The 144,179-nt window shown below is 32.2% G+C and overlaps 11 protein-coding genes, 4 long non-coding RNA genes and 1 pseudogene across 22 annotated transcripts in view; 8 read left to right on the forward strand and 8 right to left on the reverse strand.

Annotated features, from left to right (window-relative positions):
- Positions 1–6,386: 6,386 nt before the first annotated feature.
- On the reverse strand, positions 6,387–7,537 carry LOC128280478 (uncharacterized). The gene is made up of 2 exons (XM_053018630.1): positions 7,521–7,537; positions 6,387–7,419 (listed from the first exon to the last, which is right to left on the reverse strand). The coding sequence occupies exons 1-2, from the start codon at positions 7,535–7,537 to the stop codon at positions 6,387–6,389; spliced, it is 1,050 nt and encodes a 349-aa protein (XP_052874590.1).
- Positions 7,538–17,707: 10,170 nt separating this feature from the next.
- Positions 17,708–19,491, reverse strand: LOC128280535 (uncharacterized). Its single transcript, XR_008270627.1, has 2 exons — positions 19,394–19,491; positions 17,708–17,963 (listed from the first exon to the last, which is right to left on the reverse strand). It is a non-coding gene; the product is annotated as an uncharacterized LOC128280535 (long non-coding RNA).
- A 6,213-nt stretch (positions 19,492–25,704) lies between these two features.
- Positions 25,705–28,261, reverse strand: LOC108454386 (uncharacterized). Its single transcript, XR_008270750.1, has 2 exons — positions 28,155–28,261; positions 25,705–25,871 (listed from the first exon to the last, which is right to left on the reverse strand). It is a non-coding gene; the product is annotated as an uncharacterized LOC108454386 (long non-coding RNA).
- Positions 28,262–28,667: 406 nt separating this feature from the next.
- Positions 28,668–33,186, forward strand: LOC108457109 (uncharacterized). The gene is made up of 8 exons (XM_017755964.2): positions 28,668–28,837; positions 28,970–29,072; positions 29,198–29,302; positions 29,900–29,985; positions 30,216–30,454; positions 30,883–31,072; positions 31,888–32,071; positions 32,650–33,186. Exons 1-8 carry the CDS (start codon positions 28,695–28,697, stop codon positions 32,953–32,955), a joined length of 1,356 nt encoding a protein of 451 aa, XP_017611453.2. The 5' UTR covers positions 28,668–28,694; the 3' UTR covers positions 32,956–33,186.
- Positions 32,872–34,509, reverse strand: LOC108457110 (short chain aldehyde dehydrogenase 1-like). Its single transcript, XM_017755966.2, has 2 exons — positions 34,283–34,509; positions 32,872–34,190 (listed from the first exon to the last, which is right to left on the reverse strand). The coding sequence occupies exons 1-2, from the start codon at positions 34,309–34,311 to the stop codon at positions 33,395–33,397; spliced, it is 825 nt and encodes a 274-aa protein (XP_017611455.1). The 5' UTR covers positions 34,312–34,509; the 3' UTR covers positions 32,872–33,394.
- Positions 34,510–38,893: 4,384 nt separating this feature from the next.
- Positions 38,894–41,178, reverse strand: LOC108454756 (putative pentatricopeptide repeat-containing protein At1g12700, mitochondrial). Of its 2 annotated transcripts, none has more exons than XR_008270953.1 (2): positions 40,726–41,178; positions 38,894–39,428 (listed from the first exon to the last, which is right to left on the reverse strand). XR_008270953.1 is itself a non-coding variant. In XM_017753323.2 (2 exons), the coding sequence occupies exons 1-2, from the start codon at positions 40,939–40,941 to the stop codon at positions 38,989–38,991; spliced, it is 483 nt and encodes a 160-aa protein (XP_017608812.1). In that variant the 5' UTR covers positions 40,942–41,097; the 3' UTR covers positions 38,894–38,988. The 2 variants fall into 2 exon arrangements, 1 of the variants encoding a protein (XP_017608812.1); XM_017753323.2 differs by having other exon boundaries at positions 40,899–41,097.
- A 1,686-nt stretch (positions 41,179–42,864) lies between these two features.
- LOC108455520 (secoisolariciresinol dehydrogenase-like) lies at positions 42,865–54,052 on the reverse strand. Of its 2 annotated transcripts, none has more exons than XM_017754068.2 (2): positions 53,803–53,932; positions 42,865–44,021 (listed from the first exon to the last, which is right to left on the reverse strand). In XM_017754068.2, exons 1-2 carry the CDS (start codon positions 53,841–53,843, stop codon positions 43,229–43,231), a joined length of 834 nt encoding a protein of 277 aa, XP_017609557.1. In that variant the 5' UTR covers positions 53,844–53,932; the 3' UTR covers positions 42,865–43,228. The 2 variants fall into 2 exon arrangements, 1 of the variants encoding a protein (XP_017609557.1); XR_008271118.1 differs by lacking the exon at positions 42,865–44,021 and adding an exon at positions 48,587–48,847 and having other exon boundaries at positions 53,803–54,052.
- Positions 54,053–55,915: 1,863 nt separating this feature from the next.
- On the forward strand, positions 55,916–59,491 carry LOC128280917 (uncharacterized). Its single transcript, XR_008271121.1, has 3 exons — positions 55,916–56,036; positions 58,404–58,489; positions 59,249–59,491. It is a non-coding gene; the product is annotated as an uncharacterized LOC128280917 (long non-coding RNA).
- Positions 59,492–67,375: 7,884 nt separating this feature from the next.
- Positions 67,376–68,862, forward strand: LOC108455519 (iridoid oxidase-like; annotated as a pseudogene).
- A 295-nt stretch (positions 68,863–69,157) lies between these two features.
- On the reverse strand, positions 69,158–71,512 carry LOC108455518 (protein PSK SIMULATOR 1-like). Its single transcript, XM_017754067.2, has 2 exons — positions 71,078–71,512; positions 69,158–70,837 (listed from the first exon to the last, which is right to left on the reverse strand). Exon 2 carries the CDS (start codon positions 70,772–70,774, stop codon positions 69,158–69,160), a length of 1,617 nt encoding a protein of 538 aa, XP_017609556.2. The 5' UTR covers positions 70,775–70,837; positions 71,078–71,512.
- Positions 71,513–76,341: 4,829 nt separating this feature from the next.
- LOC108455517 (protein MAIN-LIKE 1-like) lies at positions 76,342–77,083 on the forward strand. The gene is made up of 2 exons (XM_017754066.1): positions 76,342–76,398; positions 76,508–77,083. The coding sequence occupies exons 1-2, from the start codon at positions 76,342–76,344 to the stop codon at positions 77,081–77,083; spliced, it is 633 nt and encodes a 210-aa protein (XP_017609555.1).
- A 15,776-nt stretch (positions 77,084–92,859) lies between these two features.
- On the forward strand, positions 92,860–95,594 carry LOC108456361 (AT-hook motif nuclear-localized protein 1-like). The gene is made up of 5 exons (XM_017754954.2): positions 92,860–93,681; positions 94,346–94,413; positions 94,546–94,677; positions 94,871–95,032; positions 95,134–95,594. The coding sequence occupies exons 1-5, from the start codon at positions 93,312–93,314 to the stop codon at positions 95,452–95,454; spliced, it is 1,053 nt and encodes a 350-aa protein (XP_017610443.1). The 5' UTR covers positions 92,860–93,311; the 3' UTR covers positions 95,455–95,594.
- Positions 95,595–99,300: 3,706 nt separating this feature from the next.
- On the forward strand, positions 99,301–100,193 carry LOC108456064 (uncharacterized). Its single transcript, XM_017754657.2, has one exon. It carries the CDS (start codon positions 99,500–99,502, stop codon positions 99,956–99,958), a length of 459 nt encoding a protein of 152 aa, XP_017610146.1. The 5' UTR covers positions 99,301–99,499; the 3' UTR covers positions 99,959–100,193.
- Positions 100,194–103,541: 3,348 nt separating this feature from the next.
- LOC108454026 (enolase-like) lies at positions 103,542–107,350 on the forward strand. Of its 4 annotated transcripts, XR_008270884.1 has the most exons (16): positions 103,801–103,938; positions 104,024–104,087; positions 104,182–104,246; positions 104,337–104,384; positions 104,720–104,806; positions 104,922–105,002; positions 105,208–105,309; positions 105,389–105,544; positions 105,629–105,691; positions 105,779–105,859; positions 105,999–106,193; positions 106,415–106,503; positions 106,600–106,651; positions 106,772–106,828; positions 106,967–107,131; positions 107,247–107,350. XR_008270884.1 is itself a non-coding variant. In XM_017752318.2 (15 exons), the coding sequence occupies exons 1-15, from the start codon at positions 103,658–103,660 to the stop codon at positions 107,045–107,047; spliced, it is 1,290 nt and encodes a 429-aa protein (XP_017607807.1). In that variant the 5' UTR covers positions 103,542–103,657; the 3' UTR covers positions 107,048–107,350. The 4 variants fall into 4 exon arrangements, 3 of the variants coding, with proteins under 3 accessions (XP_017607807.1, XP_052875054.1, XP_052875055.1); XM_017752318.2 differs by lacking the exon at positions 103,801–103,938 and adding an exon at positions 103,542–103,726 and having other exon boundaries at positions 106,967–107,350; XM_053019094.1 differs by having other exon boundaries at positions 106,967–107,350.
- A 19,123-nt stretch (positions 107,351–126,473) lies between these two features.
- LOC108456816 (protein ROS1A-like) overlaps positions 126,474–144,179 on the forward strand; it is an 18,131-nt gene continuing 425 nt past the window's right edge. Inside the window, exons 1-22 of one of the 3 annotated variants that reach the window (XM_053018837.1) lie at positions 126,474–126,541; positions 126,711–126,784; positions 127,051–127,144; positions 127,231–127,931; positions 128,420–130,174; positions 130,310–130,702; positions 131,185–131,275; positions 131,347–132,661; positions 132,748–132,827; positions 132,988–133,072; positions 133,136–133,227; positions 133,305–133,373; positions 133,480–133,516; positions 133,614–133,696; positions 134,112–134,711; positions 135,086–135,122; positions 135,214–135,271; positions 135,420–135,559; positions 135,667–135,732; positions 135,829–135,943; positions 136,025–136,063; positions 142,370–142,729. In XM_053018837.1, the coding sequence (XP_052874797.1) occupies positions 127,409–127,931; positions 128,420–130,174; positions 130,310–130,702; positions 131,185–131,275; positions 131,347–132,661; positions 132,748–132,827; positions 132,988–133,072; positions 133,136–133,227; positions 133,305–133,373; positions 133,480–133,516; positions 133,614–133,696; positions 134,112–134,711; positions 135,086–135,122; positions 135,214–135,271; positions 135,420–135,559; positions 135,667–135,732; positions 135,829–135,943; positions 136,025–136,063; positions 142,370–142,494 (5,703 nt within the window). In that variant the 5' untranslated portion in view covers positions 126,474–126,541; positions 126,711–126,784; positions 127,051–127,144; positions 127,231–127,408 and the 3' untranslated portion in view covers positions 142,495–142,729. The other 2 variants (XM_053018838.1, XM_017755505.2) reach the window with 2 other exon arrangements.
- LOC128280602 (uncharacterized) overlaps positions 143,187–144,179 on the reverse strand; it is a 1,022-nt gene continuing 29 nt past the window's right edge. The window contains exons 1-2 of the long non-coding RNA XR_008270694.1: positions 143,821–144,179; positions 143,187–143,710 (exon numbers count right to left, since the gene is read on the reverse strand). The exon at positions 143,821–144,179 is cut by the window's right edge and continues 29 nt beyond it. This is a non-coding gene — a long non-coding RNA (uncharacterized LOC128280602). The remainder of the gene's footprint in view (positions 143,711–143,820) is intronic.

Here is a 144,179-nt window from a genome sequence, read left to right on the forward strand (position 1 = left end):
CACAACCACTAGTCAGCAGGGCCCACCCAGACAATAGCCCAATACAAAGCAAAATAGGGAGAAACTCTAATTTACGCCCATTCCAATTACGTACAATGAGTTATACAAAAGTTTATTCGATGCATATGTCGTGTCTCCATTCTATCTAAAGCCAATGCAACCTCCATACCCTAAATGGTATGACGCAAATGCCCAATACGAATACCATGCAAGAGCCACAGGACATTCGATAGAAAACTGCACCACTTTCAAGCAATTGGTTGAAAGACTCGTCAACATGGGCATCGTGAAATTTGACGATACATCCAGTGCAGAGAATCCATTATCCAACCTTGGAGATATGGGGATAAATATGATAATCGAGAGTTTGGGGAAAGAAATTAAGGTGAATATTGCATAAGTGAACACCCTGCTGAAAGAAGTATGGAAGAAAATGGTGGAAAGAGGGTTGATAACACAGAATTCAAGGGTCAGACCCCGAGAAGTAAAAAATTATTGCGAGTTCCATGATAAAAAATATCACGAGATTTAGAAATGCAGCGAATTCAGGGTTTTATTACAAGGATTGATGGATAATAAGGAGCTGGAATTCTTCGAATATGTTGGGAGCCCAGAAGAAACAGATGTGTGTGCCTCCGAAGAGAGGTCGATGAAGGACGTTTACAAAGTCAACCACCCAGTGGTTATCATATCGCGTCCGAGAATGCCAAAGGTCGTAATCTAGAAGCGCGTTGCTTTCCCTTATAAAGATAGTAAAAGGGTACCATGGAACTATAGCCGCAATGTGACAATCCCGAGAGACGAGATCCAGATTAATGCATCAGAGGAAGGTCAAGATGAGGGTTTTTATACGCGCAGTGGAAGGCGTTATACCCCAAATATAAAAGTCGAGCAGGTTAAAGGAAAATTATTAGTAATTGAACATGAGAAAGAGAAGCCGTGGGACCTGAACCAACTGTTAATGAGCCAGTGACTGAAAAAAAAGGAAAAGAATTCTTAAAATTCTTGAAGCACAGCGAATATAGTGTCGTAGAACAGTTGTACAAATAGCCAGCTCGTATATCGGTACTGGCCTTACTCTTGAGCTTCGAAACCCATCGCAGCGCATTGATGAAGGTGCTGAATGAAACTTATGTTGCTAACGATATCTCTGTAAACAAATTGGACCGCTTAGTCAACAATATAAGTGCCGACAACTTCATTTTCTTTAACGACGATGAAATTCCACCGGGAGGTATGGGGTCTACAAAGGCTCTGCACATTACCACACGTTGCAAGGGATTCACATTACCGGAGGTATTGATTGATAATGGATCAGCACTAAACATCCTGCCTTTATCCACATTAAATAAGTTGCCCGTGGATAGTTCCCATATGAAAACTTGCCAAAATGTGGTAAGGGCATTCGATGGTACCGAAATAAAAGTAATGGGAAGGATTGAAATACCCCTTTTAATTGGCCTTAGCACATACGAGATAGATTTCTTGGTAATGGACATCAGGCCCTCTTACAATTTCTTATTGGGAAGGCCTTGGATTCACTCAGCGGGGGCAGTGCCGTCATTATTACATCAAAAGCTCAAATTTATAACGGAAGGACGATTGGTGACCGTGAATGCGGAAGAAGATATCATTGCATCCGTTACCAGCAATGCACCATATGTGGGGACAGATGATGAAGCCATAGAGTGTTCTTTTCGGTCGTTAGAATTTTTAAATGCGACCTTTGTTGTTGAAGGAAATAAGATCCCGACGCCCAACATCTCTAAAACTACAAGAATGGGCCTACTACTGACGGTTGGGAAAGGAGTTTTGCCAGGGAAAGGACTTGGAAGAAGCCTACAATGGAAGGTTGAAGCACCTCTGCTCATGGACAAACGAGACCGCTTTGGCTTAGGATTCAAGCCGGATGTAAAATAAAAGAAAAAAGAGCAAGATAAGAAACAAGAAAGGAGAAGAGCGCGTTTAAGTGGGAAAGAGGTTAAGTGGGAGCCGATGACCTTTCCCCACATATCCAGACCATTCGTGTCAGGAGGGACTATTTACTCTGAAGGAAGAGCAACAAGGAAAGGATTTTCTGAAGAAATGTTGGAAGACTTAAGCATTAACGCTGCATATGAAGAAGGGAATGGAGTTGAAGATTTGTCAGGCATTCGCCCTTATGAGTCGGAAAGAGTTGAAGAGGCCCAAATTTGCCCGGCCCAACAAATTAAAATCAAACCTAAATCCTACCCAATTCACAAACCCAATTACAAAATCAGACCCAAAACTAAGCCCAAATAATAAAAACCCTAGCCCAATACAACCTAAACTTATTTAAAAAAAAAAAAAAAGACAAAACCCTAGCCACCTTGCCTCCCACTTGCATCTACTCCACCACCTTGCCTCCCACTTGCACCTACTCCACCACCTTGTCTCCCACTTGCACCTACACCATCAAATAGAAAAGAGACATAGAATGATAAGAAATGTATGTAAGATGGCTATAAAAGCAAAACCAAAAGTCCATTGTAAAGAGAAGAGGAGGAAAGAATTGTATTTTTGAAAGGCTTTTTTTATACAAAAAAAAGGAGAAGAATGTAAAAGAAAAAGGTTTGCAAGCAAATCTGAAATAAAAAAAGCGAGTATTGAAGAAGAAAAGATTCAAACGCGTTAAGGTTTTTATTTCTTTTTTCCTTTTTATTTTCACTTTTTTTTGTACGTATAAACATTTTTTCTTTTCTTTCTTTTCTTTCAAAAATAGTATACATATATTTAGATATAAAAAGAAAAAAGAAAACAAAAAATAATACATTTTTAAATTCAAGCCACCACATACGATGGTGCATGACAAGGCAAAAGGCAGTGAACTGACCGATCCGGCCTTTAATCTTGGCCGGACCATGGCCGGAATGGGGAAAGAGGGAGAGAGTTGAAAGCTTTGTTTTATTTTTTTTATTTTATTATTTTTACTATTATTTATATTATTATTATATTATATATACCTCTCTATATTTATTTATATTATTACTATCATTATTGTTGCTTCTATTATTTTTATTTCTTACTACTATTATATTTGCTTTTTGTATTTCTATATTTATTATTATTATATAGTAGTGTGTATTTCTATTATATACATATATATAAATATATATATATTTATATATAGTATTATTATTTACTTTACTTTAATATTATTATTATCATTATATCCAACCCAATAATAATTCTTTCATAAAAGTAATATTCAGTATTTGGTAATTGAGACAATCGTGCCCTAACTTACTGGGTTTGATTTTCTCCTTTAACCTAAATAATGAATACTCTTTTAAATCGCGACATGAGTTTTGAAAAATGCTTATTCTCGGAGATACGAGGTGTTGTGCCCTAACTTACCGGGTATGGCATTTTGTTACCTCGAAATAAGATTTTTGCAAGTAAAGGCAATATTCGGTGTTCGGAAATTCGAGGAAACGTGCCCTAACTTACTGGGTTTCGATTTTCCTCGTTCACCTTAACTAACTGAATAACCTTTTGAAATACACGAATTTTTATATAAAAGGCAAGCTCGCTCTCGAAAATTCAAGATGTCGTGTCCTAACTTACTGGATGTGACATTTTATATTGTGAGACGAGAAGGTCTTTAACATTTGAGCATTTTCTTTACAAAGAGGGATCGTATTTTAAATTCTTTCAAGTTTTCAAATTTTCGACACTAAGACACTAATTAATCAACTAGGTACCAATTTTGGGCGTATCGAGGGTGCTAATCCTTCCTCGTGCGTAACCGACTCCCGAACTCATTTTCTGATTTTCGTAGACCAAAAATTATCGTTTTAGTAAATCTTAACTTTTATTAAAATGATTAACCTTAAATTAATCATTTTAATAAAATTTATGTTGACTAAGCGGTTCAGTTTGTTTACAGAGATATCGTTAGCAACATAAGTTTCATTCAGCACCTTCATCAATGCGCTGCGATGGGTTTCGGAGCTCAAGAGTATGGCCAGTACCGATATACGAGCTGGCTGTTTGTGCAACTGTTCTATGACACTATATTCGCTGTGCTTCAAGAATTTTAAGAATTCTTTTGCTTCTTTTTCAGTCACTGGCTCATTAACAGTTGGTTCAGGCCCCGCCAGCTTCTTTTTCTCTTGTTTAATTGCTAATGATTTTCCTTTAACCTGCTCGACATTTGTATTTGGGGTATAACGCCTTTCGCTGCGCGTCTAAAAACCCTCATCTTGACCTTCCTCTGATGCATTAATCGACATCTCCTCTCCCGGGATTGTCACATTGCAGCTATAATTCCACGGTACCCTTTTGCTATCTTTATAAGAGAAAGCAACGGGCTTCTGGATTACGACCTTGGGCGCAACTTGTGCCCCAACTTCATTTATTCTCGGACGCGATATGATAACCACTGGGTGGTTGACTTTGTAAACGTCCTTCATCGACCTCTCTTCGGAGGCACACACATCTGTTTCTTCTGGGCTCCCAACATATTCGAAGAATTCCAGCTCTATATTATCCATCAATCCTTGTAATAAAACCCTAAATTCGCTGCATTTCTGAATCTCGTGATCTTCTTGATCATGGAACTTGCAATAATTTTTTGCTTCTTGGGGTCTAACCCTTGTATTCTGTGTTATCAACCCTCTTTCCACCATTTTCTTCCATACTTCTTTCAGCGGGGTGTTCACTTCTGCAATATTCACCTTAATTTCTTTCCCCGAACTCTCGATTATCGCATTTATCCCCATATCTCCATGGTTGGGTAATGGATTCTCTACACTGGATGTATCGTCAAATTTCACGATGCCCATGTTGATGAGTCTTTCAACCAATTTCTCGAAAGTGGTGCAGTTTTCTATCGAGTGTCCTGTGGCTCCTGCATGGTATTCGCATTGGGCATTTGCGTCATACCATTTGGGGTATGGAGGTTGCATTGGCTTTAGATAGAATGGAGACACGACATGTGCATCGAATAAACTTTGGTATAACTCCTTGTACGTCATTGGAATGGGCGTAAATTAGAGTTTCTCCCTATTTTGCTTTGTATTGGGCTCTTGTCTGGGTGGGCCCTGCTGACCAGTGGTTGTGGACTTTGGTTGGCTTACGGTGATCGATTTTGAATATGAGCTCATATTATTCACCTCGTGCTCTTTCTTCCTCGATGTTGACCTCTTGGCGTTTTCCCCAACCTTTATTTTCCCACATCTTATTGCGTTTTCTATCATTTCTCCAGACATTACTATGTCTGAAAAACTCTTGGTTGCGCTTCCCAGCATGTGGTTAATAAAAGATGCTTTCAGAGTGTTGATGAAGAGCATAGTGGTTTTCTTTTCCAATAGAGGGGGTCGGACTTGTGTGGCCACCTCTCTCCATCACTGGGCATACTGCCTAAAGCTCTCATTATGCTTTTTTTCCATATTCTGTAAAGTGATTCTATCAGGGGCTATGTCTGCCACATGTCCATACTGCTTCATGAAAGCTTGTGCTAGATCTTTCCATGAACCGATCTGAGCGCGACTCAGTTGGTTGTACCATCTAGAGGCGGCCCCAACCAGACTTTCTTGGAAGCAATGAATTAATAGTTGGTCATTATTGACATGACCTGCCATTCGTCTGCAGAACATCGTAATATGGGCTTCCGGGCAAGTAGTCCCATTGTACTTCTCAAATTCTGGTCATTATAGAGTTTTAACCTTATCTAATATTAATGCTAACTCTCGTCTTTTGTCTGACGATGACTCATACATCATACTCAGCGTTCTAGCTTGTATTGCCAAATCTTGCAAGTATTTAGCAACCTCTCGAATCTGAACTAGGGCCTCTTCCATGACATGATCCTTATCTCTTAATTGATCCCGAAGATGGTGAAGTTCTCCCTTCTACTGTTCTTCTCTTGTCTCGAGCTGCTCAATCCGTACCTCATAGTCCTGTAGTGCCGCTTCTAACTCTCTAATGTTATGCTTCATATTCTCAATCTTGTTCAAGCTTACCTTTAACTCAATTGCAGAGTTACGACTTCGGTAATGATGAAGGGATCGTCCAAGCTCTGACACCTTAACTTTTAACCCTTGATTTTCCTTCTCTAGGGCCTGATTACAAGACTGAATTTCTTGGAACTTTTTCTCCCAATACTCAGCCTTGACTCTTTCTTCTTGAATCTCTTGTTGCCATTGCTCTGAAGATTTCCCTAATCCGACCCTTTTTAGTGTCATCTGAGCTTTCTTATAATGTGTCTTTAGGTCATCTCGATCTTCTTCGACCTTCCTCTTGTCCTTTTTTATCTTCTCGACTTCCATCTTTTGAATGTCAACATCGAGACTTAAGCACATTTTCTCCTCTTCGAGTTTCTCAATCTTCTTTTCTAGCTCTGAATTCTTCCTTTCAAATTCTTACTTCACAACCTCCAACTCCGACGGGATCACTCGCAAGTTCTCCTCTAATAATCGAGCCTCTCCCAAAATCGGACTAGGGATATTATCGTTGAATCTCTTCATAAACCACCCTTTATACTCAGGAGTTGACGTCGAGCCTTCAGTCAAGATCTTCATACAGAAAGGCTTCTTCCAAGCCTCAGAAATCTCCCGCATCTTCTTCTTGTAGTGATCACCTTTATAAGAGAAATCGCTCTGAGCTAAACCCTGTGTAGCTGGTATAAACTGCCTTGCTTGATACTGCCTTAGAACAAGCAGTGGTGTATATCCAACAACTCCCCAAATTCCTGGCAAAGGGACCCAATTGAAACTGCCACATCGGTAAAGGACTTCACTAGGAACCAACCAAGGAGCCTTCCACATAACATCTTCCTTTCGAAGATTCTGAAGAATATCTATCCACCTCTCTTCTGAAATGTCATCTCTTCTAGGCATGTCTACAACTTCCTTTAAGGGAGAATAACCCTCAAAGAATACTCGGCAATGATCCTTATCAAGCTTCCAGAAGTGGCTATGAAACCAGACCAACAGTAACTGTGCACATCTAATGAATCTTCCTTCACCGGTTCTTCGACATGCATTCAAGGATCTTATCCTCTCAGTTAGGATCGCGGGCACAGGTGTGTTCTGTTTACCAAGTCGATTGAATAAATCCGCAACTGCCTTATCTATATACCTCAACGCCTTTGGGAAAATCACCATACCGTAAATACTCAAAGCTAGGACGTCGACCTTTTTCTTCACGTCTGGATGTGTCGATATCAAATCCCTTAAAATGGCCCATGAAATGCATTTACTATCACCCTTTTGCTGTACACGAGCTACAGCCCACTGCTCACTCATCCCAGTAATCATTACCAACTTCTTCGTAAAAGTTAGAACGCTAGCAGGCCTGATATAAGCCTTGTGACTCTGAATCTTCGAGCAACGCAATAAAGTCGTATACTCCTCCAAAGTAGGTACAAGATCAACATCCCCAAATGTAAAGCAACTATAAGCAGGGTTCCAGAACTGTACCATAGCTCGAAACAAGTGTCTATCTACCTTGACGTCTAGCAAATATGGAAGGTCTCTATAATTTCGATAGAAAACCTGCTTAGCTTTATCATCCCATTGGGCCCAAATGTTTCTCAGCTCCTGCAACTCATTTTGCGTCGAATTAACATGGGTGAAATCCCATAATTCTGACGTATATCCCTCAGTGACACTATCTCCTTTCTCTAACCGGCTTTTCTCTGACCAGGTACAGACAGAAGCATTGTCCTCCACTTTACTAAGGTATTCGTTCCTCATTATAAAACTTCCTAACTCAGAAATCGAACTTTGAATCGACACCTTTTAATGATGAATGGTATGCGATGATGACAAAAAAAATAAAATAAAAAACAAGTTAGTATCATATAAAAAGATGTAATAAACAAGCACTTATAAAGGTAGGTACTAAAGGTCATCCTCATACTACCTGGGGCAAGCACTTAAAGTTCACTAAATGTAGTTCGGTTTTGAAGCAAAGGTACCTGAACCAGCAGATTCCTCGATCCTCACCCATTATAGGCTCATATGGACCAAGTTCAGTTCAGGGGAATACATTTCCTTATGCCCATGCGGAGGTGAAAACCTCATGAAGGCATAGGTACGGATGTATTCCGGAAGCGATCCTCTAGCCCATGCGGAGGTGAAAACCTCACGAAAGCATAGTTTCTCACTCTCACTTAAAAGGTGTGACCACAACGGTCATGCAATGCGATGCAAAACTATTTAAGGACTCAAACCAATGCAGCAGGTATTATATCATAAACCAGAAAAAAAACTGATGAAATGCAATGAAAGGATCGTATTTCAAAACCAGATTTTCAATTTTCGATAAAAAGACAAAAGTTAATCAACTTGTGGCTTGAGTCTCTTATTTAGTCCCCAGCGGAGTCGCCAAACTGTCGTAACCATTTTTTTTTGGAAAAACGTGAATCGACTTAGATTTTTGGAAATGAAAACGAATAGAGGAGTCGCCACCAATCTTTTTTGATGAGGTATGATCGGATCACCTTAAATTAATCATTTTAATAAAAGTTAATATTTACTAAAATGATAATTTTTGGTCTACTAAAATCGAAAATGAGTTCAGAGTCGATTTACATACGAGGAAGGATTAGCACCCTCGATCGCCCAAAATTGGTACCTAGTTGATTAATTAGTGTCTTAGTGTCGAAAATTTGAAAACTTGAAAGAATTTAAAATCGATCCCTCTTTGTAAAGAAAATGCTCAAATGTTAAAGACCTTCTCGTCTCACAATATAAAATGTCACATCCAAGAAGTTAGGACACGACATCTTGAATTTTGAGAGCGAGCTTGCCTTTTATATAAAAATTCGTGTATTTCAAAAGGTTATTCAGTTAGTTAAGGTGAACGAGGAAAATCGAAACCCAGTAAGTTAGGCACGTTTCCTCGAATTTCCGAACCTTGAATATTGCCTTTACTTGCAAAAATCTTATTTCGAGGTAACAAAATGCCATACCCGTAAGTTAGGGCACAACACCTCGTATCTCGAGAATAAGCATTTTCAAAACTCATGTCATGATTTAAAAGAGTATTCCGTTATTTAGGTTAAAGGAGAAAAATCGAAACCCAGTAAGTTAGGGCACGATTGTCTCGAATTACCAAATACTGAATATTACTTTATGAAAGAATTATTATTGGGTTGGATATAATGATAATAATAATAATATTAAAGTAAAGTAAATAATAATACTATATATAAAAAATATATATATGTATATAATAGAAATACACACTACTATATAATAATAATAATAATAAATATAGAAATACAAAAAGCAAATATAATAAAAATATTAAATTAAAGTAATAAAAACAATACTATATATAAATATATATATACATAAAATATACATTAATATATAATAATAATAATAGTAATAGCAAAAATAATAAAAATATGAGTAATATTAATAATATAAATAAATATAGAGAGGTATATATAATATAATAATATAAATAATAATATATAAATGAGAAATAATAATAATAATATAAATAATAGTAAAAATAATAAAATAAAAAAAATAAAACAAAGCTCTCAACTCTCTCCTCTTTCCCCATTCCGCCATGGTAAATTAGGTACCAGTGCGCCGGACGGGGTCCGTCCGTCGTCTTTTTGTCATTGTCATGCCACCGTGCGTGGTGGCTGGAATTTAAAAAATGTATTTTTTTTGTTTTCTTTTTATTTTATATCTAAATATATGTATACTATTTTTGAAAGAAAAGAAAAGAGAAAAATGTTTATATGTACAAAAAAAAGTGAAAATAAAAAGGAAAAAAGAAATAAAAACCTTAATGCGTTTGAATCTTTTCTTCTTCAATACTCGCTTTTTTTATTTCAGATTTTCTTGCAAACCTTTTGCTTTTACATTCTTCTCTTTTTTTTTTGTATAAAAAAAACCTTTCAAAAATACAATTCTTTCCTCCTCTCCCCTTTTTACAATGGACTTAGTTTTGCTTTTATAGCCATCTTACATACATTTCTTATCATTCTATGTCTCTTCTCCATTTGATGGTGTAGGTGCAAGTGGGAGATAAGGTGGTAGAGTAGGTGCAAGTGGGAGGCAAGGTGGTGGAGTAGGTGCAAGTGGGAAGCAAGGTGACTAGGGTTTTGTCTTTTTTTTTTAAAAAAAAAAGTTTAGGTTGTATTGAGCTAGGGTTTTTATTATTTGGGCTTAGTTTTGGGTCTGATTTTGTAATTGGGTTTGTGAATTGGGTAGGATTTAGGTTTGATTTTAATTTGTCGGGCCGAGCAAATTTGAGCCTCTACAATCTCTTACGGTAAAAATTATATTTATCAAACCATTTAATTATATTTTGTAATTTAATGAAAATCTAAATATTATATGCTTAATTACACCCGATCAATTTTCATACAATTCAATCAAAGTTTATTTATAATTTTAATATAATATAAATTTTCTGAAAGATCAAACTTGATATTTAGAAAGAAGATGGCATAATGATTTATTTGGCTCTCCACCTTTATAAAAATAAGTTATTATAACATTTCTTTAATTTTTTTATTACTTATTTTAGTCATTGAACTTGCATTGTTTGTTAAATCACTCTAAAACATATGGAAAAAGTTAACGTTTGTTAAATTTGCTGACTTGACATCCATGTGGCAATCCACGTTGTTGGGAATTAATTAAATTTAAAAAAATTAATCTTAAAAATTAATTAATTGCTGACATGATATTCATGTATGTACTACATCAATAAAGTTAACAAATGCAAATTTTTTCATTCATTTTGGAGTGATTTGACAAATAACGTAAGTTTAAAGATTAAAAAAGACGAAAAATTAAATGAAAAATTAAAATAATTTTTTTTTAAAGTTAGAAGAGTAAATAAATAATTATACCGAAGAAGATTGACTGCTGATTTGTCTTTGCTTCTATAAATTAGAAGGAATTAATTTCCCTTACAAGTTGAACTAACCAAGCAATCGTTTGTCTTAAATGGGCAAATGAAAAACCGGGCACTTGGTTAAATATAATAAATATTTTGTTTCAGTTAATGTAATAATAATGGGAAAAAAGAATGGGGTTTTAGTAGAGCCAGCAATGCCAAAATATGCAATTCAACCTTCTTTCATTTTCATTGGCTGCTAATGATTTTAGGAACATTTTAAGTATTAGTATTTATAGTATATATTAAAAATAGTTTTTTTTTTGAATTTTATTGCATTCAGTTAACATATTATTTATTATCATAATCAGTCGTTAATTTTCCATAAAAAAATCAATCCTTAATTTATAACTTCAAAAAGGTAAATTGGGCAAGTTAGCTAACTGCCTTACTAGAATTGTAATTCTCTCTATTTATTTCTGAGTTTTGAGTGTCTAACTCAATATTCACTCAAGATAATTGTTGGGATCGACCCGATTAAGCAACAAAAAAATTAGCGAAATAAATTGAGAAATTGAATACACAAATATAACGTGGAAAAACCTCTCCAAAAAGGATAAAAAAACCACGGGTAAAGATAATTTTACTATAATGGCAAAAGAACGAAGAGTACAAAAGATAGAGATAAAAACTAAACCCCGAATATAAAGAACCCTCAAAACGTAAACACAAAATTCTCTAAATGTGTTATAAGTTCTAATATCTAATTGGTGTATTTTTTAAGGTTGTAAAAGAGCCTATTTATAGGCTAAATTCATATAGAGTCTATTTATAGGCTAAATTCATAGGTCAAATAATAATAAAATAATCTAGACTAATCAAATTTTGATTGAAACAAATAAACAGAGTTTAACTGAAAGATTATTTCTCAAATTTGACTGAAATAGGAGTCATACTCAACAAATCTCCACCTTGACTCATATTTTCACAATGTCATCTTTGCCAAAGCCCGCCACGGGCCTATCTTGAACTATACAGGGAATTAATTGAGTCGAATCTGTGCTTAGAAACTGGAAGACTTCTAGCCTTCGCCTTGTACACTACCAAATTAAAACTAACTCGAGTCTGATTTTCACGAACACAGTGCCCTAACTTTTCAAAACCTGCATCCAAAAGAGAACCTCTCTTCAACGAAATAGTCATACCTTTTTCCCTCTTATGACCAAGTTGCCTCCGCTGCAAATGAGTTGACTTCGACTCCGTAACGGACGAGGGACGTCTGATTTCACTGGTCACTGTAGAACCATCTAGAATATAAAGACTGCCGATTCTTTTACCTTTTAACAAAACGAGAGCTCCAAGAGATATTTTAATGTTGCTCGAATCAAAACCTTTCAAGTCTAAAATACTCAAGGAGATGAGATTCTTTCGTAAATTAGGTACATACCTAACATCTGAGAGTGTCCTAATCGTCCTATCATGTATTTTAATTTTAACAGTACCAATACCAATTACCTTACTAGAAGAATCATTTCCCATGTGCACAACTCCATCTTCAACTGAAATGTATGTGAAGAACCATTCTCTATTGGGACACATGTGGAAAGAACATCCTGAATCTAGGATCCACTAAGACATGAGCTTGGAGTTATCGCTCGTTGAAACTAACAAGAAATCATCACTGCTTCCTTCGGCCAAATTAGCACCAGCTACATCTTCCTCGTTACTCTCAGTAGCTCTTTTATTTCGCAGTTTATAACAATCTGCTTTGACGTGACCTAATTTTTTACAATACTGACACCTTTTGCCTCGTTTCTTTGATACTACCAAAACAGTAGGTTGCCTATCTGCCTTGCTATCCAAACCAAACTCATTGTCGAGTTTGTCTCTACTCAATAAATAACCCTTCACATCTTCGAACGAGAGTTTGTCTCAGCCATAAATTAGGGTCTTTTTGAAAGACTTGTATAAGGGGGTAAAGAGCACAATAATAACATAGCTTGATCTTTATTGTCAATATGAACCTCAACGTTCTTTAAATCATTTAAAAGAGTAATAAATTGACTGATGTGATATTTAAAAAGCTCACTTTCATTTATGCGAAATGTAAATAGACGTTGTTTCAACATTAAATGGTTAGTTAGAGACTTAGTCGCATAAAGAGTTTCTAACCTTTTCCACAATGCGGATGAGGTCTTCTCTATCAATACCTCCTATAATACCGTATTTGCGAGGCACAACTGGATTGCAGACAAGGCCTTTTTATCAAGCTCTTCTCATTCTGTTTGATTTAGATTCTTAGGCTTTTTCACTGTAACAACTTTTTTCAAACTGGTTTGAACTAGAATTGCCATCATCTGAATTGCCACAGATTGAAATTTGTCTTACTAGCGAACTTCTCAATTTCAAACCTTGTTTCTGTCATCTCTGAATGGGCTGGTCTATGAAAATTGAACTAGCTTTGATACCACTTATTGGGATCGACCTAATTAAGCAACAAAAAAAAATAGCAGAATAATTTGAGAAATTGAACACAGAAATTTAACGTGGAAAAACCCCTCCAAAAAGGATAAAAAATCACGAGCAAAGATAATTTTACTATAATGGAAAAAGAACGAAGAGTACAAAAGATGGATATAAAAACTAAACTCCGAAAACCCGAAAACAAAGAACCCTTAAAAAGTAAACACAAAATTTTCTAAATGTGTTATGAGTTCTAATATCTAATTGGTGTATTTTCTAAAGTTGTAAAAGAGCCTATTTATAGGCTAAATTCATAGGTCAAATAATAATAAAATAATCTAGACTAATTAGAGTTTGATTGAAATAAATAAACAGAGTTTAATTGAAAGATTATTTCTCAAATTTGATTGAAATAATACTCAACAATAATAAATAACAATTAATGACTTGCTTACAATAGTTTAAAAGTGTAGACATGGCCAGACGATTATGAAAATTAATATTGTATACCTAAATTGCTTAAGATAACCTTAATCTCTTACTTTTAATCTTGTTGTAATTTTGCCTCCTATTTTTTGTTTTGAAAACAAATTAAAATTGAAGCTAAGAGATTATCCAAATATTTTCAACCTAAAACTCGTATTGCACGATGAAAAAAAAAAGAATGTTTAGGTCGTATGGGTTGTAATGGCATGGGCCCCGGCCCCCTTAAAATGTAAATTTGCTCTTTTGGCCCTTAAATTTTTTTAAAAATTTTAAATTAGTAAAGGTAAAATTACACTTTGCCCCCCCTAAAATTATAAAAATTTGATTTAATCCTTTACAAATTATAAAGATATAAACTATAAAAAATTAAAATTTTATCTGGCCCCCCTAAAAATTTGTTCTGGCCTCGCCTCTGGTTCAAGTGTTGTGCTCCTTATTTTAATGAGGTAGATTAAATCTTAAATTTAAGGTTTAGATTTATTCATTTTGATCTAAGGGTTAAAAACAAATTGGTTCTCGTTGTTCTTATTTTAATAGTTTTCACTACAGTTACACCAATCCAAACTGATATAAATGCAAAAAACAAAATCAACAATTTTTAAATTCCAGGGCTCCATTAGATTTCAAGAAATGTATGATAATTTCCATTTTTAAAATAAAAAAAATAAAAAAATATGTTTGGTTGAAAAATTTAAACCATATTTTTTTGAAAATATATGAAAATAGAAAATAAGGTTGTAAGAAAAGGTTTCTACTTTAGTGTTAAATGAAATAAAGTAGAATGAATTCCCTTCATGCTTGGATTTATAACCTCTCTTTTCTTCTTATAATTTCATAATTTAATGTTTCAATTCTGATTTTTATGTGGTAGGTAGGTGGGAAGTAATACCTAAACACTAAACAACTATTTGTTTTTATTTTTCAATACATATCTTACCAAATCCAACCAATTTTCTCTCCAAAATTCAACATTCTATTAACAATAGAAAATAAAAATAAAAGGAGTAATCTCTTGAATTTTATTGATAGACCTCAAAGGTGTATATATATCTATATAGTAATAGTTATTTCGAATCAAATTGTTAAAAGATAATATCCCATAATAATATCATATAATATCCCATTAGAAATTAAATTGTTAATAGATAATATCTCATTAGGAATTAATTTGCTAAGAAATAATATCACATAATAATATTCTAACATCCCCTTTAAGTTGGAGCATGTAGATCATAAATGCCTAACTTGCTGAGAAAATATTTAAATTGTGGTTTATCAAGCACCTTTATAAAAATGTCAGCCAATTGAATGGAGGTCAAACCATAAGAAGTGCAATCAACCCATCCTGGATTGCATCCTTAACAAAGTGGCAATCCACTTCAATATGTTTAGTATACTCGTGAAATACGAGATTCTGTGCAATATACAACGTAGATTGACTATCACAAAATAAAGGAATTGTTTTAAGATGATGAACACCCGAGCTCAATAGCAATGCCTTTAGCCATTTAAGCTCATAAGTGACGGAAGCCATAGACCTATACTTAGACTCAGCAGAAAAATAGGAAATAATATGTTGTTTCTTAGTTTTCCGGGAAATAGGAGATTGTCTTAGAAAGGCAAGCCAAGCAGTAAGTGAACATTGAGTTAACGGACAAGCAGGCCAATTCGAATCACATCATCCTTTCAAGGGCAAATCGCTATCAAATCTCAAAAGAACCCATTGGCTAGGATAGCCTTTGAAGTACCGAACAACACATAGAGCTGCGTCCCAATGCTCTTACCTCGACTCATGCATAAACTAGGATAAGACATGAACTGAGTATGCCAAATCAGGTTTGGTCACTACCAAATAAATCAAACTACCCATTAACCGTCTGTATGGCTCAGGATCAGACAAAACTATCCTTGTAACATGCACTAATTTATGATTTTGCTCTATTGGTGATCTGCGAGCTTTGCTCCCAAAAGACCCACCTTCGAAATAATATCAAGTGCATATTTTCTTTGACAAAGAAATAGTTCTAAAGAAATATGAGCTACCTCTATCCCAAAAAATATTTCAAAACACCAACATCCTTCATATGGTAGCAAGAATTGAGATACCTCTTAAAATTTTTCAAAGCATCGGAATCGTTTCTAAAAATAAGCAAATCATCAACATAAACTAGCACACTAATGTGTACAGATCTTTAGTGTATGTAATGAGAGAACAATTAGAATATGATTGAAGAAATCCATACCTTTTTAGTGTAACAACAAGTTTCGCAAACCAACACTAAGGAGCCTATTTCAACCTATACAAAGACTTGCGTAAATGGAAAACCATTCCAGGCTCGTCAAGAGCAAAACATGGATAAAACCTTGTGTAAATCTCTTCATTAAGACCACCATGCAGGAAGGCATTATGGGCATCCATATGATGTAACTCCTAATCTTTTGAAGCTGTAATAGCTAAGAAAGCCTAAACAGTCACCATTTTCGCCACAGGTGTGAAAGTTTCATTATAGTTAATACCTTTTACCTAGTGATTACCAAAAACAACAAAACGAGTTTTAAGTCTCTCAATACTTTCACCAGAGTTATATTTAATATTGTACACCGATGTACTACCCCGTGCTTTCTTTTCAAGAGGAAGTGTTTCCATAGACCAAGTGTCACTATCCTTTAGAGCACAAATTTCCTTTTGTATAGCATCACGCCATCCTGTATCTTTCACAGCCTCTTTAAAAGACTGTGGTTCGACCCTTGTAGTAATAGCTACAAGAAAATTTTGGTGTTTCACAGTAAATTTGTAACACCCCTAACCCGTATCCATTGCCGAAATGGAGTTGTGAGGCATTACTGAACCAAAGCACAGTTATGAATATATTCATAATAACTCAAATTATAATCATATAAATATAAGCATCAAATTAATTAAATATTAAACATTCATTAAAAACAAATCATATTACATAGGTACACATCATGTTCAACACTCCACTGGTAATCGAATATCTAATTAATATCAAGATTTAACTTTTAATTCTTTACGTGCACATCTTAAACCAATTAAAAGAATTCACATAGTAATTTGTTGCTTAACTTAAATGTCATAGACAAGTTCACCGAATATTATTATATATAAATATGCATACATTTCATGACCAATAATCACATCATGCATATCGAACTACATCAAATTTGGATTATTGTCGAACCATCATTGCCTAAATTTATCTAACTTAATTCACATACTAATATAAAAGGCCCGAATCATCTACATGCAAACAATTACATTCAAAACACAAATAATGATTTAAAATACTCTTAAATCTCACATTAATTATCCTGTCTAAAATGCACAAAATCAACCAAACTAATTAATTATGATTCAGTCATTAAATTAATCTTTCAAACAATTTTTAAATTACAAGTACATATTTATATTAATTCAAGACATCATATACATAGATATATAAATGTAAAGGTCAATACATCAATCAACATATATATTAATTAAATTCAAAATCTCATCAAAACTACTCACCAACCGAAATAAACTAGTACCATCTTTTCAAGTCTTAACTGGGTTATAATAATATGTATCACTCAATTATACATACATTTATACAGCAAATTCACATACACCAACTAGATTATTCAAGCTGATTTATTTAACCAAACTCACCACCCACATTTATATAAAAAAAAAACAGAATCTCCAAATAGTGCTAATTTCAAAACCGTTTACTCCCTATATCCATCACCACCACTAAACCGATTTAATACATACAATACCTAACACATATAACTTATAATTCCAAACATATAGCATTTTAATCAAAATAGGTTTAACCATACCTAATATAATTAAATTCGAACTTAAAAATAAAGCCATCTCCAATACATAATATATTTACCACAAATCAAACCATAATCAAACATTTCCGCATATTTCAAAATCAAGGTCATAAAACATTATAGCTAAGCACACATAAAAACAAATTTAAACATAAATAGCAAGCCATTTTTCGCATGGCCTTAGTTACATAACCAAAATCCAACATTTCAAAATTTTGTTCCAGTCTATACATGCCATAATATGAGCTTGATTTATTTAAATATCGAAGCTGTAGATAATGTGATAGACTTTGCTGACGATCCCCGAGCTTGTAACTTGAATTCAAAATCTATAAAACAAGGTAACATGTATACAGAGAATAAGCTATTATAGCTTAGTAAGTCATAAGCAAATATTCATCACGATAACAATATCAATTGGATTAAACCAAAACCACTTATATAATTATAACACCTTTAAATTCATATATGTAAAGTTCATATTTCAATAATATTCATTCGTATACCACTTGGCCGAATGCTCATGTAACTAAATTATCATTAATATCATTTAATTTTCATTGAATAATCATCACTAACTTAGTTCACAATCCAAAAACACATAAGCCCATGTATCACAATATGATTTCATATGTACAGGTTAATTATGTAGCCGAATGTGTAAAATCACACATGCATATAATTGTAACTCATCCAATAATATTCACAAGATCGAATACACTTACCTCATTTTAATTATTAAAAAGCTGATACATACCTGTATATTTATCTCGTTTATACACTCGAACATAACTTATCTTTGCCCGTTGAACCGTTCGGAATTGGATAGGACACTTGGATATCCACAAAAATCGTACAATGCCAACATCCTAGACGTGGTCTTACATGTAGCCACAAATCGATGCCACTGTCCCAGACAGGGTCTTACTCGTAAACACATATCGTAATCACATATCGATGCCATGGTCTTACTCGCACATATATATCGAAATCTTATGTCATGACATATGTATCCTAACTATTCCTAAGGTTCATACGGGGCTTTCGGACGTCGTATCTCGGTCGAATCATATTCGTAAACATAGTTCCCAAACATTTTCACATTCGGCTATTACTTATACAAATTCATAAAATTCAAAATCAGCATCATGCATTCACATATATTTAAAATTTACGATATTTATTTGCTTATAAACTTTCCTTGGACAACGAAAAATCGGTACGAATCGACTAGTCGACAACTTTTGACTTTCCCCGGTCCAAGTCCGATTTCTTTAGTTCTTGATCTAAACATATTCAAATTAAGCTCATTCAAAAATATTTTCATTCAATTTAGTCCAAAAACACATAAATAGGTAAATTACTATTTTACCCCTGATATTTATAATTTTTACAATTTAATCCCTATTGCACAAAACACAAAATACACCAAATTTCTCTATACTTATGTTGGGCTGAATTTTACCCACTCTCAAACAAGTCCATATATTCAATTTATTTCACATTTTAGTCCCTCAAATTTTTATTTTTTGTAATTAAGTCCTAATTACTCAAAATCATCAAAAACTCCAATACAAAATATGTTAATCTAAAACATATCTTTCATTTTTCATCATCAAACAACAAAAATTAGAAGTTATCAACAATGGCACAACTCAAAATATTCCTCAAAATCAAAAATTAAAGTATGGGTCTTGAAGATTTCTAAACAACGATCTCAAAAACGTAGAAATTATCAAAAACCGAGCTAAACTCATACCTTAATTAAGCTCCAATTTGGCCGAACCCTAGCCTTGTGTTCTTTCTTTTTATTTTTGTTTAGTTTCGGCAAATGAAGAACAAATATAACTAGTATGTAAACTTTATTTTATGTTTTATATTATATATGTTTTATTATAATAGTTTATAATATTAGTTTACAAAAATAGCCTTAATTAATTCATACCAAAACATTATAATATAAACCATTACCGTCCACTAAAAAAATTATGGGCTATTTACAACATGAATGCCTCAATTTAAAAAGCCACCAACGTTTTGACCCTTATACTTTAAACTATCAAATTTTCTATTTACGCGATTAAGTCCTTTTATTAAATCGGACACTCAAACGACAAAATTAAATCACGAAAATGTCACAGATATAAATTCACACAAAATAAACACAGAAAATAATTTTTAAATATTTTTCTGACTCGGATTCGTGGTCCCAAAACCACCGTTCCGATTAGGGTCTAAATCGAGCTATTACAAAATTTGTCACAATTAATATAATTCGCTATAGGAAACGAAGTACCTGAGGAAGGCTCTAAAGCAGGTGAGGTGGGAAATGGACTTTTCTTTATGACGATATGAGTGACAAAATCCAAAAACTTCACAGAGGGAAATTTCTCCCTATGCCCTCATCCCAATTCAAGCGCATCATTACCCAAAACCCCCTATACCATCGTGTCATTGAAGGAATAAGAAGATACCACAAGTGTTGGAGAACTCGCAAGTGGTGAACTCACAAGCTGCGGAGTAGCAAACAAATGAACTTTTTTTTAATATTTTTTCATTTGTTGGGAAACATTTATTTTAATGTTTTTAGTGTATTTGATTTATTATATTTTTTAAATTTATTTTTATATAAAAAATAATATAAAAATTTTAATACAGGCAGGCCAGGCTTGAGAAAAATTTAGGCCCATTTTTCAATCTTGGCCGAGTCCATGCCTAGAAAACGGGCCTAAAATCTTTCCCCAGCTTGACCCAACCCATGGGCAACTCTAAATGCACTTATCATTTTCAACCAGGCATAATAATTTGTTTAGCCATCTAATTTTATAAAAAATATATTGTAGTCATTTATTTAAATTTTCGCTTTTCTAGTCTTTAGACTTGTGTTATTTGTGAAATCACCCAAAAATAGATGAAAAAGTTAGCGTTTGTTAACTTTGCTTATATGGCATACACGTGGATGCCAAGTCGGCAATTAATTAATTTTTAAAATTTAAAAAATCCAAAAAATTATTTTTTAAAAAAATTTAAAATTATTAAAAAGTATAAAATTATAAAAAAACATTTTTAATATTTTGTAATTTTTTTAAAAAAATATTTAATTACTAACATGACATACATGTGGATTGGTTAACAAACGTTGACTTTTTCATTTATTTTTGCATGATTTGATAAATAATGCAAGTTCAAATGCTAAAAGAGGTAAAAAATTAAATGGAAAGCTAAAATAGTTACTTTTTTTTTATAAAGTTGAAGCGCCAAATAAATCATCATGTCTTTCAACTGTAAATATATATTTTTTAATTTTTAAATATTATATTAAAGTCTAAATTTAGTATTTAAAGCGTAAAATTTAAGGGTTTAGGATGCATGATTCTAATGCAGAATTCAAGATTTTAGGGTTTTGTATTTGTGTTTAGGGATTAAGATAATGATTTTAGAGTTTAGAGTTCTAAAATTGGGTAAACTACATTAGTAGTCACCTAATTATATTTTTCTCTTTTGGTCACTTAACTATAAAAAGTTATAAAATCACCTAATTATTCAATTTTGTCTTTTTTTGTCACCAGCAGACTAATGTAAAAATAGAAACACAAAAAATTTGAAGATATTTGGGTGATAAAAAAAACAAAATTGAGTAGTTGAGTGATCATTTTGTAACTTTTATAGTTGGGTAACTAAAACGAAAAAATAACTATACTAATAATATACATACAATACGTACAAAATTAAAATAAAATAGTTAAATTATGAGTAAAAAATATTTTCATGTGTAAATGGAATAATTCAGAATATTAAATGTATTCTAATTATTTTCTAACTTGTATTAATAAATTTTTACAGCACGTTAAAATATTATCTTATTTTATATTTAAAAATATTTTAATCAATTTTTAATTGAATTACAGTTAGTAAAATGTATGAAATGACTTGGATGTGGCCCATAGAGGTAGTGCTACCCCGACCAAGCTGTTGAACTTTACACAAATTAAGGTTGAGTGGGGAGCTGATCAACATAATACACTGGAACCGTAGCGCATATATCTTTAATGTTCACAACGTTGGATGGAAAAGAAATGTGGAAATGGGATTAAACTGAAGGAACATAAATTTGAATAACGAAAGAAATACACTTTTTTTTAATATATAAAATATTTATATAATCAAAGCACTGAATTTAGTTAAATGAACATTTTTGTTTAAAGTAACAGTTTTGAATGGCGTGAATAAATATTTTTACACCATATCGATGAAACCTGTATTTAATACTCAACTTCCCCCTTCAGCATTGCACAGCATTTATAATTAATTGCACAATATACAAAATAGAAATAAATCTAAACCTCATTAAAGGATCCATTTCATGTGCCAGACAGACACAGGCGCTCAGGGATTTCAGAATTGCTTTGCTTTCTATTAAGAGTGAAGGGTACTAAAAGTTGCTATTAATGGAATAATCTTTTCTTCCCGTTTTAATATTTTTGGTGATAAAGGGTAGCATGTCTTATTATTGTTAATAAGGGGAGGGGTCCATATCAGTAGGACTTCAATTAAATTCACAGACACAGATCAGTGAACTCAAGCACTTCCTCCTTTTTCATGTTTTGGAGTTTATGTTTCAACTTTCAGCCGCAACAACCATTCCAGCTAGGTTAACCGGCAAGTGGGAAAATCTTTCTGGGCTCATGTACAATACTGAAACATAACATATGTGTCATAATCTATATAAAACAACTTATTATCATATAAAAAATATACGATACCTTAAACACGATTTTCCCATGAAAAAGATGGCATATACTCAATACCAATAAACGGATTGCCAGTTTTGGTGCTAATGCTTTGAAAGGAAAATTGGAATAAGAATTAAAAGTTAGAAGATACATTTATGATTTTTCATTAGTTTGCAACAGATGAAAGGAAATGGATTAGAGGCAGAAATTAATGTTTTGGTAACAAAGGGAAGCAACTTTCCTAAGGACTACACACATGATTTTTTTATTGGGGCTGTCATGATCTCCCCGAGAGACCGCCAACTATTGATACAATTGCATTTTTATTATGAGTAATTCTATTTGGATGTTTAAGAGGTTACACAATTTATGATTGATGTACACAAGACATTATGGAAAGTGGGAATCCCTGCCCCAGTTTGTAATTGTAATCGACAGGGACTTACTATCAGTATTGTTGGAATCTTCACTCCTCATATCAATAATTCTCCATCCTGGATTAGAACAGTGCCAAACTATGAATATGGTTACTATAAAGTGAACAGAGGCAATAAAAGACCCGAAGATCAAGCAATTCAGGCCACAGGTTCAACATGCAATCGATCCATGAAACCCTAGTTCGACCAGATTCCATATCATAGCCTCAACAGATCCAAGTAAACTACAACTAAAAAAGAGGGGAACTGATCATGACTGCCTGCACCATAGTAGCATCACTTTTATAGATAGAGGTAAGGGAACAAAGAACCCCCTACTTCACAGTATTTAGCCTGATAGTCCAAAAAGGTGCATTAAGAATGAGATTAAAATATGTTACTTTTAACAAGGGTGAGATCTAAACTCTAGAGGTACATATTGAATATTGATATAGATAATAGATTCTGTTTTTAAAGTTACTGTGGCTTCAGCATATGAGGATATGAAAAATAATCTAGACATGGAACTAGGGACCTTGGCTGCTAACGGGTGAATGACGACTTCTTAATGCAAGGGGACAGAGTTGTGGAGTCAGTGACCAGGTGAAAATATTCCGATTGCCAGGCTGCTCCAAGGAAATTGCTTGGGGCAATCCGAAACCATGATATAATATGATCACTAAAAGGCTTAAATGTCTCATTAATAGACTTCCCTGATACCGACTCATGAGGAGATGGGACCCTTTTTAGTCTACAGCCGCTAATAGATAAAAGTTACCGCATACATTTTAAGGAGATTAGAAAGATTAACAAACTTAGTAACTAAACGCTGTTGCATGTATTAATTCACTGGAAGCTAAGAGCAAAAGTGGTAGATTTGATAAGAATTTTGGTCATCGAGAAAATGAAATAAATTGAGAAATTCTTAAACTATCACAAAATTATTCCCGAAATTAATAACGGATAAAGTTTGTTACAGAATGTCCATACTCGAGCATTAAATTGGAAAGGAATCTTGAACACTTGGTTCCTATACAATCAATGACTTTGAATGACCATTGATAGTTAACATACAAAAATAAGCTGCTAATGAATTTTGAGTCACTTGTAAAGTCTAATGACCGTAAAAATGATCAACTACCTTAAAATCTTTTTCTTTCCAAACATTACTTTCAATGGGACAAATTCAATCAACAACTAAATGCACAAGCCCAGGAAGACGGTGGGCAAGACCTAACGTCTCATAGATCCAAAACAGTTCATCTCCCTTTTACCATAGTCCCCCTAAGGAGGGTAACTGAGAAATTTTTACCCTCAGTTTATGACGGTGAACATTTTAGGTTGCATCACTGTCAAAATGCCCAAGCTCAAGGAGGAACTTGAAGAATTCCTAGGTCAGTGATCCAAGACGTTCAATTTGAGGACTTTGGTAGCATCAGCTACAGGACTGCAAATTTGCACTCAGGTCTGCCAAATGGCATCCTTATCCAGCTTTTATAAGATTTAGTTCATGACCCAATATGGATAATGTCAGAAAGTAGATGACCTCCTGGTCTCTTTTTGCTTCTTGATGACATTACTCAACCAAATGGACAAAGCTGACGACAGAAATCAAAATAAGCTTGTCTACCAAACTAGATACACTCAATATAAAATCATAAGCAACAGAAAAATAACTCTCTTTATTGACATTGACAGAAGATGGACAGGGAAATATTGATTCAAAAGATTGAGCCAAAATTTAAAAATTCTTATTCAATACAGCTATAACTAATCCCAACAATCAAACGATTATAAAAAAAAAAATTCTATTGGAATAAAATAAATAAGTAAAAAAGTTCCTCCATGGTCATACAAATTAATCAATGATTTAGAACAACAGGAGGGAGAAAACGAGGAAAATGTAACAGCAGAGCAGAGCATGAAATTCATTTAAGAAAACCCAAGCGCGTAATGATTTTTACTAATAACCAGGCAAATGCCGATACTTATACTAATTCCAAGGTTGCTAATGATCCTGATCAAACAGACGAAGTGGCATTGATACACTATTCACGACAATCAGATTTTCAGCACGAAATAATAAGAGGTTCCATGTGTACCCTCATATAAGTTCATAGTGAATTAGCGTGCAGATAAGGGAGACAACATTTTATAATTGGAAATTCCAGACCTTATTTGAATTGCTTAAGATTTAGCAGAAAACATCTGAAGTTACCAATAAAGCAAGTTTCAAATCAATACAAATAGATATCTAGCAGTACAACTCAAGTTTGGTTTCAAGTGTACATAAGAGAATAAGATAAATGATAAGAATTGCAAATACAGGGGCCTCATAAGAGTAACCTATGATTTAAAACAGTATACTTCAAATCATGAATAAAATCATATTCTTCTAATTTAAAGTTCATACTTCTCAGCAATTCTACTCTATTTTCATACTAGCTGCAGTATTTATTTCAAATATTTCTCCATTTACCATCAGTGGCCACACAGACTTCCCTGTCAACCTTATTAGGGACAACATCTGCTCACCTGTTGTGCCATGATTTCAATCACAAAATCACTAAGATAGGACACTTTACACTATAAAACACATTAAAATCAAGCATCCATGACATATGGACAAGAGATATTCAATGTTTCACATCATGTGTTGCAAGTAAACTGAAACAACAATAATTGCGGAGCTACAGCAAAAGGGGAAGGAAAGAAATAAGGATTATCTACTTGCACATACCAAACAGATTTGATGTAATTGGCATGTGACCCACAAATACTAGTCATCCAACATCGGTTGCTGTTCAAGCTCAGTTAAATGTTCAGTTAAAGCAAACGTAGAGTGATTGGTAACCTCATTTTCAGCCTTACACCGTAGCAGCTGCTCCTGAAGACTCTTTACTAGCTCATTCAGTTTCTGAATATTTCTTTCTTGAGAAAGTATGATCTGCAGTGAAGTTGACACAAAATAACTCTAATCAGTTGCTTACCACTCAAGAGTTTAAGGTGATTAATGCCATCTTAACAAACAATGGAAAATTTCAAGTTACTTCAACCAACTACACCAGGAAAATCAGTAAAAGCAGCCCTGAAAATAAAACCAAACCAGACAAGTAAGAAATGGATGATATTGAGGTCACTAACTTGTTTAAACTGTAAGGAACTACTGACAACTGGTATGTATTAAGGTACTTTTAAATGAAAACTAAGAAAATTTTAGAAAGTAATGTAAAAGTCATATCAGATGGGGAATATGAACAAACTTCCAATAAGACAATCATATTAAAAGTATCTGCCAAAACAAATAGTAACTAAAAGGTACAATAGTTTGAAGAAATAAATCCAACCTAACTTCCTTTTTGACATAATGTATTACATTTGTGAATAGGAACAATCGAATTTGACGCTAAACAACTAAAAGAGCCCTTGAGGATCTAATTTGATTGTTAAATAAGCCCCTATACATTTCTTGTACCCAAATGAGCCCTTATACTTTGATTTGTATTTAAATTAGATGTTGTTTCAAATGAAATGTTGATTTATATAGAGAGTTTTGTCTAAGTATAAACTAAAGGTAAGGAATTGTTTGGATACAAGTTAAAGAGAAGGGCTTATTTAGATACCAATTAAAGTTTAAGGGCTTATTTGGGTGTAATACAGGTATAAGGGCTTATTTAAATAAAGTGAAAAAGTTCAAGGGCTTATTTAATATATCAGCCAATAATCAAATTGATTTGGTGCTTCCCAGTAAAGTGACTGATGGAGTTAGAAGGTAGAAGGGGATAAAACCTAAAACAATTCTTGCTACTTAAGGTTTTCACTTATGGAAATGTAATTGTGGAATTGAAATCAAGAACAATGGAGTTAGAAGGTTGAAAGGGATAGAACCTAAAAGGTTTCCTGCTACTGATGGTTTTCTCTTATGGAATGTAATCATGGAACTAAAACCAAGAAACTAAGTGAGCATGTGATACAAACTTATGGACCAAAATAAGGATGTATGCCCAAGAGTCAGGTCTAGCAGTTCACGACTCTTATCCACAAAACTTGCTGACATGAGCTGAAAAGGTAGATATTCTAAAATAGGTTCATTATCAAGCAAAGCATATACTGAAAGGAAAATTCCCAGGAACAATACCACCAAAATGAATTCTCAGAAGGGAAGGTATAGATAGAGTTGTACCCCATAGTCCAAAGCTTCTACTATTCCACCTAAACAATGACGCTGTGTGAGAAAATACATTTGTAACATACTGTAACATTAGGGGCTTTACTAGAAAAGCAACTAAATTTCGTAATTCTTTCTCCCCAAATCAACAATTTCTAGCAGGTGGGTAACATTTTAATACACTTTGAATGAGCCATGAAACAGAGTGTGTAGGAAGGAAATAATCCAACAAGTTGAGGATTACTTGCAATGTAAAACCTGGATTCAGCAAAATGTATTAGTGGTTCAGTTGTTCTTTTGTTCTTCGCAGAGCAAATTGAAACAGAAGCCCAGGTCACTAGAATGGGTCTTTTCTGAAGTTACCCTTCAGTGAAAAGACATCTGAATAAACAAAGTATCCTTATTTAATTAACTGGCAACAAAATACCACCTTATGAATATCAATTTGCTGTGCTTGCAGGCAATGGAAAATGGCAAGCTATTTCTAGGTTAAAGAAACAAGGTTGTTTTATAAGTAAATTCAAAGAATGGCAAAGCAAGTATTAAAAGGTAACAAAGGGATGGTTACTCTCCAACACAACAAGTCTGTGATGTCTCCAAGGACTTCGTTTTCAACTCTCTAGCAGAAGTACAGGGAAAAAGAATCCAGAGACTGATGACTAAAACAAATTACAGAAACCAGTTGGTTTGACTATTCATAGCAATAATCAATCCTCTATTTCTTTCTTCGGGTATATCTGATCGAGCTAACTGAACTAGACTAGTTTATCCCATCCACAGAGACTCGGATCTCTATAATTCTAACCAGATTAATGAACTAGCAATCAACTAGAGAATGAACTAGCAACAAATAGGAAAAACAACACTATTAGAATTAACTCTATAACGAAACCCATTTCAAGCTTTTTAAACCATTTTTAGGAGTAAACTATGGTCTAATTTCCTTGTTAGGAAAGATGAAAAAGCCATATTGGCAAAATGAAAAAACATTGTTTCATTCAATTACTTAGCAGAATTAAAAGACTAAAAGAAACGAAACCATAATTCACATCACTTTTTAATCATTATACCATTTGGAAGGTAACAAATACTGGGAAAAATGAATAACAATGTAAATTAACAACAATTGAAGACCTAATTTATGTTTCGGGATAGAAAAAAAGAAGAAGATAAAATTGCACTAAAAGAAGGGATAGGCGAAACCTTTTCTTTGACTGATTCTTGGCGTTTCGAAACGTATTGGTCTTTGACAGAAACGGTGGAGGTTGGTTCAATTTCTTCATCGAATTGCTGCTTCCATTCGAACTGAGAAGTGAATACTATTACGAACACTAGAAAAACGAGAAGCCAAGGTCTCGACATTGCTCACATCTGTTTAACCCGATCTATTTTTTCCTTAATTCTACTTTTTTCCCGTTTGGGTGTTTCGAGCAATTGAAAAAAAACTATTGCCAGCGATTTATGGCAAGCAATCCCCAACAAAAAACTGAAAGAAAGAAAGAACTGCCGCAGATCAAAGTAGCCGAGACTGACGAAATGGAAAATTATTCTAAAAACTTTTAATATTTTATTTATTTTAATAACCATATAAGTTTTCGAATTTTGTATGGAAAATTAATGGAGTAACACAAGCTTCTAAACTTCACTTATAAAATTAGAACTATTACGTATTCAAACAAAATATAAATCACTGTCCTGGCAATTTGGAAATGGCTCCAGCCCAAAATAGTTTGGGCTTTAGACATGGAAAACAAAGTCAGCCCAATGAAGAACAAGAAAAAAATATGGGAAGGAAAAACGAAAAGAAATGAACTAGCCAGGAAAAAAGGAAGAATGGGGAACAGCCAGTCACCTCCACCAAATCCTCGTTTCAATTCTGCTTCAAGGTAGTTCTTTCTTCAAACTATCTCTCTCTGCTTTAACGTCTGAATTCTTTTTTCTCTCTTTTTACTTGAAAGAACTGCTTTTATTTATTTTATTGGTATAATTAAACTAACGAAAACATTAATATGTCTTAGAGCTTTTACACCAAAGGAATTAGAGGATCTCAAATCGCTCTTCAATTCCCTGGCTGCACGGTCACAGACCAACGGTCAATATGTTTCTTCATCTGTCTTTCAGGTTTTCTTTTTCTTGTTTTTTGGATCTACCCATTTATAGTTATGAATGTTTTGTTTTGATTCCATTTATGTTCTTGAGTTTTTTTTTTTCCCCTTTTAATTACGAAAGTACTATATTGGTTGTAGGTTTACTTTGGGTTGAAAGGTCCTCTCGGGGAGAGAATGTTCGATTTGGCCACGCAGGGCCGCAAAGACGATAAGCTTACCTTTGAAGACCTGGTGATCACTAAAGTAATTATCTTCTCTTTCTTCCTCTTTTTTAAATTTTGTTGGAAACTATATTCTCTTCATTGTTTCTAAAATATCTGTGTCTAGCAGTTGGTATGATCCATGAAAAATATGAAAAAAATTTAGAAAAGAAATTGAGTATATTGTATTCGATGCTCACCCCAAATCCGAGTAGCATGGATTGAAAATTTTATTGTTGGTTATCATTGCTGAGCACAAATGATTAAGAAACAAATCTAGTTGGTTATGTATAGCTTATTTGGTTGCTTTTGTTATTGGCTTTTTATTTATGAAAGTAAAAACGGAAAATCCTCTATGTTTTCTTTTTTAATTAAAGTTAAAAATCAACATTTTGTGAATGACCAAATGCATGGCTTTGCTTCAATGTGGAATGGCAACTAAGTTTAAGTGTTTCTTAATTTTTTACTTTTTTTTGTTTATTCTTAATCAACTGCTACAATTTTTCTTTTTAGTAACTTTTGAAGGAGAAAATAAGTATTAAAAGGCAGTAACTAGAACAACAGCTACGGGAGACCTAGGTTAATGGCTGTTCTGAATTGAGCTTGCAGACCTATTCATTTTATGTTTCATGTTTTGTAGGGTACTTATGTGAAAGGACCAAATGATGAGATCGAGGAGTTTATTTATCGATTGTTGGATGTCACAGCTGATGAAATTTTGACAAGGTAGAATGGTGATTGCTTGTAGTAATGTTTTCTTCACTTCACCAACTCACTTTTTCCTAGCCTTTAAAATTGTTGCTGCCACATTTATTTCCCAATACATGAAACCTAATGAAGGAACAAATTTTCTAGTTATAGATTACTTTTACCATCTAATGGTTGGAAGCCTCTTGAATTTCTATCTCTATCGTGTCAGAGACCTTCTAACTTATAAGGCTTCTTCTCAAAGACAGGTCTGACTTAGACTCTGTTCTAGTCAACATGTTTAATCATGTATTCCAACTGAAAGGTTCTCAACCAGAATCAAGTTCACATTGCTACATGGTGGACACTTTTCTTAATGCTGCAACATTCTCAAAGGATCATGAGGGACGTGATAAAAGTATGTCTTTTGAGGATTTCAAAAGTTGGTGTACTCTTGTACCATCTGTGAAGAAGTTCCTTTCAAACTTATTAGTGCCACCAGATCCAGGTTTTCCTTGCCTCTGTTCTTACACATGTCCTTTTATTTGTAATCTTTATCGTTCTAGTAGTATTATTGGAGACATTATATCTTGTATGAATAGATACCTATATATATGTATATATAATTATCAGTGTGTATCCTTGTCCGGCCATCCATTTGCTGAACCTAACAAAATTATGCAGTTAACTTAATTTTGATTCCATAATTTGATTTGATGGCCCCTCCAGCTTAACTTTGATTAAGCCTGATTCATTTTCGAAAAAACTTATTTTTGTCTTTGTGTTGTCTAATTTATGAAGGCTTAACTCAATTAAGCTGGATTATAGACTAACAGGATAAATTGCTAGAGTAGTTATACCAAATAATTTCCTTTCTCATGATTATGATTGCAATTAGTAACTGAGGTCCAGTTTTAATATTACTATTCTGTGTAGGGAGACCGGGATCTAAGGTTCCTAAATTGCAGTATTCCGAGAACATTGATTCCAGTATATTATTATTGAGAGATGAATATGCTTGGCATATAGGGGGGGCTCTATCTCATGAAGAGCTAGAGGAATGGAAACTGTTGTATCATAGTTCATTAAATGGCTTAAGTTTTAACACATTCCTGGGCAACATATCGTAAGTACCCTTCTTCCTTCTTGCTACCATTTTATCTATTGGACTCCATGAATTGATTTTTTTCATCTGAGTTCGTTTAATAAGAACTTAATTATATTTTCTGCTGTCCTAAACTATGACCTTATAATATTTTTTAGACCATTTTGAAAGAACTACAGATAATTTTGGTATTTGGTTTTGAAAATATGAAATCGATCACGTCTGATTCTTATTGGCATGAATTATGACTACAATTTTCATTTTTCTTGAAAATTTCCAATCATTAAACTCGATCTTGTGTAACACTCTAATATGGCATGGCCTCCATTGCTGCCATTATCCTTGCTTCTTTATCTTGTTTAATTTTAAGCTTCTTTGATCAATAAATTTCTAAACAATGTAAATTGATGCTCTCGGCTCTCTAGCATATTGTACATTGAACAGTAAGTGCTCATTCTGGAAGCTTTGACACTTAGTGATGCATCTATTAGGGAGACCTAGAAGAAAATAACAAGCTCTTAATCCTTTCTCATCTTTTGTGATATAGCAACACACACACCTTGCTTGTCTATGATAAATTATGGGTTTTCAACTAGAATATGCAAAATCAGATTTCATTTTTCTGACTTCAGGGTTTGTTTCTGAGGCTTCCTTGTGAGTGGTCCATTATGTAAAATAAGGAGAGAATGTCAAATTTCTCTATTTTGTTTTATTTTCATTACTTTTTCTTAAAGAAAGTTTAGATTCTAAGTACTTTCTAATATTTTTTTTTTCATTTTTTTGGTTGCTGGAATTATTCTGTTAATAGGTTGCGTAATTACTCAATTGAACTGCAGAAACGGTGATGAACCAACTGTCCTGATTATCAAGGATAGAGAAGGTTACATATTTGGAGGTTTCGCTTCTCAGCCTTGGGAGAGGCATGGTGATTTCTATGGGGACATGAAGACTTTTCTCTTTCAGCTCTACCCAAAGGCATCTATTTTCAGGCCAACTGGAGCAAACAGTAATTTGCAATGGGTATGTCTTAACTTGATCTCGTCTCATTTTCTTCTGGGTCTGTTTCCACTTCTGTTTCGAGTTGAAGCCAAGGTACGTTTGAATCCTTTGCCTCCAATTTCGGTACTCACTTTTTGGTACTTAAGTTGATAGGAGATTTCTCCTTGCAAGTAGACTTGCCATCATTGGTAGAAGCTAAGTGTGATTTGAATGAAAACTCTGGAGAATCTTTAGACTGTTTCCTGAACAATATGCCGTTATGCATATACACTTTGAATTTTAGGTTGCCTAATACTTAGGGTAGCACTTATGTTGGATTTATTTAACAGCTTTCATAACTTGAGAACAGATTGGAGTTATTTATTAATAAACGTTGTTTGAGGTTGGCCAATATTTCTGAAATTAGCGTTTAAAGTTGGTTTGACCACTAAGATGCAAGGTGTCTTAATGCCCCTGTGTTGGGTTATCCAACTCTTGAAACAGTTGTTCATTTTCCTCTTCTTTTATCTACTTTTCAAAATTTTAAGTGGAAAAAACTGCAGCCGCCTTATGCATATGGGAGTGTGGCTGTTTATGTTGCTAACAATATGCATTTGCAGTGTGCTGTGAACTTCAGTTCCGAGACCATCCCAAATGGCATTGGTTTTGGAGGACGCATAAATCACTTTGGCATGTTTCTCTCGGCAAGCTTTGATCAAGGGCATACCTTTTCCTGTACCACTTTTAATAGCCCTTGCCTCTCGAAGACCGCCAAAATCTGCCCAGAAGTTCTAGAATGCTGGGGAGTTGTTAGAAAAGGACTGGAACAAGAAACAGCAGACGTCGTTAAGGGCACGGTGTTAGAAAGGTTCAAGGAGGACAGGCATATGCTCAACTTGGTCGGGATTGCAAATGCAAGCGAGTAGCATGCACTTTTAAATGGTCTTTGATAATCATCGCAGTTCTGTACATTAGAATGATTCGAATCTGCTTTTCTTTGGTCGTGTGTTACCAGATGCAATATATGTTGCAGTTAATGACAAGTCAATCACCTCTGAAGTTTGAAATGTTGTAATGCTATTGACAAAAAGAAGCTTCTATTGTCGGGTTTTAAAATAAACTATAACGAGGATTAGATAAGGCTTCTTATTGTGAAATATTGCTAACCATTATAGAATCCTTTACTGCTTAATATTCTTCTGTTGTCATCTCACCATGAAGAAAGACCCTTGCATTTAAGGTAAGAAAGTGACATTTGCATATTGATGAAAAGTACAAGTAGACTCGCACCATGGGAATCCTCTGTTATGGTTTGCAGTTTTGGATAAGTTTATAAGACGGTCAAAGAGAAAAAGAGAGGAAGGTTTATTGAGAAAGTACTGACAGTCCTGTCTTCCATGATTGATTGGTGAGGCTATACCCCCCATCAATGGTCAGGTTGACACCACTCACAAATTTGGCCTCATCACTTGCCAGATACAGGGCAGCATTTGCGAAATCTTCTGGCTCCAACAAGGTCCCTTTCAACACTGCTGAAGCAGAAACCATCTCCTCGCCCTTGTTCTTATCCTGTAATCTGAGTGTTTTTTGGAACATTGGGGTGAAAATTGCATGAGGTGAAATGCAATTAACCCTAATTCCATGCTCACATAACTCCACGCTCAAGCTCTTTGCCAACCCTACCACAGCAACCTTCGATGATTTGTATGAATGGGAATTTCCATAGCAAATTTTTGAAGCAAGACTTGCTGTGAAGAGAATGCACCCTTTCTTGGCTGGAACCATGACCCTGGCGGCATGCTTGGCACCCAGGAATGCACCCAACACATTCACATCAAGCACCGTTTTGAAGTCCTTGAGACTGGTCTCGCTGACTTTTACCTCATTCTCACCCATAATCCCTGCATTATTGAACATGATATCCAGCTTCCCATGCTTAGAAACTGCTAATTTTACAGCATTTTCGACATCAGATTCGCATGTTACATCACAGTGGACATAGCTGATGTTCTCTGTTCCAAGCTCTTGGCAAAGGGAGTGACCCAATTTGTCTTGAATATCACCAATCACAACTTTGGCTCCATGTTTCACAAACAGCCTTGCTGTAATCTCTCCTAGACCACTGGCACCACCAGTTATCAGTGCCACCTTACCATCTAGCCTGTTTCAAAGGAAGAAAAACTAAAGGTTCAAATGCAGATTTGGTTTCTTCAAAATTTAAATATGAAAATTTGAGGAGCCGTATGATTTTACCTCTTGGTCCCTGAAGTCTCGGCGCTCATTTTTGTTCTCAAAAAAGGAAATCTTGCTCAATTACTGTCTTTTATTGCAATAGTTTGAGGGTTGTGTGTTTCACTGTATTGTTTTCTGGTCTTTTATAGCCTCACACACAGTAACCATTTTCTGATGCTTTCATTATAAACTTATATCCCTATTTTATTGAATTTCAGAGGTTGCGTCCAAAATCCTCCATTTCAGTCTACTTTGAACTACAGTGGTTTTTTATGAAAAAAAGAAAAAGCATAATAATAAAATTAGCCTTTAATGTTTATATCTTTGTCAATTTTGGCCCTTAAACTTTTAAAAGACTCATATGTAACCCTCAACCTTTTAGAAAGAGTTGAATTATTGTTTTTTAATAGAAATACGGACTAAAACGTTAAATTTTTAAATACGGTAGTCTACATGGTAATTTACGTGTACTTTATGCTATTTTTTATGAACTATTTATATATTTATATAATTTTTATTTTTTTTGAATATTTTATAACTTTTAAATTATTTATTGAAGTGACACATACAACAAATGGTATCATGTCAACATAAAAGTACAAGTAGATTGTCATATAGTTGTCAGGCCAATATTGTTAAAAATTTAATGTCAACATATTCGTTAAATTTTTTTTTGTATCTTTTAAAAATTTAAGGGTTAAATTTAACTAAAAAAGTCAAAATAATAAAGGATACTAAGCCAAAGACTAAATTTATCATTATGCTAAAAAGTATAATGGTTAGGTATTTGTGTAGTATTAGTATATTTTAAAATATGATATATTTATATAAATTTTGATAAGGTGATGTCTTTGGTGTTGCTTCAATAATTTAATGTTTTCCTCTTTATCATAATTGTGTGATGTCTAAAAGTGTTTAAAATTTATTGTAATGTTAATTAAGTCAGGTTGTTAATATTAAATTTTAATTGAGAATCTGAGATATAAATTAGGTTGCCTTCTCTTTTATAAAATTACGTAGTGTTAAAAATTATAAAATGGAAATATAGTTGTAACATACATTATTAAAAATAATATTATTTAAAAGGATATTTGTAAAATAAAATAAAATATACATGATAAAAAAAACTGCACGCTACTGTGAGTTGGTTGAATTCAGAGTTGGGTAGCTTGAACAACGTTTTATAAAATAAACGTGCTTTGTGTTGACCCTACACCTAATTTCATAATTCATTCTTATTAAGTTTCCAGCTCTCGCGTTGTAGATTGTTTGTTTTTTTCTTTTAAATATTTTATTTTACATTAAACAATTTAATATAAAGAAATTGTATTTATCTAAGTTATTTTTTTTTAAGCTATCATCCTCAACCATTCTTTTATTTTTTGGATAAACTATCAAAATAGTCACTTTTGTTTCTTTCGAGTTATATTTTAGTCATTTATGTTTGAAATGTTATATTTTTGTCACTTCTGTAATCTTGTTGTAGTATTTTAGTCACTGAGTGTTAATTGCCGTTAACGGTGTAATGGTAAGTTGATGTGGCACGCTAAATCATCATTTCAAACAAAATTTGAGGTTAAATTATATCATTGGTCCCTATATTTTGTTTGTTTTGAGCAAATTTTTTTTTTTTTACATTAAAAGAGATGGAGAAGGTAGGAAAATAGAAGGAGAAGCATAAGAGAATGGAAAATAAAGAAAAAAAAAGGAAAGTTAAAAAGAACATAAAAGAAGAAAAAATTGTTCAAAATGAAAAAATTTGGGGACCAATTGTATAATTTAACCTAAAATTTTTGTTTGAAATGATGATTTAACGTGTCACTCCAGCTTACCGTTACACCATTAATGACAATTAATGGCCTAGTGACTAAAATATTATAACACATTAACATAAGTGACTAAAATGTAACCTAAGTAAAATAAAAGTAACTATTTTAATAGTTTACCCTTATTTTAAAAAAAGAAGTTATAAATCTATTCAAATATCGGATTATTTGCTCAAACTTAAAACATCTATCTAAATTATAAAAAAAGTTTAGACAAAAAATAAAACCGAAAAAATAAATTTAGACAAATTATTAAACTTGTTTTTATTTGCACAAACCCGATCCGACCCACCCGACTATATCTATGCAATTCAATATAATCTTATAGGTTAATATACTAAAAACCCTTAAACTATTATACATTATTTAAACTAAGCCCTTATGCTATTTTTGCAATTAAATAAACCCTAACCTATAATTTTCACCCATAAAAAGTATTGATCTTAATATTAAAATAAAATGTAAAATTTTAAATTAATTTGTATTTTACACTTACATGAATATGACTAGAATAGTTTATTAAATAAAAATAAATAATATTTTTGAAAGCAAAGACAAATAATATCTTAAAATTTCTTGAATACATAATACATTTAATTACTCTTTTAAAATTTTGATACTTCTTAAAATTTTATGTTTATATTAAAAGTATACTCTTTTAAAATTAATTTTGATACTCTTTTAAAAAAATTAAAATTTAATAAAATTGTTCAAATTTTGTCCATGTGCCTCTATATGCCCCGTTTTGTCTTGTTATAAAATTTTTAACTTCCTAAAAGAATGAACATAAGTCATATTATTTAATCAAATTCCTAATTCAAGTTCACATTCGTTTAAATATCTTAAAATAACAAGAAAAATTATTTTAAAAGGTTTCCGTGTTCATTTTTCATATGAGTTATGAGTATATTAAATTAATATACACAAATTTAATGTTTCATTTACAATGAAAAATTTATTTTTTGGTTGGGTTTCGACCTAAGAGTCATTTAGTCTTGATCTTGGAAGAATGTGAGTTATTTTAAGGGTTATTAAGACTTGATCTTGAAACTAAAATGTTTGTTTGAGAATTTGATTTAATTTAGATTCAAGGGGTATTGAGAATTAATCTTGAATTAATGATGTCTGCTTCAAGGGTTTTCTAGGTTTGATCTTACAAAAACAAAATTAACCTTCTTTCATTGATTGAATTGAATGAAAAGACAACTTTTTTTAGAAACGACTTTTGACCTCCTTTTTTTAGTTGGATGGATCGCACTGTGATTTTTCTTCAAAACTGATATTGTGTTTGTTAAAATTTCTTGAAGTTCTTTAATTTCGTCAGAGATTTCTTTAAAGAATTTCTAGACTTTTGAACTTTAAATCTATGTTAATTAGCTTGGGGTGACTCCATTTTATAGTGTCAATCACTTGAATAAATAAAAATTTTTATAAAATTTAACTTCTCCATTTGAGTGTTCGACAAAAATTAATCTCTTTATTTATTATATATTTTATATTAATTTAATTAATTAGAGATAAAAGAATCATTAAAGAATATGATATATTTATAAAAGGGTTCTAAAATGATTTAATTTTTGGTTTATCTCTTAATTAATTTAATTAGACATAAATAATAATAATAAATGATAAATTTGGATTGATCCATCTACAGATATCTGTTAATCTTGCATAAGAAATCTCTTACTCGAGACGAAATTCATTTTTAACTAAAATGAGATCCATGTTTTGGATGAAAGCTAGTTATGATGATGTTGATATCTCTTAAAGCTATTGGTGGGAGAATCTGTGGGATTGTCTTCCTAATCCTATTAGGGAATCATTACGAAAGGTTCTGAATGGCTCCCACCGCCCTTGGGATATTTGAAGTTTAACATTGATACATCAATAAAAGGTGATTTTCCTCGATTGTCGTGTAAAATTTTGTTTAGATGATTTAAAGTTAGTGTTTCTTAGGCTACGTTTGATTTAATGTAATGGAATAATGCTGTAATTGAATAAAGTTATAATGGAATAGAGCTGTAATCAATAATTCAACTGTTTGGTTGAATGGAATGGAATAGAACTGTAATAGTATTCTTGTGTTTAGTTGAATGGAATGATGTTGTAATAGCATAAGAAAAAAAACTAAAATAACCAAAATACCCTGAGCGAGAATTTTTATTAAGTAGATGATTATTGTTATTGTTATTAAGTTTAATAAGATTATTATTAAAAATAATTTAATAAAAATAATAAATAGTTTAACCGATTTTAACATAACTATTATTAAATATAATTTAATAAAATTCTTAATATAATTATTATTATATGAATTAAAAATCATAATATATAGTACTATAAAATAATATATAGTCTACTTTATTATTTTTAAACGCAATACACATTTAACGTGCTAAAATATCATTAGTGAAACAAATAATTTATTGCTGAATATAATTTTAGATGATCTGGAATTTGCTTTGCATTGAATGATCAGGAATTTTGCTCAATGCGCAACAGCGCTCATACTCAGTTAAACCTTCTACTTCACATAATGTTGGATATAATTTTAGAGCACTTTCTTGAATGGTCATTTCTAACTTTTGTTGAATTGTTGAATTAGCACTTCGAAGACAATACTCCTACTGATTTCAATGCCAACAGTCCGTATGTTTTCCGCCAATAAAGTTTTTTACTTTATATTGCAAAAAAAAAAATTCCACAAGCAATATTGGTTTTCCCCTAATTTCTTAATACTACCATTCTCACTTACTACGCAAGTCAGAACAAAATCAACAATATTGAAAATAAACACTAAAACTCATTCTAGTTTCCAGAATCTTTTATAACTGTACAATAGTTATGTAAAAACTGATTCACATTTACAAGTGATGATCTTTACACAATTTGTGAAACATTTCAAAGCAAGATTAATTTATTAGAATGTACGATGAGATCCATAAATAAGTTGGTAGTGAATACATCTACAGAAAAGCCCTTGCCAACCATTTTCATAAGAAGTTGCATTGCCTTTGAGGTATAATTGTTTCGAAGTAACCCCCGAATCATTACATTATAACAGCAACTATTAGGCGAACAGTCATTATCTCCCATGCTCCCAAAAAACCTGTATGCTTCATCTGGCAATCCCTCTTTACACAGTCCATTAATCATTACATCGTATTTGTAAACATTCGGTTTTAAACCACTATCTGAGAGTTGACGAAATAATTCCTTGGCAACTTCAATATGCCCAGCTTTGCACAACCCATTAATTAGAATAGTATATGAGACAATATCAAGTTCCAACCCACTGTTTTGCATTGCTTGAAAAAATTTCAATGCCTCTTTGAGATTACCTGTTTTAAATAAGCCATCCAGCAAAATCAAACAGGTCACTCGATTTGGAACTTGTCCAGAAGCAAGTATCTTTCTAAATAGTTCACATGCAGTTGAAACTCTCCCTAATTGAAACATACTTTGCATTAGAGTGTTTTGTGTGACTATATTCAGAAGGGTCTATTTTGAGATATTTCATGAAAGAGTTCCATTGCTTCATCTAACCTTTTACCTTTGCAATATCTATTGATCATCGTGCTGTAAGTAACTATATTAGGTGCACAACCATAATCATCAACTGTAAAACTCTTCTAGTTTTATCCATTTCGTTCTGCATGCAGTGACCATTAACTAATGCATCATAGGTAACAACACTAGACTCAATGCCTTGCTTTCTCATCATGTCAATGGTCTCTACAGCTTTAGAAATCATTCATTCCTTGCAAAGTGCATCAATCAATATAGTATATGTGATAATATTAAGTGAAATATTGTTATCCACCATTTCATTCAAAAGCCTTGTTGCCTCCTCCTGTTGGCCCAAATCACACATACCATGAATTAAGCAACTATAAGTAATGATATTTGGTTTAATGCCTTTAACCTTCATTTCAGATAGAGATCAAGAGCCTCCTTTAACAACCCATTCTTACAAACAGTCAAGGATGGTACTATATGCTACAATATTGGGTTCAAAACCTCTGCCTTCCATCAGCCTTAGAAATCCAACAGCTCTATCAGTATTACCGCTCTTACACAACCCCTTAAGTATTGTACTGTAAACAATCAAATGAGGTTAATACCCTCTTTCAGTCATTTCATCGAATATACTAACGGCCTCAGAAATCTTACTTTGTTTACAAAACCCATTAATCAAATTTGAAAAAGTTACAGCACTAGGATAACACCTAACTTCAGTATTTTCCCCAAAACAGAAAACCCAAAATCAATTCGACCTAATTGACAAAAGCAATTAATCAAGATGTTCAAAGAATAAAAATTACAGGAAACGCCTAATAAATCGATCTGTCTATGCATAGAAACAACAATGGCATAATGTTTCATCCTAAAAATGGCTCCTAATAATTTATTAAATTACACAATTGAAGGTTTTGGGTACTTGACTATCATCTTATTGAACAAAATTAAAGCATAGCGATAATCTTTTTTTCCCTTTCCTCTAACAGGCAAGGGTTTCTTACTTAAAGGGTTTGATGTGGGTAGCAATGTTGTTTGAAGAAGAAAAAGAGTGGAAATTAGAAAGATGGCTTCCACCATTAACAACTGAACGAAGAATAAAAGAAGAAGGAAGCTTACCTATATCTTGAATCTATGCAAAATGGAAAAACAAGAGCTTAGCTTGAAAATTAAACCACAAATGGCGTCGGCACTAACACAAGAACTGTAATTTGAGAGAAAATGAAACCACAAATGGCACCGGTACTAACACAAAATGGAAAAACAAGAGCTAAGCTTGAAAAAAAATTTACCAGTGAACTGAGGGAGAAGATGATGGTTGTAGTGCTTCTTCATTCTCTAGATAGTGGTGAGGGCAAAAATTGAAAAGGGCAATTTTTTTTTTTTTAGTTTGCATGGGAATGAATAGCTATTCAATGGTGAGGGAAGAGAATGGCTATTCAATCTTTCCCTGTAATACACCCTGAATAGATTCAGGCTGTAATGTTATTACAGCCAACCAAACTAATGTTTGGTGGTGGCCCACCGAATTGGGCTGGAATTTATTCATAAGCCCCCAACCAAACATGCTGTTAGGGTAGAATTTTCTACTCAAGTTAAATATTGGTCCCTCATTTTACAAATATATATTTTTTTACTCATTTTTATTTCAAATAATGTGTATGTAATGTCTCTTTATAGTATTTTTCATTTGTTCCAAGTAATTATTAACAAATTTATTAAAATTATTGACCATTTAATATGTAAAAAATATTTAAATAATTATTAAATAAAATATTTCATATAAATATTAAATATATAATAAAATATAAATGTAAATTTAATAATTATAAAAAGTAAACAACTATTACATAATGATTATATAAGTTTTTTATTTATAAATATAAAACTTTTTTTATAATGAATATGATTTTAATTTTTATTTAATATAAATATTTTTAAATATTTTAATTTTAATATTTTATTAAATGAATTTATAAATCCACACATTTTAATAAATTTATGAAAGTAAAATAATTTTAAAAATTTCTATTATAAATCATTTTAATCTAATATCCATAATAATAATTTTTATTCTCACCTTACTACTAGAATAGCATTTGAGTCCAAACATCCAACCCACCATTATTTCTTTTTTCATTATTACAATAATTAATCTCATCACTACATTAATTAATTTTACCACTATCGTTATTTTTAAACTCACCACAAATAAACCTACCATCGATCCAAAGAATACCCTTACTCACTTCTCTGCAGCCGCTAATACTTTCGATGTTTGCAAAGCTGAATTAAGAGCCATCAAAATGGCATTGAAGCTATTTCTCAAGGCTACTAAGTTTGAATCTCATGGTTTATTGATTGAACGGGATCCCTCAACTGCTATTCTCTGGTTTATTGATGCTTCGAAACTGCAGCCATGGAAATTCTGGGAATTATTCAAATTTATTGAAAATCTGGTTGAGAAAATTGGCGGCGTTACTTTCACTAACATCTTTAGAGAAGCGAATGGCTTATCCAATGCCTTGGCTAAGGTCGGACTGTCTCGACATGTTCCTTTGGTAGTAAGCTGATGCGTTTTGTTCCTGGTTATTCCCTTTTTTGGTGTTTCCTGTTTCACACATTTGCATATTGTGTAGTTTGCTTATTCTGTCTGGGCGCTTTTATCGCCTTATGTTTGGTGTCCTTATTTGTAACTTTAGATTATGATTTTATCTTAGTAACAAAACTATACCTTTAATGAAAAAAAATTTCCTGTTATTTTCTATATTTTATGCTGCAAACATTTTATCATGTGTAATATTTATCTGCTTGTTATTTTTATATACTATATATCAAAAAATTGTTAATGAATTTAATGATTGTCATTTGGATCAAGATTAAAACTTCAAATTTTGAAAAATATAAAAAATATAAAAATTATATTGAATAATATAGACTAAATCTAAAAGATCACGCATAAAAAATTTAATAACATAATTTAATTAAAAATATATTTAATTGCTATTGTTAAATTAAATTAAAATTTTACCATTAAAAAAAAACTAAAGGTAATTAAATTAAAATTGAGGCACTACATGCACAGTAAAATCTCACCTAAAAAAAAATCTTGTCAAAATCAACCATCTTAATTCCATTAGTAATGTTGACCTTAATTATAATAAAACCTTACTGTGCTATGCCTAACTCAAAAACTTGATTGAAATTTCCATAACATACATGGGCAATTATACACCAGCAGTTAGAAGGCCATATAGGTTTGATATGAGCCAGTCACTGAAATAGAATAATTAATAATAATAATAATAATTTTGCTTCAAACTTTTCCAAGAAACATTCAAATATAACAGATGCATCGTCCCTCTGACATACATCAATATGCTTGCTTACTTTTCCAATAGAGGGACCAAACTACAAATTAGAGTATAGTAGAGAAACTACTTTTAGCAAGATATGCTTATAAACTATGATTAAACTTGTATCAAGAGCCCAAAATTACTCTAAATTAAGTTCTTATTCAATCATTATTTTTTAGGAATTTATCCATTATTTTTAATGCATGGATGATCGTCATTTATATCTATAAAAGATGGACAAGCATTTGCTGAGCAGAATATTGTTCTCAAGAGCCGTCAGGGTATTGGAACATTTGGAGCGACGGATTGACAACAGTAAAGCCCCCATCTATGAACAGATTATGCCCACTGACATATCTTCCCTCCTCACTTGCTGGGTAGAGTGCTGCATTTGCTATATCTTCGGCCTTAAGATACACACCCTTTAGGTTAGCCGACTTACTCATCGCTTTCTCCAGCTCCTCATCATTACCTCCCAGGAATCCCGTCGCTAAAGGTGTTGCCAGAGCGTAGGGAGACAAGCAGTTCACTCGGATCCCAAATTGCCCCAGCTCCACTGCAGCATTCCTAGTTAGTCCTAGCACTGCATGCTTTGAAGCACAATAAGCATGTGTGGCGGTAGCACCGATCAGGGAGCTTACGCTGGATGTCGAAATTATGCTACCACTTCGAGAAGGAACCATCGCCCTAGCTGCGTGCTTAATCCCCAGGAAAACGCCAGTTACGTTAACACTAAGAACACGCTCGAAATCTGATTTGTCGTTGTCCATTATGCGACTCTTGTTGGGATCAACGATGCCGGCGTTGTTGAACATGATGTCCAACTTTCCGTGAGTGGCGACGGCTTTGTCAACAGCATTTTTTATTTGGTCTTCATCAGTGACGTTGCAATGCACGTAGGAACAGTTTGAAGGGCCTATGTCCTCACAAACCCGATGACCTAAATCATCTTGGATATCAGCAATTACAACTTTGGCACCATGCTGTGCAAACACTTTAGCAGTGCATTTCCCAATACCACTAGCTCCTCCTGTAATTAGTGCTACCTTCCCTTCCAGCCTGCACATGAACGATGGTTGAATGGTAATATCATGAATTAAACTCCTGTATTTGTTTATTGTTACACCATCTCAGCCTGGATTCATGCAGTCACACACCCTTAAAAGTTTTCAATTAGTAAATCCGGAATTTTATTTCCAATAATGCAAACCCTTGTTCTATTCTCGTACTTTAAAAAAACAAAAAGTCATGTCTTACCAAAAAAAGAAGTTATGTATTGTTAGGTTTCATGTTTTACTTCAATTTGTTGTGAAGTGACCATCCATGCAATGGCGAACTTAGATTGCACACGTGTGAGCTCATTTAAAGTTGCAAGTTCATTGAAAGTTGCAAGCTCAAACAAAGACGCGAGCTCATCAACGTACGAGCTATTAAGTGTTTTGGCAAACCCCCAAATTAAGTGCGAGCAAGGTTTGCATGTGGTAAAATTGTTTTTTTTTGGATAATCTATTTGTTAAAGGTTAAGGTTAACTTGTTGAAACAAGTAGAGTTAGTATTGAAATGATGTCTTTAGGTACTGGTTTGACCTAATCTGTAACACCCCCTACTCGTATCCATTGCCGGAATAGGATACGAGGCATTACCGGAGTTTACTGAACATTTTCAGATAATTCTGAGTCATTTATTATTCATATTTTAGAAATAATCATAACGTCTCTCTATTGGGCCCTCGAAGCCCCAAACATACATTAGAAACCAACCGGAATTAAATCGGGATTATAAAAAAAATTTCGCAAAATCTTAAATTATATTTTCATCTAAGTACTTACCATTTCAATGCTCCTTATAATTAAACATGTTACCATTCAATCAATAGCTTGGCACTTGTCTAAGTGTCATACAACAACATTGTTAGTATACTTGCACATATTTCATATAAATTCAACAATGATATACCTATTTTCTCAACATATCACAGTTAAGTTCAATAATAGTCTCAACTTACATAATTTTCTTATATCAACATATCAAAGATAATTATATATGTACATGTCACAAAATATATTATTCTCTTACTATTTCTTCATAAGCATATATCATTCATTTCGTTATATCAATATTTCATGCATCATCATTTCCTTATATCTTATGTATATTTACTTTGGTAATAGTTAAGTATTAAACTTAACATAAATTAAATTCCATGTATCTATACTTATTTTATTTATCTATCTTCTTAATTATTTCATACAACTATTTTGTACATATATTTCCATATGACCAATTTCGTAAACATTTCACACAACCATTTTGTACAACCAATTCATATAACTATTTGTCATTTGGTACATATTACACGAATATTAGTTGTTCAATGAGATATCTTGGCGTCTCTCTTCCACGGTCTTATTTATCTTTGACATGATGCCATAGTGTCTTTCAACTATGGTCTTACTCATTTTCATCATGTTGCCATGGTATCTTTCAACCATGGTCTTATTCATTTCAAGTCACGCTGCCATGGTCTCTTTCAACCATGGTCTTACACATTTCATATCAGGCTGCCATGGTATCTTTCAAGCATGGTCTTACACATTTCATATTAGGCTGCCATGGTATCTTTCAACCATGGTCTTACACATTTCATATCAGGTTGCCATGGTATCTTTCAACCATGGTCTTACACATTTCATACCGAGAGCACACTCCATGAACCTCATCCTTACGATGGGATTACCAATCCGGACTAAATCCTCATAATATAAACTCATAGAGTATTGTCGGGATTACCGGTCGAGCTAAATCGCAACGACAATTACTCTAATGAGCTTGGATCCAATTACCAGTCGAGCTAAATTGAGACCCTAATTCAAATTACCCGTCCGGGCTAAATCCATTTTACACGTATTCTTCGGGAGGGCTGTATCAGAATAGGATCACCCGTCCGGGCTAGATCCTTTTTACTGTCAATTCCTTTTCAGAGATCTATCGAATTTTCCTTTCATTCAACCGGGCTTTATTTTCAATTTATATCGAGTATTAGTAATATTTCATCAATTATCATGAAATGAACATTCAAATCATATTTTCATCACATAACCACATATTTCAAGTATTTAAAATACAATTCAAGTTACACAAACTTACCTCATTGCTTGTTTGTGTTTATAATTTCATTAATCCGATATCTTTTATTTTCCACGATCAAGTCTCATTTTTGAGTCGTCCGGATCTTTATAAATAAATTTGATCATCATTTTCATTCATTTCATATTCTAATGCATTTAATTAATGCTCTAGGAAAAATTACCATTTTGCCCGTTAACTTTTAATTAATGACGATTTCATCCTTAGGGTCAGGAAAATAAAATTCTTGCAATTTAATCCTTATTTCTAGATATTATTCTCATACATATTGATAACAATCCATGAATTCTATAAAATATCGAATTTTCCATAATTTCAACACTTTTCAATTTAATCCCTAAAACATGTTTTCCCCGATCTTGAACTAAATTAATAATTTCATTCAATTTTGTAATTTAAATAATAAAATAATACATTTCATGCAATTTGGTCATTTTTACATTTTACAAAATTACCCATAAAGTTTTACTTTTATTCAATTTAGTCCACGAGCCTAAAACATGCAAATTAGCCATGCTAGATGAATATTCATACATATTTTTCCTCCTCCTCCTCTCCTTTCCACATCGTTAGTGTATATAACACACTTGTAAGTAACATTATCTATAATTTTTATTATTTACTTTTATGAATATTCAAGTTGTCCATCTGTGTCATACTCACTAAATTATTTATAACTCGAGCTACAGAACTCCAAATTAATATCCGTTAATTTTATCTGAAACTAGACTCATATATCTTCTTACCATAAAATTTTCAGAATTTTTAGTTTAGCCATTAGGTACAGTTTATTCTTTAAATTCACCCCTATTCTGTTGTCTGACAGTTTTGATCCTTCTTCACTAAAAATTAATTATCTCACATTACAGAACTCAGATAATATTGCTGTTGATTTCTCCTAAAAATAGACTCATTATGAATTCTAAAAATATAAATTTAAGCCTCTAATTATTTTTCTTAAATTTTTTGTGATTTTTCAAAGTCAGAACAGGGGAACCCAAATTCATTCTGACCTTGTCTCACAAAATTCATTATATCTCATAATTTACAATTCAATTGCTTACATCGTTTCTTCTATAAGAAACTAGACTCAATAAGCTTTAATTACATGTTTCATTAATCCTCTAATTCAATTTATACAATTTTTGGTGATTTTTCAAACTTAGACTACTGCTGCTATCCAAAATAGTCTTAGTGCAAAATGTTGATTTTCTACTTTTAATTTCAATTTAATCCTAACTAAATTCACTTACTTTTCTATCTTAATTCATACTTTATTTCTACTCAATTTTAACTAAACTCATACTTAACTATTAAATTTCCAGCATATTTTCCTAATTTCGAAATTTCATCAATTTAGTCCCTACAACATAAAACTTATGAATTAATTTACAATTCAATCCTTATTTCATTTCTAACTTGAATTCCTATCAATCTAACCCTAATTCATCTTTTTATTCAACATGAACAATATTTAAAAATCTAATAACTTTCAAAATATTCACTTAATTTCACCAAAACCTTGTCCCAAAGTTTCCAAAACATCAAAATTAAGTAAAAAGGACTAAATTGACTTACCTATTTAACTTTCAAGCCTTGAAATCCAAATTTTCCCTTTTCCTTCTTTATTTTTTCCTTCCTTCTTTCTTTCCCCTGCTCTCTGTTTCGTTTCATCCTTTCTTTCTTTTCTATTCTTTTCTTTTTATTTCTTTTACTTTATATATATATATATATATATTTATATATATATATATTATAATAACTTAATAATAGCTATAATAAAATATCTATTTAATATCCAATATCTATTTTACATTTGTATACACATATATTATTACATTTGTCTTTCTTTAATCTATTTATTATATAAATATCTTTTACTTAATAATAATATATAATTTAATAATATACTTATATAATAAGTAAATATACATATATTTTACAAATGTATGCATATTAGTATCACACATGTCACTATACATACCATACATTTGTCAACTTTTTATTTATTTATCATATAATAGTAATTTAATAATAATAAATACATTAATATTTACTTAAATAATAAGCAAATAAATATATGTATTACAAATGTGTGTATTATATTTATTATACTTGTATTTTATTTTTGCCATACACTTGGCACTCTTTTGGTTTATTTCCTTATTTAGTCCTTTTAATTTTCTTTATTCTATAATTAAACTTTCATACTTCATTCAATTTAATCCTTTTATCTAATTATCCTTTATTTAAGCTAATTTGCTTCATTAAACTTTAATTAATCACTCTCTTAACTTCGTAAATATTTTTAATAAATATTTACAAATCTATTTTTTTAGAAACGGAGACCCGAAAATGCACTTTTTTTTATAACTGTAAAAATTTGGGTCATTACATAATCAGTTGTGTACAAGTTTTATCTTTGCTTTCTCAAGATGTTTTGTGGGATTAGTTGATTACTTGTAACCATTTTCACCTTTATATTGTAATTTTTGGATTGAAAAACGATGATGAATATACAAGCAGTTTATTCCATCTGCTAAGTTTTCTTATTCTTTCTTTCTTTTTGGATCCAAAACACCAACAATTGGTATCAAGAGCCTAAGTCTTTGAGGGCCTTTTATGTGTATTCCTTGTTGTGAAAGAAGAAGTTGATTGCATCCTGTTAGTGTCACCATGTCATCTGGAAGCTTCACACCACCTCCACCTCCTATTTTTGCTGATGAAAACTACCACATCTGGGTAGTGAAGATGAAGACATATCTTTAGGCATATGACTTATGGGAAGTGGTTGAAACAAATAAAGAGCCAACACCCTTGAAAGCTAATCAAACAATAGCTCAAATCAAACAGCATAGTAATGAGACTGCTAAGAAACTCAAGGTTATCATGCCTTCAAAATGGTGTGTCTAATGTTATTTTCACAAGAATTATGGTTTGTGAGACACTTAAACAAGCCTGAGACAAACTGAAAGAGGGTTCCAAGGGACTGAGAAGACAATGCAGCAACAACTTTTGAACATGAGGTGAAATTTTGAAAACCTAGAGATGAAGGAAACCGAAACAATCAAACAGTATGTAGATAGGATCATATCTATTGTTAACAACATAAGGTTGCTTGGTAATAAGTTCAGTCATAGGAGAATTGTTGAAAAGTTTATTACAACATTGCTTGAGAAGTATGAGTCCAAGATTTCATCCTTGGAGGACTCGAGAGACTTAACAATCTCTCTGTCAGAGCTCATAAATGCTCTATATGTACAGGAAAAAAGAAGATCAAGCAGAAAAGAGGGCATGCTGAAGGTGCTTTCCAAGAAAGAAACACTGAGAGTCCATGTTCTTCAAGCAATAAAGACAAGAAGAAATGGAATGAAAGAAAAGAAAGGCCAAAAAGAGATTGTGAGAAGAAAAAGTATCCACTATGCTCTCGTTGCAAAAAAATAGGTTATTTAGAGAAATTTTGTTGGTTCAAACCTAATGTGCAATGTAGAAACTGCAAACAATTTGGCCATATTGAAAAAGTTTGCAAAAACAAAGGGCAGCAGCAACAACAGCAAACCAATTAGGCTCAAGCTGTTGATGAAAATCAAGCTTAAAAGGAGCTCGTATTCACTAATTTATGCTTCGCAATTAACAATAATGTCAAGAAAAACTGGTTGATTGACAGTGGCTACTCAAATCATATGGTTTCAAATGGAAGCATGCTTAAGAGGATTGACTGATCCTTCAGTTCAAGAATCAGAATTGGAAATGGCAAGATCATTGAAGCTAAGGGAAATGGAGATGTCCAGGTTAGCAATCCTATAGGTACAAAAGTTATTACTAATGTTCTTTATGTACTTGATATAGATTAGAACTTGCTCAGTGTTGGTCAGTTTGAGAAGAATTATTCTGTTGTTTTTTAAAAGAATAAATGTGTTTATCTGATTCAACTAGTCATGATCTTATGTCAGTTAAAATGAATGATAAGAGCTTTGTTTTAAACTGAAACTCAGTTACCTTTAAAGCTTAATCCAGTTTAGCTGATGGTTCTAACTTGTGGCAAAAGAGATTGGGGCATGTCAATTCTAGGTTACTTGATATGTTGTATAAGCATGTTTTGGTTGAGAACATGTTTGAAGTTGTTGAGCAAAATGTAGTGTACAAGGTATGTCAATTTGGGAAGCAAGCAAGGCTCTCATTTCTTGTCAAGAAAGCATGGTGAGCTACTGAGAAGCTACATCTAATTCACACTGATATATGTGGACCAATGAAGACTATTTTACTCAGCAATAACAGGTATTTCATTCTGTTTATTGATAACTAAACTAGAAACTGTTGGGTGTATTTTTTGAAAGCCAAGTCTAAAGTTGCTGAGGTTTTTTGGAAGTTCAAGGTTGCTGTTGAAAACCAAGCTTGTTGCAAGCTTAGAATACTCAAGTCTGACAATGGGACTGAGTATACTTCTGAAAAGTTTCAAAATTTTTGTGAAGATGTTGGAATTGAGCATCAACTGACAAACACATACACCCCTCAACAAAATGGTGTATGTGAAAGGAAGAATAGAACAATGATGAATATGTCAAGATGTTTATTGTTTGGAAAGAAGCTTCCAAACAAGTTATGGGCTGAAGATATGAGCACCTCTATTTATCTACTCAACAAATTACTACTAAGAGCTATGAAAGACATGACACCTTTTGATAGATGGTTTGGATTCAAGCCTTCAATGTCACACTTGAAGATCTTTGGTTGCTTGTGTTATACACTTATTCCTGCTATTTAAAGGAATAAGCTGGAAAGAATAGCACAACCAGACATATTTGTTGGTTATAACAATTGTAAGAAGGGGTATAGGATCTTTGATCCTTTTACTAGTAAAGTGTTTAAGAGTAGGGATGTCAAGTTTGATAAAGAAACTCTTTGGAATTAGGAAGCTATAGAAGCTGAGATGGTTGAACAAAGTCAAACTAAGTTGGATGTGCAACCTGATGAAGCTTAAAACTATGATGATGATTGTCTCAGTGACTTACCAATCAAAGGCACTAGGCATATTTCTAAAATATATAAAAGATGTGATGTTGTTCTGCTAGAGCCTATTAGCTATGAAGAAGTAGCAAAGGAAAATGGTTGGAAAGAAGCTATGGAAGCTGAGATAGCCATGATTAAGAAGAATGAAACTTGGGAGTTGGTTGATAGACTAGTTCGCAAGAAGGTTATTGGGGTGAAATGGGTTTACAAAACCAACTTAAAAGTTGATGGTTCAGTAAACAGACTCAAAGTCAAGCTAGTTGCAAAGGGATCTAGTCAATAATATGGTGTTAACTATACTGAAACCTTTGCACCGATAGCTAGATTGGACACTATTAGACTACTATTGACTATGATAGCTTAGAAAGGGTGGAAGATATATCAGCTTGATCTAAAGTCAACATTCCTCAATGGCATCTTGAAGGAGGAAGTTTATGTTGAACAACCACAAGGATTTGTTGCTGATGGTGATGAGTAAAAGGTATTCAAGCTTAAGAAGGCTTTATATTACCTGAAAGAGGCTTTGCAGGCTGGGTACGATAGAGTTGACAAGCATGATTTGAGTTTAGGATTTGAGAGGAGCATCAGCGAACCCACTTTGTATGTAAGGAAATAAGGGAAGAAGACCTCGCTGATAGTGTCTTTGTATGTTGATGATCTGCTGGTGACTAAAAGTGGTGGAAACCTGCTAATGGAGTTCAAGAAACAGATGCGAGCTGAATTTGAAATGTCTGATCTTGGAGATAGGACCTTTTTTCTTGGTCTAGAAATGTTTCAGTTAGATCAAGAATCTTCATTTGTCAAAAAAGCTTTGCCTTAAAGATCTTGAACAGATTTTGTATGGAAAACTGTAAGCAAGTAGACAATTCTATTGCACAAGGTGAAAAACTCTCAAGCTAGAGTGTTTTTGAAAGAGTTGATGAAAGAAAATATAGGAGCCTTATAGGACGTTTGCTTTATTTGACAGCATCGAGGCCAGATATTATGTTTGTTGTTATTTTGCTTTTGAGATTTATGCATTGTTGTAATGTGATTCATTTCAAAGTAGTAAAAAGGGTTCTAGAGTACATCAAAAGAACCCTGGGTTATGGAATTAAATATGTGAAGCGGAATTAGCTGAAGTTGATTGGTTTCACAAACAGTGATTGGGCTGGTTCTGTTGAAGATATGAAGAGCACTTTAGGGTATTTCTTCACTTTGGGATCAAGTGTATTCAGTTGGAGTTCAAGGAAGTAAAAGACTGTTACACAATCAACTGAGTACATTGCAACAGCTAAAGCTGTAAGCCAAGCACTTTGGCTAAGGAAATTGATGTCTGATTTAAATTTTGAGCGAGTGGAAGCAACAAAGATACATTGTGACAATCAACTTGCTATTGCAATTGCAAAGAACCCTATCTTCCATGGCAAGGAAAAACACTTAAAAATAAAATACCACTTTGTTAGAGAGGTCGACAATCAAATGAAGTGAAGCTAGTTTATTGCAGTTCAGATGATCAACCTACTGATATTCTCAAAAAAACCTGTTGGAAGGTTGAGGTTCAAGAGGCTAAGACATGATATAGGAGTTCACAGCATTACGGCCAAGGAGGAGTGTGCGAAGTGGCCATCCATGTAATGGCGAACTCAGATCGCACACCTGCAAGCTCATTTAAGTCTGTGAGCTTTACACTTGCAAGCTTATTTGAATATGCGAGTTCACTTGAAGCTAGGAGCTCATCCAGAGTTGTGAGCTCATCGAAAGCTGTAAGCTCAAACAAAGTTGCGAGCTCTTTGAAAGCTGCGAGCTCAAACAAAGACGCAAATTCATCAAAGATGAGAGCTCATCAAAGTGCGAGCTCTTAAGTATTTTGGCGAACCCCCAAATGAAGTGCGAGCAAGGTTCACATGTGGTGAAATTGATGTTTTTTATATAATTTGTTTGTTAAGATTAACTTGTTGAAATATGCAGAGTTAGTATTGAATGATATTTTTAGGTACTGATTTTACCTAATTAGTTTTGTGTACAAGTTTTATCGTTTTTTTTCCAAGATGTTTAGTGGGATTAGTTGATTATTTGTAACCATTTTCACCTTTATATTGTAATTTTTGGAATGAAACACGGTGATAAATATACAAACAGCTTATTTCATCTGCTAAGTTTTCTTGTTCTTTCCTCTCTGGATTCAAAACACCGACACAATTCCTATTTGTTTAACCAAAAAAAAAAAAAGAGAAGGAAAAGAACCTTGACTGCAGGCTATCCTTTTCTACATAATAATAAGAAAGAGAATCTATTCCAGATGATAATTCCGACCCAAATAATTAAGTTATAAATGGGAGAAAATGAGTACTATAAGTGAAGCTTAAGATTATTAATCCGACGCCATGTATTGAGTTTTCCGGAATTATACATGCTATAGTATTAAGCAAAGATATGAGTGCTGTAACAGTGGAATCCAGAAATTACACATATATGTATATGAGTGAAACTAATGCTGTATTGCTAACTACAAAGTGCTTTTGGTCGTATCAGGCGCCGCCCCACAAATGGGAAATTAATCTTCGTAAACTAAGAAATGAAGCTTTTGGCCAAACACAACTGAAGGAACAAAGATAACCATCTATCTTGTCTGTATATTTTAAAGAGAAAGAATATTTCAAACAACTATAATAAAAAATGAAAGAAACAAAGAGAAAGGCACCTCTTTGTGAGTAGTGAGATGAAAGATGAAGCAGCTGCCATGCTTTCCTATAATGACTTTTCTGCTTCAAAAGCGGTTTGGGATCGGAAGAGAACAACAGATGCACTTGTTAATAAAATAAGGTCTTTTTCTTTTTTTAATAATTGAGTATGGCCGTATTCGAAGACAGGGACTGTCACGACAGCTAAGATTTTTCTTTTTTTTTTTTTCTACTTCAGGCCTTTGGCTTAAATGAAAAGAAAAAGAAAAAGAAAAAGATTTTTAAAATAATTAAAATTAATTACGTTATCAATAAAAATAGAGGTAGGCTACATTAGTAGTGAAGTAAATTTCTTTCATTTTTTAACTATTTTATTTTGTTGTATTCGTCACCAGCTAGTTAGTAATGGCAATTATTAAAATTGTCATAATAATAACTTTAATTTTTATATTTATATATTATGTTAATTTAATATTAATTATAAAAAATTTAATCTTCAACATTAATAAATTTAGTAATTTAATTTTTTAGTTTTGTTTTCTTTAATTTATAATAATTTTTATATTTTTAATTATTATTTAAATTATTTTCTATTTTTATATAATGTATAGAAATACAAATAGTCCTTCCCAACCTTTAAATAGGAGGATAAATGAATTGCAATGTGCTCAAATCCACGTCCGTCTATATTGGCAACAATGTGGATACCAATCGAATTAAGACTCAATTGCCTTATATAATTTTCTATAAGTTTTTATAAATTTTTTAATAATGTTTCTATAATTTCTACAATATTTTCATAATATTTAATATTTTATAATTTTCTAAAGTTTTTTATGATATTTTAATAATTGTTAGGCTTAAATGCTAAAAGAACTTTCATAAAATAATTAAAAAAAACAATTAAGTCATCATGTTAGCCACCATGTGATCATTTTTTTACGTTAACGATTACATCATCACTTAACAGTTTGTCAAAGCTTTGAAAGTAAAGTGTAATTCATAATTCAAAAAGTCCAATGGAGTGTTTTTATTAGCAGCTTATTTTAAAGTTATTTTACAAAGGTTGTTTATATTTAAGCTTAAAACTTTCTTTGCCGATTTTATTTAAGGAAACTACAAAAACAATCATTAAATTAAAGATAAAATTATTTTTTGATCACTCAACTATTAAAAGTTTTATTATTATCACTAACATTGTTGATTTGTATATTTTCTTCACTCATATGTTAACTACCGTTAAAGAGATAACATCTTGCACATTAAGTTAACCATTTATTTGCAACATATATTACATGTATTTACCTAATTTTCTAAAAATATATTTTTACCTTTTAATTCTTTTACTCATAAAAGATAAAAAAAAATCGAAGGAAAGCAAGCAATAGGAAATTGATCTCTACTAACCTATTTTTCATTAAGTTCGCCATCTCTATAATTTTCACCCTAATTTCACGGATCGCTAATTAAAGCACATGACCAAAACATACATAAACCTCTATTCTTTAATACATACTCATTAAAGACTTTGACTTTAATTTGTTGGCATTTTTTGATGACACGGGATTTAATTTAATAAAATTGCATATAAATTATTTGGACAAACACATAAGTAAAATGAAATTATCTTTTTAAATCATAAATATATATTTATTATGTAATAGCCCGATTTTCAGCAATGTCGGAAATAGTGGTTCGAGACCATCAAATCTGACAAATGAACTCGTAGATTATATTATTTAATATTTACAAGCCAAATGTGGTTTTTAAAAGATTTTTGAAATAGTAAATTGTGTTTCATAAATGTTTTTTGGTTAAGAAATTGAGAAAAAGAGGTACTGAGATCTCAGTGTTATAAACCGAGCCATAAATATTTTTATGAATATTTACGGAGTGTCAATAAGGTAGTATTAAAATTTTGTCAGAAAATTTTGACGTTTGGATGGTTAATTAAATAAAAAGAACTAAATTGGAAAATGTGTAAAAGTTGCTAAAAGGATTAAATAGCTTAATTATCAAATGAGTAAGGACCTAAAGTGCAAATAACCCTAAAGGAGATATTTTGGGCGGCAACAGCTGAGAAAAATCAGGAAATGGGTGAAATAAGGGTAAAATTGGAAAATTGCCAAAATTAAATAAATAAAAATGAGACTAAATTGGAATATCTAGAATTCTCTTCAATTCTCTTCATTTTCATCAGCTAAAAAATAGCCATGGAAGAGGGTTCAAGTTGGTTTTCATACTCTAGCTTCATGTAAGTTTAATTCCTGCTTTCTCCTTGAAATTTCTATGTTTTTGGACTTTTATAATTGGGTCCAACTTACTATTTCATTAGTTTTTGATTTCATGGCTAATTTTTAAAGTTGTTATGGATGAGTGCTGGAAGCACATGATGAATAAATATAGAATTGAAGCTTTTTTTTATATATATATGATAATTTTATCAAGTAAAATTGATGGAAATTGATTTGAGGACCTAATTGTGAAAATGTTTGGAATTAAAGTCTAGTGCTGAAATTATGATTTCCAAGGGTTGTAAAGTATTTTAAAGTGATAGAATAAAGTGTTAATTGAGAAAAATCAGCTCAATTGAGAGGCTAATTGAGTAGGGATGAAATTGTTAATTATTACAAGCTTAGGGAAAAAATGGTAATAAACAGCTTGCACTAAAACAATTTTGGACAGCAGCAATAGACTAAATTTGAAAAATCACTATAAATTGTATAAATCAAATTAGAAGATGAACAAAAGCTTATTGAGTCTAGTTTCTTATAGAAGAAACAGTGTAAGCAATGAATTTGTAAATCATGAGATATAATAAATTTTGTGAGACAAGATTAGAATGAATTTGGGTTCCCCTATTTTGACTTTGAAAAATCATAAAAAATTTAATAAAAATAATTATGGGCTTAAATTTATATTTCTAGAATCCTGAATGAGTCTATTTTCAAGACATACAAACGGAAACACCATTCGTATCCTGTATGAAGAGATAATTAATTTTTAGTGAAGAAGGGTCAGAACTGTCAGACAGCAGAACAAGGGTGACTTTAAAGAATAAACTGTACTTATTAGCTAAACCAAAAATTCTGAAATTTTTATGGTAAGAATATATGTGAGTCTAGTTTCAGGAAAATTTATCGGATCTTAATTTGGAGTTCTGTAGATCCAGATATAAATAATTTAGTGACTATGACACGGGTGGATAGCTTGAATATTCACATTAGTAATTAGTGAAAATTATGGATAAGGTTACTTACAAGTGTGTTATTTATACCAAGGATATGGATGGAGAGGAGGAGGAGGAAAAATATATGAATGACTCATGTATAAATTGATCACATGCCCGATTATAATCGATAAGTGTTGAATTAGAAATGATATAATATTTTATGAAATTATGATTATCGTTATAATACAAAAATTGAACTTGTGAGTTTATATGGCTAAATTTTAGTGATTATTTGTTAATTTTATGAATTTCATGATGTGTTAGTTCATATGTATTGATGATAAAATCATGAATAATGTAAAAGCATGAAAATTGAATAAATAATCAAATTGAGCACTTCAATTCAGTGACAAGATGAATTGACGGAAAAGACCATGGTTGGACCATGGCAACAAGTGATAAGTGATAGCTTTGGCTACACTTATCTGATCAAGGATAAGTGAAAGTGATAAGTGATAGTGTAATATCCCGAATTAGGACCTAATCGGAATAGTGGTTTCGTGACCACAAATCTGAGATAGAAATAATTATTTTATAATTATTTTGAGGTTTATGATATGATTGCATGATTGTGTGAAAATTTCGTGACGAAATTCTATGCATAAAGTGCTTAAGTTGAAATTAGGGACTAAATCGAATAATTTACAAAACTTGCATTCTAGAAGTTTTTAGTATGAAATTGCTTTGGAATATTAATGAGGAGATCTTAAATAGAAATTTGACCAATTTTTAAGTTTATGGACAAAAATTGGACATGGATGGAATTTTTGAAAGTTTAGTAAGGAAGGGCATTTTGGTCATTTGGATATTAAATGGAATAAAATGGGAAAAATAACACAAAAATGATCATCTTCTCCATAAGTTGCTGTCAAATTTTTCTCTCCACCATAGCTAGGGTTTCAACACTTTTAAGCCTTGATTGTAAGTGATTTCTATGCCCGTTTTTAATGATTTTTATGTTTTTGAAATTCCGGTAGCTCGATTTAGCTTATGCTAGCAATAATTCAACCTAGGGTTCATATTTGGAAAAATACCCATAGGTGAAATTTGTGTATTTTGGTGTTTTATGATAGAATATGAGGTTTTAAATTATGCTAGACAACTTGTGCTACTCGGTTTTAAGTGAAAACGAGTAAAAGGGCTTAATCTGTAAAAATACCTAATATTCATAAGTACATGTTAGAGTGTGAATTTGATGTTGCCATAGAAGGGAAAAATGATCAGCATGTCATAAAACATAAGAAAATAGGATGAGGTTTAATTTATGAGCCTTGGGGCAAAAGTGCAAATATGTGAAAGTTTAGGGGCAAAATGTTAATTTTTCCAAAGTTTGTATTAGGGGCTGTTTTGATGAATGAATGTATTAAATAAATTAATTTGGCATTATAGATCAAGAGAAACGAGATTCAAGTCGCAATCGAGGGAAAAACAAAGTTTACGAGGAATAGGCTCGATTGCTAATATTTTGTATCGAGGTAAGTTCATGTGTAAATAAGGTAACATAATTTTTATTTTAAGTGATTTAATGTTATTTATATGACATGATACTTATTATAATGAAATATGATGTTTTGTGAATTATTATTTGGTGATATGCAAATTATGTGAACAACTTGATAAGTATGAGAAGTTAGCAAGTATCGGTTTCTACATTTCAAAGAAGGCGATCAAAATGTGTAATTGAAAAGAATCATGTTTGAACCTTGGGAATAGATTAGGGTACAAGTGACATGTCACTAGGATGGTTGAGTTCCAAACTCGTTGAGTTGAGTCCGAGTTCACTTATGGATGCGAACGCCCGAGCTCGTTGAGTTGAGTCCGAGTTCGTTTATGGGCGGGTTACATGGTAGCTTGGCTACATAGATTTCAAAAGCTATTGAGCTTGTTTAGCTATGAGTAAAGCACTTATGTGCACATTATCCGTGTATCCGAAATCATATTCCGATGTGTTCAACGGGAGATCTCTAATAGAATAAGGAGAATGCCTAATACGAAGGTGACATGTTGGTAAGTGTGGTGAATAAGAAAATTTGGCAAGTATGTGTTTAAACCCTCGGGTTGAGAACTTAGTATGATGAAATTGTAGTAAGATATTAAATGCAAATGTAACATGAATGTCTTGGTGTTGTTTATGCAAATAATGTTTATGTTGAATGGCATGATTATGTTACTTGTTATTTGCATGTGAACTTACTAAGCATTTATGCTTACTCCCTCATTTTCCTTCATTGTAGTTTTGACAAGCCGGCTTGAGAATCAGGATAGGTCGAAGGCTCGTTCACACTATCCGAAGACTTAAATTGGTAAAATGGCTTGTATATTTTGAGTGTGGCATGTATAGCAATATACTCACTTTGTGTAAATGATCATATGATATGGTTATGGTTTGGTAAGAAAAGGGTTTGTAAATGATTAGCTATTGGAATGGTTAATCGAGTTTATATATGATAACATGTATGCTTTATGTCTTAACTAAACCATGAAAATCCTTGGAAAGGTAAAATTGGCCACAAAATAGAATCAGACAGCAACAGTGACATGAATTTGAAAAATCACTAAAAATAGTAGAAATGGAATTAAAGAATTAATAAGTTATGAAATCGAAGCTTGATTTCATACGGATGGAAAAAAATAGGTAAATGAGTTATATTTTATGAGATATTTAAGTTTTGGTGGAACAGGGTTAGAATGGTCTCTGAATCCCCTGTTCTGAATTTAAAAATTCACCATAAATTTTAAAAAAATAATTAGAAGTCATGTTTTATATGTATAGATTTATTATTGAGTCTATTTTTATGAGAAACAAACGGCATAATCATTGAAACTCTGTACAGGGAGATATCTGATTTGAGATACACAGGGGTCAGAGTAGTCAAACCTTGAAACAGGGGAGACTTTAATCAATAAACTGTATTAATTAGCTTGACCAAAAATTCTAGAAAAAAATTAGTATATATGAGTCTAGTTTTAGGGAAAATTTACGGATCTTAATTTCGAGTTTTGGAACTCGAGATATGAATTTTTAAGCGACTGTGATGCAGTTAGCCAGCTTGTCTAGAAATTCTAAAATAAATTGTTTAAGCTATTTAATTAATGAATTAAGTTTAGTAACACGTCGTACTCGACTCTGGCGACGGTCTCGGGTACGGGGGCGTTACAGATAGCTTCAGCTACACTTATCTTATCAAAGGACAAATGATAAGTCAAAAGTGGTAGCTTCGGCTACCTGATCAGTCAAAAGTGGTAGGTTCGACTACCTGATCTGTGAAAAATAGTAGCTTTGGCTACCTGATCAATGAATAGTGGTAGCTTCGGCTAAAAGTGACAAGTGATTTCCGTGTAAGACCATATATGGGATATGGCATCAGTGTGATATGTGTATAAGATGTAAGACCATAGCTGGTCCATGGCATTTTAGTAAAAAGTGATGAATTGAGGGATAAATCCATGGTTTCACCATGGCATAATGATAGTGAAGAGGTAAGACCATAGCTGAGCTATGACATTCTAGTGAAAAGACCATAGCTATGCTATGGCATCAGTGATTATCAGTGATTTTCAGTGAAATTTAGTGCATACCGGTGTAGACCAATTCCGTAAGATGTTCACTAATTTGACAAAGTTTGACTAGTATTACATGTAATTATGTGATATAAGGAAATACAAGTTGATGAGACATGAACATAAAACTTGTTAGATGAATGAGTTCATTTGTGATTATATATTTCTACACCTTGAGTGTATTATCCGTATGAATTGGTATTCCAAATGAGTTAATGAGAAAAGTTCTAATATGAAATAATCTGAGTTCGAAATGAAATATCATGAAAACGTACTTGAAATACATTGGTATGTCTTGCATATGTTATTTGAATTCATAAATGTGGAAAGTAAATGTATGTGGCAATATGAGATGATGATATCTGTACATGGAATTTATTGATGAATACGTACATCCAAATTTATATGATAGATTTTAGTGAACATTGAAATTGGGCTCAATAAGTGATTTGTCAATTTAAATCGTGATTGGCAAGAAGAGTTAGTGAATTGCATGTTTATGAATTGTTACACGTTTTTGTTTGAAATACGAGGAAGTGATGGTAATTGATACATGGAAATATGAAACTATGATATATATAAAAATATGGAATTTGTTTGATAAATGTGTTCATTTATAATTATAAAATTGTGCACCTCAAGCGCACTATATGTGTAAAGATGATGTTTCAAATGATTTGATGAGTAAAACTCAAATATGAAGTAGTTCGAAACCAAGACAAATTGTTATGAAACTGTATGTGAAATACAGAGGTATGATTGTTATATGTTATACAAATATATAATGTGAAAAAGTATAAGTACAAGAGAAATTTAATGGGAATTGAGCCCATAAACGTTTCTTGTTATTTACACGAAGTGTACGACTAACAAATGGCATTAAGTGTAAGGCTTGGTTGAATATCCTAAATTGGTTTTTGTATGTATTAAATGTGAGTGAAGATAAATGATCAAATGAGTGAGAAATATGGCTGGAAAATAGGCTAATTTTTGTCCACACGGGTAGACACACGAGGGTGTGTCATAACTGTGTATGACACACGGCCTGGCAACACGGGTGTGTACTAAGGCCGTGTGACACGAGTTTCTTCATAGATGCAAGTCAGAGAGTTAGACGCCCCAGAGACATGGCCATGTGAGCCACACAGCCATACCACACGGGCGTGTGACCCTTGTAAATGAGAAAATTTTGGGATTTTGTGAAAAGTTTCATACAACTCTGATTTAGTCCCTACCCGAATCTAATGCATGATTTGGACCTCGAAGGTCCGTTAAAGGAACTTTTAAAATCAATCTCGGTATTTAAATGATAAATGATTTAAATTATCTGTAAGTGTTCCGTACTCCTCGATAATACCTTGCACTCTATTCTGGCAACGGATACAAGTAAGAGTGTTACATGGTATTTTTTATGTCCATTTTACAGTTTATATTTGAGATTTTCTCTTCCAACAATGTTATTTTCAAAATTTAAATCTATGTCTAATTAAATACGAATATTATTAAGAGTATTTTAATCTAATAAAATTTTTAAAAGAAAAGGTAAAATATAAAATTGTTTACTTTCTTTGGGCGAATGAAATTGTTTAAATCTTTTGGTAAAAATTTATAGAGTTGATGAAATAACTGTTTAAAAGGTAAATATATATATATATATATATATATATATATTTTTTTTTATATATTTTGCAATTTGTAAAAAATTATTAGGTTAAATAAATTTTTTCGTATTGTATAGTTAGACTTATATGTTTATCGAAATATGCAAATAATTCTCATGTAATTTTCTTAAATTAAATTTCAATTCATCCCAACTTATTAAAATTAACTTCTTTGATCAATATGTATTAAAGAAAATGAGTTTGTTTAGGTAAAAACATTAGGAGTACTTTTTAAAAAGCTATTATAAATTGAGGACATTTTAAATATATTAATTCTAAAAATGCATTTAGAGTTAAAAAAAGAATGTAATAAATTGTGAAAAATATGAAATAAATTAAGAAATCGTATGAAAATAATATGGAATAATTAAAACACAACATATATAACATGAAAACTAATGTGCTAAATTTCACATTGTTGAGTGTTTTTGTGTATATGTCCCTTAAAGGGGGTTATTATGAGTCAATTAACTCAGGAAATGTTATTCATGATGGTAAATCAATAAACTTAAGTTGTGATTGTAAATCATCTAGCCTTAATAAGATCAGTTGTGATCGTAAATCATCTAATTGTTAGGAGTAGCGATACTAAATCAACTAACTCATAGAAGATTGTTCATGATCATAAATCAGTGAACTTAGGTTGTGATCGTAAATCAACGAACTGTTTAAAGTAGTGATAATAAATCAGCTAATTCATAAAAGATTGTTCATGATCATAAATCAATGAACTTAGGTTATGATCGTAAATTAGTGAGTCTTAATAATATCAGATGTGATCGTAAATCAGCGAGTTGTTTGGAGCAACAATAATAAATCAACTAACTCAGAGATACAACAATATTTAGTACTTGAATTTGTTATATAAATGTTTTCATTCACATCGTAGATGTCATTATCTAATATTATTTAAATGATTTATTAGGCATCACCATTCATTGTCTAATAAAACATTAAGAGATACAACAATATTTAGTATTTGAATTTGACTTTTTTCAATTTAATCCTTAAATATTTTTTTATTTAAATTGGTCTCGAATTTGGTTATCTTAAGCAGTTTAATCCCTTTTTTCATAAGGCTTTTAAAATGTGATTGTGTGACACTCTGAAATCATGTTGTGTCATCACCTATAATTTCTAAAATATATAATTTTAAAATTATGAAAAATCATATAAATATAAAAAACTGTACAACTTTATAAAAAACTATAATGAAAAATTTTATTTGAAACTAATAATAATAGCATATATGTAATATGTACGAAATTAATAAAATAATTTAAATTGTTAGTAAAGAGATATTTAAATATGTAAATGCATATAGTTAAGAATGTTCCATGTATGTAGTATTTAAATTAGATGTTATTTCAAATGAAATGTTGATTTATATTGAGAGTTTTGTTTGGTATAAACTAAAGGTAAGGAATTGTTTGGATACAAGTTAAAGAGAAGGGCTTATTTAGTCGCCAATTAAAGTTAAAGGGCTTATTTGGGGGTAATACAGGTATAAGGGCTTATTTAAATAAAGTGACAAAGTTCAAGGGCTTATTTAGTATATTAGCCAATAATCAAATTGACTTGGTGCTTCCCAGTAAAGTGACTGATGGAGTTAGAAGGTAGAAGGGGATAAAACCTAAAACAATTCTTGCTACTTAAGGTTTTCGCTTATGGAAATGTAATTGTGGAATTGAAATCAAGAACAATGGAGTTAGAAGGTTGAAAGGGATAGAACCTAAAAGGTTTCCTGCTACTTATGGTTTTCTCTCAAGGAATGTAATCATGGAACTAAAACCAAGAAACTAAAAGAGTATGTGATACAAACTTATGGACCAAAATAAAGATGTATGCCCAAGAGTCGGGTCTAGCAGTATAAAAGTAAATACTGAAAGGAAATCCCAGTAACAACATCACCAAAATGAATTCTCAGAAGGGATGGTATAGATAAAGTCGTACCCCATAGCCCAAAGCTTCTACTATTCCACCTAAACAATGACGCTCTATGAGAAAATACATTTATTACACACTGTAACATTAGGGGCCTTACGAGAAACGCAACTAAATTTCGTAATTTTTTCTCCCAAAGTCAACAATTTCTAACGGGTGGGTAACATTTTAATAAACTTTGAATGCGCCATGAAACAGAGTGGATAGGAAGGAAATAATCCAGTAAGTTAAGGATTACTTGCAATGTAAAACCCGGATTTAGCAAAATGTATTAGTTGTTCAGTTGTTCTTTTGTTCTTCGCAAAGCAAATTGAAACAGAAGCCCAGGTCACTAGAATGGGTCTTTTCTGAAGTTACCCTTCAGTGAAAAGACATCTGAATAAACAAAGTATCCTTATTTAATTAATTGGCAACAAAATACCACCTAAAGAATATCAATTTGCTATGCTTGCAGGCAATGGAAAGTGGCAAGCTATTTCTAGGTTAAAGGAAGAAGGTTGTTTTATAAGTAAATTCAAAGAATGGCAAAGCAAGTATTAAAGGGTAACAAAGGGATGGTTACTCTCCTACACAAGAAGTCTGTTGTCTCCAAGGACTTCCTTTTCAACTCTGTAGCAGAAGTAGAGGGAAAAAGAATCCAGAGACTGATGACTTATAACAAATTACAGAAACCAGTTGGTTTGACTATTCATAGCAATAATCAATCTTCTATTTCTTTCTTCGGGTATATCTGATCGAGCTAACTGAACTGGACTAGTTTGCCCCATCCGCAGAGACTCGGAACTCTATAATTCCAACCAGATTAATGAACTAGCAATCAACTACAGAATGAATCAGCAACAAGTAGGAAAAACAATACTATCAGAATTAACACTAAAACGAAACCCATTTCAAGCTTTTTAAACTATTTTTAGGAGTAAACTATGGACTAATTTCCTTGTTAGGAAAGATGAAAAAGCCATATTGGCAAAATGAAAAAACATTGTTTCAATCAATTACTTAGCAGAATTAAAAGACTAAAAGAAACGAAACCATAATTCCCATCACTTTTTAATCATTATACCATTTGGAAGGTAACAAATACTGGGATAAATGAATAACAAAGTAAATTAACAACAACTGAAGATCTAATTTATGTTTTGGGATAGAAAAAAAGAAGAAGATAGAATTGAACTAAAAAAAGGGATAGGCGAAACATTTTCTTTGACGGATTCTTGGCGTTTCGAAATGTATTGGTCTTCGACAAAAACGGTGGAGGTTGGTTCAATTTCTTCACCGAATTGCCGCTTCCACTCAAACTGAGAAGTGAATACTATTACGAACAGTAGAAAAACGAGAAGCCAAAGTCTCGACATTACTCATGAACCTATGGCCAGATGAAGTATCTATCAGACTGTCAATTAAGGGCAAAGGAAAACATTCTCAATTTTCCATTAGTCTTTTTCACCATCACAACATTTGATACCCAATTTGGATACGCCACCTCCCTAATAAATCTTGCTGAAAGCAATTTGTCTACCTCTTATCTAATGGCCTCAACAACCCGTGGAGCAAACCTCCTCCTTTTTTGCTTGACTGGTTTGACCTTGGGGGACACATTTAGCCGAAGCACAATCACCTAAGGATCCACACCTGACATGTCCGCTACTAATAATATCTAAATTCTCCCTCAAGCATTGTACTAAGCTCTCTTTTTCTTCTTCTACTAATGCCGATGAGATCCTTACCAACTTACCTGTGTTATCATAAAACAATTGCAAAGTTTCTGGGACTTTTGCTGCCATGGCTTTGCATAGAGATGTTTCATGGCTTTGCATGTGCTCCCACAGCCTCTTCTTGGAAAGGCGCGACATGATCCTGTATATTAGAATGGTCGAACTGCATCTTTCTTCTTAACTCTTCGTTTTGCCTCAACAACTCTTGTTGAAACAATTGTTGTTGTTCAAACCTGATACTTTGTTGAGTTATCTGTTCCTTTATCAACCTTAGTTATTGTAAATCAAATAGTTGTTGTGGGGATGCCCCATGATTGAAAGGAAAAGATTGTCCCTAACTAGAGGGAGCATTGAGATAGAAAGATTAATTGGAGGCATTTGTCTGGTCTAAGTTGCCCAAATTTTCTGGTCGATCAACAAATCAACCAGCAAAAAGGTCCATTTCACGGGATTGATTGTTGGTGTCATAACCTTCTGTTTGGTTTGATAGGAAGTTGCTGTGGAAATTCTCGTTAGGGTGAGTCATCTTGGTTTTCTGATTTTCTGATGGTTGGAAATTTGTTCACGCTCATCGCACTAAATTGTTGAGTGTTTTTGTGTATTTATCCTTTGAAGGGGGTTAAATTCTGTATATATTTATATGATACGGCCATTGTTTCTAGATGTGATGTTCTAAGTAGGTCTTCATGTATGCCAACATATACCTTATTCTATGATTAACACGTGTTTTTTAGTTGTAGGTTCGTCTATATGGTGGTGCGAATCTACTCATGCGAGTTCATTAGAAGATACAAACTAATCACGTGCGAACCCCACGATGCATACTATACCAGCTACAGATCGGTCTCATTCAGGTAACTGGATAGCGAGTCGATAATGGCGAACACCATAACACACATATAATAAATTATTAACATGTAAAATTTTATTAAAAATCATATATAACAAATTGAATCAATATATAATTTTTCTCTAAATTGAATCAATATTAAAAATCATGCAAAATATGAGATAAATTTAAACACAAAACTCTTACACAAATTATTTTCTAAGTTAAGCCACTATGATAGCTCATTAAAACACAATGTGACACAAAAATAACATAAACAAGACATGCATTCAAAAACGAATAAAAATTCTATATAAATAAATTATTAGCATGTAAAAATATAATTTAATGTTCTAAACTCATAAAAATAACATGAATATAAACATGGTATAAAACTAATATAAATGCATTAAGAAAACATGAAAATGGCGAAATTGACACTATTACAATCACTCTTAATCTTTTGTGTCATGTATGTTTGTGTTAGTATCTATTCGTATTAATTTTCTTTTCAATAGTCATAATCATATTTAATATATAATATAAAATTTTGGCACAATAATAACTTTTCAAATAAATTTTAACAAATTTGTTTATTTTATTATTTCTCGTGTTGTTTAATATTTTGATTATTTCTATATTGTGTTTGTGTTTACTGCTCATAATTACTATCAGGGAACGATTGCATTTGGCAGATACGGGAAGCATTGGCGCATGCGTCGCCGCATTTGCCCAACGGGCCTGATGAACCGACAAACCAACGAGGCAGCTCGGCTCCTAAGAAAGTGCATCGATGACATGATCCGATACATGGAGGAAGACGCCAGCGGCGCAAGAACGGGGGGAAGAAGGTAAGGTAAATTTGGCTCGCTTTCTTTTCCTCATGTCGTTTAACCTTGTAGGCAACCTGGTTTTGTCAAGGGATCTTTTAAATTCGGGATCCAAGGATGGGAAAGAGTTCTTTGACGCCATGAACGATGTGATGGTTTGGGCCGGGAAGCCAAACTTGGCCGATTTCCTACCTGTGTCAAAATGGTTGGATCCCCAGGGAATTAAGAGGAACATGGTGCGGGACATGGGGCGAGCCCTGGAAATTGTGAGCAACTTTGTGAAAGAGAGGGTCGATGAGCTGAAGCTCGCTGAGTAACAGGAAACCAAGGACTTGTTAGATGTATTACTGGAGCATACAGGTGAAGGAAAACAAGGGCCTGACTCAATATCGAATCAGATTGTTATCATAATCATACTGGTAAAACTGACATAAGTATATTTAATTTTTCTAAGTTTTTCATTTATTTGGGGACTTTGGACGAAGGTACTCCAAATAAAATGAAGAATTGTAGTAACGTGGCCTAGATCTAACGTAGTTCCATCATGATTCTTGCATATATATATATATATATATGTATATATATATATTTGTGTAATGTGCATTATTGTTGTGTAGGAAATGTTTTTTGCCGGCTCAGAAACAAGAAGCAGCGCCATCGAATGGGCGATGGCAGAGTTGCTCCGTAAACCTGACTCGATGAAAAAGATGAAAGAGGAGATAAATCGAGTTATCGGAACACAGAGAACGGTTGAAGAGAGTGATATCGATAATCTGCCATACTTACAAGCAGTGATAAAAGAAACGCTAAGGTTACACCCTGTGGTTCCTTTACTCCTTCCTAGAAATGCCATGCAAGGTACCGACTACATGGGGTATTTCATACCCAAAGAGACACAGATTTTTGTCAACGTATGGGCAATTGGAAGAGACCCAGAAACATGGGAGGATCCCCTGGCTTTCAAACCCGAACGATTTTTAGGGTCGAAAATAGACTACAAGGGGCAGAATTTCGAGTTGTTACCTTTTGGATGAGGGAGACGAATTTGTCTAGGCATCTCATTAGCTCACAAGGTGGTTCATCTTGGTATGGCCACCTTGCTACATTCCTTTGACTGGGAGCTCGGGAACAACATATGTCCCGAAACGATTGACATGAATGAAAGGGTAGGGATAACAACTAGAAAGCTCATACCCTCGGAAGCAATACCGAAGAAGCGAGTCATGGATGCAAGATGATCATGAGCATTAATGGATGAATGCATCGTATTAATCATGTAATGCGCAAGTAATGTTAATATTTCTATGAATAATGTTTGTTACAAACGGCTAGCAACCCAAATTCATAAACTATATAAACAAATAAAAGATATCCGTAACTTGCAAATGAAAAAGTACATTGACATAGGCTTGTTGCAAATAGGATACAATGAGTTTGATCTAATAATCAACAGAGTACCTCAAAATTGGAAATGATTTCTTCTGTGTTCGGGACATTTGAAAGAAGCCTAATGGAAGAATGCAGCATTGTTTCAGAAAGTTGATTGTTTTCTTATGTCATCCCATTTGAGCAAAAATCGTGTACAGCCAGTACCGGTAGAGTCTCATAAAGCTAGTTTATTCCGTGTTCTCCCGATCCTACAGACATAATTAAGGCCCAGAAGAAGCTCAATAATAGCTGCTTCTGTTTTCGCACGATTTGCAAAGTGTAGCGTCTGTACCAAAAGTATATCAGATTGGGAAACCTTACGCTGTTCCTCGAAATTGCGGTCTGACTGCCACCTAATCATGTTGTGAGCAAGAGGAGCCAACCATTCCAATATCCGCACTAATGCCATTCTCAGTTCTGCTGCAGGGGAAGCACTACGGATTGATGAAGCCAAAGTCTTTGCATTGGACTTCAGTTTAAGGCGCAGAGCATTTCTTATACATGCAGGTAACATATTGTAGAGCTCATCTCTTGCATCGAGGCAGATCATGTGAGGTGCTGAAACTAGTTTCTCTATCAAGATAATGATGTTCGCATAGTGGAGAGATAATGCAGCATCACCAAGTGTCGATGTAGGAGCATCCAACAAGTGCTTGGTATTGAAGACGCATAATTTAGAATAAATTTTATCACTGCAAGATAACGACCCTATCTTTGAATAGTTTAGCTTGTCCATGTTTACATTGTAAGCACCAATGAACCTGAAAGATCCAGTGCCAATCGGCTTGCGGCTGTTTAAAATCTGAGAATTACTTCCAACAGACACGCATCTTTTGAAAGGACCAATTCCAACATGACCGAACTGTTTGGTTTTCAGACGTGGGTGCTTGCCGTGTAAGGCAGTTGAGTGATGATGAGAGTGTAGATGCTGGCCACTGATCTGCGCTGACTTTGAAAATGACTGGCCAGGAGGTTCAGAGTTGAAACCGCATAGATTATTATCAGAAGGATGTACGGAAGACATTAGAGTGGAAAACGAATTGCAGCGGGGAACAGAGGCACTACTAACAGATACCATTTGGTGGGTTCTAAACACATATTTTATCTTCTCAAGTATTGTCAAAAGTGATCTCAACAAAATCCGGACAACATAATCATATGTCCGAACCCACGGAGACATGTCACGTAGATTTTTCACTTCCTGGCGCTGCAAAATTACCTTCTTTTGCCACTCGACTGCTTTCATCCCATCCCCCTCCGAGTTTCTCCGAATCCTTCTAAGAGTCCGCTCATGTTCTGCCAGCACTTCCAACTCTCGAGTCAACCGCATCGTAACCAAAACGAATCTCTCCATCTTCTGTACTTTCCTCTCCATCTTCTTCAAGCGATATTCCCACCCGAGCCACTCAAAACTGTTCAAAATCGGATCTCTTATGAAATATTCGAAACGGTGATATACGGGGTTATTGCATTTCTTCCCAAGCCTGGCCACAGATGTTGCCAGAATGCCAAAATTCTCAATTATCTCGTTCAAAGCAAGATCCATAAGGTAATTTTCATCGTTGGACACAAGCCTTCGAAGACCAAGTGAGTTAGCCATTTCTTTCCTCAACTTGAAGATCTCCGTATCATCCAAAGAATGCCATAAATTCACCACCTTAGACATCAAACTAGCAACTTCGAATACTAAGATTCCAAGCATCTTGCCAGTTATATCCAAATTACTATTGTTCCTTGAATTCAACCGTGAACCACCAAACCACGACTCAGCCACCATCTCGCCTCCCCTCATCCAATAAAACTTCAGGTTTAAGCACTAATCAAAGATTCCCAATTCCAAAAAATGTCGTAGTCCCTGTGTGGGACAATAAAACAATGGCACAGATTACACAATTATTTCAACTACAGTTGAAACAACTCATATATGTATATATATATATATATATATAACATGAAATACAATTTGCCAAGTTAGACCCTTTATAGGAAGTAGAAACTCAAAACTCATTAATAACAGAAACCCATAATTTATAAGAGCAAATAGAACAACAATTTAAAAAAAAAATTGCAGTCAGATGACAAGAAATAAACTTACAGGGGTAAAAAACATAATAATAGACAAAAAATTACATCCCCACGAAGCATCAACAGTGAACTGAAGAAGGACTTGGTTGGGTTTTCAACAGGGAAAAGCAGGGACCAATAAGGAGCAGAAGGAAGAAGAAGAAGAGGGCATGCTTATAAACGTGAAAAAGATAGAGGAAGAGACAAAAAGAGGGAAAAACTCGAAATCGGTCAAACCGAAGTTAAAAATGGAAACCAAAGTGCGGAGAGTTTTGGGTTTATTCTGGTGGATATCAAGGAAGATGCACGCACTCAAACTAAATGTTCACGTTCAAAGCTGTTGTTTTGAAGGATCCTTTCATTTTGCTTTGGTTTTATGCCTTGTTTTACGTTAATCTCGAGTGAACATTTTTAAGAGTATATGCTTTTTCATAAGCATTGGAAATGGATCAAATCTGTTTTGATCAACTCCAACGTATACGATTTTTAATAATGTATATAAACTTTAAGCAAATGTGACCCTGACTGTTCCATCATTATACTCTATTTACTAAATTTGAATTTTATTTCTGGCAGATTTCAGTTTCACGTTGGTTGGTTTTATGATATAATCTAATTTTAAATATTTATTCATATTTAAAATATAAATAAACTATCACAAAATTAATTTGTAATATTTTACATCAATTTTAATTTGATAAGAGGTTCGTAGAGTTGGTGACCCAAATGATTATGAAAGGGAGAGTTCCAGTTTCCCACTTGTATGTTTCGGCTAAAACTATAAAAGGACTCCTTGCATTTTTCCCTTCTCTTATGTATCTAAACAAGTCTTTTAACCTGTTGGCCAAATTTTTTTTTTCTTTTATCCTTTTTCACTTTTAACTTATATTTGAATAAATTTTTAAATAAATACATGTTAAATCTACACGTTGATTTAATATACAATTTATTACAAGAACTTTGATTTGATGCAATCGCATATATGAATTTTAATTTAAATGTATAAATAAAATTTTAATTTTGATTTAACTGTACACATTTAAAGGAATAAATATATTAAAATTGTACATTTCGATTGGTCTAGGATGAGCACTTTAACCGGGTAGTCTTCTTCACTATGTCGAGTGTGAGCTCGCTTCAAATAAAAAAAAATTTACAAAAATTAACAGTCAACTAATTTCATCATTTCTTTAAATGTAATATTCTCTTTATATAGAGAGAGTTTAGAGAGTTTAACAATAATTAAACTTAATCACATTAATTTAAACAATGTAAATATTAAATTAAATTTAATATTAAACTATTAAAATAATATTATTTTTGAAATAGTTAATTTAAAATCAAATTCTCTGTTAGAGTCCCAGTAGGAGTGTAACTCTTTCACTGCTCAATCACCGAAGACCAACTGTCACCGACCATTAGAACGTCGTCATCGTAGCCGTCGACACCGCCTTATCTGGTGATGTAAGTGCAACACCCTTACAACAGCCTGAGCCGGTTCGACTGCTACCAGTTCGGTTCAGGTCAGTGACAACTCGACCGGTCTGGTCTAGCCACCGATTGGACCATTGGCCCAGTTTTACATACAGGGCTCGGTTCGACCAATTTTTGTGTCTTAGTCTCGTTTTTGAGTTCTTTGACCCAATTTACAATCTTAGGTCCAATTTTCAAGTTCAATTACCTATTGGGCCAATTGTCCAACTTGAAAATTAATTTCTAAAAATATTGTATTAATTTTAATTTAACTTTATCAAATTAATTTTTTTTAAAAATCACTTAAAATTTTCAAATTAATTTTTCAAGAAAAATTTTTAATCAAATTCTATAGTTGAACAATTCTTACGACCACCTAATTTAATTCCACATTTAATAAATAAACAAAATTAAAATATTTCTAAAGTCGTAGAATTTTCTTATGATTCAAATGCAATCCGATCCAGTTTTTGTTGAGCTAGCAGAAGGACCAATTAGACATATACTATTAGGCTCTAGTAATTACAATTATGTCTAGAAGTATCATTCCGATAACTCGTAATTACTTAATCAGTGAGTCAGTCCACAAGAAGTACCATTATTGAAAACTCCTTATTGTATACTCTTTACGAAAGTAATTCATCTAATTGCTTTGTTTAATGACATCGTCATGTGTGGGGTTTTTTTACTAAAGAAGTATAAAAAAAATTAAAAAATTTCAAAATAATACACCTAAAAAATTAATTACCGAAATGGTATGCTCAGGGTGGTCACGCCACTCTGACAGGCGGCACCACCCTGACTTTTGACGGCCAACAGTGAAAAAAAACACTAAAAACAAAAAAAAAGTTGAAAACGAAAAATAAAAATAAAAATAAAAGGTCATGTGGGTGCCAGAGGCAATATTGGTGCCCAGGTGACTTTTTAGGCCGATTTGACCCCTCATGCAGAGGGGTTTTGTTTTTTTGTTTGGGGGACCATAATATATGGTCCCCAAGGCTTGAGTTTCGGGAGCAAAGAAGGAGAAGAAGAAAAGGAAAAGAAGGAGAAGAAGGAAAGAAGAGAAGAAGAAGAAAGAAAAAGAAGGGGAGGAGGAGGGGAAGGAGGCTGGCACTTGAGAGAAGAAAAAAGAAAAAGAAAAAGAGAAGGAGAAGAAGAGGGAAGGAAAAAGAAGGAAAAAAAAAAAAGGTAATTTTTTTTTTATAAATTTGAGTAATTAATGTTAGTTTAAGTTATTTATTTTAGTTATTATTATTATTGTTGTTGATTGATTTGGATTTAAATCAAATATAATTTTCATTTTATTTCTTTGCAAGGTGTTATTTGGTTAAGAAGAGATATTAAGGTATGTTCAGTATTTATTTTATATTTTCATTGAAGTAATACGCATGTTATGTGCAAAGAATGTTTATTGTTATTATTTTATGTAATTTATTTGTTAAGTGTGTTTTAAGTTGATTAAATATATTTTTAAATTTATTTGACTTATTATATTCGATTATTTTAATTTTTTTATTTTTTATGTGATGGGGTTTTAAACCTTTTACAAAAAATAGTATAAAAATAAAATACTAAAAATATATTAATGAAAAAATAAAATATGAGAAGAAATAAAATACAAAAAAAACTTTTTGGGGAACGTGGTCTTTGAGTTTTTGCTAAAATAATATAAAAATAAAATATGAAAATAGTATATTTTAAAAATAAAATCCGAAAATAAAAAATACAAACAATGTGCCAAAGTCAGGGTTATTTATTAAATTAATATAAAAAACTTAAATAATACATTTGAAACATTTTTGCTAAAATAATATTAAAAAATACGAAAATAATATATTTTAAAAATAATATACGAAAATAAAAAATACGAATAAAGTACTAAAATCAGGGTTATTTATTAAAAATATAAAAACACTTATATAATACATTTGAAACATTATGTACTAAAATAATATAAAGAAATAAAATCTGAAAAATAATATATTTTAAAAATAAGATACTGAAAATAAAAAAATACGAAGAAAGTGCCAAAATCAGTATTATTTGTTAAATTAATATAAAAACACTTAAGTAATACATTTGAAACATTTCTTGCTAAAATAATATAAAAATAAAATACAAAAATAATATATTTTAAAAATAATATCTGAAAATAAAAAATAAGAATAAAGTGCTAAAATCAGGGTTATTTATTAAAAATATAAAAAACACTTAAATAATACATTTGAAACATTATGTACTAAAATAATATAAAGAAATAAAATACGAAAATAATATATTTTAAAAAATAAGATACGAAAATAAAAAATACGAACAATGTGCCAAAATCAGTATTATTTATTAAATTAATATAAAAACACTTAAGTAATACATTTGAAACATTTCTTGCTAAAATAATATAAAAATAAAATACGAAAATAATATATTTTAAAAATAATATACGAAAATAAAAATAAGAAATAAAGTGCTAAAATCAGGGTTATTTATTAAAAATATAAAAAACACTTAAATAATGCATTTGAAACACTATGTACTAAAATAATATAAAGAAATAAAATACGAAAATAATATATTTTAAAAAATAAGATACTGAAAACAAAAAAATACGAAAAAATGCAAAATTAGGGTTATTTATTAAATTAATATAAAAACACTTAAGTAATACATTTGAAACATTTTTGCTAAAATAATATAAAAATAAAATACAAAAATAATATATTTTAAAAATAATATACGAAAATAAAAATACGAATAAAGTGCTAAAATTAGGGTTATTTATTAAAAATATAAAAAAACACTTAAATAATACATTTGAAACATTATGTACTAAAATAATATAAAGAAATAAAATACGAAAATAATATATTATAAAAATAAGATACGAAAATAAAAAATACGAAGAAAGTGCCAAAATTAGGGTTATTTATTAAATTAATATAAAAACACTTACATAACACATTTGAAACATTTTTGCTAAAATAATATAAAAATAAAATACGAAAATAATATATTTAAAAAAAATATACGAAAATAAAAAATACGAATAAAGTGCTAAAATCAGGGTTATTTATTAAAAAATATAAAAACACTTAAATAATACATTTGAAACATTATGTACTAAAATAGTATAAAGAAATAAAATACGAAAATAATATATTTTAAAAATAAGATCTGAAAATAAAAAAACGAAGAAAGTACCAAAATCAGGGTTATTTATTAAATTAATATAAAAAACACTTACATAATACATTTGAAACATTTTTGCTAAAATAATATAAAAAATAAAATACAAAAATAGTATATTTTAAAAATAATATACGAAAATAAAAATACGAATAAAGTGCTAAAATCTAGGTTATTTATTAAAAAATATAAAAAACACTTAAATAATACATTTGAAACATTATGTACTAAAATAATATAAAGAAATAAAATACGAAAATAATATATTTAAAAAATAAGATACGAAAACAAAAAATACGAAGAAAGTGGCAAAATCGGGGTTATTTATTAAATTAATATAAAAAACACTTACATAATACATTTGAAACATTTTTGCTAAAATAATATAAAAAATAAAATACAAAATAATATATTTTAAAAATAATATCGAAAATATTTTACTTATTATAATTTTAAAATAATAATAAAAATATTTGTATTTAAGTTGGATATATTTAATTTTTAATATAGTATAGCAAAAAAATATGTTGTCGAAAAAATTGTTTGCTATTTTTTTGTAAGTTATTCTAATAAATATTTAAAATCTATCAAACATTAAAATTAATAACCGAAATTTATTTTGAAATTGTAGGCATCGCAATGACTTCATTGATCAATAAGGAACTTTCTCACATATGTGACACAGTTAATAATACGGTAATATATTGTTATTTATTAACCAAGGGTTCCATTAAAAAAAGATCTACGTAATTTAAGGAAATAAATTATGTTATTATAACTATTTTTTGTAATTTAACACTGTCAGGACTCGTACCGCATATTAAGGGGCCGGGTGAATGGTGTAGGATATTCCCCGGATGCACGACTGATGCCCTACTTGGAGCTAGTTGGATTCGGGTCAGCAACATTGACCCGGACATTTGATTTGCAGTATGATTTAATATCCGCATTGGTCGAGTGTTGGCGACCGGAGACCCACACTTTTCATTTGCCATGTGGGGAGTGCACAGTCACTCTGGAGGATGTTGCATTACAGTTTGGGCTTCCAATCGACGGGGATGCCGCCACGGGCGTAAGTGCGATAGCTGAGCCAGCTGCACTTTATTATAGCCTACTAGGAGCCTCGCCCGGCGATGCTGAGTCTACTTTTTCGGAGTTGAAATTTACATGGCTAAAAGCCAATTTTCAGCATTTATCAGATAATGCCACCGAAGAAGAGTTGGTGTGTACAGCTCGAGCGTACATTATGCATATCATAGGGGGTGTACTGATGCCTAATTCGAACAACAATAAGGTTCATCTCCAGTATTTACCTCTGTTAGCTGATCTGCGTAGTGTTCGCTCCTATAGTTGGGGTTCCGCAGTTCTGCCTATGTTGTAACGTGAGCTTTGTTGGACGACAAAGCCTGATGCTGTAGACATGGGCGGATGCCTTATATTGTTGCAATCATGGGCTCTTTATCGGATGCCATTCTCGGCATCGGTTAGTCACCAACCATATGTATATCCGCTAGTTAACAGGTGATAAAATTTAACTTGTTATTAATTGACAATTTCTTTATAATGATACTATTCTAACGATACTATATTTACTTGAAAATTGTTTTCGTAGATGGAGTATTTATCCGGGTATCGGGAGGTCGTACACTGTCCCGATATATCGTCTGATGATTGAACAACATGCCGGGGAAGGGGTAAGCTATTCAAATATTCGTGACATGTAATTGCTTTGTATATCTTACTCCAACCGTGTTAAATTTTAATCATGGTATTAATCGTGCAGTTTATATGGATGCCATACCTTAGACCAGAAATTGCGGCTATTATAACCTCGTCTGCCTACGTTGATTCTCATTTGTGGTGCACTAATGCACCAATTATCAGTTTCAATGTAGTCGAGTGGTACCACGGGGATCGAGTACTACAACAGTTTGGTTGCGTCTAGTACATCCCGGATCCGCCAATGCAGGTGGGGGAGGAGGTTCACGGCAAGAACAAGAGAGGGAGACATGGACAGCATTAGGGGGTTATGCACCGAAGATATATTGTGGTGTGGTAGAGTCTGATGGCTCAAAGATCTCAGATAGATATGTCTTCCGATTTGCGACCATCGTTAGAGTACATACAATGGTACTTTAGTATGGGGAAGTCATATTTACTTGGTGGGCAGTCGACTATAGTCCCCCCCCACGTGCAGCGATCTGGGGCATACGAGCCAATGGACGATATAGAGCCCGATCCACAGCCAGATACCGAGCATGACCCAGAGCCAAAGCCCGAGGCACAGCCGGAGGCTGAGTCCGAACGATCGCATTCACATTCGACTGATACTTTTTATCATCTAGATTTGGCGGGCAATTACTATTTCAGGGCTCGTCATCGCATTCACATTCAGTTGATACTTCTTATTATCCGGATTTGGCGGGCAATGACTATTTTCCGAGCTCGTCAGGGGGCGGATACCATTACGGGTTTGATATGTTTGGGTCGTACCGACCGCAGCATAGCACCTCTCCCGGCCCATATCCACCGCATTATAGCACTACCCCCGGCCCGTATCTACTGTAGTACTTCACTCCTACTGGATTGTATCGACAGCAGCATGGCACTCCTTCCGGATCAAGTTCATCGATGCCATTCGAGTCATATGATTTTTCTTCTATGTATCAGACACCTTCACCTACAACTGAAGAGGATGTTGGTCGTCGCAATCACCCACAACGTGAACGTCGACCTCCGCAGAAATATACCCCTAGGACCACACCATCGAACCATCAATTTTAGGGGTTTCTTGGGTTTTGATATTAAAAAGTTTGTATTTTTTTGTATATATTTAATTAGATTAATTGGAACTTTGAAACGTGGAACAAAATTTGACCATAACGTAAATTAGATTAATTTGGACATTTTTTAATATTAAAACACTAAAACTTGTAACAAACTTAGTCTTGTAATATAAATTGGAACAAACTTTAAATACATTACAACATTAATCTAATTGGAACATTAATTAAATTGGAACATACTATTACCGGTATATATAGAGATTTCATGGATGTATGAAATAAATGATACATATGTAGTTATATATGCAAGTTGAGTAAATGTAAACTCAACCATTACCTTGTTTGTATATGTGACTAACTCATTGATTGAGTGTAGGTAATTGGTAAAAATTACCTTGATCGATGGAATGTTTGGTTATTTGTGCTTCATGAAATTGAATGATGATTATATTAAGTTTTATTGTGGAATTGAGCATGGGATCCATGAAATGGTGAGTTCATGATTAGTTGAAAATGATATTATGATAAATATCATTATATTGTACAAAAATAGTTTGGACAGTAGCAGTAGTCTGACTTTGAAAATTCAATTAAAATTGTAGAAATTGAATTAAAGGTTGGATAAAATATGGAATTAAATATTATTGAGTCTAGTTTCACATATAAGAAACAGTGTAAGTAAAAGAATTTCATATTATGAGATATTTGAATTATTCTGAGACAGAGCCACAATGATTCCAGAATCCCCTGTTCTGCTTTCAGAAAATTATTAAAAATTTTATAAAAATATTTATGAGTTATAATTTATATACTTAGAATCCTTAATGAGTCTATTTTCAAGAAAAATAGACAAGAACATTATCCAAATCCCGTACTGTAATATAATTTATTTTTAGTGAATAAGGGTCAGAGCTATGGAATAGCAAAATAGGGGTAACTTTAAAGAATAAACTATACTAATTGGCTAAATAAAAAATTTTGAAAATTTTATGGTAAAAAGATATGTAAGCTTAGTTTCTAGAAAAATTATCAGATCTTAATTTAGAGTTCCGTAGCTCCAGATATAAATAAATTCATAACTGCGACTCTAGAAAATAGCTTGACTGGATTTTGAACAAATAGAGGAATATTTGCAATATAATTTTTTTCATATAAAATAAATACATTACAACATAAGTTCAATTCCTACCTGATCGTGACGATTGTCCGACATGATAGTTTCGTTGCAGGCATTTACTCTGATTATGACCAGCTAACCTGCATAATCCACAACGCGTACCGTCGGATTTCTCCCTAAAGTCCATTTCATTACGGATTCTGGTTGATTGCGGACGACCTCTCGGATTCCTGTGTAGCCCTCTGTCTGGGACAAGTTCGAAAGTCATTTTCCCATACACGTAACGTGCGATTGAGTGTGTACACATCATCGAAAAATTGTTCAACATTAAGGTTTACTTTAGCACACGCTGCCACGACATGCGCACACGGATAATGAAGTGTTTGGAATCTCCTACAATCTCATTGTCTATTCCGGAGATCAACTCCATAGGACCTAAGTGGTATACCGGGTCGACGACCAATAGTCTCTGTAACTCGAAACGTTTCAAGGTGTCGTAAATATATTTCTACATTCATTGACCTCGCCATCTGACGGTTTGCAATCATTGCATCCCTGACATCTTCGACAAACACGTGTCCCGCCTCAATCTGGTTAACTTGTTGCTGACCCATTCTTGGCATCAAAGTAGCCAACTTGTAGAATGTAGACGAGAAGACTGTTGAAATCGGAAGATGTCGTATTTTCAACAATACAGCGTTGACCCCCTCCACTAAGTTTGTGGTCATTTGACCATAACAAAAGCCCTTGTCAAAACTTTGAGCCCATTGCCACGGCTCCATAGTACTCAACCACTGTCGGAAAGATATATTCGTTTGACCCTCCATGTCACTCTCAAGTTGATTCATTCTTTAGTGAAAAATGTGTGGCTCTAGCTCGTACGCTGTATATGTATTAAGAAAAAATAAGTTACAGTATTGCCCTAAAAACTTATATTGAAAAGATAAGGCAATCATTTACCCATTTTCACAAATTGTCTCTTCCAGTCTGCATTTTTATAATCTCTAATGAAGTTAGCTGTGATGTGACAGATGCAGTAAACAGATCTCCATGGTACACCGGAACGTCTAATAGTGGCAATTAATCATTTTCCTCTATCAGAGATAATGCAAATATTATCGTTGCTAATAACATACCTCCACAGGTTGGTAAGGAAGAATTCCCACGATTCCATGTTCTCCTTATCTACAATGGCAAATGCTATCGGGAGCACGTTCCTGTTGCCGTCTTGAGCAACCGCAAGAAGTAAGATCTGTGTATATTTTTCATATAGCCAGGTTCTATCAACTTGCACAAATGGCTTGCAGTGGGGAAATGCGCGCACACATGGATCAAACGTTCAGAACATTCGATGGAAAATTCTTTTTCCCGACTGTAGTTAGTCATCCGGGCCGTAATAAGGTCGTGTCTGTAACTCAATGACGGTCCCCGATACATACTCCCGTATAGTGGCTATCCATCCCTGTAACTCGTTATACGATGCATCGAAATCCCCATACAATTGCTTCATTGCCATCTGTTTTGCTATCCATGCCTTTCGATATGACACTCGATACTGAAATCGTACTTGTATTTCGGCAATCAGTACCGAAACTTTAATGGTCGGCATGTCCTTCACCATTGGCATGATACACATACAGATAGTTTTAGAATCAAGTTTTCGATGATCTTCTGTCATACGTGTTGATGTGCATGTGTGAGGCCCAACAAATTTGCGTATCTCCCACATCTGAGAATTTTGAATAAATGCAGCTCGTACTCGCCAATTGCAGCCTTCCGTCGACTTCCAACACTCCCCAATATATAATGTCAGTTTAGACACTGCAACTTTGTAATCTACTGATATATTCATGCTATACCGCTTAATATCAAATACGCACTCTTCTTTACTTTCGAATCTCTGGCCGACGAATAACTCCTCAGGATCAGAATTTACAGCCAGTCGGTGAGCAGGAAGTATTTTAGGGTACTCTGGAAACTCGGCTATATGCGCCGCGTTGGGGTCTATGAGCGACATGTGTGGCCCAAGATTATTATGAATCACAACACGTCGCATCTGGTTCCCGACTGAAGACGCGTTAATGTTTCCATCGTTTTTCACGTCTTTATCATCAATATCATCGGGGACATCGTTCACATCGAGATCACTGTCACTATCGACCTCTTGATAACAAGGATCACTACTATCGTAACCATCATCACCAACCACATCCATATCGGGTGTAACATTAATATCGATATCGATCCCACGTATAGTCGATTCACTATCAATGTACGATATTGGAGCCACCATGCATGGTTCTTGAGCTCTATGTTCTTCCTCATATACAGTGAGCTTTATTTTCCTCCATACCGGCTAACTCAGCAAATAAGTGAATCGGTGCATTTTTTTCACTCCCATTCCCACAGTAAAGAGCGATCATTGTCTCCACGTCTTCGTCGTCTACAAGTTCCATTTCAATGAATTTGATTGGATCTGTCGAAACTGGAAACTTGTAGAAAAGTTTTGAGATCCTTCTCCCACAACGTCTAACAATTTTTGCATTAATTCTTCCCTTCATATCATTCAACGAGACATTTCTATTAAATCTCATTGCTATTTGTTGCTGACATTCAAATATGCATCCAACGGTTGTTGTCAAGATAATTCCATCGAAATAAACGTATACGAAAAATTGATTATCCATCTTTAATGCTCAATCTGTTAAAAAATAAACAAACTTTCTCAAAAAAAATTCGAAAACCAAATAAAATACTTAAATAAAAAAATTAATTAATTAATATGCAATTTTTTTCATTCATAAGCTCATAGTTTTTCAGTTCTCATTTTATACATAAACAACATTTATCTTTACATTTAACCATTTAAATTTAGTTTTATGTTTTCTTCCATCTCCGACCCTGTATCTTCTTCTGGGAAATACTATACAATCTAATTTAGATATTCTTGATTCTCTTCATATTCATCTTCTACAATACAATTTGACAATTCCTCGGGATCTTCTTCCTATTCAATTTTTATAACGGGTATTGAAATTAGAAATTCTCTTGGTAATTTTCTAACATCTAATTTATCCATCCATGGTATGTCAATCACATTTTGCTTCCCAATCAACTTTTGTGAACCTATACTTTGTCTCGCTATTTTCCTTGCTCCATAAGAGATTATAAACTTTACGAAGTATATAACTAGATTCCAATAGGTTCGTGGTACCAATGTCTTCCAAAGTTGGTCTAAAATGATTTGATGTTCCCGTTCTATTAATGTCCCTCTAAGGGTTAAGTATTGAACTTTATTTTTCCTAATCATTTCATGACCTTTCCACAACATTTCTTGCATCTTTTTATTTACTGTGATAACGTGTTGAACAATATCTTCTTCTGGTTTCATTCTGTAATCTTGCACTTCTCTCATCATCTTATCAACTTTCTCCCTTTGTGCTGAAGTTGTTATTTCATCAGGCAATACCAAATATGTTGCCATTTCTAACAATATTTATATATAACATGCCAAATAAATTTCATAAATATTATCTAATCAACCTAAAACGGTTTTTACCTAATAATATAAAAATAAAATAAAATAGCAAAATAGGTTGTTTGAAAGATTAAGTATTTGGTACTTAATCTTTCAAACAACCTATTTTGCTATTTTATTTTATTTTATATTATTAGGTAAAAACCCACCTAAAACACATATAACAAATAAGTTACATAAAAAATTAATACATTCTTTACATAACATAAATAGGCCTTTTAGGGTTTTTTTACAAAATTAATATAAATCAACAATAATAATAACTAACAATAATTAGGGTTTTTACTAACAATAATAATAAGGAATTTTTACTAACAATAATAATAACTAACAGCAAAAATAATAAAATCAACAATAATAATAACAACAAAAACACAATAACAATATAAAAATCCATTATTTAAAAAAAATTATACCTTCTTTTTTCCTTCTCCTTCTTTTCCTTCTCTTCTCCTTTCTTTCCCTTTATTTTCTTCTCCTTGCTGCTGTTTCTTGGTCCCAAAGTTGCTGATTCTACGTGCTTATATAGTGTTTAGGTGCCGCCTGTGGGACCCACACCACTAGTGCCACCTCTACCAGAGGCAACACCAGTGTCGCCTCTGCGAGAGGCACAACTGGTGCCGCCTCTGGCACCCACATGACCTGTTTTTTATTTTATTTTTTCATTTTCAGCTTTTTTTTCGTTTTTAGCCTTTTTTTTTCATTGTTGGCCGTCAAAAGTCAAGGTGTTGCCGCCTGTCAGAGTGGCATGACCACCTTGACCATACCATTTCGGTAAATAGTTTTTTAGGTGTATTATTTTGGAATTTTTTAATTTTTTTATACTTCTTTAGTAAAAAACCCTCATGTGTGTGTTACCCTTATATGATATCTTTTATTCCTTTAAGTTAAATTCGTTCACTCAATATAATCCTATTTTATCTTATTGTCACAATTGTGTCTTATTAATGATTAATATGATCATTGTCAACAAATGACTGTAATAAATTGTTAGTTCGAGAACAAGCAACCCGTGGCCACGTTACATATTTATCAATTCACACAATGTTAACGAGAGGATACCATTAACTCTTTAATTGAGATATGAATTCCACTGTTGCTAGTAAAGCCATGCCATATACAAGACATGTACCCAGCATACCAGCTATAGGCTCGATCGTCTTTAGAGCATAAGCCTCTACTTATATCAAAGCACATGAGTTACATATACATGGTTAGTGACTAACTCAGGATTTAGGTAAATCACACCATGAATTAATTTACAAATAGATTCAGAATTAATTCATCTTGGGTCTAGCCTAATGTATCATTCTACTAATGAATACATCTATGTCTTCACTCATGGAGTCAACTGCTCCGATAGCCAAGACTGGTCATCTCCCCAATTGGAATTATAGATGACATAATAATTCTTCTCAGTATTTGAATCAAATGCTCACTTTGATTCTTTTATGGGATTAAGGACTCATTTAGATTATCTATTAAAGTAAATTGTCTTTCTCGCAATATAAACGTTCTTACAATGTCGCTTATCTTTAGTTTGAACTTAGACAATCAATGAACTAATATACGCTTGTCACAATTTCGCTATGCATGCAAAATATGAAAGACAAAAATACAAAAGAAATAATAGTAAAATGTGAAATTAACTTTATTTATTTATTAATCATTCAATTATATAGAAAAGCAGTTACATGTTTACTATAATATGGACACATTTCCCAAAACAAAATTCTTGTATTATTTTGAGATTTATCCAATTTTTAAAATAAATGAATCTCTCATGTGAGATAAGGAATATAGATCAAAAGTCCTATAAGAGTTTATTTAGGTGTTAAAAAATATAAAACGTGTGGACTAAACTGACATATGTGTGATAAAGGAACCGTGTTCAAATTTTTAATTAACATTAGTTTCGAGTTTGGTTCCTGAACAACTCCTACCCTTACCTCTTATATATATAAAGTGATGAAGTTTTTTTTTGTTAGTGTTTAATACACTACTCAGGATAATTTAACTCCACAAATAGGTTTCAAATATGGCTACATATCTAATTCTTTTTCGTTGCCTAATTTTTTCAATATTTTTACTATATCTTAAGGTAGAGTTTGGTGCTTTCCCGTGTTATGATTTCAATGGAATGTGATTGTTGGGAATGTGATTACTGGAAATATTACTTTACAACTTTTGGTATACATCGGAATGTATTGATTAAAATCCCAAGAAAGTTGCATTATCATGTTTGGTTCACTAAGCACTTCCTTAGAAATGTAATGATGATTTACAAAATTACCTTTATTTAATAAAAGATAATATTTATGTATTTAAATTTTATCATAAACTTTATTCTTAACAAATATTTTATTTAAATATTTAATAATAAAATTTGATTAATAATTTTAAATTATTTTTAATTTATAATTTTAATTGAAAGAAAAATTATTTCAAATTTGTCTTCTTATATATATTTCTAAATATAATAAGGCACATATAAATTTAAGTATATATAAAATAAATTTATATATCAATAGATTAATAATGCATTCAACTCAAATAATAAAATACTTTGTTATACTTCTTTTACTGGGGATACGTGGCAACACAACAAACTATACAGAAGATGCTCCTCCATTTGCTATATGTCGGACAGTCGCTAGAATATCAATGGCCTGGAAGGTTTGATCCCATCCAACCTCCTTCCAACTTGCTCGGCACCTACTTCTCTATTTAGAACATGACTCTCTAGGCCATTAAACCTCATATGAGCTTAACCACTCAGCACCATGGTTTAGAAGAAATAACAGAATTCGTCCCATCACAAACATTCTCCCCATGTGTATTGCAATTATAGTCTGATAGTAGGTTCATCACATCAATGCCAACAACCACAAAGCTTTCTCTATAAATACTCCCACCACGATGAAGAAAGGATGGACCCTCAAGCATTTAAGCTTCTTTACCGCCCTTAACATACTCCTTCACAACCTCAACCTTTTTACTCTCCTCTTCTGGCTCTCCACTCAACTAGGATGAATTGACCTTTGCCAGCACCATCACATACTCTTTCATATCTCATCCCTTGTTGATACCCAACATATCTACATACTTAGATTAATCTCATTAAATGAATAGTGTTAAACTCAAATAATTTAATCGAATTAAAATTTCTTTGAAACAAAAGTACAAATATATTTTTTTCATTCTTTTAGGAAAGTAGATATGACAAAGGAAAATAAGTCATAAAGAGGGTTGCCTATAAAGGACGAAAATGCTAGCTAGCCAGACGGTCGATTTGTCTAAATAATGTAAATTAATAGAATAAAGTTGTTGGAATAAACTGGAATGTTTTTCAACTTTTTGGTTCTTTGCATTTAGCTTTAATTACAACTTTTCCGCATGCTCATTCATTACATTTACAAGTTAAAATGCAGTGACAATTTTTTTTAATCAAATAAAGTCTTAATACTACAAATCATTATTTAAGATAAAAAGTTTTTGTCCATTAATTTTGAGTTCGATTAATATTAATATTAATATTATCATAGGAAGATATAAGTCTGAATGTATTAAAACGTATTATCTTATTATTTAAAGGTTGAGAGAGACTATTAATAATTTTAGGTATTATATAAAAAATAAAAATAATAAAAGAGATTAATTTTTATAATAAAAGGGTAATAGTTTACCTAAAACTTTGAAATGGTTTTATTTTTATATTATTTTGTTAGGAAATGAGAATTAAAATTACTAAAGATTAATGGTCACCTTTTTCTTTGGTTATATATCTTGAGATCACTACAAGTTATAAATCATTTTGGGGTCCATAAATCTAAAGACAGGAGATTAATTTTATTCTTGTTTACTTTTATTTTCCCTTTTAATGCCTATTATATTTTTTTATTGATTTTATTGGAAAACTAAATTTATTTTTTTTCCTTTAACGTTAAATAACTCTTTTTAATTTTTTTAGTTTCTATTTAAATTAGCATAATATATATATATATATATATATATATATATATTAATTAGTGAACTAATGTGCAAACGGAAAAAGAAAACTGAGAGATTTGATATTGTTGATTTTTTTTTAATTAAGGTGTAGTCTTAAGCAAAAGTTGATTTGTATTAAAGGTTTATTTGAATAAATACTGAACGTTAATGAATTTTTAAATTGAACTGAAGTTAGAATTTGTTTGATCCAAGCAAACAAATATTTTGTAGGTTATTTTAATGTAATGAAAATATGAAAAATATATGGTGGATTTATGGCTTATTAGCCAATATCATACCAACTATTTTGTCTATGAGACAACATAAAAATATGTACAAGATTATTCCAAAATTCTTGCACCATGAATATTTTAGTTGAAGAGAACTAAAAAGAAGAAGAAATAATACATACGGTACATTATAGGGTAAATGATATATATATATTATTTGATTTTAACTCAAAAATTCAAATTAGCTCAATCATTATTGAGTTGCATTTCAACTAAAGCAACTTAATTTATAGTAAAATGTTCAAAAATTATAATAGTTTAATGTATTTTTTAAAAAAAAAATTTGAGGGTTTAATTAAAAATTTTGTAAAATCAATGAGAATTTTTTAAAAAAATCTAAAAATTCAAAGTTTTGAAGGGTGAAAGCCCTAGGCCCTCAAAAGGATCCTCCTTTGGCTTGAAACTTTAAAAAAGTTTATTAGATATTGGACATTTCAATTTAAATTCAAATTCAAGCTTTGAGCTTGAGTCTAAATAAGCTCTTTTTTTACTAAGAAAACAAGTGTAGAATGTTAGATACCTATAAACGATAATATCTTTAAATATTTTATATAAAAAAAATCTTTAACTGTTGATGTTGAGTGTATACTTTTAACAAGTCATGTATATTTACTACTTAAAATGTGTAATATAATGTAACATTAATGGGCAATATTTACGAGCTAAATATCTTTCAATTTAGAAGGCATAAACTTTGGCATTAATGTGCTACAAAAATTGTCTTCTTTCTTTGAAGCTATAAATTTTCTTCTTTTAACGACACAAAACTAATCATAAGGCAGCATTAAACGGGCTTTGAAAAGTATTTTAATGAAACAGTCATAATCAACTATTAATACGCATTAATTTATTTGATTAAAAGATAATTTAAACGAAATAGTGTTGTATATAATAACAATCATTAGAATTCTTAAATAAAAAAAACAAATTTAAGAATTAAGAATTAATCTATATTAGCAATTGAGTCTTAGTTCGATTGATATCAATATTTTGTATTTATTTTTTCATCAACCAATAAAAAAAATTCTCAAATTTTTTGAGAAAATACGCTTCAACTTTTTTTGGGAAAGAAAAATAAATACCAAATACTCAACTTGTTTAATCTTGATTGTCTTTAATCTCTTGCTTTCGATTCCATTGTAAATCTACTTCCATTTTTTTGAAATTATCCAAAAGAAAATTCAGCCTAAAACTTGTATTAGAGGGTGAAAAGAATATATATATTTTTTTGAATGTTGTGCTCTTTATTTTAGTGAAACAGTTAACTTAATTTTATTTATTTTAATCTAAAAATTAATTTTCGTGATTCTCATTTTAAGAATTATTGTCACAATTATACCTATCACACTTAATAAAAACTAATACAAAAAAAAAAATCAAACGAGTTTAAACAATTCAACTTTATGTTGGATTGGATTCAGCTTTAAAAACTAAAATTTAATCTTAAAATTTGTAATCTTGAACTATGAATATTTTTGAATCACAAATTTATTATTTACTGATATTTTAAAAATTAAAAATAGTTAAAAGATTATCCAGTACAGTAAAATAGTTTTGCTGGAAACCAAAAAAATGAGATGATACACAGTATAATTTTAAAGAACGTTGGTAGGTTAGGTGAAATTTGGATCATAGAAACCGGAAAGAGTAACCAACCACCAAATTAATAGTAACACATTGCCATTTATTTTCAATGTCCCTACTTTCCTACAAATTAAATAATAAGTCTCCTCATATTGCAGTAAATTATTAAAAAGGTAGAAATATTTTCAAAGAAACAAAGAGGGAAAAAGTGGGTTGTCTTGAAAAAGTAGGTTGGGTTGGGCGGTCCCTAACAAATGCAAAATTTTATTGCAACTTTGGTGCAGTGGAAATGAGATGCGAGAGGATCCTGGATTTGTTGGCCCACCTAGTTTGTTTTGCATTCATTTACGGGTTTACGTCTAATCGAGTCGAGTTGAATTGAATTAAAAATTTTGAGTTAATTTAATAAATTTTATTATTTATACTCAATATTTATTTTATATAGACCGATTATTTAATTAATAGACAAAGTATAAGATTACTTAATTATATAAATAATATAATGATTTTACCTTTTAATTTAATGAGTAAATATTTATCAAAACGATATAGTTTTATCTTTTCTTATTTAGATTTTCAGATAACTTGAATTGTATAATTCATATTCTAGTTAAACTAAAAATTATTTTTTATTTAACTTAATCCGAATAACTCAAACTACTTAATTCAAATTTTAAATTTTTTATCAAATTTTTCAAATCGAATTAAATTTTGTTCGCCCCTAGCTTCACTCACTTGGGGTTAAGATCTTTTCATCAATATTAAGTTTGGGGTCAAGATCTTTTGTTACTTTATTATTTCCAGTTTACTAATGCTGTAACAAATATAGTCTTTGGTTTCATTAATGTTTTTTGAAATAGGTTGGACAGGTCGGTCGAATCAGTTGATGTATCAATTTGATAAGGAAATTTGAATCGATTGACTTGAGAATCAGTACAAACCAAATGAATTAGATGGTTGAACTAAAATTTTTCAATTTTATTAGTTTTTTTAATTTTTAATAATATTTTAATTGAATCAATTGAACTCGCGAACTAGTGATTTGACCGATTCAACTAGTGGTTCAATTTAAAAAACATTGATTTATACTTTCTATTAGTTAGATTAAAAGCTTAAATTAAGGTTCAATCTTTTAAGATTGCTCACATTAGATTCAAATATTTCAAAATAAATATATAAAGGTTAATCATTTATGAAAGCACTCAAATAAGCGCTTCTCATGTAAAAATTTTACATAGAATACATGGCAATTGAATTGAACATTACTCTAAATGCTGAATTATAATTTGATAATTGAGTTTATACTGTTGTTAATGTGATTCCAATGCTATTTTTTAGTCTAATTTAATATCTATATTTAACAAAAAAATATATATTTCGACACCGGTAGGAGTCAAAGAAAAAAAAATCAAAATATTAAGCTAAATTTAACACCAATAAAAGTCGATAAATATGGCAGAACTCAAAATCCGTGAGCGTCAAATGTCTCAAGTCATATTTGTAAGCCGAATTTCTCTTTTATTGTCTCATTCCCGATATTGAAGAAATTCAATTGTCAAAACCCTATACTAAAATAATTAAAATAAAAAAATTTGGTTCTTAAATTATGTGACTACCTTTCAGTTTTGCTACTGTAGTTTGACTTTTTTTAAGCTTTATATTGGAATTTTTTATACAATTATAAGTGTTTTTATTTATTTTACAGTTTAATATAATCTTGTTCGGATCGAAATAATATTCAAGTAAAGTTTTTCGACAATGTCAATTTCAGGATTTGATCTTGATCCAAATACTTAAAAAATTTATTCCCATTTCTTCTAACCACTTATTAATAGACATAATATTTTAAATAAACACCATCTGAAATTGTTTAAATTGTTATTTCATTAATTAATTTTATCTAAATTTAATTGTAAAAACATTAATATAATTTTTGAAATATATTAGTATTCTTTAGATAAAATACTTTTTACTTATTAAACTTTTTTAATTGAATATGGCATTTAACTTATTAACAAATAGCGTTCATCCCATTATAAAGTTACAAGATTGAGCATGATAATTTAGATGGACGCATATGTAATTGAGTGTGTGAGTTCTTCAATCGTCCCATGAATCTTTAGCAATAAGATTATGAATTGTTTTATGCTTTACATAATAGTTGTTAAGTGTTTTGTTTCCATCCCTATCTTATTATTATCATCCTTCTTTCTTTTGTCTCGAGAAAGAATCATCTATTCTCTTAATTTGTAATATGTGTTAAAATAAACAAACAAATAAAATTATCTACCCAATAACTTTGATTTTAAATTTTAGAAGTTAAATGATAATTTAATATAATAAAGATAAAATTAATTTTAAATTCATCAAAATTGAAATTCTTATTTGAGGAGTTTGAAAATGAACTCTAGAGAATAAACTGACAAAAAAATTTGCTTCTCAACTTTACTACTCTCTATGGCGGTTGTTATATTTTATGTAAAATATTTTCGATTTTATAATTATTTAAAAATATTATTCATTCTTTCAGAAAATTTATCCATTAAATTTTTAAATTTTATTTTGATGAAGTAGTTTATATATATTATAATATTTAATTAACTAAAATATTTAGAATAATTAAGATTAATGTTTAAAAATTAACCCAAAAAAAAGTCATTTGTAAGGAAAAAAAAGAAATACTGTATAAAATAAACTATCATACTTTTTATACCTTAGTATCAATAATTGCAATATAATATTATTTTTTGATAATTACATTTTTAGTAATCGTATTCTTTAAATATTATTTTTTTGAAGGGTAAGTTATATGGTTGGTAATCTAACTTTCATAAATGTTTATCTAAGGCATCAGAAATAAAAATTTGCAATATGAGTATTACCATTACATTTTTGTCATTTTAGTCACTACCATTACATACTTTAGTCATTCTAGTCACGGTTCTTAATTTATCATTACATGCATTCATTTTAGTCACTTAATTTTAGTAAATTTTCATTTTGATCGCTTATTTTATTTTCTCAAAAGAAAACCTGAGCTTTATAGGAACTGTGTTATTTAGTAAATTTTAGTAAAGTTTTCCTACAAAACCTTATATTTTCTCTTTTATTGAAAAACTAAAATTAATTGTAAAAATAAAAACAAAGGAAATAAAAAGATAAAATAACTTTTCCTATAAAAATTTAGGTAAACCACATTTTTATTTTTATCAAAAACTAAAATTAATTCTAAAAAAGAAAAAAAAGAAGATAAAAGATAAATTATTTTTCTTGTAAATCTCAAGTTTTTCTTATAAAAGTTAAGATAATTTCTCTGTAAAACCCTAGGTTTTCTCCTTCCTTTTACGGAGAAGAAAAGTGAAATTAATTTTAAATAGGTAAAATAAAGGAATTTTTTAAAAAAATTATTTTTCTAACCCAGATTTTCTTGTCACTGAAAAAATAAAATTAATTCTTAAAAACATAAAAGAAAAGAAAATGATAAAATAAGTGACCAAAATAAAATTTACTAAAATTGAATGATTAAAATGAGTGTACGTAATGGAAAATTAATGATGAGTAACTAAAATGATAAAACAGATGTAATGGTAGAGTCCATACTAAAAAAAAATTATTTTTAGTGCCTGAAATAAAATTTTATAAGAATTGCGTGACAAACTATGGAATTTACCCTTTATTGAAAGCTTCGCATAAAATTACCTTTATGAAGACGTTGCCTCTTACGTCAGATTAGAAAAAAGGATTACTGTTTTATATTAATTCAAAATTTTGTGGCAGTAATATTTTAAGCATTTGAATTATGGTATACTTTACCTATATTGTCCGAAAAGAAAACAAGAAATTTGTGCCCACTTTCCTTTTTCAATTTTACAGGAGAGGAATGGCAAAATATAACCTATATCTTCAAAACTTTTTGGTCCTATTCATATCGATACACAATCATTAATTTTTTTAAATATAAACTTATGCGAAGGCAAGCAAAATTGATAGAAAACATGAAGTCATTTTCTAACATTAGTGGGGCAGCTTGAGGACCCTGTTTTTAAGGCTGTGTAGTCCAGAGAAGAGAAAGACCTTAGCTTCCCTCGTTCTCTTTTGCCTCTTCCATCATTCAGAGAGGGAAGTTTATAAAATCTCTAATTCTCTCTCTACATTCTATTTCTGGCGCCATTTCAAGCAAACCTGTCTTTGTTTCAAACCTTTTTTTTTTTTTTTGGGGGGGTCCTTCTCTCCAGCTTGCCAACTCCTAACTTTCTGTTCCTTTAAGAAGAGCCTCTTTTGGGTTTGCCACTTTCAAGAAACACATGGAAGAAAAGTTGAGCACGATGCCTATGTCACTAGGCAACTCTGACACTAACTCACCTCATCTGCCACTGGGTAGCCTGGTATTATCTCAAGTCATGAACATGGACTTGGAGAGAAACCTCGATAATGCAGCAACAGGCGAGGGAGCCACAATAAGTACCACAGCAACAACAGTTCCAGGACCAAGTGGAGGTGGGGTTGATTCTTTAGGAAAGAAAAGGAGAGGGAGGCCAAGAAAATATGATGCAGATGGGAACCTTAGGTTACCATATAAATTAGTGACGACTTCTCCTACTGACTTCTCCTCTTCCAAGAGAGGTAGAGGCAGGCCTCCTGCTTCTACCAAGTGCCACCTTCTAGCTTCTATAGGTAAGTTAAGTTCAAGGAAGTCTTTTTGGCTTTTCTGTAGCTCCAAGGAAACTTCTTTTTGGTTCCAGAGAAAGTGCAGATATTAATATATTGTAATTGTCTGCATGTCAGATATTAATATATTGTAATTGTTTGCATGTCTTTTTGTCATTTTCTTTCGAGGGTATATAGTATTCAATTCAACTTGCATGCTGAGGAAAATAAAAATATAATCTTGAATTTGAGCAAGAAATATAATTTAGCCTTAAAGACTTGCCCTTTTTGGTACTGTTCTTTTCTCTAAGTCTCTCCCAACCATTATGGGTAGTTGATTCATGCTTAAGGAATTGTATATTGAAGAATAAATAAGACTGTGGATTTTTCACATTAACTTCAAATTTGACGAAAAGAAAAGCTAATAATATATAGGAACTTGGTTTTTGCTTCTCATTGTTCCCTCTTGAATACTGCTAGAAATTAAAGCTAATAATATATAGGAACTTGGTTTTTGCTTCTCATTGTTTCCTCTTGAATACTGCTAGAAATTAAGAGATTTGATTATGATCAATTTTTGGTGAATTTCGGGCTTTTATTTTCATTAATTAATCAATCCCTATTGCTTTGGACATTAATTAGGAAAGAAATAGAAACTGACCCATGTATATTATATCTTAAATATGGACAGTTGAGTTGTTTGCTAGCACAGCTGGTGGGGACTTTACGCCACATGTGGTCACAGTAAACACTGGGGAGGTAATGTTCCGAGATTAGAAAACATGAGAATTGCTAATTGAGATAATTTGGGTATAAATAAACAGATTTTTGAATCCTCCAAATGTCTTCAATTTGCATGATGGGAAAACATTGCTTTATTGAATGTTGCAGGATGTTGCAGGCAATATTCTTTCATTTTCTCAAAAGGGACCTCGTGGGATTTGTGTTCTGTCAGCAAATGGAGCTGTTTCCACTGTTTGTATTCGACAACCTGGTTCATCTGGTGGTATTTTAACATACGAGGCATGAATATTTCTACCTTAGTTTATATCTTGTCCTTTACGGTTTCCAGCATTTGGTTTTAATTAATTAAGGGTTTATACTTCTCATGCTGCCTGCAATGATTTCCTTTAGTTTTATTTTTAGTTATTTATATAATAAATCTTCTGTTTTTGAACTGTAGCAGTTTGAGATAAAACTTTAAATTACAATGCAGGGACGGTTTGAGATATTGTCCTTAACTGGGTCATTTACAGACAGTGACCGTGGTGGTGGAAAAAGTAAAACTGGTGGGTTAAGTGTTTCATTGGCCGGACCAGATGGTCGTGTAATTGGCGGTGGACTTGCAGGTTCCTTGGTGGCTGCTAGCCCAATACAAGTAAAAGTCCTTTGCTACTTTGTTAACATCATTTTTAAACAAATTTATATGCTTTGAGTGATATATATTTATATATATAGTTCCATTTTCTTTTGCTATAGGTTGTGGTAGGAAGCTTCATGCCAAACGGTTACAAAGTGCATAAAAAGAAGAATCAAGCTGAGCACACGGTGGGTACTGCGCCTTCAGCCACGGCGACAGCCGCAAGGCCAATCTCACAAGCGGAACCTGATGGTGATCTCAAGTTCTGCACGACACCCACATCCCCATTTCCAAAGGAAAGCAATGGGGAACCAAATCATACCACAATGGATAAACATACAAATGTTGGATCCTCTCAAGCTGTCAGTTGGAATGGCTTGGAACCCACATCAATCCATCGGCCATACCCTGATATTAACGTGTCCCTGCCAAGTGAATAGGGATCATTTTTATATATTACCAATTTCACTTCTACTTCGAAGTTTGAACACTTCTATTTTTCTCCATTTCGAGTTCAACCTTTTAGAAACTAATTTTATTCAAATTATTAGGCTTAATTAACAATTTGCCCTTTGAAATATTTCTGTTGTCCTACTTTTGGATTGAAATTTTTTTTTTAATTTATTTTAGGCTTAAACTACAAATTGGTACATAAATGATACCCTTTTTTCCATCTTGCACCAAAACTTTTTTGTCATAATTCACAAGTGTTACTTAAGTTACTTTTTTCTCTAAATTGGTAGTTTCATTAATCAAACTGATAATCTATTTTAAAAGAGTTTAATTCACAAATTGATACTTAAACTATTTTTTTTTTCTAAAGTTAGTACCTCAACATTTTTTCTATCACAAGTGATACCTAAATAATTCTTTTGTTACCCAATTTATACCAAAATGTTATATTAGTTAAAAGAGTTCTAGTCAATAATAGATCCCACATTATATAAACTTAAAATATATTTTAAAATTTTTCTTTTACATTATTTATCTCTTTTTATTTTTTCTTTCTTTTTCCTTTATAATATTTGAAAATACTAACAATGCTTGAAATTTACCTTCTCGAGGTTGAGACGTTGGTGATTAATTATATCTTTGAACTTCATTGCCTACTTGCTTTACCTGATATATAGGATCAGAAAATTTATTTCATCGATCAAAATCAGTGTTTTTAGAACTAGATCGGGAACTGGTCAGGGCATTGGTCCAGAGATAGGGATTGAACTAATTAACTCGCGAACCAGTATAGATAGATTGAACCAAGCTTAAAAAATCATTGAACCAATTTTCTTTAAATGTTTTTATTTTATGAATTTTTAATCATTTATTTGATCGAATTTGACAAATTGATCAAAGCAAGAATTGATTGCTTGATTGCTTTGACCACCGGTCTATTCTAAAGAAAGAAAGAAATATATATATATATATATAAGATAAAATAATATTTTTATCTTTTTGTTACATGTCAATTTTAATTGGATATTTTTAAATAGACTTAACATTTTAACTAACGATTGAACTAACCAACTCGGAAAAAAATAGTTTGGGTACCACTTATGGCAAAAAAAATTTATGTACCAAAATGGGAAAAAAACATAGTTTAGATACCAATTTATTCATTAAGCCTCTTTTAAAATAAATTTAACGATTTGATTAACGAAGGTACCAACTTGAAAAAAAAGTATTTAGATAACACTTACGACAAAAGAAAAAATTTAAATACCAAGATAAAAAAATATAATTTAAATACAAATTTGTGAGTTAAACCAAAATCTAAACATATATATATATAAAACAAAAATTTATAGGGTTGTTTAAATATATAACTTTTATTTAAGAAGAAAAGCATATTGTTACTAAATTGGTTTTCTTAATTATTTTAGTTAAAATTCATTTTACTCCCCTCACCTCGTATAAAAATCTAGAAAATTCTATAACAATTTAAAAAATATTAGAAATCGTATTACATGCGTATGGGTGTGATAACCATAAGTTTTAAACACAAATGTGTTTAAAAATAATATATAATAAATAATGAAATTAATTAATAATAACACATGAAATATATATGAAGTTAAAATGAAAAATTAGATTAAAATTGATTATCATGATGTTATCATCAATTTTGAGTTAGTGTTAAATTAACTTATGATTTCATCTCAATCAAATACATTAATATAGACTAAATTATCCTAAAATATTATAAGTTATTTTAATTACGTAAGGGTGTTTCCATAATTTCCTTAACTAAATTGGTGACATGATTGAGTGTAGCACCAACTCAATAAAACATGTAATAAATAGTATAGATATACAATTGATGTAGGTAATTAAGTGTATATAATAAATATTAAAATGTATAAAAATATAATAAAACTTTAGCTGAGTGGTAAGTTAAAGTTTTATTAATTTAATTGGTTCAGGTTCAAACTTCTTCATATGTATATTTTTATTAGTTTTTAATTGCGAAAGGACGTTTCTATAATTTCCTAATTGAGTTGGTGGCTTGGTTGATGGTGACATCAACTCATTAAAACACTTAATAATAGTATAAATATGCAATTGATGGATGTAGTAAAATGTGTATAATAAATATTGAAATGTATAACAATATTAAAATAAAGTTTTAATTGAGTAGTAAATTAAAAGCTTTAATAATACAATTAGTTTGGGTTCAAATATCACTATATGGGTATTTTTATTAATTTTTAAAATTAAAAAATTAAACTACCCTCAAATAATATAATTTGTTTTAATTATGAAATAATATTTTCGTAATTTTTAATTAAATTGATTACCTAATTAAATGTAACACTAATTTAATAAAAATTTAATAAATAATATAGGTATATATTTATTTTTTCAAATTATAGACAAAATATTAATTTTTAGGTTAATGAATCATCCCAGCACCGCCACCCACCAATCATCTCACCTGCCCAGCACCGCCACCCACCAATCATCTCACCTGCCAATCATCACCACACACTGATTGCTCGTGCATCGCTCAAACACAACTCAAGCCGCACGATCATCCAGCCGTTCGTCTCTCTTGTCCAGTCATTCGTACGACTCTCTTACCCTATGCAATTGTCTAAACATTGTGGACACCAGTCTGTTACACCTCCAGTTCCAACGTCCTTACTTTTATCAAATATATTCCTTTTAAATTTATATATATTTAGATTCTTTATATACATTTTTTTGGGGGGATTTTATATATTTCTTCTACTTTTAGGATTTTTATTTTTATTTTTGAAATTTATATATATTTGGTAAAAGAAATTTTATATATTTCTTTTATTTTTATCTTGAATTTTAATTTATTTACATGTGTAAAAATAATATATTTATTTATAAAAAGTGTTATAAAAATATTTATCTCATCAACTCTTTAATTTAATATGCTCAAAGCTTGAAATGTGATTGAGAGGATATTTGTTATTCTAAAACAATATTTCTCATATTAACAACACGATCTCAATGTAGCATAAAAAAGATTGAGCATCTTGCATACTTCATAATCTCATACCTAGATGAAATTGGGATAATTCATTGAAAAGTACATAAAGGAAGGAGATTTTGATAATCTTAATGACACAAGCACAGATTCAGATTCAGATTTAGATGATGATGAACTCGGTTAAAAACCAACAAATGGATGATAAGAAATAATGAAGTGTTTGTTAAATATTAAAGAAAGAATAATAAAATAATATAGAATACTAGAGAAATTAGATAAAGTTATATATAACGTTTATTTTTTATTATTTAAAATTTTAGGAAATTTAGATAAACTTCAAAATCTTAAATGGTATGTTAGGATAAACTATTTTCTTGGACTAATATATTATATAATATGACTTAATTTTAATATTTGTTATTCGTTTAAAATTTTTATCATATTAATAATTTTTATAATAATTAATATATTTTAAAAATATATTTTATGTAATTATGTGATTACAATTTATATTACTAAATATGATATATAAAATTATAATATAATTACATTCTATCAATTAAATATATCTAAAAAACTATAATTTTTATAATTAAAAAATATAACTACTATAATAATTATATTTTTATTTTTCCAAACATAAACCATGCAGATAAAATCTCTTCTAATAGAGACTGAGACGACAACGGTACTGCTATCAATAATTCAAAATTTGACAACACCGGGTGGCAAAAGCCCAGCATAACAACGTGGCAGGCAGAACCTTCCAGCACCACGTCTCGATGTTTTCTTCAAGTACTTTCTAGTATCTGATTCTAATGTCGGAACCCGAACTATATCCACTTTCTAGTACTTTCTTTTATTTTCATTTTCCTAAACTTTCTAGTACTTTCACTGTCTCTATATAAAACTCTAAACTCTAATCAAAGCCCTTGTATCACAGAAAAAAACATTAGAAAAACGTAGATAACTTATAGACAGCAAAAAGAAGCGATAGTGAAGAAACGAAATCAGCGAACGACAAAATGGAAGAGAAGAGAGGCTCTGCGGTGATCCGAGCAGTTAGCCACGACGAAGAGGGTCGAAAGGAAGTTGAAAGGACTAAAGTTCCCTCTCGTAAAATAGACACCATTAAGTACATAGAGAGGAAGTTGGAGGACAAAGGGGTACAAAGGCTGGAAAGACACCCGGCTGATGGGATAGGGATTGATCAGCCGCCGCCGAAGTCGGGTCGTGGAGGGAAGTACACCTGGGAAGGACCAGATGGGTTGGCGGAGAACGAGCTGATGGCGGCACCACCTGCTATTGATGAGAAGGATCCTAACTACGTGGATGAGGAAGAAGAAGAGAAGATAGTGAGGGATGAAAACAGCGACGTGGCGGAGCTTGTGGTCGGAGAACTGGAAGTCGCTAAGGCTGCTGAGGCTGGGAAAGGGGTAGCTAGAGTTGATGTTGATCCTCACATCAACCTCAACCTCAACTGATATGGATATGTTGTGTTTTCTTTTGTCCGACTGCCTTTTGTGGTAAATAACAACTGGTGCAATTTCCTTAGTATTGAAACAATTAAAGAATAATGCAATAAGAAAATTGGAATTAGTCCTTTGCGGTTTTTTTTTCCTTATCTTGATGGAGTGAGAGATAAATAGTGGACTTTACGATGTAAATCTCTTTTTAATTTAATTCGTTTTATTTCGTCGCTGACGTCAGCTGCTAATATTTCAAGTCGGGTTATTTGTATCAGTGAAGTCTTTTGGGATTTTTGGGGTTAGCTTCTGTGACCGGACTTGATTGTCTGAACTCTGGGTTAAGAGTATAGTAATAACACAAATGAGGCCTATTTTTGGATTTGAATTCCACAAGTAATTCGGGATTTCATTTTGGCCTTGCAATACGGGCAAGACAACATGGTATCGGAATTGTTTTCATAAACAAAGGTAGCTCATGCGAGTTAACCCTCAGGCTCAAAGTTACGATTGGATTTCATTTTCTGTTTTTCGTAACACGCAACTGATTAGATAATGGAAAAAACTAACTCCATCGAATGGAATTGTTCACCATCCTTTTGGTTACATGGAAAATTCAACGGAAATAGAAACCCAAAATGACACTATGATGAAAGCTTATTAACAAAGACACATAACTGACCAATCTTGGTGTGGAAACTACTCAAAAGTTATTACTTGTCGCTGGGATTGTGCATTATTGCTATGACCCACATATGTCACCAGATTGCGAGATTTGGACAGATTAATACTACTATAACTGCAAGGATTGGTTGTCTGTCCCAAAAAAAAATGTTTTTAATTAATTTTCATGCAAGTAAATTACAAATAATTGTTATATTTAATTTTTGAATTACTTATAAATTTATTGATGATGTGCTTTAGCATCAGACCGTGTATGATTTTATATGCAATTAGTGCATGGATGAATTTTATTGGCTTTATGAATATTATGGTTTCCAGATTCGATATTTTCCTTACGAAATATGGACTGCTGGCAACAACATTATTTTTCACTCAAACCCTATTAACACGGACATCATCCAACGCACCCCTCGAACATGCTAGTATTTTCCATGCTTTTTACTGCCAAGATAAGGGAACCTTCTACATCTATCTTGATAGAATTACGCTGGGAGGCCCCAAGGAGAGGATCGGCTTCCTTTGGATTGTATCGTAGAGTCAGTACGTTGGAACATTGCTCTTAACTCGGGCAATCAAGACCGGAAGGAAAGTAGATAGGTGGATGGTGTAGCCCATCTAGGAAGTAGTTTTAATTTTCCTATTTTTGGATGTCAATTTCCAACATGATATGTTGTGGGTCTTTTCCTTCTTTTGATGGGATATCTATGAGTATTTTATACCGTACTGTTGGTTAATCTTTAAGTATGTTCTGCTCCTTTTAATACTATAATATGATAACATCATTGCAATTTTTTGCAGCAGTAGTTATTTTTTATTTAGAAGAGCACGAAAACGGGCTTTTAGTATATAGGTGAATCAACCCCTTTGTTTTGTTTGCTTACAGTGATAAAAATTTTCTTTTATTCAGTTTCTTTTCACCAGCTAAAAAAGTAAAAAGATAATCTCAACTTCTTCATATATCACAATCTTGATTTGGTGCTGTTAATTTCTTAATTACTGTATTTTGGAAGAGGCAAAAGCATTGATTTAATTGGCATCAAGCTAATAGACTTTTAATTTTCATTCAATTTCTTAATTAAGGAGTTTTAATTAGATATCGAATAAATCTTTATTGTTCGTTTATAATCATAGTAATCGATACTGTGTTACAAATGTAACTAGGGTTGAGATTGCAATGATAGCAAGAGAAATTAAAAAATAGGGTCGTAGTTAAACAATCTTTTAGCAACTTGTGGGGTGTGTCGTATTTATTGGACACATTGTAGGTACTTCAGACGAGAATTGACGAGCAATCAAAGAAGGGTCAAAACAAGCCGACGTTGGGACAATGTGACGAACTCCTACCTTAAGGCAATGGCGAGCATGTATAGAATGTTACAAAGATGCGACCTATTCTCCACCTAAGCAGCCGCGTTTTAAACTTCAAGCAAGATTGCTTCTCTTAGTTGGACTCTAGTTATTTCAGGCATATATCCATAAAAAATTGTCGTATGTTTTTTTTTTCTAAAATATATTTTTTAATATTTTACTAACCCTTATACGATATTTGTCAACCCCTTGACGTTACAGTATCGTACCAAATATTTTCTCATTAATTTAATATCCTTAATTCATTTTTTATTATAATCTTATGAAAATTATTATGTTCGAATTCAAATATATATCTCGCAATCAATTTTAAACTCACTGCTATGATACTCATTTTTATTGCTACAATAATTAATCTTATTGCGATAATTATTTTCAATATTATTCGGACTATTTAACTTTCACCAATGTAAATGCACGCTCAACCAAGGGTGTGCTTTCGATCTGTTTAATCAGTTTAAGTCTTCATACCAAAAATTGAATAAACCTAATTAACCACCTAAGCTGAATAAACCAAAACGACTTAGGGTGCAAAACTGAATAAATTGAATCGAAAATTTATGGTTTTATTCAGGTTTTCAGTTTTTGATATTTTTTTTAATTAGAAAAAATTTCTAATGAGATGCTTATAATTTTATTTCCTTTATTTTTCTTTTCACATAATTGTCTCCTTTCTTAAATTTACCATAATATTTTCTTACACGACCAACATATCCTTACTTTGGTATCTGAAATGTATCATAAAAATAAAATGAATATCATAAAAACAATTGAGTATAATTTAATTTTTATGAATATCATAAATGAAATGTTTATCATTTAGTTTTTATGAAATTTATATTAAATGATAAAAAGATTTCCCCGAGGAATATTCAAATTTAAATTATTGTACATATAAATTTTATAAAAATTAAAATATGATACAAAGTTTTATTTTCTTACATAGAAGTATTAAAATTAAATTAGGTTTATATATATTAAATAATAAAATAAAAATGAATATTATAAAAAATAAATTATCAATTTGAGTTTTAAATATTAAAGGGTATTGGATTTGGGTTTTAAGAATATTGAGTTTTAATGAATATTTGGATTGAAGATTTAAACCTGGGCTTGAGTATATAATTGAGATATAGGTTTATAGTCCTAATTAGTTTATTTAATTTAAAATGTCAAAATCAATTAAATTAAACATGAAAAGTAATTAAACCGAAAAACCAAATATATCAAATATTATTATTTTTCAATTAAATTCATTTTCATTTTTTCGGTTAGGTAATTTTTTTCCACATCCCTCCCCACAAACACGGCAAGCAGAAATCAAAGCACTGAATTTTCAGCTAACCAATGCCGCCTTTTTGACAATTCGGTGAAAACCATAATGCCATACATCCACCAAACGAACGACAGTTAAAAACCCGAGCTCATCACGTGACATAAAGCGCATGTTTTTGTTTCTTCCAAACCTAATTAAACTCAAAAATCCAACGGTTACAACTTCCCTTTCTCGAAATCAACGGCTATCGTTATCCTAACATTCTCCTAATAAACACCACACTACGATTGTTCGCTAAAAAGACTATTGGGATTGATTAATCTTAAAAATCTTCCATTATTGTTCTCTCATCTCCCTTTCTCTTTAGATCTCAGAAAAGCTCTAATCTGATGGCTGCTACCATCGTTTCCATTAAAGCTAGGCAGATTTTCGACAGCCGTGGAAATCCAACGGTCGAGGTTCGTTTCCTCATCTTATCTTCTCACTTCATTTTCGTTCACTTTCTACTCTATATGTTGATGTCAACGATCTGTATATTATATATATCATGTTTGTCACTTATTTCCCGATTTGTTTGCTTTTGGATAGTACGACTCGACGAGTCGAATCGGTCGAGCAGTTGAATATTCTAATCATTTTCCGCTGTTTGCTTAAAATAAATGCTATCCCGGTAGTTATACAGATATTTTTTAACATTCAAATTTATGAAGGATTTTAAAGTCGAATCTAACGGAATACTTTATTAAATTCGATAGGTTGATGTGGAAACATCCAACGGTAGAAAGGCTAGAGCCGCAGTTCCAAGCGGTGCATCCACTGGTACATTAATTTATTCAGCCATCATCCAAGTAATTAGTTTCAAAAAAAATTGTAAAATTTTATTTATTTACTCATTTATTTTGTTTTGTTTTAGGAGTTTACGAGGCTCTTGAACTGAGAGATGGAGGTTCCGATTACCTTGGTAAAGGTGTATCAAAGGTCAGTTATTCTTGCATTTTAGCTTTTATTTTTACTGGATTTTTTTCGAGAATTTATCTTATTTACAATCTGTTCTTGTGTTATATACAGGCTGTTGCTAATGTTAACACGATTATCGGGCCTGCATTGATTGGAAAGGTTTGTTCCTTGACTTGTTTTCGCTTTTATTTGATAGTTGTAATGTTTCATCGACTGCTGAATAATGATATTGTCATTGTTCTAATGTACATTTTACCTTCATCACTCCTTCTGGTCGTTATTTTTGCGATTATTTGCTTTTGATTCCATAAATTTTGTTACCGTACAATAAAGAATGTGCTAATGTTAAGCATATATCATCAAAAGTATATTAAGCAGAAACATGCATTGGCAACTAAACAGGGGACTAGACATTAGTTAATTGTGGTGAACCTAGGCAAAAAAGCAGCGGATTGCTTTTTCCTGTAGTGTGTGTCTTCAATTGATTACCGCAGGATCCAACTCAGCAGACTGCTATTGACAATTTCATGGTTCAACAACTAGACGGAACTCAAAACGAGTGGGGTTGGTGCAAACAAAAGGTAGCTTAATCTGATTGCCTATTTTATTTATCTCTTTCAATAATTTTTGTTTTGAGTCTCATTAACATCTTAATTTGATGGGGTTGTATTTATTCATTTGTTAAATTTCTTTCAGCTTGGAGCAAATGCCATTCTTGCTGTGTCCCTTGCAGTTTGCAAAGCTGGAGCTGAAGTTCTGAATATTCCCCTTTATAGGGTACATTCTGGCTTATTGGACTTCCATTCTCGTTTTCTTCTATTCTATAGACTTATCTATGTATTTGAATGTAACGGATTCCATCATGTTAAAACTCATTATAGAATGATTTTCACAATTCTGTTCGGAAATTTCTTGTAACTTGTATGAAATTCTTTGTATTTTCATGTCATCTGGATCTAATAAACCTACCTTTTGGATGCAGCACATTGCTAACCTTGCTGGTAACAAAAAGTTGGTTCTTCCAGTCCCTGCTTTCAATGTCATCAATGGTGGTTCGCATGCAGGTAACAAACTTGCTATGCAGGTATGTGCAGCTCTCATGATTTCTTTTGATCTTTAAGTTATTTTCTGATACTAATGGTTTCATACTTATGTGCTTGCAGGAGTTCATGATTCTCCCTACAGGAGCATCATCTTTTAAGGAGGACATGAAAATGGGTGTGGAAGTCTACCACAACTTGAAGTCTGTGATCAAGAAGAAGTATGGTCAAGATGCAACCAATGTTGGTGATGAAGGCGGTTTTGCTCCTAACATTCAGGTCAAAATATCATGGTTTTTGTTCATCTTTCACTTGTTAGTTTAATTTTAGGTTAATTGACGTCATTTTTTTGTTCAAGTTCAGGAGAACAAGGAAGGGCTTGAATTGTTAAAGACTGCCATTGCAAAAGCTGGTTACACTGGCAAAGTTAGTGCCCCTTCTTGGTAACCCTTATGAATTCTCTGTTGTTTGATGTTAGGAGATGACTGATTAAATATTTTTTCACTATTCTAGGTTGTTATTGGAATGGATGTTGCTGCGTCCGAATTTTATGGATCAGCAGATAAAACCTATGATCTGAACTTCAAGGAAGAGGTGATTTGTGATACAAGATATTCTCAGTCATTGCAGCTTTATGAGATTCTGTTTATATATGATTACCATATCATTTTAGATATATATTCAAGTTGCTGTGTATATGTTGTGTCTATATTCTATTGTTCGGCATGTGCAGAAAAATGATGGTTCACAAAAGATATCAGGAGATGCTCTCAAAGACTTATACAAGTCATTTGTTTCTGAGTATCCTATTGAGTCAATTGAGGATCCCTTTGACCAAGATGATTGGGAGCATTACTCCAAACTAACCAATGAAATTGGAACAAAAGTTCAGATTGTCGGAGATGATCTCTTGGTCACCAATCCAAAGGTAGAATTTCATTTATCCGCTGGTGTCTTTTTATGGGAAGTCATGTATGCATCCCCAAGTATTCTTTTCTAAGGATCATGATGTCACTCATTCATTTTTAATCTCTGAAGAGGGTTGCGAAGGCTATCAAAGAAAAAACTTGCAATGCTCTTCTTCTCAAGGTACCATTGGGTTGTTTTCCTCTATTAATCTAGATTCTTTCTTGTATGACCGGTAAATAGGTTAATCAAATTGGATCTGTTACCGAAAGTATCGAAGCTGTCAAAATGTCCAAGAAAGCTGGATGGGGTGTGATGGCCAGCCACCGCAGGTTTCAATGACGAACCTTTAAATGCTAAATTTGTTAATCCGATTACAAAATCAGAAGTCCTGTTTCTCATGGAATGTATAAACTATTCGATTGCAGTGGTGAAACTGAGGATACATTTATTGCGGATCTTTCGGTCAGTTTGGCCACGGTAATGACTCTGAAATCTAATCGTACTTTTATTGCCTAAATCTTTGTTGTTGTGAATTTAGACGTTGCAATCTCAGTTCTTGTTCTTAACATAGATTTGTTCTTTTTTTTTTTAAATCAGGGTCAAATTAAGACCGGAGCTCCATGCCGGTCTGAGCGTCTAGCTAAGTACAATCAGGTTAACATCTTTACCTTTAAACAATCATATGATTTTTTTTCCCTTCTCTTGAATGATAAAACAAATTCAACGTTATTAGGTTTTTTTTCATGTACCAAGCATCGTCTGATTATGTCGATGTTATTTTATAATTTGCAGCTTTTGCGAATCGAGGAGGAGCTCGGTTCGGATGCCATCTATGCCGGAGCTAGTTTCCGTGCTCCTGTTGAACCTTATTAGGAGTTGGTTTGATGATAAAGTTTGTTGCGACTGGATGTGCGCAATAGAGCTTTACTTCCAATGAATAAGTTATAATAGCACATGGTGGGTTAGTCAAGACCCAAAAACCTTTTTTTTTCAATAATTTTGACGGAAATTTTGTTCCAAAGAAACATAAAATTATGTCGAAAACCTCAAATCAAGCTCCTTGTTTTTATAGGTACCCCGTTCATGGTTGCTTGTTATTTTCGGAGATCATGGTTCTGCTGCCTTTTTAACTTCCGGCCGAGTTACCACAAATGAAAAAATTGCATTTTGGCACTATTATTAACGACCGTTTTCATTTTGGCCATTTGTTGTTAATCCCGGATTAGTCAATGTTACTTTACACTCATTTTAGTCATCAAAGTTTTCATTTTTGCTCCTCGTTAAGAAAAAAAACTTGAATTTTTATAGGGAATTGAGTTATTCAACTGCAAAGATTAAACCAATTTTTCCCTTATAACTCAATTCCTTGTAAAAATTTCAGCTTTTCATCTTTTATTGAAAAGAAACTAAAATCAAATCTAAAAAAAGTTAAAAATATAAAATGACTTTTTTTACTATAAAACAGAGTTTTTCTTATAAAACTTAGGTTTTTCCTTATTGGAAAATTTTCAATTTGATTCCAAAAAAGCTGAGAATTAAGGAAATTAAAAAGATAAAATAGTTTTTCCTTGATAATTCTATGTGAAATCCTAGGTTTTCTCTTTATTGGAAAAGTTAATCCAAAACTAAAATTAATAAAATAAAAAATAAAAAAGAAATTTAAAAATAAAATGATTTTTCATGCAAAAATATAAAATTTTTTCTCTATAAAGTTGGTGACTAAAATAAATATTAAATTAATGGCATATGACAAAAATTCAAAATGATTATTAACAGCTATGTCTAAAATGTATTTTTTATTTTGAATATCTAAAATAAAAATTATTAAAATTCGATAATACAATAGTTTATCTTTTAGAATTCATGTCCCATTCATATGTTTTGTTAATTGTGTTAAAAAATTTATTATTTATATAAATTTTGATTCAATAATAATTGGTTAAATTTCTCCATTAATTTTCTATTCATAAATTATCTAATACAATTTTAATCATTATTTATAATGATATGGCGATCTGGATTATATACATATGGATTGAATTTGTGCACTTAAATATGAGTATTGTATTAAAATATAATTAAAAAGAACTAACGGATAAGATACCAATTATTTTCTTTCACGCCTATGTCAAGTTCACAAATTCTTGAATGCCGTCAAGCCAAGTCACTCGGTGGTGACATTGAAGATCTATAAAAAATGTAAAGCTTTAAAGAAACTAAGGATGAAATATTGTTTCCAACTAGTTGGTGCAGCAAGTGAGAATTTTTGGACCATTGAATCATCAATTGATGGCTTAAAACAATATTCCATGAATAAAAATGATCAATTTCTTTAAAAAGAAGAAGAAGAAAGAAGCAATTATAGAAAAATGGCAAAATTATTAATAGAAAAGTTGCAATTTAGGTCCGCCCCCTATACCTTTCTTGGTTATTCTTCATTGCACAAAGATTATCATGTTACTTTTCATGAGCTTGTGTTTCCTTTTCAAACTGCTTTTAAGTCTGCACCAGTTACTTCCACTTCACCCTCGCGTCCTCACTTTAGCTCTACATTACTTGTGTTGACACCTTTGACTTCATTTGTGACCCCTGCAACTTTATTTTCTTTATCGCCTATCTCAGCTTCTTTACCTGCAACTTCTAACTCCATACCTTCAGTTTCTGTAAACGATTCACTCGCCACCCCATCAACCACTCCCTCCCATTTGCTTTCCCAGCCTATTATTTATGTTGCTAGTCCATCTCAACATAGAGCACCACCCTTACTCAATACTCACTCTGTAGTCACTTGTAGTAAAATTGGCGTCATCAAACCTAAGGTCTACCTTACCAAGACAACTTATTTATCAGATTCTACTCTTGCTGATGTGCATGAAGCAATGGCTCATCCTCACTGGCAAGGTGTTGTACATAAGGAGTTGTATGCTCTTCTTAACAACAGCACTTGGAGTCTCTGTCCTCTTCCTGCAGCACGACGATCCATCGATTGCAAATGGTTGTTTAAAGTGAAAAAGAAAGTAGATGGGCCTGTGGATCGATATAAAGCATGATTGGTCGCTAAATGATTTTCTCAGCATGCTGAGTCCGATTTTGTGGATACATTCAGTCTAGTGGTTTGAGCAAATACCATTCGAACCATTCTTATTGTTGTTGTTATGAATGGACGTTCACTGAGGCAAATAGATGTCAATAATGCACTTCGTAATGGTGCCTTGCCTGAGGAAATATACATGGATCAACCATCTGGATTTGAAGTTCAAGGTACCAATGGGGAACAACTTGTTTGCAAGCTGAATAAGATACTATATGGACTTAGACAGGCACATTGAGCCTGGTTTCACACTCTAAGGAAGTATCTTGTTGAACAGCTTGATTTTCAACTTTCAAAAGTTGATCCTCAAAACAAGTATGACTGGAGCAACTCCTACTCCTAGCCCATGGTGGGCACTCCTAAGTTGACTTCCTTGGATGACAGTCCTGTCGATGATAATCATTTATAAAGCGTTATTGGGACTCTCCAGTTTGAATGTATTACATGACCTGATCTAGCTTATTGTGTCAATAATTAAGCTTAATCAGTATATGGATTTCACCTTTCGACACTCATTAAAAGGTTATTAAACGAGTGTTAAGGTATCTTAGACGTGGCGCAATGGATCATGGTTTGTATTTTACAAAAGGGTAGTTTGGTGTGGTTTGCAATTCTGTTGATGATTGCGCCCCTACTGTTGAAGATCGTAGTTTAACAACAGGTTACTGTATGTACATTAGACCTGATCCTATTGCATGGTGTTCTAAGAAGCAATCCGTTGTGTTCAAATCATTGTCAGAAGCCGAGTATCACAACTTAGTTGTGTTTCTGAGATGCTAGGTATAAAACAGTTGTTGACTGAAATCAACCGCCAGTTGTTTGGTGTGATAATACCTCCACAGTTTCAATGGCTACTAATCCTACACACCATGCTAAGGTTAAGCACATGGAAACCGGTCTCCAATTTATCCATGAAGAAAGTCCTTGATGGTGTTTTGCAAGTCAATTTTGTTCCCTCAACAGATTAAGTGGCCGATGTTCTTACAAAGCCAATCACACCAAAGCAATTTCTTTTTTTCACAATGCTTTTCGAGTGTTACCATTTGTTGATGTGTCTAATAATCAACAAAGGGTAGAAAACTAGGAGATTGTTAGAGTATTAAGCAGCGCAGCTTAGTTGTTAACCAACAGATTAGATTAAAATGTTAAGATTGTTTTAAGTCTATTAGGGTTGTTACCTTCAGTTATATTGTTATCAACCACCACTATTGTGTGTAGATAAGTTGTGCAAGTTTCTAGTCAATATAAGTTTTTCAGATCATTATTCTTCAACATATCATTTTGTACTTTGTTTAATTGTTTGTTTTCTAGTTGTTAATCAACTTTGATAGCTAATAACTATGGTTTTACATGCTCCAACAATTATTATACATAAATTTTTTAATTAAGGGTAAACTACACTGGTAGTAGATTTCTTTTTTGTCACTTAACTATGAAAAGTTACAAAATGTTCACTCAATTATTAGTAAATTTCTTTTATAGTCACTAACTATTCAATTTTATCTTCTTTTTTTTGTTATTAGTTGGCTAACGATGGCAACTTTTAAAATTTGCATAATAGCAATTTTAACTCTCAACATTTATAAATTATGTCAATTTAGTCTTGATTCTAAAAAAATTTAGCCCTTAACATTTACACATTGTGTAATTTAGTCTTTTTTGCAGTTCTGTTTTTCTTTGTGACATTGAGGATTAATTTTAAAAGAATAAGAAAAGATGAAAATTACTATCTTGGAATTTTAGGTGTTTTCATTTGTTATATATTTCAATCAAATTTAGTTAATAAGTTTTTTTAGGTCACAAAGAACAACAAATCTGTAAAAAAAAAAAAAGATCAAAATTACACAATGTATAAATGTTGATGGTTAGATTTTCTAGAACCAAGACTAAATTGACATAATGTATAAATGTTGAGGGTAAAGTTGCTATTATGCCAATTTTCAAAATTAGACAATGTGTAAATGTTTATGGTTAGATTTTCATCATCAGCAAGCTGATGAGAAAAATAAAATAAAATTGAATAGTTGGGTAATCATTTTGTAACTTTTTATATTTGGGTGACAAAAAAATTATTAATAGTTGGGTGACCATACTTTGTATTGGGTTAATTATTTGTTTGTGTTAAATTATATAGTAAAAACTTGAAGGTTAAATATGCTCTAATTTTCTATACACTTCACACATTTGAAATTAATCTCTCTGTAACACCCCCTACCCGTATCCATTACCGGAATAGGGTACGAGGCATTACCGGAGTTTACTGAACATTTTCAGATAATTCTGAGTCATTTATTATTCATATTTTAGAAATAATCATAACGTCTCTCTATTGGGCCCTCGAAGCCCCAAACATACATTAGAAACCAACCGGAATTAAATCGGGATTATAAAAAAAATTTCGCAAAATCTTAAATTTTATTTTCATCTAAGTACTTACTATTTCAATGCTCCTTATAATTAAACATGTTACCGTTCAATCAATAGTTTGGCACTTGTCTAAGCATCAAACAACATCATTGTTAGTATACTTGTACACATTTCATCTAAATTCAACATTGATATACTTATTTTCTCTACATATCGCACTTGAGTTTAATAATAGTCTCAACTTACATAATTTCATTGTATCAAAATATCAAAGATAATCATATATGAACATGTCATGAAACATATCATGCTCTTACCGTTTCTTCATAAGCATATATCATTCATTTCATTATATCAATATTTCATGCTCCATCATTTCCATATATTTTATGTATATTTATTCCGGTAATAGTTTATATCAAACTTGACATAAATTATATTCCATGTACTTATACTTATTTTGTTTATTTATCTTCATAATTATTCCATACAACTATTTTGTACATATATTTCCATATGACCAGTTCTTGTAAACATTTCACACAACCATTTCATATAACCATTCGTCATCTGATAAGTATTACCTGAATATCAATTGTTCAATAGATGTCATAGCGTCTCCCATCCACGGTCTTATTTATCTTTGACATGATGCTATAGTGTCTTTCAACTATGGTCTTACTCATTCATTTTCTGTCATGTTGCCATGGTATCTTTCAACCATGGTCTTATTCTTTTCATGTCACGTTGCCATAGTATCTTTCAACCATGGTCTTATTCATTTCATATCAGGTTGCCATGGTATCTATCAACCATGGTCTTATTCTTTTCATGTCACGTTGCCATGGTATCTTTCAACCATGGTCTTATTAATTTCATATCACGTTGCCATGGTATCTTTCAACCATGGTCTTACACATTTCATATCAGGTTGTCATGGTATCTTTCAACCATGGTCTTACACATTTCATATCAGAGAGCACACTCCCGTGAACCTCATCCTTACATGGGATTACCGGTCCAAAGCTAAATCCTCGCAATGACAATTACTCTAATGAGCTTGGATCCGAATTACGTTCAAAGCAATTGAGACCTAATTCGGATTACCCGTCTGGGCTAAATCCATTTTACACGTAGAGGGCTATATCAGAATAGGATCACCCGAGCTAGATCCTTTTTACAGTCAATTCCTTTTCAGAGATCCATCGAATTTTCTTTTCATTCAACCGGGCTTTATTTTCAATTTATATCGAGTATTAGCAATATTTCATCAATTATCATGAATTGAACATTCAAATCATATTTTCATCACATAACCACATATTTTAAGTATTTAAAATACAATTCAAGTTACACAAACTTACCTCATTGCTTGTTTGTGTTTATAATTTCCTTAATCCGATATCTTTTATTTTCCACGATCAAGTCTCATTTTTGAGTCGTCCGGATCTTTATAAATAAATTTGATCATCATTTTCATTCATTTCATATTCTAATGCATTTAATTAATGCTCTAGGAAAAATTACCATTTTGCCCCTAAACTTTTAATTAATGACGATTTCATCCTTAGGGTCAGGAAAATAAAATTCTTGCAATTTAATCCTTATTTCTAGATATTATTCTCATCCATATTGATAACAATCCATGAATTCTATAAAATATCAGAATTTTCCATAATTTGAACACTTTTCAATTTAATCCCTAAAACATGTTTTCCTCCGATCTTGAACTAAATTAATAATTTCATTCAATTTTGTAATTTAAATAATAAAATAATCCATTTCATGCAATTTGGTCATTTCTAACATTTTTACAAAATTACCCATAAAGTTTTACTTTTATTCAATTTAGTCCCTGAGCCTAAAACATGCAAATTAGCCATGCTAGATGAATATTCATACATATTTTTCCTCCTTCTCCTCTCCATTCCACATCCTTAGTGTATATAACACACTTGTAAGTAACATTATCTATAATTTTTATTATTTACTTTTATGAATATTCAAGCTGTCCATCTGTGTCATAGTCACTAAATTATTTATAACTTGAGCTACGGAACTCCAAATTAAGATCTGTTAATTTTCCCTGAAACTAGACTCATATATATTCTTACCATAAAATTTTCAGAATTTTTTGTTTAGCCATTAGTTACAGTTTATTCTTTAAATTCACCCCTATTCTGCTGTCTGACAGTTCCGACCCTTCTTCACTAAAAATTAATTATCTCACAGTACAGAACTCGGATAATATTCCCATTGATTTCTCCTGAAAATAGACTCATTATGAATTCTAAAAATATAACTTTAAGCCTCTAATTATTTTTCTTCAATTTTTGGTGATTTTTCAAAGTCAGAACAGGGGAACCCGAATTCATTCTGACCTTGTCTCACAAAATTTATTATATCTCATAATTTACAATTCAATTGCTTACACCGTTTTTTCTATAAGAAACTAGACTCAATAAGCTTTAATTCCATATTTTATTCATCCTTTAATTAAATTTATACAATTTTTGGTGATTTTTCAAACTTAGACTACTGGTGCTGTCCAAAATAGTCTTAGTGCAAAATGTTGATTTTCTACTTTTAATTTCAATTTAATCCTAACTAAATTCACTTACTTTTCTATCTTAATTCATACTTTATTTCTACGCAATTTTTAACTAAACTCATATTTAACTATTAAATTTCCAGCATATTTTCCTAATTTCGAAATTTCATCAATTTAGTCCCTACAACATAAAACTTATGAATTAATTTACAATTCAATCCTTATTTCATTTCTAACTTGAATTCCTATCAATCTAACCCCTAATTCATCTTTTTATTCAACATGAACAATCTTTAAAAATCTAATAACTTTCAAAATATTCACTTAATTTCATCAAAACCTTGTCCCAAAGCTTCCAAAACATCAAAATTAAGTAAAAAAAACTAAATTGACTTACCTATTTAACTTTCAAGCCTTGAAATCCCAATTTTTCCCTTTTTCCTTCTTTCTTTTTTTTCCTTCCTTCTTTGTTTCCCCTTCTCTCTGTTTGGTTTCATCCTTTCTTTCTTTTCTATTCTTTTCTTTTTATTCCTTTTACTTTATATATATATATATATATTATAATAACTTAATAATATCCAATATCTATTTTACATTTTATACACATATATTATTACATTTGTCTTTCTTTAATCTATTTACTATATAAATATCTTTTTCTTAATAATAATATATAATTTAATAATATACTTATATAATAAGTAAATATACATGTATTTTACAAATGTGTATATATTAGTATCACACATGTCACTATACATACCATACATTTGTCAACTTTTATTTATTTATCATATAATATTAATTTAATAATAATAAATACATTAATATTTACTTAAATAATAAGCAAATAAATATATGTATTACAAATGTGTAGAGGTGTGCATGGATCGGGCCGGGCCGGGCCGGGTTCGGTCTGGGTCCATAAAAAATTTTGGCCTGTTTTCAAGGCTCGGCCCAAATATGGGCCTGAAAATTTGTCCAAGCCGGCCGAGAAAAATGGTAGGTCTGCCCGCCCGCCCGGTCATATTATTTTTTTTTGCTTTTTTATTAAATAAAAACTTTAAAATATAATAAATCAAATACATTTAAAACATAAAACAAATATTAAAACAAAAATAAATAAATAATGAGACTAAAATAATTATTAAAATAATACATAAATTAAAAATATAATAAAAAGTAATTATATTAAAATTGAAAAATTAAAACAAATTAAAACTAAATTAAGAATTAAATTATATTAATAACAAAAGTTTTACAATATCAAAATAACATCAAAACAACAAAAAAGTAAAGTAAAAGTACTAAAGTTATTTAAAATTAAAATAAAAATTTTTTAAATTAATTTAATATTAAAAATCGGGCCGGTCGGGGCCGGGCCCGGGCCAAAAAAATCTTACCCGAGGCCCGGCCCGTTTTCTAAACGGCCTCGTTTTTTGTCCAAGCCCGTTTTTCGGGCCTATATTTTTACCCAAACCCTCCGATTTTTCGGGCGGGCCTTCGGGCCGAGCCGGGCCACCCGGCCCATGCACACCTCTACAAATGTGTGTATTATATTTATTATACTTGTATTTTATTTTTGCCATACACTTGGCACTCTTTTTGGTTTATTTTCTTATTTAGTCCTTTTAATTTTCTTTATTCTATAATTAAACTTTCACACTTCATTCAATTTAATCCTTTTATCTAATTATCCTTTATTTAAGCTAATTTGCTTCATTAAACTTTAATTAATCACTCTCTTAACTTCGTAAATATTTTTAATAAATATTTACAAATCTATTTTTAGAAACGGAGACCAAAATGCACTTTTTTGATAACTGTAAAAATTCGGGTCATTACACTCTCTATTTTTATTTTTAGAAATTTAGTCTTTCTACTTTTCAAATTTAAAATGTCAAGTCTAATTGTTACATTTGTTAAAACTCTCCTATTAAATTTATTGGTGTGACATTTTAAAATTAAAAGAATTTACTTGGTAGTGAGGTAACAAAAAAATTTATGTTGAAAATGTTGATGTGAAATTTTTCATAGAAACTCTTATTCGACCTCGTCATGGTAATTTTTTTTTGTTGGAATAGTGTTTTTAAGAAAAATAATCTCAACATTGTAATTGAAATAGTTAACAATATTAACTATTTAAATAAACTAATGACATTGTAAAAGTAGACGGGCCAAATTATGTCAAAATTTAAAGATATATATTCAATCCAAGTTTAAGCATAGTATAGGGGACAACTTTAAAATTTGACCATTGTCTTATAAAGAAAGAAAATGCAAGGCAAACTCAAAAGATGTGTCCGTCCCTAAGACAGACATTCAAATTATATATATCCACGTAAAATTTTAATCGAAAAATTCACAATATTAACTATTTAGACTAACCAAATTATGTTAGAAATTAAAAAAAAATTAAATCTCAAACTCAAGCATAATAAAAGGACTAAAGTTGAAATTTAATATTTTCTTATAATGTAAAGAAAAAAAGAGAAATGTACATGTGTTAGCAACAGGAGTTAGTGCCGAAGAAACTTTTAAAATTTTATCACTATCATCTAATGACTTAAAAAAAGTAAAAGAGAATCGTGTCATTAATTAGTCCAAATAATTAACACCTTCAATAATTTCAGGAGTTAACATGGAATTTTTAAAGAAAGATAACATTTATTCTAACTTTTATGCCAAAATAAATTTTTGTTAGAATAGTATTTTTTAAAAAATCACATAAAAATGTAATTAAAATAATCATTTTAGGGTAATTAATAATATTATAAAATATAAGGATAAAATTAAAGTATAAAAATTAAATCTTAAATTTTAGCATAGTAGAGGAACCAGGAATAAGATTTGACCATTTTCTTAATGTGTCATCATAGAAAGACCCTAAAGCCTTATAGATCGTAAAAATAGAGTACAAAACTAAATAAAATTACTATAGAAAGATTAAATCTTTAACAGGAAGAAAAGCAATGACTGGAGTGGGAGAGTCAGAGTCGAAAAGAGGATTCCAAATATGGTAAAGAAATTAAAACTGAAATTTAATTATTTACCTTTGAATGAAAAAAAGTAAATAAATATTAAATCCCAGATATAATACAGTAGAGGGATTAGAATTAAAATTTCACCATTTACTTTAAAAGAATACAAAAGAAAAGAATAGTGGGTGCACGTGTCATCATACAGATGTGGAGGAACTCACCTAGTACTGGACATAGGGATGAATGAATTCAGCTTGAATAAATGGAAATTTGTCTGGTTATTTTTTTTCTGTTCAATTTTTGGTGGACAACAGTTTCAAAATTGTATTTGTGTTAATTTATTTAAAATTATATATCTTTATTTTTTATTTAAATTAAATAAATACATTTGTAAATATAAAATATATTAAACATATTCACAAACAAATTAACAACTAAAAATCTATTACATAATTCTTTAAAAAAACTTATTACGTAAATCAATCTAAACCTTGTTTTTTTTTTTATCTAACATAATCAAAATATAATTATTAACCATTATATTATATATAAATAAAATAAGCACACAACTCAGCATGGCATCAAGTAAATCAATTCAAGGCAGCACCAACAGTACAGTGATTTAACCTGGCAGAATAAGAGACGGAAAGCACCAATAGAGTGAGTTTAGCAATGCCAAGAAACAGAACAATAATCAGAAAATACAAAAAGAGATGAAATAAGATTCCCTGAAAACGGCTCAAGACTCACGACAGCGGTGGCGGTGACCGATAGAATGGTAATGTTATGGTCAAAGCTGACACGATGGCTTTTTAAGCTAGCTACCGTCTTTGAAACGGTTTTTTATATATATAATTGGAGGATGAATATATACGGAAATCTTTGAATTTAATAATTTATATTTAGTACCTAAAGTTTTTATGTTATTAATACTTAAATTTATGACGATAATTCTCATTATGTCTCAGTAATTCAAAATTAAGATAAAATGAGGAGCTTTAGACCAAGCTAATTTGATGTAATTTTAGTATTATTATTTTCACTAAAAATTAAAAATTAAAAATTAATTTAGTTGTATGTTTTGATTTTGCTTCACTCTAGTTTTTTCATCAATTAATATTCAATCTATGTTTAATCACTATTTATAATTTAATTTTTATATTTAATAAATGAGTTCTACATAGGTTCTGCTTATTTGAATGGAAATGATATTTGTATTGAATATTATGAGATAATAAAAAAAGTAAAAAGTGAAACTTAACAGGTATCTAATTAATCCAATTAAAATATGCTGATTTGACATTAACAATTATTAGTATGATGACATATGGCAATATCATATTTTGACATGTGAAAATTAAAATAAATTAAAATTTATAAAAGATTATTTTTGTCACGTGTTAAAATGTGAGATTATCACGTGTCATCATGGTATTGGTCATTTGTTAGTATCACGTTATCGTATTTTAACAACATTAGTCAAGTACCTAAAAAGTACCAAATTGACTTACGATTTTTAAGTTTAGGTACTAATTAAATCTAAAAAAGTTTAAGTACCAAATAGTTATAAGTTTTCAAATTTAGATACCTCTATATATATTAATCTAAAACTAAACCAATGATTACTCAATCATGAGAGCTTTTGTCATTTAACTATAATTTTTTTATTTAATCACTAAAATTTTTAAATTAGATTTTTTTAGTGAAGTCAATGATTGTAGTCAATTGTGAGTTTTTTTATTAACATAATAATAAATTTAATCCTCCAATAATTATATATTCTACCAATTTGATTTTAGTTTTAAAATTTTCAATAAATTTAAGGTTAATTTTAATTTTAATTCTAATTGTAAAAATAAAATAAAAAAGGTTAAAATCTAAATCAAACTTTGCCACTTTAATTTAAGTAAAAATCCAGAAAAGAATTAAATCAAAAATAAAAAAAATCTAAAACCATTCAAACAATTTTAAACGAGATTTAAAAAATCAAAATCATAATAAATAAAAACTTTACAAGGCATCCAAATCCAAGAAATCAACTTTCGCCTTCCCCAACTATTATCCAATAATCGGTTCCTTTATCATCATCAAATTCAATTAAGAAAATTACATGCAATTGGTAACATAAATTGTTGCGCAGAAGCGTGTGAAAGAGTAAAAATATTGTATTGAAAAATCACACTAAGTTCAATTCTTAGGAAAGAGAGGTAGATCACGAAGATCACTTAAATACCAAGTCTTTCCTAGCCAGAATATCCCTCTATCGTAATTTAATAGCACAATAAATCACTACAATCACATTCATAAAAATATGCAAAATAAATAATAAAGAACACCAGAATTTTAACAAGGTTCAGCAAATTTTGCCTACGTCCTCGGGCACTACCTATTATATTTCACTCCAAAAATTACAAGTGAAATTTACAAATAGGGAGAGAGAATAATGCCTTAAGTAGAGAATGGCAATTATGGGATGAAGAAAGTAAGAAATGGTTAGGCCTATTTATAGTTGAGGTTCAAGGATCAACTTGCAATGTCCCTATACAATTAGGGACCAAAATTGCAATTATCCCATGCCAACTTTTAACCCAACTTGCCAACCAATCTTACTTTCTACTTTCGGTGCCCACCCTTTTTCACTTTTCAAACAATGGGTGGGTTCCAATAATCTCCACCTTGAAGATTTGATTAGGATAATCTTATCTTCACACAATTCTTTTTGCCTTTGATAACAATACTTGATAGTGACTTCTTCAACTGTTAAACTTGCAGGATATTAATCAAGTTCAAACAATGTTCAAACTTGGTTACTGTTACTACCTTGGTCATCATATCTGCGGGATTATCTGCAGTCTTGATCTTCTGAAGACAAATTTTCCCCTCATCAATAATTTCCCGCACAAAGTGGAAACGTACGTCAATATGCTTTGTACGTACATGATAAACTTGATTCTTTACTAAATGAATAGCACTTTGACTATCACAATACACGTTAATATCCTCCTGGACCAATCCCAAGGTTTTAGTCATACCTTGTAACCAAATAGCCTCCTTCTGACCTCATTACCATGTACTCGGCTTTTGTGGTTGGCAACGCAATCAGAGACGTAGTGTAGACTTCCAACTTATTGGTCCTCCCAAGTGTAAACACATAACCGGTGGTTGATCTTCGCTTGTCCAAATCACCGCATAGTCGTAATCAACGCATCTAATAACACCTTTACCAAGTGTATTATCCCGCTTGAACAAGAATCCAATATCCACGGTCTTACGAATATACAGTAGAATCCATTTCACGACTTGCCATATCCTTTTCCAGGATTATGCATATACCTGCTCACTATACTAACTGCCTGTGAAATGTCGGGTCTTGTACACACTATTGCATACATCAAGCTACCCACTGCATTAGAATACGGAACTTGCAACATGTATTCTCGTTCTGTATTAGTCGAAGGAGATAGTTGTGCAGAAAGCTTGAAATGAGAAGCCAACGGGGTACTTACAGGTTTTGTATGTTCGTTCATGCCAAACTGCTGTAGTACCTTTTTCAAATACTGCTTTTGAGACAAGCTAACTCTATCATGAGCTCTATCTCTCCATATTTCCATGCTAAGAATCTTTTTAACTTCTCCTAGATCTTTCATCTCAAACTCGAGATTGAGTTGAGTCTTCAATCTTTTAATCTCAATTTTGCTCTTAGATGCTATTAGCATATCATCAACATATAAGAGCAAGTATATGAAAGTTCCTTCTTGTAGCTTCTGAAAATACACGCAATGATCAAATTTACTTCTTGTGTACCTTTGCCCTTTCATGAACTGATCAAATCGCTTGTACCACTACCTCGGAGATTGCTTCAATCCATAAAGCGACTTTGTCAGTTTGCAAACCCAATTTTCTTTTCCAGCAACATTGAATCCATTTGGCTGAGTCATATAAATTTCCTCTTCCAAATTACCGTGTAAGAACGCAGTCTTCACATCAAGTTGAACTAGTTCGAGATCATATTGCGCAACCAAGGCTAGCAAAATCCGTATAGATGAATGCTTCACAACTGGAGAAAACACTTCATTATACTCTATTCCTTCTTTCTGAGCGTAACCCTTTGCTACCAATATAGCCTTGTATCGAATTTCATTTTTACCAGGAAATCCTTCCTTCTTTGCATATACCCATTTGCATCCAATTGCCTTCTTTCCCTTGGGTAGTGTCACCAACTCCCAGGTCCTATTTTTATGAAGAGACTGCATTTCTTAATTCATTGCTTGCTTCCACTTTACACCATCAGGGTTACTTATTGCTTCTATGTAAGTAGAAGGAATATCATCTGCAATTGGAAGTGCATAGGCCACTATATCATCAAAGCGAGCAGGCTTACGAATCTCTCTTCTTGGCCTCCTATATGCAATTGAATCTTATTGCTGTAGAGGTTCTTGGGTAGGAACCTCTTCATCATTTGTCCATTTAATATTAGTTGGATCATCGTTAACCTTTTCAAGCTCCACCTGCTGCAAAGTACTACTGGTTTTGTCATCCTTTTGTGAATCCTTGTACTTTAACATGGTTGATTCATCAAAAGTCACATCTCATCGAAAACAATCTTCCTTGTATCAGACACTAGAGACGGTATCCTTTTACTCCATCAGTTATACCCAAGAATAATGCTTTCTTTGCTCTTGGGTCTAACTTAGATTCTTTTACATGATAATATGCAGTGGAACCAAATACATGTAAAGAATCATAATCAGTAACAGATTTACCAGTCCACATCTCCATAGGAGTTTTTCCATTTATTGCAGCTAATGGCAAACGGTTAATTAGATGGCACGCATATGTAACTGCCTCAGCCCAAAATTCCTTGCCCAATCCAGCATTGGACAACATACATCGAACTTTCTCCAGTATAGTTCGATTCATGTGTTCTGCCACGCCATTCTGTTGTGGTGTATCCCGAACAGTGAAGTGTCGCACAATGCCCTCATCTTGACATACTTGTAGAAATGGATCATTTTTGTACTCAGTGCCATTATCTGATCGAAGTCGTTTGACCTTTCGACCAGTCTGAGTCTCCACCATCTTTTTCCATTTCAGAAATGCATCCAAAACTTCACTTTTTCTTTTCATTAGATACACTCATACTTTTCTTGAATAATCATCAACAAAAGTAACAAAATAGTGCATACCTCCCAAAGAAGCCACTTTGGTAGGTCCCCACACATCACTGTGAACGTAGTCCAGAATTCTTTTCAGATTGTGAATTGTGGACCAAATTTTACCTCGCTCGCTTGCCCGAACACAATGTTCACAGAATTTCAATTTGCAAGAATTTGCACCTTTCAACAAGCCTTGCTTCACAAAGTCTGCAAAGCTTTTTCACCAAAGATGTCCCAATCGCATATGCCATAATCCGTAGCCTCGAATCTACATCTTTTGTAGAAACTGTTGATGTTGATCCAATAACTGCATTTCTATTTAAAAAGTACAAGTTATTTCTTCTTGTGCCTTTCATCACCGTCAATTGCCCAGCTACTATTTTTAGTAATCCATCTCTCAAAGTGATTGTGAGCCCTTTAGATTCTAGGGCCCCTAATGAGATGAGATTTTTCTTTAGGCTAGGTACGTAGCGAACATCTGTCAAGACTTGGATTGAGCCATCGTGATTCTTCAATTGGACTGTACCCACTCCCATTATCTTACAAGCACTATCATTGCCCATAAGAACAATTCCACCTTCTAGCTCTTTAAGACTAGAAAACCAGTCCTTATTAGGACACATATGGTAAGTACATCCTGAATCCAAAATCCACTCATCTGTTTGACATGCCATTGCTGTGCCAACCAAGCTAAAGTCTGACTCCTCATCATGCTCCGCTACACATGCATTAGAAATAACCTTGCCCTTTTGTAGCTTAGGACAATTCTTTTTTCAATGCCCTTTTTCACGGCAAAAGGCACATTCATCTTTGGCGGGTCTCCTTTGGACTTTCCCTTCTACCAGATTTCTTGATGTAAACGACCTCTTCATCGTTAAGACTTCGCAGTTGTATCTCGTGATCTCTTTTATCTTTCTTTCGAGTCTCAGATCTATACAACGCACTACAAACTGCATCAAATATGATCGTGTCCTTCCCATGAAGTAATGTGGTGGTAAGATGATCATATTCATCAGGAAGGAAATTCAACAACAATAATGCCTTGTCTTCATCTTCAAATTTCTCATCCAAATTTAGCAAGTCTACTAAAATTTTATTGAATAAATTTACATGGTCATTCATCGACATACCAGGTGCATACGTGAATCGATAAAGTTTTTTTCATATAAAGCCTATTTTCAAGACTTTTCGTTAGAAACTTTTCTTCCAAAGGTATCCTATAACTTCTTCCGATGTCTCCTCATGATGAGTACTTCGCGCTCTTTGGCGAAACATAGGCGGATTGTACCACATGCCTGTCTATTGATCTTGGCCCAATCCTTGTTATCCATCTTGTCAGGTTTTTCTTCAAGGGCTATATCTAGCTCTTGCTGACATAAGACATCCAGGATCTCACATTGCCACATACCAAAATTATTGGTACCGTTAAATTTCTCTACTTCAAATTTTACATTTGTCACAGTAGTCCTTGCTGATGACGATGCTGCTACCATTTTTCTCCTCAATCTCAACTACTGTATACGTGAACAGTACTGTATACGTAAATAGTACCGTATACGTAAATAGTATCGTAAATAGTCGTATTCCCCAAGTACGAATCTGGCTCTGATACCAATTATTGGGCGGAAGCGTGTGAAAGAGTAAAAATATTGTACTGAAAAATCACACTAAGTTCAATTCCCAGGAAAGAGAGGTAGATCACGAAGATCACTTAAATACCAAGTCTTTCCTAGCCAGAATATCCCTCTATCGTAATTTAATAGCACAATAAATCACTACAATCACATTCATAAAAATATGCAAAATAAATAATAAAGAACACCGAATTTTAACAAGGTTCAAAGAATTTTGCCTACGCCCCTAAGCACTACCAAATATATTTCACTCCAAAATTACAAGTGAAATTTACAAATAGGAGAGAGAATAATGCCTTAAGTAGAGAATGACAATTATGGGATGAAGAAAGTAAGAAATGGTTAGGCCTATTTATAGTTGAGGTTCAAGGATCAACTTGCAATGTCCCTATACAATTAGGGACCAAAATTGCAATTATCCCATGCCAACTTTTAACCCAACTTGTCAACCAATCTTACTTTCTACTTTCGGTGCCCACCTTTTTTGACTTTTCAAACAATGGGTGGGTTTCAATACAAATCCTCCAAGTTTTATCAACGTTTAAAATGTTTCTGAGGCCTTCCGAAAGGGCTTTAACCCAGATTTGAAATGAAAGAGTCAACTTTCATAGTTTGAATAAATGTTGAGATGGAAGATTTATCAACTCCATGGTGGGTAAACATTTTGAAGATGGGGAGAGAATCATCTTCAATTACGATTTTAAAGAAACCCAACTCTTTAACAAAACAAGCGCTCTAAGCATAGCAATGTCTTCCGCCATGAAAGGTGATGATGCGTGCTAGATATTCCCCTTCATGCTACTAGGACTTCGCCCAAACTCTTTGTGTACAATACCCATGCCATCATTTGTTGAATTAAAGGCAGTCAGTAAACTGATGTTGAATCTAATATCTAGATACAGGTTTAAATAAGACAGTGAATAAATGTAAAAATTATTGGAAGTAAAGGAAGAGATAGCACACTAAATTTATAGGCCTAGTTTAAAAACAATACTACTTAGTGAATTCTAATCACTTATTGGTAACGTTACATAAAGAACAATTGCAATCTCAATAAATAACCACAACTTTATTACAATCAGTCACTCAAATTATTCACTTCAACTCTCACAAAGAATGCCTATAAAATGAGTGTAAAAATACAAAAATATTTATCAACAAAATCAACACAAAACAATCTCCAAAGATATATATATATATATATCCATATGCGAATAAGCTGCTTATTTATAGGCAAATGTAGTTAAATTCATCCTTTTAATTGCATGATAGTCCTAAATAATCACATCCAATATTTATTTTAACATAAAGCCTTATAAGCTAGGTAAATTCATCGATTTAATCTACAAGAAAAAGGCTTGAAGGGTAAGGATAAGAGTATAAGACATTATCAATCTTCAAATTTCTCCAATCAATCAAATTTGATCATCATAGCTTAGCTCGAGGTAAAACATGTACGGAGAATAATTCGCTTATACTGAATATAAATATAGAAGTCAAAATAAAAAATATCAACATCTAATTTATCTTGAAATTATGTTTGATCTATTATTCAGAGGTCTATTTGCCCATATGTTTAAAAAAAAAAACAAATAATATTAGTCTAAGGAGTTGTATCAACAATAAATAAAACATCAACACTCAAGGTATGTGATATTAAACATATAAACATTCTTTTATCATTTTATCTTGAATAAAGAAAATTCCTTTCAAATTTTTTGAAAAGATAATTAATTAACACGGTGAGGATAAAGTGTTTTAATTTTATAAGAAAATTAAGAAAATAGTCAAGTACCTTTCATTAAAATTAATAATAAATAAATGAGAACTATAAAGACCTTTTCACTAATGTATTAAATAATTTTAGTAAAATATGACATTTGAATTTTATGAAAAATATTTAAAATTACTATATTGAAAGTTTTACAATACCTTTTAAAAAATACTAAAAGTTAAAATACAAGAAATTTAAAAATACGAAAGAAGTAATTTCTAAATATATATTTGCACGTGGATATTTTTCACTTAAACCAAAAGAGGAACGTAAACTTCCGAGAAGTCATTGTATTCCCAATTACATCGGTTAAAATTAAAATAAGAACTTTTTTATCGTCAATTTTACATGTAAGAAATATTTAAAAAAAAAAAACAAGATAAAATATCATATTACCGCCAAACATTCCCCAACACTCAACCAATCACACTTAAGATCTCTTCATACAATTGCACCTTATACCAATCGTGGGGACCACACTAGAAAGAAAAGCTGAGCCTAAAACCCTCTTGTAAAGCATGTTTAGCCCTAACGGTGGGGTTTGACGCCGTCTAAATTCTAAACGAACCGAACCCAACACAACATTGACTATTGACACGCCCTTACGTGCCAAGTGTCAAGACCTTGTCGCCACGTAAACTTCTTTGATAAAGTTTAATGATGTGTTTGGCTCCTGCCTCGACTCTTTACTCGCCCAAGTCAGTGGCCACCTTATTATAAATACTCTTACGTTTAATTAACTTATGAACTTGTATTGAGTATAAACATATCAAAACAAACAAGACATGAAAACTACATTTAAAACAAGATAAAGTAACAATTTATAAATTACTTTATCCAAGTTCATTAAATATAAACCTATATATTATTTTACTTTTATTATTATGAAATGCTAAAGCTAAATTATCGAGTACAATTTTATAAATGAACTGATCTTTCTATTTGGTTTTTTTGTTCTTTCTCCATCTTCTCTAAATATTAGGAGTGACTTTATTTTCATTTCCTTGGGCTTCGGGTGATTGTCAGATCTCCAGCATTAACACATTTTTTTTTCTGGTAATCCTTAGATTTTAAAGTGTTTTTGTCAAAAAAACTTATTTGGAATTTTATTTTTTGAAGTCCAGATAATTCAGCAACAGAATCTTAAGTAGCATTATCTATGGAGATCATAGAGAGAATCTGTTGAGATTTTCTTTGTTTCTTTTGTTTCTGTTGTTGCTTTGCTGTCTTTTATCCTTATATCCTCTAGAATTCTATAATAATTTTATAAATGAAAAATAAATTCTTCCTCACTCATCACTGTGTTTATCATGAAATGGCAGGCCGATGCTGGTCTGTAAAAGATCTATAAGCTTACTGAGCTATATCTTCTTTTATTGAAGCATTTTTAGGAATTATAAGTTCAGGGTTTCGGAGGTATTGCTCAATCTTAAACAGGATACTGCAGTCTCTGCCTGTTTTAGCTATGCTGATATTTTTTTCTCTCTTACATGGCTGCATAGCTTCAATAAAAAGAGGTTCACAATAAGGAGGCTTACCTGACCTCAATAAGCAAAATTCAGGCAAGGACTGGCTTTTGATATGAAGACTCTGCTAAAGGACCTGCGAGCGGTTTTTATCTGGTGGGTAAGAGAATCAAGCTGAAATGTTTAGAAAGGATTTTGGAACTGACCAAAAAGAATGAGCAAAGAAGGTCAACAACAGTTTCAATTCCAGCGTCCGTCGATTCCTGTGACCCGTTTCAGGCCTATTCTCCCAAAACCACCAGTGATCCATGCTGGGAGACAAGGAAACGAAATATTTGAAGCAAATTGTATAGGTTCGGAAAGATGCTCTTATGGGTTTACTCAGGAACCTCAAGCTGATAGAGTAGTTGCATGTTCCGATTCCAGCATTTGCAGAGAAGTAAATGGCGGCATTAATAACTTGAAAGCAGCTTCAGTTGGGAGTAACTGCATTTCGGGTTATAGCAATGAGCAGAGGCAATGTTCGCTGAACCTGGGCGAACCCAGTAATTCTTCATCTGCAGATCTATTAACCCTTGTAAATGCAGCCTCAGCTAAAACTACGACTGCAGCATCTTTGGGGATTGATAGACACCATCTGGAATCTAGCTCAACTGGGCTCTTACCCGTGCATGTAAATTTATCAGCTCAACAACACATATGGGTTGATGGCAATTGCACACCAAGAAAACATCAAAGTAAGCATAACTTTTATTGTTCATTTAATAAAGGCATCTATATTTATATTATAGCACCTACTTGTCAATATGTGGCCAGAGGGAAGCGAGAAAGACCAAAAAGAAAGGGTTCAAATTAGTATAAGACAAATGAGATTTTGAGATAATAGTTGATCAGAACAATAGAAATCTCTTGCAAGATGAATGCCAATTAAATTGTTAGTATTGAAATATGAGTAATAAAACAGGCTATCAAACATCCCTGACCATCTTGTTCGCTTCCACTTTTGCACTGCTCTTAATTTATTTCAGATCGATTTTGATACATTATAGAGAATTATTTTTTTTTTAAAAAAAAACCCGAAAAGCACACCCTGCAACTTGTTGGAAAGTATAGCTTCCTCTTGAGAGAATGTCTCCAATAACCATCTCATCCATTATTAATTGAAAGGTCAAACTTTTTCTAGTTTAAACATATGAATGTTGTGTAACTTACATAGTGTTTACAGATGTCATTCATTCCCAGAATCCATATGATCTGAACCTGCCTGCTAAGACAATGGATGAACTCTCTGACTTTGCTCCCATCACACCATACAAGTCCAAAAGAGCAGAAAGGAAAGATGTTTCAGAAATAGATTTACACATAGAGAACAGGACAAGCGAGAAAAGAGATGAGCAAGCAAATGAATCGGCTGCTGCTAATGTTGATGTGAATGGACTTCAATGTAGTAAAGAACTCCAAAAGTTTGTTATAGAGTCATCCCTGGCTGCTACACCAAGCAAGGAAAATCCGAATCCTGATGATGGAGGTAGCCATCTAATTGACCCAAACAGAACATCGCAGCAGAAACAACGGAGGAAAAAGCACAGACCCAAGGTAATTGGCGAGGGCAAACCAAGGACCAGAAAGTCAGTCACTCTGAAGCCCAGTTATTTCCAAGAAAACCCAACAGGTAAGAGGAATTATGTACGAAAGAATAATCCAAGTCAAGACACATCAACCCCTCCAAGAGAAGCAAATGCAGAGAATTCAACTCGTAAGAGGAAGTGTGTGCAGACAAAGGGTCTAACCAAAGACTCAACTATTCCCATACAAGAAAGAGAGAATGCTCCAGAAACAGTAGAGCAGAATAAGAAATCATGCATAAGGGCTTTAGATTTTGATGAGGAAGGACCAGACATAGGTGAAAGCTCTGCATTCGAGCCCACCTGCAACTTGAATTCAAGGACAGCAAACTTTTGGAAAGGAGATCAATCAAATTACACAATGCAGCTTTGTGGTGAACCTGATGTGCCAGCTGAAAACACACAAACAGGCAATGCCTATGAACTGAACCAATCTCTAAAGCAAAAGCCAAAATTTTTTTTATCTTTGCCTGAAGATCAAGCACCAGGCACACCATTCCCAGCTCAGAAGAATCCCCCGCGTAAAAGATCAAGCACCTGGCACACTGTTCAAAATGGACTGGAAAAAAATGGACAAAAAGTGTTGCAATCTAGTGCTCGATTGCCAGCAAGAAGCCCAAATGACTCTAACTGCTGCACCAGCTTAGTACTGGAGGGAGGACAAGCAAGTGAACTGAAGATAAACAATTCTCCGGCTTCTCAACAAGCAGATATCAGTACTCTAAATTCAGAGGGGAGTCACTACAATAATTTATGCAGATACCTGAAGATTCCAGAGATGCAATTTGCAAATTTTAGCAGAAGAAAAAGAACTGTGAAGGGACAAAATTCTGCCATATCTAGTGCCTCATCATCCATCACTTCTGTAAAAAGTCTTGTGCCGGCTGAAGCATGTCTGGTAGATAACACTGAAGCAAATCCCCATCGATTTAGTTCTAGTGGAGTTCCAGCAAACCTTGAAGAAGCAAGTAGTTTTTCTCTGAATAAAATGCAAACCTTTAATTGCATTATGGCCTCGTTTCAAACCGAGAGTCCAAAGAAAAAGAGAACCAGAGGAATCACACGGGTAAGAGACTTGGCTTCACTTAGAGGTATTGCACAATGTAAAAGGCACGCAGAATGCTATGGCAGTCAATCGCCAGTTGGTTATGACATGGGGAAAGTTGGGAACTCAGACCAACCTCATATAAGCATAGAAACCCTCATCGCAGAGATACAAGCTAAACTCACAAAAAAGAAGCGAACAAGGAAGAGATACTGCCCTCTAAATTCAGCATGCTCCAGTAGAAGTGAAGCACAAATGCACAATAAACGTGTCTTATCTAATCAAAACGAATTTTCTGCCAAAGCATTAGGTATTTCAAAAAACTGCAACTTAAAGCACCTTAAATCTTTTTTCTTCTTTCTCTCTTTAAAGAAAGCACCTTTAAATCTATGAGTAATCTTCTGCTAAACAATTCCGCTTCACCATATAATCAAACTTGATGCAGGTGCCACTCCAGAAGAAATATGGAAACAAATGTTTTCTTCTGATGCACTTGATGAACAATCCAACCATTCAGACATCAACAGGGAAGGTCCTATTACACATAAAGAGCAGAAGGCAATCGTCCCCTACAATATGAGATACAAAGAGCAGAAGGCACTTGTTCTCTATACAGATGGAACCATTGTACAATTTGGTCCTACCAAAAAACAACGCAAAAGGCCTAGGGTCGAGCTGGATGAAGAAACAAATAGAGTATGGAAGCTTCTCTTAGAAAATATCAATAGTGAAGGTATTGATGGAACTGATGAAGAGAAGGTAAAATGGTGGGAAGAAGAAAGGACAGTATTTCAAGGACGTGCAGACTCATTTATTGCACGCATGCACCTTGTACAAGGTAACATAGTTTTTAAAACTTAAATAGCACTTTAGATCAATTTTTTTCTGAACATTTGCTCAAACATCTTCAACTACATTATATTATTTTATGATAGAATAGCATTATCAATATGTAAAATGAGGTTTCAGTTAATACTATTGCATTAAAAGTCACTATTTAGGCCATCCATCCCACCTATGAATGCTTATGCTAATGGAGGCAGATTCTATCTTATCCAGAAAGGTGATCAGAAAAAAGTGAATCTAGCAGGAAGAAAGAAACTTCACTGTAAAAGCATAAATTGTATAAAAATTTCTCTATAAAAGTGAAGTGAAATGAAATCTACCATGGCATGTAACTCAATGGGTTAAGATAACTTGTTACATGTTCATATATCAGAATATAGAAGGCATTCTCCCCCCACCCCCACCCCTTCTCTCTCTCTCTCTCTCTCTGAAGTACCCTATTTCCTTCATAAGAGTATAATATCATTTGTGCAGGAGACAGACGCTTCTCTCCATGGAAAGGATCAGTTGTGGACTCGGTGATTGGAGTCTTCCTTACTCAGAATGTCTCTGACCATCTTTCCAGGTAGGGCAGAAGCCAAATGTCCTAAGAACATTTAATAGGAAATATTTTAATTTCTTTTCCACTTTTGGCAGTTCTGCATTCATGACTCTTGCCGCACGTTTTCCTCTCAAAAAGTCATACTATCAAGAGGGGACAAGCTTAGTTAATGGAGCAGAGTTCTATGTCTTGGAGCCAGAAGACACTTTAAAGTGGGACGCAAAGATGTCAATTCAACCAGTTGTTGACCAAAGTTCAACTGTTAATGGGTATGGGCACTCTGAAGAAAAAGAGGTTCTCAACAGCAAAGAGTCCTTTGGAAGTAGAACTGCTATTGTATGCTCAATAAATGAATCAAAATGCATGGAAACTATTGGAAGAGGAACAGACTGTTTCAAAGGAGATGAGGAGACAAATGATGTCCTCTCATCTCAAAATTCTATAGTTTCATCAGAAAATGCTGCGAATTTTTCCTTGGTTCAAACTGCTGAAACATTTTCATGCTCAGAGAGCAACTCAGAAGGGGCTGATCAGACTAAAGGGCCTACTTTTGACATCTTGGATGGGTCTACTTCTTTTGTAGAGCTTTTAGAGATGGCTGGATCCGCCAGGCTACATGAAATTTACTGTCCTCAAAATAAGTCTATTGGTGACAAGGACAAAAGAAGTAAATTCCAGAATGACCAGAGAGAAAATTGCCATAATCTGGCGCCAAATTCAGAAGAAAGTGAAATTGAACACCTTGAGATTTTCAAAGAAGAAACAAGATTCTCTGAGGCTTCTAAGACAAAAGATGAAAATATGAAAAAGGGAGAAAGTCCCTTAACCGAAGAATCTGCATATCACACAGAAAATAAAAATGATTCCACTATATGCGTGCAGGTAGCCCCACAATCATCTAATGAAAGTAACCAACCGAGCCACATCACTCAACATGCAGAGACAATAGTTTACCACTGTCAAATGAGGCTGCTACAAAACCCCAGAAACCTTGTAGAATTACCAGCCAGTCCGCAAAATGAAGAAATGTTGAGGCTAAAACCGTCAAAACATTCTGAAGGCATCCTTGATATTACAGAAAGTTCTGCATTTGATAATAAAAAAAGCCCACAACAGAAAATGCAAGACTCAAGCTTGTATATAAACAACTCTTCATCTAATAAGGAGCTCAATCAGATCAATGCCAGCAGTTTAAAATCAAAAAGTAGAAACGCCAAGAAAGAGAAAAATGACGACTTCGACTGGGATAGCTTAAGAAAACAGGCAGAAGCTGATGGAAGGAAAAGAGAAAGAACAATGAAGACAAGGGACTCACTAGACTGGGACGCAGTGAGATGTACAGATGTTAATGAGATTGCTGAGACAATAAAGGATAGAGGGATGAATAACATGCTTGCTGAGCGAATTAAGGTAAAGTATAACATTGTAGGGTAAAGTTTACCAGATGTTTTAGTATGCTTACTGCCTATGGCTGAATGTGAATGAATTCCACTTAGGATTTCCTCAATCGGCTGGTTAGAGATCATGGAAGCATTGACCTGGAGTGGTTGAGAGATGTTCCACCAGACAAAGCAAAGTAAGCGTAAGGAATCTAAAGTGTAGAATTAAAATGCAATAAAAAGATAAATTTTGCTTCTAATATGTTAGTAGCATATCGAAGTCAAAGAAAATTTCTCATACACCCTTTTTATATTCCTTTAACAAATGGAGAGCTGCTTAAACATTATTACTTGTAGAGAGTACCTGCTAAGTTTTAGAGGACTGGGGCTTAAAAGTGTGGAGTGCGTGCGGCTTCTGACGCTTCACCATCTTGCTTTTCCAGTAAGTTAATGTAAATAGTCATGCCAAGAAAGGCAGAATTCAAGTTTCATATTTGCCTGGCAGGTTGACACAAATGTTGGACGTATAGCTGTAAGATTGGGATGGGTTCCCCTTCAGCCACTACCGGAGTCCCTTCAGTTGCATCTCCTAGAGCTGTGAGTATTATGAAACAGATACAGATACAAACTGTATATTTAACAAGAAAGGTGCTGAATCTATTCTGCCCACTTAGGTACCCTGTCCTGGAATCCATCCAAAAATATCTATGGCCTCGATTATGCAAGCTTGATCAAAGAACATTGTAAAGAATCACTTCTTGATACTTGACAAGCAGATGCATTTATTGGCAAAACAAATTTCTTATAGAACTTCCTGTTTGCTAATTCACTGAACTATTTACTGAACAGGTATGAGCTACATTATCAGATGATCACGTTTGGAAAGGTGTGCTGTGTGTATGTTTAAAGTGAAGAAACTTACTTCCATTGCTGAACAACAACAAGCTGACACTGACAGGAAAATTTCCCTGTGATTTATGCAGGTTTTCTGTACAAAAAGCAAACCAAACTGTAATGCATGCCCAATGAGGGGAGAATGCAGACATTTTGCCAGTGCATTTGCAAGGTTTGCTTACATATATTTCAAATTTTAACTTGTCAAATGCATCTCCTGTGCAATAAGATCAATATATGCCGAGTCCGCAACCATCTAGAACAGTTTCATACCCATCCTAAAGTTCTTATGAAACATGGACCTTAGAAAGCCAAACAACCAACTGCATCTACAAATAAATCAAGCCATTAAGTCACCACACAGAGACAAGAATTTGACAACAACCAGAGATATGATTTTTACACAAGCAGCATTTCCATCAATAGGGCAGTGTCAAACTATTTGTTTTTATTGTGCATGTTCTGCCAATAAGAAAATAAGAATAGTTGTAAGACAATAAGATAATAGAGAATACAAGTCATCATATAGAGAAATCACAACTCATTTCACAAAAGAAATTGACTTACTCATAACCATACTAATGCAGTGCAAGGCTTGCCCTGCCAGGGCCAGAGGAGAAAAGCATTGTCAGTGCAACTGAGAACAGAAAACCCGGTCATAATCATGCTGTCATTATTGATCAAAAGGCCCTGCCCCTACCCCAGCCAATTGAACAATCAGATAGGAACTGTCAGCCTGAAGCAAACCAGCAATTACAAGCAAAGTCCTGGGTCAATAACTGTAGTCATAACCATGCTGTCATTATTGATCAGGCCCTGCCCTTACTCCAGCCAATGGAACAATCAGATAGGTACTGTCAGTCTGAAGCAAACCGGCAATTACAAGCAAAATCCAGGGTCAATAACTGTGACCCTATAATTGAAGAGCCAGCGAGCCCAGAACCCGAGTGCACACAAGTAGCAGAGAATGACATTGAGGACATGTTCTATGAGGATCCTGATGAAATACCTACGATCAAACTTGACATGGAAGAGTTCACTCAGAATTTGCATAATTATATGCAAAATAATACAGAACTTCAAGAAGGAGATATGTCAAAGGCTTTAGTTGCTTTAACGGCTGAAGCTGCATCTATCCCCACGCCCAAACTCAAGAATTTCAGTCGGCTAAGAACAGAGCACCAAGTGTAAGTAGGCACTTTCCATCTCTGAACTCTTGAAAATAGAGAAATCACAAGTAAGTGTTTAATGGAAGAGTGTTAAAAGAGCGTTAGTTCTATATCAACAGAAAATCAAGCTTAAATTATAACTTAAAGATTTTAAGTTTTAGTGCTTGTAAAAGAAACTGAAATGTTTAAAACTATGAAATGGCCATCCTACCCTTCTTATAGGAACCAGTCCATGATTTTATGGCGAAGTATACTGAAGAATTATAATCAAGCTTTAAAAATAGAAACTTTCTGCCAGAAATGGCACAAATCCACTGTAAATGGCATGAGAAATCTTTTCATTTGAGACTAATTGTCTAATTTTCCCTCCACTACTTGAACCCATGCTACAGCTACGAACTTCCAGATTCCCACCCTCTTCTAAAAGAGGTTAGTTTTTCTAACTTAATGCAAACAGAATATTTTTCATATTTGTATAGCTTGATATTTCTTATGTTAGTTGCTTACGGTAAACTTACAGTTGGATGAACGAGAAGCTGATGACCCATGCAAGTACCTTCTTGCCATATGGACACCAGGTATGGACAAATATTTACTGACATGGTACAAAAAATCTCTTTAGACCTCAAGACAACATAATATTTTGCAATTTTTGGTAATTTATGCAAGTAAAAGTTTTAGTGGAATCCTGATCAATTTCCCTAAATGCATGAATGCTTACACAAGGTGAAACGCCAAACTCCATTCAACATCCTCAAAGTAGGTGCAATTTACAAGAGCATGGCAAATTGTGTAATGAGAAGACATGTTTCTCTTGCAACAATATTCGAGAAGCAGAATCCCAGATAGTCAGGGGAACACTTCTAGTAAGATAAATATATTTGATAAATAATATGAAGAAATATACTATTGTATGCAAGAATTGTAGTTTAGATATCATATGCTAACCTATATAATAAAACATCATAAACAGATACCATGTCGTACGGCAATGAGAGGAAGCTTTCCCCTAAATGGCACATACTTCCAAGTTAATGAAGTAAGTTCAGCATGTAGATTCAACCAATTCCTTCACATTTTACGATCATTTTAATCTTTATCAGGCAATTAATGAAGAAATACTATTGCAATGCAGGTTTTTGCCGACCATGATTCAAGTCTAAACCCGATTGATGTTCCAAGGGAATGGCTATGGAACTTGCCAAGGAGAATGGTCTACTTTGGGACCTCCATACCTTCAATATTTAAAGGTTAGAAGATTTCAATAGAAGCTATTGTTGATAATAAAGCAAGATCAAACATTGATTTTGTTTATGGTTCTTATCTACTAGGGTTAACAACAGTAGAAATTCAACATTGCTTTTGGAGAGGTGAGAATCATCAATCATTTTAACTTTCTATCATAACGTTTGCCTTGATTTGAAAAGTTACCTAAAGTATTCATGTTCTTACTTTTAGTCTTCAGGTCACATAATGGCACAAGAACATTTTAATTAATTTATAATATTTTATCATTTTAGATTTATTTATTAAGTATTAGATGTATCATAGACGGCTAGGGTTACTAGTCCTCTTTAAGATTTAAATGCAATGCTACAACACCAATTGAGCCTTGCTTTAGTTGGCACCATTACTATTGCAACAATCAAGAGCTTGTGAGTTCAAGCACGTTCTTCCTCCAACTTAAGGGTCGGGGGAGGGTCATGGGTAGAAGTTAGAATTGTATAAAAGAAATCTAGGGCTACGAATAAATTTTATTTGCAAGAAAGCCTAATAACCTTTCTTGCAAGTCTAGTATAATAAATAAGTTGTAAGCTTTAAACAAAGATCAGTATTACTAATCTTATTTTTTCTTTGACTTAGTAGAGAGAAACTAGAGGTTTTCTATAACCTTACATTTCTAGAGTTTCAACTTCTTTCTACTCATTCTGCAACCTAATCTATCGATGTACTACTGTTTCCCCTAGACCACATCATTTTGACATCAAAGCCTAATTAGATCCTAGGGTTTAAAGTAAGATTTGTTTTTAAACCATGGTTGGATGTGTTAGAGCTCAAGGAAGAAGAAAGCAATGTCATTTAACAAATTGGCTACAAAACATGCTATTGAAAAATCGTTGTGTGCAATTTACACTTGCCTGCGATAGGAACAAGTGGAAACCTAGATGGAAATTCAAGATGGTACCGACAACCAAATTAACAGATCATAAGATAGTCTCGAGGATATGTCTGATTTTGGTGAAGAAAACCCCTTTCATGACCCACAAACCCTAAGATACAAGATGGATCGGAGGAGCAATTGTTGCATACCCTTAAATTACATAGGGATAGAATTAGTATTGAAGTTGTTAACTTTCATGACAAGATGCATATGAAAGAACAATAGTATAACTTGTTAGATCCTATTTAAGATGAGTATCCTGAAAGAAGTGAAAAAGTTTATGAATAACCAATTGAGGGAAAGTCCTTTGTTGTTCATAGAATGATAACAACAACCTCAAAAGAAAGGGTTGATTGGAGACGCATCATAGATCTTTTGGCATCTCAAGGAATAACATTGAGTGATGATTTTGGAGTAAAAAGATTTTATTTAGTTTCTACAATCAAAACAAATTCTACCCAAGAGAAAAAGTTGGAACTCGAGAAAAAGCATGAAAACTTGAAGGCAAGTAATAGTGTAAAGGTCAACCAGAGTTTTGAAGAAAAACTATCTGCTTCAAAAAATCGAATTTTAGTTTTTAGAGAAAGTGGTGATTTTTAAGATTAAGTGCTGATTTAGATGGGGAAAGATTAAAATGGGCTTGAAAAACATGAAACAAAACCGATGTCAATTTTTTTAACCCAGCACAATATGACTCCTCCCCTAGTGCCACAATGTGCAACTCTTTTTTCTTTGATTCAACCACTTTTTCACATTCACAATACTTAAATTAAACGCCATCTAATCTTCATAAGGCCACATAAGTACTTACTAAAATATAAAGTAATTAAAACTAATAAAAACAGCATCAAAGACATTAGAGATAAAATTTTTGCAACTTATGTAATAAAAATTCAAAACTAACCAAATTGCATGAATTAGTACAAAATCACTTAAGAATCAAGTTAAATGCAAGCTAAATGAGGTATAAATATTTGACATAATGACTTTTTTGGTCCTCTAACTTCACAAAAAAAAAATTATTTTAGCCTCAATTTAGCTTTTCATCTCTTTTAGCCTTTGAATTTGCGTTGTTTATCAAATCACAACAAAATGGATGGAAAAACTAAAGTTTATTAACTTTGCTGACATGATATCCACGTGGAAGTCCACATACATGCCATATCAACAATTAATTAATTTTTTTAAAATTTGAAAAATATTAAAAATTATTTATAATTTTTATACATTTTTCATTTTTAAATAATTTTTATACTTTTTTTTAATTTTATATATATATAAAAATAATTAATTGCTAACATGGCAATCTACGTGCATGCCATGTCAGTAAAGTTAACAAATGTTAACTTTTTCACTCCATTTAGGGTGATTTGGCAAATAACATAAATTTAATAATTAAAAGAGGCAAAAAAATTAAATAGATGTCTAAAATGACTATTTTTATAAAATTAGAAGACTAAATAAGTCATTATGCTTAAATATTATCATAATGAGCGCTCATTACTTAGCAATTACATCATAATTTTCCACATATTAAGTTTTGGACTAGAAGCATAGAGCCAATGTTGATTTCTTGAAAGCTACTTTTCATTTATGAATTTCTTTCTCTGTAATCTTTCACATAATCATAGATGAATAGTTCAAAAAATTGTTGCGAAAAATCGAGTTCTAATTGTTTTTAGAGAAAGTAACTGCTAATGGATAAAATTCATGAAGAGGTACAAATAAGGACTTTCAGTTAAGAATTTTGCATATTGTTTTCCTTGGCGTCTAGACAACAATTATTTGTTTAAAGCTCTTGGTCTAGTTCGTTTGTACCTCAAGACAACATAATCATAGGTGAAGAGTTTCTCAAAATTGTTGCGAAAAATCGAGCTCTAATTGCTCTTAGAGAAAGTAGTTGCTAATGGATAAAATTCATGAAGAGGTATGAATGAGGACTTCTTGTTAAGAATTTCGCATGATTGTTTTTCTTGGCGTCCAGACAACAATTAATAGTTTAAAGCTCTTGGTCTAGTTTGTTTGTACCCCGACACAACATTTATATGGTTAGAATAAAAGCGTAAGCAAGATGTAAGATCAAGAATTAAAAGGTTGGAATCTTGTCTCAATTCCTCGGAAACAAAATTGGTTCACAAAAAGGAGACTAAAATCATGCTAGCAACGATAAAGGCTTCTAAAGAAATCAAACAGTGGAAGGAGTAGAAATCCAAGTCAATTGTGAGAAGGAAAGTGAAGCAAATTCATGCAACTACAACATCCATACTGAAACTTAATTGCCAAATAAATTCAAAAGAGATTCTGATAATCAACTGGATGAATGAAAGGGGAAATTACTGAAAAAGTATAACTGAAAGCACATCCAGCTTCCTCTCATTGAAGACCAATGGAATAGAAACTTCAACAAGTAAGGAGTTTGATTTTAGTTAGTTAAATTGATCTATTTTGCAAAATAAAAGGCATTTTAACTGAAAGAAGCTCAAGATAGAATTCAAATGAAAATTTGATGCTCTACTGTCAAAAGTTGAAAGAATCACTCCTAATTTGAAAGCTCTTGATCAATACAAGACTATTCAAGAAAAGGAATGATATGTAACTAAAGAAATTAAATTACCCAAAAAAGAGGAGTTTGGTGTCATTGGATGGCAAATTGATCCTTTTGAATATTCTGCAATGCAAGCTTACCTATTAAGCACAGATGTTGGGTCAACTCATTGTTCTTTGGGCCACATAAACTACCAAAATAGGATTAAGTGAACAAAGAAAAAGAAAAAAAAAAAGTTTTGAAGTTATTTGGCGAGGTTCCAAAAGCTTGGGGTCATCTGCTCAATATTTTTTGCTAGAACATTCCCAGAAAATTATGAACCTCCACTAGATCATGCAAATACTTATTGGACAATACTTTCCAAGTAGATCAGCTTTAAAATTCTATGTTAGAATAATTAGTGGCTACTATTTGGCAATGAGGCAACTTGAATTTTTCAAAAAGAGGGGATGATTCAACGTTTAATAGACTCATAGGCAGTTGCTTTGGTAATTCTACATCATGTTGTAATAAGTACCAATGGGTCAAGGTGGCAATCTGTCATTTTGGGTTTGGATCTTTTCAAGTTAATTTGAGTTTTTTTAGTTTAAACTTTTGAGTTCAATTCAAGCTTTTAGAGTTAATGTTTATTTTACTTTAGATGTAATTATACCTTTTCACTTTGAAAACTTAATTATATCTTAATAATTTAAATATTTCCATCTTAATATAAATTCTTAATTATTACTTTTAATTATATTTTATTAAAATCAATATTTGTTATTTATTCACATCAAAATGTTATAACTTCGATATGATATAATACTACATAATAAAAGAAAATAATAATTTAAAAATATATGGTACTCTTTATATACTTTCTTGTTTTAATATTTGATAACATGTATTATATGTTTTAAATATAAAACTCTAGAATCAACTTTAGACTTTGGTACCATTTACGATAAACAAAAATTGACGAATTTAATTTTATGAAATTAGCAATAATTTACTAGTAACGCTTGGCATTATACTTTCTTATTAAATTAATTACAATTCACAATAAATATTTAATATAAAATTTTAACTATTAAATTATTAAGTTATTTTACTTGAGATGAAATTAAAGGCCATGGATGGCTCATGAAATCAATAGTTGGGATTAGAGATGTTTGATAAAACATAAAACTTGTCCATGTGCGTATATTTTAATTTATTACAATTCCCAAAGAAAAATTTTCACTAATTCTAACAAATCAAGCCCCCATTGCCCAAGGATTTATCGACAATTGAATCACTCACTGCCTACTAAAATCTAGATACACAAACTATCATGCAAACCACAAGTAAGTCGTAGTCAATACCCCAGCCAAAGCAATTGTTGTAGTTAAGCTTACAAGATCTCCACACTCCAAACGTAAGGTCATTATCTATTATCCAAATAAAAATCTCTAAAGAACAAAAGGGACTAAACAAATCATGGGAGTATTGAACTAGTTCAAATAAGAACTTTGCTGCCTTTATCATCCTCAAATAAGAAATTAGCCCCAGAATTCGAGTGAAAGATAAGAATTCACATTAAACCAATCAACCTTGTTAATATTGCATCAACCACAAGCTACACCTTTCAAGAAAATTGTAGCCTTCATCCTTTACAAAGAAGAAATTAAGCCCTATAAATATTTTATACTTCCCACAATTTTCCAACTCACAACTTAGCTTTACATTTAACAATGTGAAGTAGTTAATCTAAAATCTTTTGTGCTATCGATAATGACCTAACTTGCTCATACACTTTTACCTTGAAATAATGCTTGGAGCCTATTAAACATTGTGTAACCTTCGTCATCTTCAAATAAGAAATTAAGCGCTTTACATATTTGATGTTTCACGCGATCAACCAACTTGTAGCTTAATAATGACATCCTCTAATCTATCAACTCATAACTTAGCTTAACAATTAACAATATAAGGTAGTTCACCGAAAATCATTTTTGCTGTCGTGAATGTCGTAAATGGTTCATCCACTTCTACCTATCTTGAAATAATTCTTGGAGTCTTAATCATCATTTTAAGGCTTCCATTCCAATTTCTGGACTCAAATTAAGATCAAATTGGTAATCAGACCAATCAACCTTGTTAATTTTGCTTCAACCATGAGCTACACCTTTCATGAATATAGTAACCTTTGTACTCCTCAAAGAAGAAATTAAACCCTTTACATTGTTGATATTTTAACTCGTAGCTTAACAGTTAACAATGGCATTCTGATATACCAACTCACAACTTAGCTTAATAGTTAACAATGGAAAGTAGTTAACCTTAAATCATTTACGCTATTGGCTCTTCCACTTCAATCTTGAAATAACACTTGGAGCCCAAAAGCTATTCCTTTCGAGAACATTTTAGCCCTTAATCTTATCCTCAAATAAGAATTAAGCCCTTAACATATTTGATATTTCTCACTATCTACCAACTCATAGTCTAACATTTAACAAGGACATCACTAATCTACCGACTCATAACTAAGCTAAACAATTAAAAATGGATAGTTAATCTAAAATCATTTATGCTATCATGAATGCCCAAATTGGCTCATCCACTTCTATCTTGGAATAATTCTTGGAGTCCTAATCATTCCTTGAAGGCTTCCTCTGAATTCTTGGTGACAATGACTCCCACTGCCGGCCCAAATGTAACTAGGTACTGAAAAACTATAGCATTAGCACGCTCTCAGCATAAATTTAAAATGCTTTTACTAACCCAAACTACAAGCATTACCAATACAATCTCAAACACAGCCCTCAACAGTAGAACACTTTCCCTTTTCTGCACATTTTATTCTGAATTTTGTACAGCCAGACAGGAAAATAGGTCATTGTCAAAACTCTTTCATTTTTGGTAGTTGTACCTAGTCATTCCAATACCTAAATGATGTGCGGATGTATAGTCATTTCAAGAATTTTCTTACCGTTTGACAACAAATTGCAGGATTTGTTTGTGTGAGGGGATTTGACCAGAAATCACGAGCACCCCGTCCTCTAATGGCCAGACTGCATTTCCCAGCCAGCAAGTTGACCAGAGGAAAAGGAAAGGGTGCAGCAGAATATGAGTAAATGATGGAACTTTCATAAGGGTCCAAACAACTAAAAGTTGACAAAATAACAATGTACGACAAACGAGAGTGGAATTGCATTTTACAATACTGACGTGGTTTGTAGGAAAATGTGAAAATCTTTGTATAACCCATAATCACAAAGCCATGTAGTGCTAATACTGTTTAAGAAGGTTCTAATTACTTAGTTTCATGCTCAAACTTTGAGCAATTCTTCAGAGATCAGCTTCAACAAACGCTGCCTAATGCTAATTGACCAAACTTTTCCTACAATGAAAATAATATACGGCCAAGGCCATCGTCAAGCCTCTAAATGTGCACACGGACATAAATGCTTTTATCCCTTAACAATTGATAAACAATTAAAGGAAAAACGAGTGAAGCTTACGGGAATGTTCAGAATGAAAAGGTGGTCCAGTTTGTGATCTGGGAAAGACAGTGATGAAGTATAAACTCAGAAAAAATTATGAGAACTTGTTAATATGGGAATGTCACCCAGAAATTACAGTTGAGACGGATTGGCAAACAACTAAGGAATCTAGGAAACTGCGTATCAGAATTTAGGGTTTTAAGTTTAGCTCAATTAGTTCATATTATTATCTTTATCAAAAAAATATCAGCGTACAGTATTCAAAAATTCGACTGAATTAGTCTAACTGTTTTTGATAAAGTAACATCTAGTTCATACAACTATTTTTAATAAAGTAGCATCTATCAGGCTTGAGGTTTAAATTCAACACATACAACATTTCTAAAATAGCATATAACAAGTTTGGCCAAAATAACTGAATGTCGGATAGAACTCAGAAAAAAAAACGATTACACTCCAATTGCGTAATGATCTCAAATGCCAATTCATATTCTAGAGTTTCAACGTTACCAATTACCTTGCTCAAGTTCGGCAAAAATCCAAGCAGTTATGCGTTCTATCTCAAGAAACCGAATAGCATAGAATTATATGTCTCAATATTGAATCGTGGAAAGAAATACTGAACGAATCAACGCTTTAAGCTCTTTACAGAAAAAAATATAGACAAGATCGAAAAATTCATCATAATTGTTAAATGCTTCTTTCCCCAAAATAGCTAAATTAAACAGTAGCAAACCTGGGGGAGAAATGAGATAAAAGCGCAGGAAAGCTGCACCGGATAACAGTTTGAATGGAAAGAAAAAAAAGCGAACCGCGTTTTCATTTTTCTTTAATCGAAACAGCAGATCTAAGGGCACATGAAAATATCAGGAATAAAGAGCTCGACTTATTTAAACACTAGACAATTTTAAACGAAAGATAAACATTCAAATGGACGATCTGGATCGAGAAACGAACCTCTTTTTGAATTTGTAGGATAATGAAAGAAAATGATGAAGCAGCAGATGATTTAGTTTGAGAAAGATGACAGGGTAGTGTTGGAGAATTTGCCGCCTTTTTTCTCTTTCTCGGCTCCTTTCCCTCCTTAAATTTGAAGGCCTCTTCGTTTTTTCAGCCCCTGTGATGCTCGGCTGGCGCTGGGCTCCTGATCGGACTTATCGGCCTGTATTTCACTGGCTTATTGATCCAAGCTTTAGAGGGCATTTGTTCTGTTAAATACTTAAACATTTAGGCCTGGAATATTTTCCAGGTTTTCATTTTTTTCTTTTTAAGTATTTTCCAGATTTTCTTTATTCAATATCTGAAAGATTAACATG

This window comes from Gossypium arboreum, chromosome 9 (assembly GCF_025698485.1).
Source record: "Gossypium arboreum isolate Shixiya-1 chromosome 9, ASM2569848v2, whole genome shotgun sequence".
Classification (NCBI taxonomy): domain Eukaryota; kingdom Viridiplantae; phylum Streptophyta; class Magnoliopsida; order Malvales; family Malvaceae; genus Gossypium; species Gossypium arboreum.

Excerpts from the sequence above, each read along its gene's own strand:
- LOC108455520 (XM_017754068.2), bottom strand. The coding sequence starts at position 53,843 with ATGGCAGCTGCTTCATCTTTCATCTCACTACTCACAAAGAG. Across the intron at positions 44,022-53,802 it reads ATCTCACTACTCACAAAGAG|GCTGGAAGGGAAGGTAGCAC; the intron begins GTGCCTTTCTCT and ends GTTCATGTGCAG.
- LOC108457109 (XM_017755964.2), top strand. The coding sequence starts at position 28,695 with ATGGAAAACAAAGTCAGCCCAATGAAGAACAAGAAAAAAATATGGGAA. Across the intron at positions 29,073-29,197 it reads TTTCTTCATCTGTCTTTCAG|GTTTACTTTGGGTTGAAAGG; the intron begins GTTTTCTTTTTC and ends TATTGGTTGTAG. Across the intron at positions 32,072-32,649 it reads CAAACAGTAATTTGCAATGG|TGTGCTGTGAACTTCAGTTC; the intron begins GTATGTCTTAAC and ends ATGCATTTGCAG.
- LOC108456361 (XM_017754954.2), top strand. The coding sequence starts at position 93,312 with ATGGAAGAAAAGTTGAGCACGATGCCTATGTCACTAGGCAACTCTGAC. Across the intron at positions 94,414-94,545 it reads TCACAGTAAACACTGGGGAG|GATGTTGCAGGCAATATTCT; the intron begins GTAATGTTCCGA and ends TGAATGTTGCAG. Across the intron at positions 95,033-95,133 it reads TGGCTGCTAGCCCAATACAA|GTTGTGGTAGGAAGCTTCAT; the intron begins GTAAAAGTCCTT and ends CTTTTGCTATAG.
- LOC108457110 (XM_017755966.2), bottom strand. The coding sequence starts at position 34,311 with ATGAGCGCCGAGACTTCAGGGACCAAGAG. Across the intron at positions 34,191-34,282 it reads GAGACTTCAGGGACCAAGAG|GCTAGATGGTAAGGTGGCAC; the intron begins GTAAAATCATAC and ends CCTTTGAAACAG.
- LOC108455517 (XM_017754066.1), top strand. The coding sequence starts at position 76,342 with ATGACTTCATTGATCAATAAGGAACTTTCTCACATATGTGACACAGTT. Across the intron at positions 76,399-76,507 it reads GTGACACAGTTAATAATACG|GACTCGTACCGCATATTAAG; the intron begins GTAATATATTGT and ends TAACACTGTCAG.
- LOC108454026 (XM_053019094.1), top strand. The coding sequence starts at position 103,816 with ATGTTTGTCACTTATTTCCCGATTTGTTTGCTTTTGGATAGTACGACT. Across the intron at positions 104,385-104,719 it reads GGCCTGCATTGATTGGAAAG|GATCCAACTCAGCAGACTGC; the intron begins GTTTGTTCCTTG and ends TGATTACCGCAG. Across the intron at positions 105,545-105,628 it reads GTTTTGCTCCTAACATTCAG|GAGAACAAGGAAGGGCTTGA; the intron begins GTCAAAATATCA and ends GTTCAAGTTCAG.
- LOC108456064 (XM_017754657.2), top strand. The coding sequence starts at position 99,500 with ATGGAAGAGAAGAGAGGCTCTGCGGTGATCCGAGCAGTTAGCCACGAC.
- LOC108454756 (XM_017753323.2), bottom strand. The coding sequence starts at position 40,941 with ATGAAGAAGCACTACAACCATCATCTTCTCCCTCAGTTCACTG. Across the intron at positions 39,429-40,898 it reads TCTTCTCCCTCAGTTCACTG|GTAATCTCAAAGAGGCATTG; the intron begins GTAAATTTTTTT and ends TATTTAAAACAG.
- LOC108455518 (XM_017754067.2), bottom strand. The coding sequence starts at position 70,774 with ATGAGGGGAGGCGAGATGGTGGCTGAGTCGTGGTTTGGTGGTTCACGG.